This window comes from Pseudophryne corroboree, chromosome 7, assembly GCF_028390025.1.
Source record: "Pseudophryne corroboree isolate aPseCor3 chromosome 7, aPseCor3.hap2, whole genome shotgun sequence".
Lineage (NCBI taxonomy): Eukaryota > Metazoa > Chordata > Amphibia > Anura > Myobatrachidae > Pseudophryne > Pseudophryne corroboree.
The window spans coordinates 492,467,736-492,611,914 of NC_086450.1; the positions used below are offsets into that span (position 1 = coordinate 492,467,736).

General features: G+C 50.6%; 2 protein-coding genes, 1 long non-coding RNA gene and 1 pseudogene across 4 annotated transcripts in view; 2 read left to right on the forward strand and 2 right to left on the reverse strand.

Annotated features, from left to right (window-relative positions):
• The first annotated feature begins 11,922 nt into the window (after positions 1-11,922).
• On the forward strand, positions 11,923-68,196 carry LOC134943915 (microfibril-associated glycoprotein 4-like). Of its 2 annotated transcripts, XM_063932481.1 has the most exons (6): positions 11,923-12,008; positions 12,088-12,175; positions 15,693-15,853; positions 37,939-38,035; positions 40,427-40,609; positions 67,848-68,196. In XM_063932481.1, the coding sequence occupies exons 1-6, from the start codon at positions 11,925-11,927 to the stop codon at positions 68,105-68,107; spliced, it is 873 nt and encodes a 290-aa protein (XP_063788551.1). In that variant the 5' UTR covers positions 11,923-11,924; the 3' UTR covers positions 68,108-68,196. The 2 variants fall into 2 exon arrangements, with proteins under 2 accessions (XP_063788551.1, XP_063788552.1); XM_063932482.1 differs by lacking the exons at positions 11,923-12,008; positions 12,088-12,175; positions 15,693-15,853 and adding an exon at positions 27,565-27,919.
• Positions 68,197-70,601: 2,405 nt separating this feature from the next.
• Positions 70,602-71,770, reverse strand: LOC134944429 (zinc-binding protein A33-like; annotated as a pseudogene).
• Positions 71,771-102,460: 30,690 nt separating this feature from the next.
• Positions 102,461-144,179, forward strand: part of LOC134945726 (uncharacterized) — an 889,695-nt gene continuing 847,976 nt past the window's right edge. Inside the window, exons 1-2 of the long non-coding RNA XR_010182148.1 lie at positions 102,461-102,672; positions 118,737-118,931. This is a non-coding gene — a long non-coding RNA (uncharacterized LOC134945726). The remainder of the gene's footprint in view (positions 102,673-118,736; positions 118,932-144,179) is intronic.
• Positions 113,496-122,098, reverse strand: LOC134945725 (E3 ubiquitin/ISG15 ligase TRIM25-like). The gene is made up of 2 exons (XM_063935177.1): positions 122,012-122,098; positions 113,496-116,668 (listed from the first exon to the last, which is right to left on the reverse strand). Exons 1-2 carry the CDS (start codon positions 122,064-122,066, stop codon positions 115,083-115,085), a joined length of 1,641 nt encoding a protein of 546 aa, XP_063791247.1. The 5' UTR covers positions 122,067-122,098; the 3' UTR covers positions 113,496-115,082.

The following is a 144,179-nucleotide window of genomic DNA, read 5'->3' on the forward strand; positions in this document are numbered from 1 at the left end:
GCCAGGACAGACACGCTTATCTGTCAGTCTTTCAGTAAAGTGACAGTGGTGACAGGCAGAGTGGACAATACCACAAGACAGGTGACGTGAGAATTATACCTGCAGATACACATAATTACAGGTATCATACTCACTATGTCAGTATTATACCTGCAGAGCACACACATAATTACAGGGATTTTACTCACTATGTCAGTATTATACCTGCAGAGCACACACATAATTATTAGAGATGAGCGGCTTCGGTTCCCTGAGAACCAAACCTCCCCGAACTTCACACTCCGAGTCCGGATCCGATTCATGCTCAGGTTTTCCCACCAGACTTGGAAACCAGAACGAGGCAAAACGTCATTATCCCGCTGTCAGATTCTTGCGGGTTTTGGATTCCATATATGGAGAAGCGCGTCGCCTCCATTTTCTCTCCAGTCCTGGAGAGTGTAGCGAGACGACATGTCTACTCAGTGTCTGTGCGGGAAAGTGGCATGGCAACCTGCTCTTTTCTATCATTCCAGTGGTGCTGTCTCGTGCTAGATCAGTCCAGTGGTGGTGTCTTGTGCTACATCAGTCCAGTGGTGGTGTTCTGTACTGCCATAAGTCCAGTGCTGATGTATATGTAAAGTCCAGTGGTGCTGTCTTGTGCTGCATCAGTCTAGTCACTCCAGTGGTGGTGTCCTGTGCTGCCATAACTTCAGTGGTGGTGTCCTGTGCTGCCACAATTCCAGTGCTGCCGTATAAGTCCAGTCCAGTGGTGGTGTCTTGTGCTGCATCAGTCCAATGGTGGTGTCCTGTGCTGCCATAAGTCCAGTGGTGTTGTCCTGTGCTGTCATGAGTCCAGCGGTACTGCCGTATAAGTCCAGCGGTACTGCTGTATAAGTCCAACGGTACTGCCATATAAGTCATGGGGTACTGCCGTATAAGTCCAGAGGTACTGCCGTATAAGTCAAGGGATACTGCTGTATAAGTCAAGGGGTACTGCCGCATAAGCCCAGTCCAGTGGTGCTGTCTTTTGCTGCATCAGTCCAGTCACTCCAGTGGTGGTGTCCTGTGCTGTCATAAGTCCAGTGATGCTGCTGTATAAGTCCAGTCCAGTGGTGCTGCCGTATAAGTCTAGTCCAGTGGTGCTGCCATATAAGTCCAGCGGTACTGCCATATAAATCCAGGGGTACTGCCGTATAAGTCCAGTCCAGTGGTGCTGCCGTATAAATCCAGGGGTACCGCCGTATAAGTCCAGCGGTACTACCATATAACTCCAGGGGTACTGCCGCATAAGTCCAGTCCAATGGTGCTGTCTTGTGCTGCATCAGTCCAGTCACTCCAGTGGTGGTGTCCTGTGCTGCCATAAGTCCAGTGATGCTGCTGTATAAGTCCAGTCCAGTGGTGCTGCCGTATAAGTCCAGTCCAGTGGTGCTGCTGTGTAAGTCTAGCCCAGTGTTGCTGCTGTATAAGTCCTGGGGTACCGCTGTATAAGTCCAGGGGTACTGCCATATAAGTCCAGTCCAGTGGTGCTGCCGTATAAGTCCAGGGGTACCGCCGTATAAGTCCAGGGGTACTGCCGTATAAGTCAAGGGGTACTACCATATAAGTCCAGCGGTACTGCCTTATAAGTCCTGGGGTACTGCCGTATAAGTCCAGGGGTACTGCCGAATGTAAGTCCAGTGTTGCTGTCCTGTGCTGTATATTATTTACTCCAAATAAAGGGGTTATTAATATTTAATCCAAATAATTTTTACAGGGTTTACCCTGTGTGATGTAGGGATACGCTCTCCTGTGCCGCATATTGTTATATAACTCCAGAAAAATAATGGAGAACAAAAACTTGGAGGATAAAATAGGGAAAGATCAAGATCCACTTCCTCCTAATGCTGCTGCTGCCACTAGTCATGACATAGATGATGAAATGCCATCAATGTTGTCTGCCAAGGCCGATGCCCAATGTCATAGTAGAGGGCATGTAAAATCCAAAAAGCCAAAGTTCAGTAAAAATAGAGATGTGCGGCGGGCACTTTTCGTGTTTTGTGTTTTGGTTTTGGCTCTAATTTCCCTAATTTGGTTTTGGATTGGTTTTGCCAAAACCACCCTTTAGTGTTTTGGTTTTGGTTTTGGATCTGGATGATTTTTGAAAAAAACATAAAAATGACTAAAATCACAGAATTTGGGGGGTAATTTTGATCCTACGGTATTATTAACCTCAATAACATTAATTTCCACTAATTTCCAGTCTATTCTGAGCACCTCACACCTCACAATATTGTTTTTAGGCCAAAAGGTTGCACCGAGGTGGCTGTATGACTAAGCTAAGTGACACAAGTGTGCGGCACAAACACCTGGCCCATCTAGGAGTGGCACTGCAGTGGCAGGCAGGATGGCAGATATAAAAAAAAAAGGCCCCAAAGAGCACATCATGCAAAGATGAAAAAGAGGTGCAATGAGGTCGCTGTATGACTAAGCTAAGCAACATAAGTGTGTGGCACAAACACCTGGCCCATCTAGGGTTATCACTGCAGCCCCACTGCACAAATGGCAGATACCGGACTCACGTCTAACACCAGCATAGTTGTTATGGCCTCAGTAATCCGCTTTGCAACAGGGTGTATATATATATATATATATATATATATATATATATACGGCAGTATCACTGGAATTATATGGCAGTACCACTGGACACATACGGCAGGATCACTGGAAATATACGGCAGGATCACTGGATTTATACGGCAATACCATTGGACATATACAGCAGTATCACTGGACATATACGGCAGTATCACTGGACTGGACTTATACGCCAGTACCACTGAAATTATACGGCAGGATCACTGGACTAATACGCCAGTACCACTGGAATTATATGGCAGGATCACTGGACTAATACGCCAATGCGGGAGTGAAAATGGAGGGGACGCGCAGCTCCTTATATGGAATCCAAACCCTGCGAGAATCTGACAGCGGGATGATGACATTTTGCCCCGTTCTGGTTTCCGAGTCAGACGGGAAAACCTGAGCCTGAATCGGATCTGGGCTCATGCCGTGAAGTCCGGGGGTGGGGGGTTCTGAGAACCGAACCCGCTCATCTCTAAGTAAAATGTCCCAAAAAATTAATTTAAATCGTGTGATTAGAAACGTAAATTTGCCAATATGCCATTTACGACACGGAGTGGCAAGGAACGGCTGAGGCCCTGGCCTATGTTCATGATTAGTGGTTCAGCTTCACATGACGATGGAAGCCCTCATCCTCCCGCTAGAAAAATGAAAAGAGTTAAGCTGGCAAAAGCAATGTGCGTTCTAAGATGGTATCACAAATCCTCAAGGAGAATCCAAGTGTGTCGGCAGGTGCGATGCCTGACCTTCCCAACACTGGACGGGAAGAGGTGGCTCCTTCCACCATTTGCACGCCCCCTGCAAGTGCTGGAAGGAGCCACCTCTTCCCGTCCAGTGTTTACAAGGAGGATGCTGATGGTGATGGGGTTTGTTTAAATCAGGCATTGGGGGAGACAGTTGTTGTCCGTGGGATGATTAAGCCCATTGACATGCCTGGGCAAAATACCAAAAAAGCCACCTCTCCAGTGTGGAATTATTTTCCCACAAATCCGGACAACAGGTGTCAGGCCGTGTGTTGCCTCTGTCAATCTGTAATAAGTACGGGTAAGGATGTTAACCACCCAGGAACATCCTCCCTTATACGTCACCTGCAGCGCATTCATCAGAAGTCAGTGTCAAGTTGTGAAACTTTGGGAAAGAGCATAAGCTGTCTACTGACACCTAAATCTCTTCTTCCTCTTGTACCGAAGCTCCTGCAAGCCACACCACCAACTCCCTCAACATCAACTTTCTACTCAGCTAGGAACGTCAGTAGTACTGCAGGCCATGCCGCTGGCAAGACTGAGGAGTCCTCTCTTAACCGGGATTCCTCCGGAGGATCCTTGAGTGCTATGCCTACTGCTGCTGCTGCTGTTGTTGCTGCTGGGAGTCGATCATTATCCCAGAGGGGAAGTCGGAGGACCACTTGTGCTACTTCAACTAAGCAATTGACTGTCCAACAGTCCTTTGTGAGGAAGATGAAATATGACAGCAGTCATCCTGTTGCAAAGTGGATAACTGAGGCCTTGACAGCTATGTTGGTGTTAGACTTGCATCCAGTATCCACCATTAGTGCAGTGGGGTTTTGACAATTGATGGAGGTAGTGTGTTCCCGGTACCAAATCCCATCTAGATTTCACTTCAGTAGGAAAGCGATTCCCGGACTGTACAGGGACATTAAGAAAAGTGTCCTCAGTGTCCTGAAAAATGCGGTTGTACCCAGTGTCAACTTTACCACGGACACGTGGACAAGTGGAGCAGGGCAGACTAAGGACTGTGACAGCCCACTGGGTAACAACAGCAGCGGCGGCACCAGTAGCAGCATTTCACAAACGCCAGCTCGTTCCTAGGCAGTCTACGCTGTGTATCACTGGTTTCCGTAAGGGGCACACCGCTGACAACATCTTACGGAAACTGAGGGACATCATTACACAATGGCTTACCCCACTTAGACTTTCCTGGGGATTTGTGATATCGGACAATGCCACCAATATTGTGCGTGCATTATATCTGGGCAAATTTCAGCACGTCCCATGTTTTGCACATACAATTAATTTGGTGGTGCAGAATTTTTTGAAAAATGACAGGGGTGTACAGGAGATGCTGTCGGTGGCCCGTAAAATTGCAGGCCACTTTCGACATTCAGCCACTGCATGCTGAAGACTGGAGCACCAGCAAACACTCCTGAACCTGCCCTGCCATCACCTGAAGCAAGAGGTGATAACGAGGTGGAATTCAACACCCTATATGCTTCAGAGGATGGAGGAGCAGCAAAAGGCCATTCAAGCCTATGCATCCACCTACGATATAGGCAAAGGAGGGGGAATGCACCTGACTCAAGCACAGTGGAGAATGATTTCAGTCTTGTGCAAGGTTCTCTAACCCTTTGAACTTGCCACACGTGAAGTCAGTTCAGCCACTGCTAGCTTGAGTCAGGTCATTCCCCTCATCAGGCTTTTGCAGAAGCAGCTGGAGAAATTGAAGGAGGAGTTAAGACGGAGCGATTCTGCTTGGTATGTGGGACTTGTGGATGGAGCCCTTCATTCGCTTTGCCAGAATTCAAGGGCGGTCAATCTGTTGAAATCAGAGCACTACATTTTCGCCACCATGCTCAACCCTAGGTTTAAAGCCTACGTTGTATCTTTCTTTCAGGCAGACACAAGTCTGCAGAGGTGCAAAGACCTGCTGGTGAGAAAATTATCAACTCAAGTGGAACGTGACCCGTCAACAGCTCCTCCTTCATTTTCTCCCACCACTGTGGCTGCGAGGAAAAGGATAACATTTCATAGCCCACCCGCTGGCGGTGATGCAGGGCAGTCAGCAGCAAGTGTTGACATCTGGTCCGGACTGAAGGACCTGCCAACGATTACTGACATGTCTACTGTCACTGCATATGATGCTGTCACCATTGAAAGAATGGTGGAGAACAATTTGTCATTTTGATCGGTCAGAATCGTGAAAATCATTCAGAATAATACTATAGAATCAAAATTACCCCCAAATTCTTTGATTTAAGCTGTTTTTGAGGGGTTTTTGAAAAAAAAAAACACCCGCAACCAAAACACACCCGAACCCGACAAAATTTTTTAAGGGAGGTTTTGCCAAAACACATCCGAATCCAAGACACGGCCGCTGAACCAAAACCAAAACAGAAAACCCGGAAAATTTGGTGGGAGGGCACAAGGATAATTCCATCTTGCACCTCTTATTTTTTTCTTTGCATTATGTGCTGTTTGGGGACTAGTTTCTAAAATGGCCATCCTGTCTGACACTGCAGTGCCACTCCTAGATGGGCCAGGTGTTTGTGCTGCTAACTTGTGTCGTTTAGCTTAGTCACACAGCGACCTCATTGCACCTCTTTTTCTTCTTTGCATCATGTGCTGTTTGGGGCCTAGTTTTTATATCTGCCCTCCTGTCTGACACTGCAGTGCCACTCCTAGATGGGCCAGGTGTTTGTGCCGCACACTTGTGTCGCTTAGCTTGGTCATACAGCCACCTTGGTGCAACCTTTTGACCTAAAAACAATATTGTGAGGTGTGAGCTGTTCAGAATAGACTGGAAATGAGTGGAAATGAATGTTTTTGAGGTTAATAATACCGTATAATCAAAATTACCCCCAAAGTCTGTGATTTTAGCTGTTTTTATGGTTTTTTCAAAAATCATCCAGATCCAAAACCAAAACCCGAAAAGTGTCCGTCGCACATCTCTAATAATTACAGGGACCTTACTCACTATGTCAGTATTATACCTGCAGAATCCATGCAGAATTACAGAGATCTTACTCACTAAGGCCCTCATTCCGAGTTGTTCGCTCGCAAGCTGCTTTTAGCAGCTTTGCACCCGCTAAGTCGCCGCCTACTAATCTTAGCTTAGTAGAATTGCAAATGAAAGATTAGCAGAATTGCGAATAGAAACTTCTTAGCAGTTTCTCTGAGTAGCTGAAGACTTACTCAGCCACTGCGATCAGTTCAGTCAGTTTCGTTCCTGGTTTGACGTCACAAACACACCCAGCGTTCGCCCAGACACTCCCCCGTTTCTTCAGACACTCCCGCATTTTTCCCAGAAACTGTAGCGTTTTTTCGCACACACCCATAAAACGGGCAGTTTCCGCCCAGAAACACCCACTTCCTGTCAATCACATTACGATCACCATAATGAAGAAAAAAACCTCGTAATGCCGTGAGTAAAATACCTAACTGCATAGCAAATTTACTTGGCGCTGTAACACTGCGGACATTGCGCATGCGCATTAGCGACTAATCGCTCTGTTTCGAAAAAAATATAACGAGCGATCAACTCGGAATGACCCCCTAAGGGCGTAATTCAAGGTCGTACGCAAATTTATTAGCAAAAGAAAAGTTGCAATCAATTGCAAAGTGAACGCAAATCTGCACACAAAACAACACACACCCACAGTGCAAACTAACAAAAAAAAATTTAAATACACAAAATAGGAGTCACCCTGACAGCTATGCAGGCTAGCGTTAGAAGCAATTATACTGCAGTTTCTTTGCAGATTAGCATACCTTCGACCTGTCCCGATTTTTGCAGGACAGTCCTGTTTTTGGGGGGAATGTCCCGCTGTCACACCCGCGGGCCGCAGTGTCACATGGGGGAGAAAGGGGGGCAGTTGGGAGGCTTCTGTAGTCATGCGCACATCGTCTATTCACAGGAGGGAGAGGGAGCATGCCAGCAGCTCAGAGAGCGCTTAGCATGCCCCCTTAGTGCCGATAATGGGGGGCATGGCAAGCGGTTGTGGCATTGCTGCTAAACCACACCCCTTCCCCGAGGCCATACCCTCTTTTTGGCGAGCGTGGCTTTGCCGCGCATATAAGTCCCTTTTTCTGTAAGCTAAATGTTGGGGGATATGCCTTAGTGTTTCCAGTAACTCAAACTACAAGCACATTGTAACGTGCATATGTTAATAATGGTGGTCATTCCGAGCTGTTTGCTTGTTGTTTTTTTCTCGCAACGGAGTGATTAGTCGCTAATGCACATGCGCAATATCCACAGTGCGACTGCGCCAAGTAAATTTGCTATGCAGTTAGGTATTTTACTCACGGCATTACGAGGTTTTTTCTTTGTTCTGGTGATCGTAATGTGATTGACAGGAAGTGGGTGTTTCTGGGCGGAAACTGGCCGTTTTATGGGTGTGTGTGAAAAAACGCTGCCGTTTCTGGGAAAAACGCGAGAGTGGCTGGAGAAACGGAGGAGTGTCTGGGCGAACGCTGGGTGTGTCTGTGACGTCAAACCAGGAACGACAAGCACTGAACTGATCGCAGATGCCGAGTAAGTCTGGAGCTACTCAGAAACTGATAAGAAGTCTCTACTCGCAATTTTGAGAATCTTTCGTTCGCAATTTTGATAAGCTAAGATTCACTCCCAGTAGGCGGCCGCTTAGAGTGTGTAAAGCTGCTGAAAGCAGCTTGCGAGCGAACAACTCGGAATGAGGGCCTATGTCCTGACTTGTGATGCATGAACAGTTTATACGATGCACTTACCAACAACAGCTAAACAACGGAATAAACCTGAAATTCAGAATGCGTAAGGGTCAAAAACCTGCAGCTATAATGGTGAGGCAGCGCACAAGCTGTGAGTGATTTTACACACAACATCAGTTGTGTGCGATTATTCGCTAACTGTGCAGCCATCGCATCAAACATCGATGTTACTGCTGCCATTACTGTGACTTGCAGAGTGTGCGTAGCTCTGTAGCTGCCCAGAATCTACATTGTCTGCCTGCAGATATGTGTATGCACAGCCCTGGACCCAGGTTCATACTCCCACTACACGCCCCTGTTACACGCCCGGATTTATAACCTCGCGGAGACCACCCTCAGACACTCCTTCACCACGCCTTTTTGCCATTGTTTAGTGGAGGGGTGGTTTTTCTGTGCAAGACTGCTGAGCAATTTAGCGCAGGCGATTTTACTCTATTCCGTATGCAAATATAGAGGCAGACATGCGCCGTGTGAATTTTGCACATGCGCAGTGTATTGATAATCGGCAAATGCGTTTGCATTCAACCTTGAATTAGGCCCAATGCCAATATTATACCTGCTGAGCCCACACATTATAATTACAATGATCTTACTCACTATGTCAGTATTACACCTGCAGAGCCACACATTATAATTACAATGATCTTACTCACTATGTCAGTATTACATCTGCAGAGCCACACATTATAATTACAGAGATCTTACTCACTATGTCAGCATTACATCTGCAGAGCCACATATTATAATTACAGTGATCTTACTCACTATGTCAGTATTACACCTGCAGAGCCACACATTATAATTACAATGATCTTACTCACTATGTCAGTATTACACCTGCAGAGCCACACATTATAAAGTGATCTTACTCACTATGTCAGCATTACATCTGCTGAGCCCACACATTATAATTACAGTGATCTTACTCACTATGTCAGTATTACACCTGCAGATCCACACATTATAATTACAGTGATCTTACTCACTATGTCAGTATTACACCTGCAGAGCCACACATTATAATTACAGTGATCTTACTCACTATGTCAGCATTACATCTGCTGAGCCCACACATTATAATTACAGTGATCTTACTCACTATGTCAGTATTACACCTGCAGAGCCACACATTATAAATAAAGTGATCTTACTCACTATGTCAGTATTACATCTGCAGAGCCACACATTATAATTACAATGATCTTACTCACTATGTCAGTATTACATCTGCAGAGCCACACATTATAATTACAGAGATCTTACTCACTATGTCAGCATTACATCTGCAGAGCCACATATTATAATTACAGAGATCTTATTCACTATGTCAGCATTACATCTGTATAGCCACACATTATAATTACAGCGATCTTACTCACTATGTCAGCATTACATCTGCAGAGCCACACATAATTACAGTGATCTTACTCACTATGTCAGCATTACATCTGCAGAGCCACACATAATTACAATGATCTTACTCACTATGTCAGTATTACATCTGCAGAGCCACACATTATAATTACAGAGATCTTACTCACTATGTCAGCATTACATCTGCAGAGCCACACATAATTACAGTGATCTTACTCACTATGTCAGCATTACATCTGCAGAGCCACACATAATTACAGTGATCTTACTCACTATGTCAGCATTACATCTGCAGAGCCACACATAATTACAATGATCTTACTCACTATGTCAGTATTACATCTGCAGAGCCACACATTATAATTACAGAGATCTTACTCACTATGTCAGCATTACATCTACAGAGCCACACATTATAATTACAGAGATCTTACTCACTATGTCAGTATTACATCTGCAGAGCCACACATTATAATTACAGAGATCTTACTCACTATGTCAGCATTACATCTGCAGAGCCACACTTAATTACAGTGATCTTACTCACTATGTCAGCATTACATCTGCAGAGCCACATATAATTACAGAGATCTTACTCACTATGTCAGCATTACATCTGCAGAGCCACATATTATAATTACAGTGCTCTTACTCACTATGTCAGCATTACATCTGCAGAGCCACACCTTATATGGGGCTTATTCTGAGACGGGAGCAGTGCCACCCATCTCTGAGACTTTATGCAAATACCGCTACAAGCCGTCCCTGGTGTACAGCCGCATGTCTGCACTGTCAGGAGATGCGACTGAATATGGCATGCACGATGCATTTGCGCGACTCAGAATAAGTAGTAACTGTGGCCGCACTCCCCCGATATGCTCACCGAACATTCTCCTACATCCTACGCTTCATTGCCACCCAGTAACACCCAGTAATACCCAGTAATACCCATTCACCCAACGCAGGGAAAAGGCCGACATGCAGAATTGCCGGTAATGATGTCTGTAGCCCCCACTGTACATGCTGTGTACTGCAAACCACTAAATGTGCAAGGCTATTTAACCACCACTAGGGGGAGTATTTCCCCTGTAATAGTGCACTGGATATCCTATAATAGTGCAGTGGATATGCAATTGAACATTTTCTAGCTAATTCTTGATGACCAATAACGTCATCTATTAACATGTGGCAGTAATTAGTATGAGAGACAAAACTGCATATAGGTGGTCATTCCGAGTTGTTGGCTCGTTGCCGATTTTCGCAATGGCGCGATTAAGGCAAAAATGCGCATGTGCATGGTACGCAGCGCGCATGCGCTAAGTATTTTAGCACAAAACTTAGTAGATTTACTCACGTCCGAACAAAGAATTTTCATTGTTGAAGTGATCGTAGTGTGATTGACAGGAAGTGGGTGTTTCTGGTCGGAAACTGGCCGTTTTCTGGGAGTTTGCGGAAAAACGCAGGCGTGCCAGGATAAAACGCAGGAGTGGCTGGGGAAACGGGGGAGCGGCTGGCCAAACGCAGGGCGTGTTTGTGACGTCAAACCAGGAACGAAACGGCCTGAGCTGATCGCAGTGTAGCAGTAAGTCTCGAGCTACTCAGAAACGGGTGGTCTTCAGTTTGCCGGCTGTCGGGATCCCGGCGCACAGTATACCGGCGCCGGGATCCCGACAACCGGCATACCGACACTTATTCTCCCTCGTGGGGGTCCACGACCCCCCTGGATGGAGAATAAAATAGTGTGGCGCGCTTAGCGTGCGACCGTGCCCGTAGCGTGGCGAGTGCACGGTCGGGCTCCCGGCGCTGGTATGCTGGTCGCCGGGAGCCTGACCGCCGGCCAGCCGTAGTGAACCCCTCAGAAACTGCTCTGAATTATGTAGTAGCAATTCTGCTAACCTTTCGGTCGCACTTCTGCTAAGCTAAGATTCACTCCCAGAGGGTGGCGGCCTAGCGTGTGCAATGCTGCTAGAAGTAGCTAGCGAGCGAGCAACTCGGAATGAGGGCCATAGGAGTATGATAATAGCCGAGTACTACATATAGGAAGGTGCAGGAAACTGGATATAGTGCAACAAACAGTTTATAATCATTCTCATTCTTTATACACTTCTATTATTTATTTATTTATTTTTACAATATCTCGCATTATAATAAGGATAATACACTTGCAGATTTTAAGAACTAATTGATAAAACTACAAAAGTTTTAACAGTGATTTGTTGAGTCCTAAATGCTCCACTCACCCCTTGAACTCATATGGGGGGGAGGCGGGTCTATTTACTAAGCCGTGGATGGAGATAAAGTACTATCATTGTTATCATTATTCCTATTCTGGTCACCAAGTATCAGCGGTAACATTTGCTGGGTCTTCCTGACACTTGCAGTTTTTGGTTACAATGAACAAACACTTCGGGTAAAAAGCCCCAACCCTGGATTTCCCCAAATTTCTCATCCATCACGTTTCCTTCCCTAATGCTCTGGGGTTGGGGATATATATATATATTTCTCTGCCCGTCAGTGTCACACACAGGAGACAGCAGCTATACAGTCATGAAGGTACGTTATCCGCCATCTTTATTCTCTGTAATCATCTTCTTCTGACATGTAACTCAGCCGGCTCTGGCCTTATCTCTAGATCCTCATCGTCTTTGCGCTGTGCCATATTCACCATATCACCGGGAGCCCAGCCAATGGCCTATCCGGGGAACCACTGAAACAACTGGGTAAGATCAGTAATGTGATGCTTGTTTATCAGATCCTTTAGCATGGAGTATACTGGTTACATTGTGACATCTTTGCAGCTGAACTAAACCATATAAATCAGCGCGTCTATTTTAAAACACTTGTAGACGTGACTCAGAACCGCACTCAGCTCCAATGTTCATGGAGATTAGTGATTCTTCACTACTGTGTGTGCACCAAAATGCCAAAGTACTCCCACAGCTCATGCATTACACTGAGTGTCCACACAAGGGCGCTGTTGTGATTGAGACACAGGGAAACGTCTGGGAAAAGTGCTGAGTGGGATCCACTGTTCCTTACAGAATATTGTGTGATAAATGATAATGAGGACGCTGTTTACTGATGAACTGTTTTACACGGGGGCAATGAGGTAAAATTATATGTTGGAGCAAACACTTGCCCATATTTATCAATGAGTGATACATTTCACTGTAAGTGATAAATTGCACCAGCCAATCAGCTCCTTACTGCCATGTTACAGACTGTGTATGAAAAATGATAGGAGCGAATTGGCTGGTGAAATGTATCACTCACAGTGAAAATTAGCACTCATTGATAAATAAGGGCAATTGTGACTTATTGATTAAAGTGGTGCTAGTTGGAGTTTTACAGAAATACTCCAGCACTCGGCAGCATGCAGTGAGCAATGCCTGATTAACTCAACCAGAGCTGGACTGACATTGAAGAATATACAGTTTATTATCTGCTACAATAAATAAAAATATATATTTTTGGTTTAATCCCACTGTATTCTTTAAGGGCCTTACATATTGATCGATCTGCCGCCAAGTTGCCCGATGGCAGATACGTCAGACGGGTGACACGGCTCCATAGAAGTGCAGGCAAATATGGATGAGATAGTCCATATTGGCCTGCATGCACAGGCGACGGGGCACCAGCGATGAACGAGCGCGGGGCCGCACATCGTTCATCGCTGGTGCCTCCACACTCAAAGATATGAACGGTATCTCATTCATTAATGAACAAGATCGTTCATATCTTTGAATATTATCACCCAGTTTGTAGGGCCTATTACTCTGCAATGTTCTACCAGTCAGCGCTCTCAGATACAGTATCTTCCTATAAATACGGGTGATAATCCGTGTATAAGGGCTCAGTCATTCTCTTCAGCTTAGCAGGGCTCATTTACTAAAATGTACTTAATACTGCGAATCTTTCGTTTGCATTTCTGCTATGCTAAGATTCACTCCCAGTAGGCGGCGACTTAGCGTGTGCAATGCTGCTAAAAGCAGCTTGCGAGCGAACAACTCGGAATGAGGGCCCATGTGCACTGCAGGGGGGGGGCAGATATAACATGTGCAGAGAGAGTTAGATTTGGGTGTTTTTTTTTGTTTCTGTGCAGGGTAAATACTGGCTGCTTTATTTTTACACTGCAATTTAGATTTCAGTTTGAATACACCCCACCCAAATCTAACTCTCTCTGCACATGTTATATGTGCCCCACCTGCAGTGCACATGGTTTTGCCCAACTGCTAACAAAGTTGCTGCTGCATTAATTGCGGAGTATGTGTAAAGGACATTATGTGTATAAGGGCATTAATAATGTGCGGAGTGTGGGTAAGAGACATTATGTGTATATGGGTATTAATAAAGGTTGGCTGTGTAAGGGGCATTATTGTGTGGTATTGTGTGTATAAAGGCATTACTAATGTGTGGCATATGTGTCTAAGGTGCACTACTGGGTGGTGTAATGTATAGAGAGGGCACTACTGTGTGGTCTAATGTGGTTAAAGAGCAACATGGTGTGGTGTAATGTGAATAAGGGGCAATTCAGTGTGATGTAATGTGAATAAGGGGCTCTAGTGTGAGGAGTACTGTATATAAGGTAAAGTGGTACTACTGTGTGATGTAATGTGAATAAGGCACATTATCACATGATATAATGTGAATAAAGTTGCAGTACTGTGTGGCGTAATTTGAATTGGGGGTACTATTGTGTGGCCATGCCCCTTCCCAGCAAGAACATGCCCCTTTTTGGTCTGCCCACCGAATGTGCGCACTGTTCCTGTTTAGAATATAAGAGGTAGGAACACCAAAATGAGGACTGCTATGGGTGAGGGGTGATGGTGCTGGGAAAGGGGTGCAGGGTCAGAGGCGGAACTAGCGGCGGTGCTAGGGGGCACCAGCCAAAATCTTACATGGGTCATCATATTGGTTAGGGCCGGCTCTGTCTATACTTGTTCATATCACCTCACTCACAATCCCTCATTAAGCTCTATAAGGGGGGAGCTGCAGATCCAATAAGCGCGCTGTTACAACAAAGCGATTATCCGCCCGGTTTGCATCCACTTAGTGAGATCTCTCTATTGTCGGACTGAATGTGCAGCTCATGAGATGTGACATCCGGATCTGACCGCGTGCAGGATAGATTGCAGACGTTTATCGCCTGACGATCCAGCGTCACTCCTGTGTACACACTATGCAATTATTCAGCCCGATGACAGTATAATCACTGGAATTTACACACATGCCCCTAATTACCCCCCTGCCGCATCACTAGGTACACGCCCACATTCTGAGATTTGGACTTGCCCCCAGGACATCAGCTTGCCCCTAGTTCTGTGAGGCTTCGGGTACTGGAAATGCGCATAGTGAAAGTTATACAGTCTGACCTCTGACCTCTGACCAGTTTAGCTCCACCCACTGTATTCATGGTAACAGTTTTCTCTTACAATAGTAACTCTGTTATCCTCGTTTCAATGACGGGTGTGAGTGACAAGACATCGGGTGTTTCAGTATTATTACCTCGCTTACTAGGGAGAGATGTATCAAGCAGTGCAAAGAGCGGATCAGCGGAGAGGTTGCCCATAGCAACCATAAAGCTTTGAGGTAGTATTTATCCAGTACATTGTATAAAATTATAGGTAGGAGTCGGTTGCTACGGGCAACATTCATTCCCATTGCTCTTCTAAGTCCGGTGGTCAACGCCACTATGTCCTAATATACCCCTCACTGCCTTCTGCTCACTGCTGTGATCACATGGCGCACATTTGCTGTAACCCATGGCAACTAATCAGATATGACCTTTCATTTTCAAGACTGGAATGTGATTGGTTGCTGTGGTTTATGGCAAAGTTATGTATCATTAAATCATTATCACATGAGGCCTGGAGCTCAGAAATGATCTACTGCATACGTATAATAACCATTCATTATAATAAGGAGTAATTATGATCACTGATTATATGAATTATAACAACTATTAATGATAAAACACTTCATTATAATAATCACTCACTGTAATAAGCCTTTATTCTGCTCCAGCGGCCGCCTGCCACTTCTCTCATACAGTAACATGCACATAAGGGCTCATCCCCACCTATTACCTATAATGTCCGCAACGTGCGATCATCAGCTCCACCCGACGCATTTCACTCCTCACCTCATGCATTTCACTCAGTGATTTCCATTCACAGACATTGTATTTATTCCTTCTCTCATTCCGGATGTCGTCAGTGATTCATTGATTTGTTCCAGCTCCCCAGCACAAGACTGAGGTGGACGGGATCCCCAAGGACTGTCAGGAGATCTGGGATAGGAACCATCACACCAGCGATGTCTATATCATATACCCACAAGGAGCACAGCGCCCTCTGCCTGTGTACTGTGACATGACAACTAACGGGACACCCTGGACGGTGAGAAGGGAAATTGGGGTTTATTCACAAATAAAGTAATGGGATAACCTTTGTGGGTGACCATCTGGCTACTCAGTTTCTGAAATTCACTCTAATATCTACTAAATATCAAAAACAATAATTTGCAATATAGAGGTATACTGGCTGTGTGAGGGTATATAGAGGTAAACTGGCTGTGTGAGGGTATATAGAGGTATACTGGCTGTGTGAGGGTATATAGAGGTATACTGGCTGTATGGGGTTTTATAGAGGTATACCGGCTGTATGGGGGTATATAGAGGTATACTGGCTGTATAGAGGTATACTGGTTGTGTGGCTGTATAGAGGTATACTGGTTGTGTGGGAGTAAATAGAGGTCTGCTGGCTGTGTGAGGGTATATAGAGGTATACTGGCTGTGTGAGGGTATATAGAGGTATACTGGCTGTGTGAGGGTATATAGAGGTATACTGGTTGTGTGGGAGTAAATAGAGGTCTGCTGGCTGTGTGAGGGTATATAGAGGTATACTGGCTGTGTGAGGGTATATAGAGGTATACTGGCTGTGTGAGGGTATATAGAGGTATACTGGTTGTGTGGGAGTAAATAGAGGGTTGCTGGCTGTGTGAGGGTATATAGAGGTATACTGGCTTTGTGAGGGTATATAGAGGTATACTGGTTGTGTGGGAGTAAATAGAGGTTTGCTGGCTGTGTGAGGGTATATAGAGGTATACTGGCTTTGTGAGGGTATATAGAGGTATACTGGTTGTGTGGGAGTAAATAGAGGTTTGCTGGCTGTGTGAGGGTATATAGAGGTATACTGGCTGTGTGAGGGTATGTAGAGGTATACTGGCTGTGTGAGGGTATATAGAGGAATACTGGCTGTGTGAGGGTATATAGAGGTATACTGGCTGTGTGAGGGCATATAGAGGTATACTGGCTGTGTGGGGGTATATAGCGGTATACTGGCTGTGTGGGGGTATATAGAGGTATACTGGCTGTGTGAGGGTATATAGAGGTATACTGGCTGTGTGAGGGTATATAGAGGTATACTGGCTGTGTGAGGGTATATAGAGGTATACTGGCTGTGTGAGGGTATATAGAGGTATACTGGATGTGTGGGGTATATAGAGGTATACTGGCTGTGTGAGGGTATATAGAGCTATACTGGCTGTGTGAGGGTATATAGAGGTATACTGGCTGTGTGAGGATATATAGAGGTATACTGGCTGTGTGAGGGTATATAGAGGTATACTGGCTGTGTGAGGGTATATAGAGGTATACTGGCTGTGTGAGGGTATATAGAGGTATACTGGCTGTGTGAGGGTATATAGAGGTATACTGGCTGTGTGAGGGTATATAGAGGTATACTGGCTGTGTGGGGGTATATAGAGGTATACTGGCTGTGTGGGGGTATATAGAGGTATACTGGCTGTGTGGTGGTATATAGAGGTATACTGGCTGTGTGGGGGCATATAGAGGTATACTGGCTGTGTGAGGGTATATGGAGGTATACTGGCTGTGTGGGGGTATATAGAGGTATACTGGCTGTGTGAGGGTATATAGAGGTATACTGGCTGTGTGAGGGTATATAGAGGTATACTGGCTGTGTGAGGGGTATAATAAGAATTTACTTACCGATAATTCTATTTCTCGGAGTCCGTAGTGGATGCTGGGGTTCCTGAAAGGACCATGGGGAATAGCGGCTCCGCAGGAGACAGGGCACAAAAAAGTAAAGCTTTACTAGGTCAGGTGGTGTGCACTGGCTCCTCCCCCTATGACCCTCCTCCAGACTCCAGTTAGGTACTGTGCCCGGACGAGCATACACAATAAGGGAGGCATTTTGAATCCCGGGTAAGACTCATACCAGCCACACCAATCACACCGTACAACTTGTGATCTAAACCCAGTTAACAGTATGACAACAGAAAGGGCCTCTTAAAGATGGCTCCTTAACAATAACCCGAATTAGTTAACAATAACTATGTACAAGTATTGCAGATAATCCGCACTTGGGATGGGCGCCCAGCATCCACTACGGACTCCGAGAAATAGAATTATCGGTAAGTAAATTCTTATTTTCTCTATCGTCCTAAGTGGATGCTGGGGTTCCTGAAAGGACCATGGGGATTATACCAAAGCTCCCAAACGGGCGGGAGAGTGCGGATGACTCTGCAGCACCGAATGAGAGAACTCCAGGTCCTCCTTTGCCAGGGTATCAAATTTGTAAAATTTTACAAACGTGTTCTCCCCCGACCACGTAGCTGCTCGGCAGAGTTGTAATGCCGAGACCCCTCGGGCAGCCGCCCAAGATGAGCCCACCTTCCTTGTGGAGTGGGCTTTTACAGTTTTAGGCTGTGGCAGGCCTGCCACAGAATGTGCAAGTTGAATTGTGTTACAAATCCAACGAGCAATCGACTGCTTAGAAGCAGGTGCGCCCAACTTGTTGGGTGCATACAATATAAACAGCGAGTCAGATTTTCTGACTCCAGCCGTCCTTGCAATGTATATTTTTAAGGCTCTGACAACGTCCAACAACTTGGAGTCCTCCAAGTCGCTAGTGGCCGCAGGCACCACAATAGGTTGGTTCAGATGAAATGCTGATACCACTTTAGGGAGAAAATGCGGACGAGTCCGCAGTTCTGCCCTATCCGAATGGAAGATTAGATAAGGACTTTTATAAGATAAAGCCGCCAATTCAGATACTCTCCTGGCAGAGGCCAGGGCTAGTAACATAGTCACTTTCAATGTGAGATATTTCAAATCCACCTTTTTCAATGGTTCAAACCAATGGGATTTGAGGAAATCTAAAACTACATTTAGATCCCACGGTGCCACCGGAGGCACCACAGGAGGCTGTATATGCAGTACTCCCTTGACAAAAGTCTGGACCTCAGGGACAGAGGCCAATTCTTTTTGGAAGAATATTGACAGGGCCGAAATTTGAACCTTAATGGATCCCAATTTGAGACCCATAGATAATCCTGATTGCAGGAAATGTAGGAAACGACCCAGTTGGAATTCCTCCGTCGGAACCCTCCGATCCTCGCACCACGCTACATATTTTCGCCAAATGCGGTGATAATGTTTCACGGTGACTTCCTTCCGTGCCTTAACCAAGGTAGGAATGACTTCTTCTGGAATGCCTTTCCCTTTTAGGATCTGGCGTTCAACCGCCATGCCGTCAAACGCAGCCGCGGTAAGTCTTGAAAAAGACAGGGACCCTGCTGTAGCAGGTCCCTTCTCAGAGGTAGAGGCCACGGTTCGTCCGTGAGCATCTCTTGAAGTTCCGGATACCAAGTCCTTCTCGGCCAATCCGGAACCACTAGTATTGTTCTTACTCTTCTTTGCCGTATGATCTTCAATACCTTTGGTATGAGCGGCAGAGGAGGAAACACATACACTGACTGGTACACCCAAGGAGTTACCAGTGCGTCCACAGCTATTGCCTGTGGATCTCTTGACCTGGCGCAATATTTGTCCAGTTTCTTGTTGAGGCGAGACGCCATCATGTCTACAATTGGTCTTTCCCAACGGTCTATTAACATGTTGAAGACTTCTGGATGTAGACCCCACTCTCCCGGATGAAGATCGTGTCTGCTGAGGAAGTCTGCTTCCCAGTTGTCCACGCCCGGGATGAACACTGCTGACAGTGCTATCACGTGATTCTCCGCCCAGCGAAGAATCTTGGCAGCTTCTGCCATTGCACTCCTGCTTCTTGTGCCGCCCTGCCTGTTTACATGGGCGACCGCCGTGATGTTGTCCGACTGAATCAACACCGGCTTTCCTTGCAGGAGAAGTTCCGCCTGGCTTAGAGCATTGTAGATTGCTCTTAGTTCCAGAATGTTTATGTGAAGAGACTTTTCCAGACTCGTCCATACTCCCTGGAAGTTTCTTCCTTGTGTGACTGCTCCCCAGCCTCTCAGGCTGGCGTCCGTGGTCACCAGGATCCAATCCTGAATGCCGAATCTGCGGCCTTCTAATAGGTGAGCCTTCTGCAACCACCACAGAAGTGACACCCTTGTCTTTGGTGACAGGGTTATTCGCAGGTGCATCTGCAGATGCGACCCTGACCATTTGTCCAACAGATCCCTTTGGAATATTCTTGCATGGAATCTGCCGAATGGAATTGCTTCGTAAGAAGCCACCATTTTTCCCAGGACTCTTGTGCATTGATGTACTGACACTTTTCCTGGTTTTAGGAGGTTCCTGACCAGATCGGATAACTCCTTGGCTTTTTCCTCTGGAAGGAAAACCTTTTTCTGAACCGTGTCCAGAATCATTCCTAGGAACAGCAGACGAGTTGTCGGGATTAAATGGGATTTTGGAATATTCAGAATCCACCCGTGTTGTCTTAGCACCTCTTGAGATAGTGCTAAAGCTGTCTCCAGCTGTTCTCTGGACCTTGCCCTTATTAGGAGATCGTCCAAGTATGGGATAACTAATACGCCTTTTCTTCGAAGAAGAATCATCATCTCGGCCATTACCTTGGTAAAGACCCGAGGCGCCGTGGACAATCCGAACGGCAGCGTCTGAAACTGATAGTGACAGTTTTGAACAATGAACCTGAGGTACCCCTGGTGTGCGGGGTAAATCGGAACGTGTAGATACGCATCCTTGATGTCCAAGGATACCATAAAGTCCCCTTCTTCCAGGTTCGCTATCACTGCTCTGAGTGACTCCATCTTGAACTTGAACTTTTTTATGTAGAGGTTCAAGGACTTCAGATTTAGAATAGGCCTTACCGAGCCATCCGGCTTCGGTACCACAATAGAGTGGAATAATACCCCTTTCCTTGTTGTAATAGGGGTACTTTGACTATCACCTGCTGAGCGTACAGCTTGTGAATGGCTTCCAACACCCTCTCCCTTTCGGAAGAGACGGTTGGTAAGGCAGACTTCAGGAAACGATGAGGAGGATCCGTCTCTAATTCCAACCTGTACCCCTGAGATATTATCTGCAGGATCCAGGGGTCTACCTGCGAGTGAGCCCACTGCGCGCTGTAATTTTTGAGACGGCCCCCCACTGTCCCCGAGTCCGCTTGAGAGGCCCCAGCGTCATGCTGAGGTTTTTGCAGGAGCCGGGGAGGGCTTCTGTTCCTGGGAAGGAGCTGCCTGTTGGTGTCTCTTCCCTCTTCCTCTGCCTCGTGGCAGGTACGACAAGCCCTTTGCTCTCTTATTTTTGTAGGAGCGAAAAGGCTGCGGTTGAAAGGTCGGTGCCTTTCTCTGTTGGGGAGTGACTTGAGGTAAAAAAGTGGATTTCCCGGCAGTAGCCGTGGCCACCAAGTCTGATAGACCAACTCCAAATAACTCCTCCCCTTTATACGGCAAAACCTCCATGTGACGTTTTGAATCCGCATCGCCTGTCCACTGTCGTGTCCATAAGGCTCTTCTGGCTGAAATGGACATAGCACTCACCCGAGATGCCAGTGTGCAAATATCCCTCTGTGCATCACGCATATAGATAAATGCATCCTTTATTTGTTCTAACGACAGTAAAACATTGTCCCTATCTAGGGTATCAATATTTTCAATCAGGGATTCTGACCAAACTACTCCAGCACTGCACATCCAGGCAGTTGCTATAGCTGGTCGTAGTATAACACCTGCATGTGTGTATATATTCTTTTGAATAACTTCCATCTTTCTATCTGATGGATCCTTAAGTGCGGCCGTCTCAGGAGAGGGTAACGCCACTTGTTTGGATAAGCGTGTGAGCGCCTTGTCCACCTTAGGGGGTGTTTCCCAGCGCGCCCTAACCTCTGGCGGGAAAGGGTATAATGCCAATAACTTTTTTGAAATTATCAACTTTTTATCAGGAGCAACCCACGCTTCATCACACACGTCATTTAATTCTTCTGATTCAGGAAAAACTGTTTGTAGTTTTTTCACACCATACATAATACCCTGTTTTACGGTATCTGTAGTATCAGCTAAATGTAACGTCTCCTTCATTGCCAAAATCATATAACGTGTGGCCCTACTGGAAAATACGTTTGAATTTCTACCGTCGTCACTGGAATCAGTGCCCGTGTCTGGGTCTGTGTCGACCGACTGAGGCAAAGGGCGTTTTACAGCCCCTGACGGTGTTTGAGGCGCCTGGACAGGCATTAATTGATTGTCCGGCCGCCTCATGTCCTCAACTGTTTAAGGGAAGATAAACCATCACGTAATTCCACAAATAAAGGCATCCATTCTGGTGTCGACCCCCTGGGGGGTGACATCTGCATATTTGGCAATTGCTCCGCCTCCACACCAATATCGTCCTCATACATGTCGACACCACGTACCGACACACACCGCAAACTCACAGGGAATGCTCTAATGAAGACAGGACCCACTAGCCCTTTTGGGGAGACAGAGGGAGAGTCTGCCAGCACACACCACAAAGCGCTATATATACAAGGGATATCCTTATATTAAGTGCTCCCTTATAGCTGCTTTAATATATATATATATAGCCATTAATGTGCCCCCCCTCTCTGTTTTACCCTGTTTCTGTAGTGCAGTGCAGGGGAGAGACCTGGGAGCCGTTCTGACCAGCGGAGCTGTGACAGAAAATGGCGCCGTGTGCTGAGGAGATAGGCCCCGCCCCTTTTTCGGCGGGTTCTTCTCCCGCTATTTTTCCAGTCAGGCAGGGGTTAAATATCTCCATATAGCCCCTATGGGCTATATGTGAGGTATTTTTAGCCTTGTATAAGGTTTATATTTGCCTCTCAGAGCGCCCCCCCCCAGCGCTCTGCACCCTCAGTGACTGCCCAGTGAAGTGTGCTGAGAGGAAAATGGCGCACAGCTGCAGTGCTGTGCGCTACCTTATGAAGACTGAGGAGTCTTCAGCCGCCGGTTTCCGGACCTCTTCACGCTTCAGCATCTGCAAGGGGGTCGGCGGCGCGGCTCCGGGACCGGACTCCACGGCTGGGCCTGTGTTCGATCCCTCTGGAGCTAATGGTGTCCAGTAGCCAAGCAGCAAATCCACTCTGCATGCAGGTGAGTTTACTACTTTCCCCCTAAGTCCCACGTTGCAGTGATCCTGTTGCCAGCAGGACTCACTGTAAAGAAAAAAACCTAAACTAAACTTTCTCTAAGCAGCTCTTTAGGAGAGCCACCTAGATTGCACCCTTCTCGTTCGGGCACAAAATCTAACTGGAGTCTGGAGGAGGGTCATAGGGGGAGGAGCCAGTGCACACCACCTGACCTAGTAAAGCTTTACTTTTTTGTGCCCTGTCTCCTGCGGAGCCGCTATTCCCCATGGTCCTTTCAGGAACCCCAGCATCCACTTAGGACGATAGAGAAATAGAGGTATACTGGCTGTGTGGGGGTATATAGAGGTATACTGGCTGTGTGAGGGTATATAGAGGTATACTGTCTGTGTGAGGGTATATAGAGATATACTGGCTGTGTGAGGGTATATAGAGATATACTGGCTGTGTGGGGGCATATAGACTCTGAGGTATACTGGCTGTGTGAGGGTATATGGAGGTAAACCATACTTTCCGACTTTTTGGCTGCTCTCTCCGGGAGAGAGCAGCCAGGTCGGTGTGGCAGGGGGTCCGGCTGCGCTGTAAGTGCAGAGGGGGGCGGGCCGGAGGCGTGACGTAGGTGGACCGGGGGCGTGACTACGGGATCGTCCCGTGTAAGCCCCGCCCCCCGCTGTGTAATGCTGCTATTGCAGGCATTATACAGCAGGGGGCGTGGCTATGATGACGCGTTTCAACAAGAATCGCGTCATCGCCTGCCCAGACCGCCCACTTTACTCGCTAAGTGGGCGCCCGGGCAGAGGGGGACCCCTGTGACCGGGAGACTTGCCTGCTCTTCCGGGGGGCCGGGAGGGTCACCCGATTTTCGGGAGCCTCCCGGCCATTCCGGGAGAGTAGGCAAGTCTGAGGTAAACTTGCTGTGTGGGGGTATATAGAGGTATACTGGCTGTGTGGGGGTATATAGAGGTATACTGGCTGTGTGGGGGTATATAGAGTTATACTGGCTGTGTGAGGGTATATAGAGGTATACTGGCTGTGTGAGGGTATATAGAGGTATACTGGCTGTGTGAGGGTATATAGAGGTATACTGGCTGTGTGGGGGTATATAGAGGTATACTGGCTGTGTGAGGGTATATAGAGGTATACTGGCAGTGTGGGGGTATATAGAGGTATACTGGCTGTGTGAGGGTATACAGAGGTATACTGGCTGTGTGAGGGTATACAGAGGTATACTGGCTGTGTGAGGGTATATAGAGGTATACTGGCTGTGTGAGGGTATATAGAGGTATACTGGCTGTGTGGGGGTATATAGAGGTATACTGGCTGTGTGAGGGTATATAGAGGTATACTGGCTGTATGAGGGTATATAGAGGTATACTGGCTGTGTGAGGGTATATAGAGGTATACTGGCTGTGTGAGGGTATATAGAGGTATACTGGCTGTGTGGGGGTACATAGAGTTATACTGGCTGTGTGGGGGTATATAGAGGTATACTGGCTGTGTGGGGGTATATAGAGGTATACTGGCTGTGTGGGGGTATATAGAGGTATACTGGCTGTGTGAGAGTATATAGAGGTATACTGGCTGTGTGAGGGTATATAGAGGTATACTGGCTGTGTGAGGGTATATAGAGGTATACTGGCAGTGTGAAGGTATATAGAGGTATACTGGCTGTGTGGGGGTATATAGAGGTATACTGGCAGTGTGGGGGTATATAGAGGTATACTGGCTGTGTGAGGGTATATAGAGGTATACTGGCTGTGTGAGGGTATATAGAGGTATACTGGCTGTGTGGAGGTATATAGAGGTATTCTGGCTGTGTGGGGGTATATAGAGGTATACTGGCTGTGTGGGGGTATATAGAGGTATACTGGCTGTGTGAGGGTATATAGAGGTATACTGGCTGTGTGGGGGTATATAGAGGTATACTGGCTGTGTGGGGGTATATAGAGGTATACTGGCAGTGTGAGGGTATATAGAGATATACTGGCTGTGTGGGGGTATATAGAGGTATACTGGCAGTGTGGGGGTATATAGAGGTATACTGGCTGTGTGAGGGTATATAGAGATATACTGGCTGTGTGGGGGTATATAGAGGTATACTGGCAGTGTGGGGGTATATAGAGGTATACTGGCTGTGTGAGGGTATATAGAGGTATACTGGCTGTGTGAGGGTATATAGAGGTATACTGGCTGTGTGAGGGTATATAGAGGTATACTGGCAGTGTGGTGGTATATAGAGGTATACTGGCTGTGTGAGGGTATATAGAGGTATACTGGCTGTGTGGGGGTATAATAAGAATTTACTTACCGATAATTCTATTTCTCGTAGTCCGTAGTGGATGCTGGGGACTCCGTCAGGACCATGGGGATTAGCGGCTCCGCAGGAGACAGGGCACAAAAGTAAAAGCTTTAGGATCAGGTGGTGTGCACTGGCTCCTCCCCCTATGACCCTCCTCCAAGCCTCAGTTAGGATACTGTGCTGGGACGAGCGTACACAATAAGGAAGGATTTTGAATCCCGGGTAAGACTCATACCAGCCACACCAATCACACTGTACAACCTGTGATCTGAACCCAGTTAACAGCATGATAACAGCGGAGCCTCTGAAAAGATGGCTCACAACAATAATAACCCGATTTTTGTAACAATAACTATGTACAAGTATTGCAGACAATCCGCACTTGGGATGGGCGCCCAGCATCCACTACGGACTACGAGAAATAGAATTATCGGTAAGTAAATTCTTATTTTGTCTGACGTCCTAAGTGGATGCTGGGGACTCCGTCAGGACCATGGGGATTATACCAAAGCTCCCAAACGGGCGGGAGAGTGCGGATGACTCTGCAGCACCGAATGAGAGAACTCCAGGTCCTCCTCAGCCAGGGTATCAAATTTGTAGAATTTTTCAAACGTGTTTGCCCCTGACCAAGTAGCAGCTCGGCAAAGTTGTAAAGCCGAGACCCCTCGGGCAGCCGCCCAAGATGAGCCCACCTTCCTTGTGGAATGGGCATTAACATATTTTGGCTGTGGCAGGCCTGCCACAGAATGTGCAAGCTGAATTGTACTACACATCCAACTAGCAATCGTCTGCTTAGAAGCAAGAACACCCAGTTTGTTGGGTGCATACAGGATAACAGCAAGTCAGTTTTCCTGACTCCAGCCATCCTGGAAACCTATATTTTCAGGGCCCTGACAACATCCAGCAACTTGGAGTCCTCCAAGTCCCTAGTAGCCGCAGGTACCATAATAAGCTGGTTCAGGTGAAACGCTGACACCACCTTAGGGAGAAACTGGGGACGAGTCCGCAGCTCTGCCCTGTCCGAATGGTCAATCAGATATGGGCTTTGTGAGACAAAGCCGCCAATTCTGACACTCGCCTGGCCGAGGCCAGGACCAACAGCATGGTCACTTTCCATGTGAGATATTTCAAATCCACAGATTTAAGCGGTTTAAACCAATGTGATTTGAGGAATCCCAGAACTACGTTGAGATCCCACAGTGCCACTGGAGGCACAAAAGGGGGTTGTATATGCAGTACTCCCTTGACAAAACTTCTGGACTTCAGTAACTGAAGCCAATTCTTTCTGGAAGAAAATCGACAGGGCCGAAATTTGAACCTTAATGGACCCCAATTTGAGGCCCATAGACACTCCTGTTTGTAGGAAATGCAGGAATCGACCGAGTTGAAATTCCTCCGTGGGGGCCTTCCTGGCCTCACACCATGCAACATACTTTCACCAAATGCGGTGATAATGTTGTGCGGTCACCTCCTTCCTGGCTCTGACCAGGGTAGGGATGACCTCTTCCGGAAAGCCTTTTTCCCTTAGGATCCGGCGTTCAACCGCCATGCCGTCAAGCGCAGCCGCGGTAAGTCTTGGAACAGACATGATCCTTGCTGAAGCAAGACCCTTCTTAGTATCTCTTTAAGTTCCGGGTACCAAGTCCTTCTTGGCCAATCCGGAGCCACGAGTATACTAGTTCTTACTCCTCTCCGTCTTATAATTCTCAGTACCTTGGGTATGAGAGGAAGAGGAGGGAACACATACACTGACTGGTACACCCACGGTGTTACCAGAGCGTCCACAGCTATTGCCTGAGGGTCCCTTGACCTGGCGCAATACCTGTCCAGTTTTTTGTTGAGGCGGGACGCCATCATGTCCACCTTTGGTTTTTCCCAATGGTTCACAATCATGTGGAAGACTTCCGTGTGAAGTCCCCACTCTCCCGGGTGGAGGTCGTGCCTGCTGAGGAAGTCTGCTTCCCAGTTGTCCACTCCCGGAATGAACACCGCTGACAGTGTTATCACATGATTTCTCTGACGTCCTAGTGGATGCTGGGGTTCCTGAAAGGACCATGGGGATATAGCGGCTCCGCAGGAGACAGGGCACAATAATAAAAGCTTTAGGATCAGGTGGTGTGCACTGGCTCCTCCCCCTATGACCCTCCTCCAAGCCTCAGTTAGATTTTTGTGCCCGACGAGAAGGGTGCAATCTAGGTGGCTCTCCTGAGCTGCTTAGAATAAAAGTTTAAGTTAGGTTTTTTATTTTCAGTGAGTCCTGCTGGCAACAGGCTCACTGCTACGAGGGACTTAGGGGAGAGAAGTGAACTCACCTGCGTGCAGGATGGATTTGCTTCTTAGGCTACTGGACACCATTAGCTCCAGAGGGATCGAACACAGGCCCAGCCATGGAGTCCGGTCCCGGAGCCGTGCCGCCGACCCCCCTTGCAGATGCCGAAGTTGAAGAGGTCCAGAAACAGGCGGCAGAAGACTTTCAGTCTTCATAAGGTAGCGCACAGCACTGCAGCTGTGCGCCATTGTTGTCAGCACACTTCACCAACAGTCACCAACTGTCACTGAGGGTGCAGGGCGCTGGGGGGGGCGCCCTGGGCAGCAATGTATAATACCTTTTTTATGGCTAAAATACATCACATATAGCCCTTGAGGCTATATGGATGTATTTAACCCCTGCCAGATCTCACAAACTCCGGGAGAAGAGCCCGCCGAAAAGGGGGCGGGGCCTATTCTCCTCAGCACACGGCGCCATTTTCCTGCTCAACTCTGCTGTGAAGAAGGCTCCCAGACTCTCCCCTGCACTGCACTACAGAAACAGGGTTAAAACAGAGAGGGGGGGCACTTATTTGGCGATATGATTACATATATAAAAATGCTATAAGGGAAAACACTTGTATAAGGGGTTGTCCCTGTATAATTATAGCGTTTTTGGTGTGTGCTGGCAAACTCTCCCTCTGTCTCCCCAAAGGGCTAGTGGGGTCCTGTCCTCTATCAGAGCATTCCCTGTGTGTGTGCTGTGTGTCGGTACGTGTGTGTCGACATGTAGGAGGACGATGTTGGTGAGGAGGCGGAGCAAATTGCCTGTATTGGTGATGTCACTCTCTAGGGAGTCGACACTGGAATGGATGGCTTATTTAGGAATTACGTGATAATGTCAACACGCTGCAAGGTCGGTTGACGACATGAGACGGCCGGCAAACAAATTAGTACCTGTCCAGGCGTCTCAGACACCGTCAGGGGCTTGTAAAAACGCCCATTTACCTCAGTCGGTCGACACAGACACAGACACGGACACTGACTCCAGTGTCGACGGTGAAGAAACAAACGTATTTTCCTTTAGGGCCACACGTTTCATGTTAAGGGCAATGAAGGAGGTGTTACATATTTCTGATACTACAAGTACCACAAATAAGGGTATTATGTAGGGTGTGAATAAACTACTTGTAGTTTTTCCTGAATCAGATAAATTAAATGAAGTGTGTGATGATACGTGGGTTTCCTCCGATAGAAAATTATTGGCGGTATACCCTTTCCCGCCAGAAGTTAGGGCGAGTTGGGAAACACACCTTAGGGTGGATAAGGCGCTCACACGCTTATAAAAACAAGGGGCGTTACCGTCTCCAGATACGGCAGCCCTCAAGGAGCCAGCTGATAGGAAGCTGAAAAATATCCTAAAAGTATATACACACATACTGGTGTTATACTACGACCAGCAATCGCCTCAGCCTGGATGTGCAGCGCTGAGGGGGCTTGGTCGGATTTCCTGACTGAAAATATTGATACCCTTGACAGGGACAAGATTTTATTGACTATAGATGCATTTCTATATATGCGAGATGCGCAGAGGGATATTTGCATTCTGGCATCAAGAGTAAATGTGATGTCCATATCTGCCAGACGAAGACACGACAGTGGTCAGGTGATGCAGATTCCAGACGGCACATGGAAGTATTGCCGTATAAAGGGGCGGTCCATCGGACCTGGTGGCCATGGCAACAGCTGAAAAATCCACCTTTTGTTACCCCAAGTCACATCTCAGCAGAAAAGGACAGTCTTTTCAGTCTCAGTCCTTTCGTCCCCATAAGGGCAGGCGGGCAAAAGGGCCAGTCATATCTGCCCAGGGGTAGAGGAAAGGGAAGAAGACTGCAGCAGGCAGCCCATTCCCAGGAACAGAAGCCCTCCACAGCTTCTGCCAAGTCCGCAGCATGACGCTGGGGCCGTACAAGCGGACTCAGGTGCGGTAGGGGGTCATCTCAAGAGTTTCAGCACGCAGGGGGCTCACTCACAAGTGGACTCCTGGATCCTACACGTAGTATCCCAGGTGTACATTGGAAATTCGAGACGTCTCCCCCTCACAAGTTCCTGAAGTCTGCTTTACCAACGTCTCCCTCCGACAGGGAGGCAGTATTGGGAACAATTCACAGGCTGTATTCCCAGCAGGTGATAATCAAAGTACCCCTTCTACAACAAGGGAAGGGGTATTATTCCACACTATATTGTGGTACTGAAGCCAGACGGCTCGGTGAAATCTGAAATATTTGAACACTTACATACAAGCGTTCAAATCAAGATGGAGTCACTCAGAGTAGTGATAGCGAACCAGGAAGAAGGGGACGATATGGTGTCACTGGATATCAGGGACGCTTACCTACATGTCCAAATTTGCCTTCTCACCAAGGGTACCTCAGGTTCGTGGTACAGAACTGTCACTATCAGTTCAGACGCTGCCGTTTGGATTGTCCACGGCACCCCGGGTCTTTACCAAGGTAATGGCCGAAATGATGATTCTTCTTAAAAGAAATATGGACGCTTTCCTGATAAGGGCAAGGTCCAGAGAACAGTTGGAGGTCGGAGTAGCACTATCTTAAGTAGTTCTACGACAGCACGAGTGGATTCTAAATATTCCAAAATCGCAGTTTTTTCCGACGACACGTCTACTGTTCCTAAAGATGATTCTGGACACAGTCCAGAAAAGGATGTTTTCTCCCGGAGAAGAAAGCCAGGGAGTTATCCGAGCTAGTCAGGAACCTCCTAAAACCAGGAAAAGTATCAGTGCATCATTGCACAAGGATCCTGTGAAAAATGGTGGTTTCTTACAAAGCGATCTCATTCGGTAGATTTCACGCAAGAACCTTTCCGTGGGATCTGCTGGAAAAATGGTCCGGATCGCATCTTCAGATGCATCAGCGGATAACCCTGTCTCCAAGGACAAGGTTGTTTCTTCTGCGGTGGCTGCAGAGTGCTCATCTATGAAAGGGCAGCAGATTCGGCATTCAGGACTGGGTCCTGGTGACCACGGATGCCAGCCTGAGTGGCTGGGGAGCAGTCACACAAGGAAAAAATTTCCAGAGAGTGTGATCAAGTCTGGAGACTTCTCTCCACATAAATATACTGGAGCTAAGGGCAATTTACAATGCTCTAAGCTTAGCAAGACCTCTGCTTCAAGGTCAGCCGGTATTGATCCAGTGGGACAACATCACGGCAGTCGCCCACGTAAACAGACAGGGCGGCACAAGAAGCAGGAGGGAAATGGCAGAAACTACAAGGATTCTTCGCTGGGCGAAAAATCATGTGATAACACTCTCAGCAGTGTTCATTCCGGGAGTGGAAAACTGGGAAGCAGACTTCCTCAGCAGGCATGACCTCCACCCGGGAGAGTGGGGACTTCATCGGGAAGTCTTCCACATGATTGTAAACCGTTGGGAAAAACCAAAGGTGGACATGATGGCGTCCCGCCTGAACAAAAAACTAGACAGATATTGCGCCAGGTCAAGGGACCCTCAGGCAATAGAGGTGGACGCTCTGGTAACACTGTGGGTGTACCAGTCAGAGTATGTGTTCCCTCCTATGCCTCTCATACCAAAAGTACTGAGAATCATAAGAGGGAGATGAGTAAGAACGATACTCGTGGTTCCGGATTGGCCAAGAAGGACTTGGTACCCGAAACTTCAAGAGATGTTCACGGAAGACCCGTGGCCTCTACCTTTAAGAAAGGACCTGCTCCAGCAGGGGCCTTGTCTGTTCCAAGACTTACCGCGGCCGCGTTTGACGGCATGGCGGTTGAACGCCGGATCCTGAAAGGGCATTCCAGATGAAGTCATCCCTACCCTGGTCGAAGACAGGAAGGATGTAACCGCAAAACATTTTCACCGCATTTGGTGAAGATATGTTGCGTGGTGTGAGGCCAAGAAGGCCCCTACAGAGGAATTCCAACTGGGTCGTTTCCTACATTTCCTGAAAACAGGACTGTCTATGGGCCTAAAATTAGGGTCCATTAAGGTTCAAATTTCGGCCCTGTCGAATTTCTTCCAGAAAGAACTGGCTTTAGTGCCTGACGTTCAGATGTTTGTAAAAGGGGTACTGCATATACAGCCTCCTTTTGTGCCCCAGTGGCACCTTGGGATCTCAATGTTGTTTTGAGTTTCCTAAAGTCACATTGGTTTGAACCACTCACCACTGTGGACTTAAAATATCTCACATGGAAGGTGACGATGCTATTAGCCCTGGCTTCAGCCAGGAGTGTGTCAGAATTGGCGGCTTTATCATATATAAAGCCCTTACTTAATTTTTCATTCTGACAGGGCAGAATTGAGGACTCGTCCTCAATTTCTCCTTAAGGTGTTTTCTGTTTTTCACATGAACCAACCTATTGTGGTACCTGCGGGTACTAGGGACTTGGAGGACTCCATGTTACTTGACGTTGTCAGGGCCCTGAAAAATATGTTTCCAGGACGGCTGGAGTCAGAAAATCTGACTCGCTGTTTAGCCTGTATGCACCCAACAAGATGGGTGCTCCTGCTTCTAAGCAGACGATTGCTCGCTGGATTTGTAATACAATTCAGTTTACACATTCTGTGGCAGGCCTGCCACAGCCAAAATCTGTAAAAGCCCATTCCAAAAGGAAGGGGGCTCATCTTGGGCGACTGCCCGAGGGGTCTCGGCTTTACAACTTTGCCGAGCAGTTACTTGGTCAGGGGCAAACACGTTTGCTAAATTCTACAAATTTGATACCCTGGCTGAGGAGGACCTGGAGTTCTCTCATTCGGTGCTGCAGAGTCATCCGCACTCTCCCGCCCGTTTGGGAGCTTTGGTATAATCCCCATGGTCCTTTCAGGAACCCCAGCATCCACTAGGACGTCAGAGAAAATAAGATTTTACTTACCGATAAATCTATTTCTCGTAGTCCGTAGTGGATGCTGGGCGCCCATCCCTAGTGCGGATTGTCTGCAATACTTGTACATAGTTATTGTTACAAAAATCGGGTTATTCTTGTTGTGAGCCATCTTTTCAGAGGCTCCTTCGTTGTTATCATACTGTTAACTGGGTTCAGATCACAAGTTGTATGGTGTGATTGGTGTGGCTGGTATGAGTCTTACCCGGGATTCAATATCCTTCCTTATTGTGCACGCTCGTCCGGGCACAGTATCCTAACTGAGGCTTGGAGGAGGGTCATAGGGGGAGGAGCCAGTGCACACCACCTGATCCTAAAGCTTTTATTATTGTGCCCTGTCTCCTGCGGAGCCGCTATATCCCCATGGTCCTTTCAGGAACCCCAGCATCCACTACGGACTACGAGAAATAGATTTATCGGTAAGTAAAATCTTATTTTTTTCGCCCAGCGAAGAATCCTTGCTGCCATTGCCCTCCTGCTTCTTGTGCCGCCCTGTCTGTTTACGTGGGTGACTGCCGTGATGTTGTCCGACTGGATCAGCACCGGTTGACTTTGAAGCAGAGGTCTTCCTAGGCTCAGAGCATTGTAACTTGCCCTTAGCTCCAGTATATTTATGTGGAGAGAAGTCTCCAGACTTGACCACACTCCTTGGAAATTTCTTCCCTGTGTGACTGCTCCCCAGCCTCTCAGGCTGGCATCCGTGGTCACCAGAACACAGTCCTGAATGCCGAATGTGCTGCCCTCTAGTAGATGAGCACTCTGCAGCCCCCACAGAAGAGACACCCTTGTCTTTGGAGACAGGATTATCCGCTGATGCATCTGAAGATGCGATCCGGACCATTCGTCCAGCAGATCCCCCTGAAAAATTCTTGCGTGAAATCTGCCGAATGGAATCGCTTCGTAAGAAGACACCATTTTTCCCAGGACTCTTGTGCATTGATGCACTGATACTTGGCCTGGTTTTAGGAGGTTTCTGACTAGCTCAGATAGCTCCCTGGCTTTCTCCTCCGGGAGAAACACCTTTTTCTGGACTGTGTCCAGAATCATCCCTAGGAACAGCAGACGTATCGTCGGAAACAGCTGCGATTTTGGAATATTTAGAATCCACCCGTGCTGTCGTAGAACTACTTTAGATAGTGCTATTCCGACCTCCAACTGTTCTCTGGACCTTGCCCTTATCAGGAGATCGTCCAAGTAAGGGATAATTAAGACGCCTTTTCTTTGAAGAAGAATCATCATTTCGGCCATTACCTTGGTAAAGACATGGGGTGCCGTGGACAATCCAAACGGCAGCGTCTGAAACTGATAGTGACAGTTCTGTACCACGAACCTGAGGTACCCTTGGTGAGAAGGGCAAATTGGGACATGGAGGTAAGCAACCTTGATGTCCAGGGACACCATATAGTCCCCTTCTTCCTGGTTCGCTATCACTGCTCTGAGTGACTCCATCTTGATTTGAACCTTTGTATGTAAGTGTTCAAAGATTTCAGATTTAGAATAGGTCTCACCGAGCCGTCTGGCTTCAGTACCACAATATAGTGTGGAATAATAATACCCTTTTCCTTGTTGTAGGAGGGGTACTTTGATTATCACCTGCTGGGAATACAGCTTGTGAATTGTTTCCAATATTGCCTCCCTGTCGGAGGGAGACGTTGGTAAAGCAGACTTCAGGAACCTGCGAGGGGGAGACGTCTCGAATCTCCAATCTGTACCCCTGGGATAATACATTGTACGATCCAGGGGTCCACTTGCGAGTGAGCCCACTGCGCGCTGAGACTCTTGAGACGACCCCCCACCGCACCTGAGTCCGCTTGTACGGCCCCAGCGTCATGCTGAGGACTTGGCAGAAGCGGTGGAGGGCTTCTGTTCCTGGGAAGGGGCTGCCTGCTGCAGTCTTCTTCCCTTTCCTCTATCCCTGGGCAGATATGACTGGCCTTTTGCCCGCTTGCCCTTATGGGGACGAAAGGACTGAGGCTGAAAAGACGGTGTCTTTTTCTGCTGAGATGTGACTTGGGGTAAAAAGGTTGGATTTTCCAGCTGTTGCCGTGGCCACCATGTCCGATGGACCGACCCCAAATAACTCCTCCCCTTTATACGGCAATACTTCCATGTGCCGTTTGGAATTTGCATCACGTGACCACTGTCGTGTCCATAAACATCTTCTGGCAGATATGGACATCGCACTTACTCTTGATGCCAGAGTGCAAATATCCCTCTGTGCATCTCGCATATATAGAAATGCATCCTATTAAATGCTCTATATCAATAAAATACTGTCCCTGTCAAGGGTATCAATATTTTCAGTCAGGGAATCCGACCAAGCCACCCCAGCGCTGCCCATCCAGGCTGAGGCGATCGCTGGTCGCAGTATAACACCAGTATGTGTGTATATACTTTTTAGGATATTTTCCAGCCTCCTATCAGCTGGCTCCTTGATGGCGGCCGTATCTGGAGACGGTAACGCCACTTGTTTTGATAAGCGTGTGAGCGCCTTATCCACCCTAAGGGGTGTTTCCCAACGCGCCCTAATTCTGGCGGGAAAGGGTATAACGCCAATAATTTTCTATCGGGGGAAACCCACGCATCATCACACACTTCATTTAATTTATCTGATTCAGGAAAAACTACCGGTAGTTTTTTCACTCCCACATAATACCCATTTTTGTGGTACTTGTAGTATCAGAAATATGTAACACCTCTTTCATTGCCCTTAACATGTAACGTGTGGCCCTAATGGAGAATACGTTTGTTTCTTCACCGTCGACACTGGAGTCAGTGTCCGTGTCTGTGTCTGTGTCGACCGACTGAGGTAAATGGGCGTTTTAAAGCCCCTGACGGTGTTTGAGACGCCTGGACAGGTACTAATTGGTTTGCCGGCCGTCTCATGTCGTCAACCGACCTTGCAGCGTGTTGACATTATCACGTAATTCCCTAAATAAGCCATCCATTCCGGTGTCGACTCCCTAGAGAGTGACATCACCATTACAGGCAATTGCTCCGCCTCCTCACCAACATCGTCCTCATACATGTCGACACACACGTACCGACACACAGCACACACACCGGGAATGCTCTGATAGAGGACAGGACCCCACTAGCCCTTTGGGGAGACAGAGGGAGAGTTTGCCAGCACACACCAAAAACGCTATAATTATACAGGGACAACCTTTATATAAGTGTTTTCCCTTATAGCATCTTAATATATATAATCATATCGCCAAATAAGTGCCCCCCCTCTCTGTTTTAACCCTGTTTCTGTAGTGCAGTGCAGGGGAGAGCCTGGGAGCCTTCCCACCAGCATTTCTGTGAGGGAAAATGGCGCTGTGTGCTGAGGAGAATAGGCCCCGCCCCCTTTTCGGTGGGCTTCTTCTCCCGTTTTTCTGACAACCTGGCAGGGGTTAAATACATCCATATAGCCCCAGGGGCTATATGTGATGTATTTTTAGCCAGTAAAGGTAATTACATTGCTGCCCAGGGCGCCCCCCCCAGCGCCCTGCACCCTCAGTGACCGTTGGTGTGAAGTGTGCTGAGAGCAATGGCGCACAGCTGCAGTGCTGTGCGCTACCTCATGAAGACTGAGAAGTCTTCAGCCGCCGATTTCTGGACCTCTTCTCTCTTCAGCATCTGCAAGGGGGTCGGCGGCGCGGCTCCGGTGACCCATCCAGGCTGTACCTGTGATTGTCCCTCTGGAGCTAGTGTCCAGTAGCCTAAGAAGCCAATCCATCCTGCACGCAGGTGAGTTCACTTCTCTCCCCTAAGTCCCTCGTTGCAGTGAGCCTGTTGCCAGCAGGACTCACTGAAAATAAAAAACCTAACAAAACTTTTACTCTAAGCAGCTCTTTAGGAGAGCCACCTAGATTGCACCCTTCTCGGCCGGGCACAAAAACCTAACTGAGGCTTGGAGGAGGGTCATAGGGGGAGGAGCCAGTGCACACCACCTGATCCTAAAGCTTTTACTTTTGTGCCCTGTCTCCTGCGGAGCCGCTAATCCCCATGGTCCTGACGGAGTCCCCAGCATCCACTTAGGACGTCAGAGAAATAGAGGTATAATGGCTGTGTCGGGGAATATAGAGGTATACTGGCTGTGTGGGGGTATATAGAGGTATACTGGCTGTGTGAGGGTATATAGAGGTATACTGGCTGTGTGGGGGTATATAGAGGTATACTGGCTGTGTGAGGGTATATAGAGGTATACTGGCTGTATGAAGGTATATAGAGGTATACTGGCTGTGTGGGGGTATATAGAGGTATACTGGCTGTGTGAGGATATATAGAGGTATACTGGCTGTGTGAGGATATATAGAGGTATATTGGCTGAGTGGGGGTATATAGAGGTATACTGGCAGTGTGAGGGTATATAGAGGTATACTGGATGTGTGAGGGTATATAGAGGTATACTGGCTGTGTGGGGGTATATAGTGGTATACTGGCTGTGTGGGGGTATATGGAGGTATACTGGCTGTGTGGGGGTATATAGAGGTATACTGGCTGTGTGGGGGTATATAGAGGTATACTGGCTGTGTGAAGGTATATAGAGGTATACTGGCTGTGTGGGAGTATATAGAGGTATACTGGCTGTGTGAGAGTATATAGAGGTATACTTACTTTCTGAGGGTATATGGAAGTATACTGGCTGTGTGGGGGTATATAGAGGTATACTGGCTGTGTGAGGGTATATAGAGGTATACTTACTTTATGAGGGTATATGGAGGTATACTGGCTGTGTGGGGGTATATAGAGGTATACTGGCTGTGTGAGAGTATATAGAGGTATACTGGCTGTGTGGGGGTATATAGAGGTATACTGGCTGTGTGAGGGTATATGGAGGTATACTGGCTGTGTGGGGGTATATAGAGGTATACTGGCTGTGTGAGGGTATATAGAGGTATACTGGCTGTGTGGGGGTATATAGAGGTATACTGGCTGTGTGAGGGTATATAGAGGTATACTGGCTGTGTGGGGGTATATAGAGGTATACTGGCTGTGTGGGGGTATATAGAGGTATACTGGCTGTGTGGTGGTATATAGAGGTATACTGGCTGTGTGAGGGTATATAGAGGTATACTGGCAGTGTGAGGGTATATAGAGGTATACTGGCTGTGTGAGGGTATATAGAGGTATACTGGCTGTGTGATGGTATATAGAGGTATACTGGCTGTGTGGGGGTATATAGAGGTATACTGGATCTGTGTGGGGGTATATAGAGGTATACTGGCTGTGTGGGGGTATATAGAGGTATACTGGCTGTGTGATGGTGTGTGACACACTAGGTGATTAGCTCCAGGAGTGATATCACCTAGTGTGTCCCCCTCCTGGCCCGACTGCCCAACGTAAACATACACACTGTGTGATATAACTAGTGATATCGCACAGTGACGCCAAGCTGCGGTCGGCCCAAACATGCAGCGTCTGACGATATTGTCAGATTGAGCTGCGTGTACAGATGACAGAGGGGGGAGTTACTAACCCCAGGAGCGCGCATCGGCCGTCGTGAGCAGCATACACACTGGGCGATATTGTAACGATATCTCTTACAAAATCACCTAGTGAGTACGGGTCTTTACATACAGCAGTTCCATTTCCCCTCTTGCGCTGCAGACATGCGTTACACTGCGAGGGCTGCGCTGCCGTGTTCCCGACCATCTCTCTGATACTTCTCTCTGGCAGGTGTTTCAGCGACGGCTGGATGGCTCAGTGGATTTCCAGAAACCATGGCTGGATTACGTGAACGGGTTTGGGAATGCGGATGGAGAGTACTGGCTGGGTAAGCACGCCACCCCTCACATCTTCTCCCTTTTCCCTATAATACCACGTTACGTCATGTGACCAGCATGTGACAACCACATTATCAAAAGGTGAATGTCATAATGTCGACACAGTCAATGTCAACAATAGAAATTTTAGGGGTGGGATTAGGGTGTCAGCGTTATGTACCTGCTGATAAATAGGCTATAAAACATTATGAACATGTCAGCATTTTGACTGTGTATATAATGACTGTCGACACTGCCATCATCGATGGAAACATAACAAACCCCATAGTGACTATATCAGTAAGGAATCAAGAACACGTAGGAGAGATTTTGGCTCCAGGCGCTTCCAGTATTACTCCAAAAATACCCCGCACCGTAACGCTGTGTCCTATTTCCTTCCCCGCACCGTTACACAGTGTCCTTTTCCCCGCACCGTAACGCTGTGTCCTATTCCCCGCACCGTAACGCTGTGTCCTATTCCCCGCACCGTAACGCAGTGTCCTATTCCCCGCACCGTAACGCAGTGTCCTATTCCCCGCACCGTAACGCTGTGTCCTATTCCCCGCACCGTAGCGCAGTGTCCTATTCCCCGCACCGTAACGCTGTGTCCTATTCCCCGCACCGTAACGCTGTGTCCTATTCCCCGCACCGTAGCGCAGTGTCCTATTACCCGCACGTAACGTTGTGTCCTATTCCCCGCACCGTAACGCTGTGTCCTATTCCCCGCACCGTAGCGCTGTGTCCTATTCCCCGCACCGTAACGCTGTGTCCTATTCCCCGCACCGTAACGCTGTGTCCTATTCCCCGCACCGTAACGCTGTGTCCTATCCCCCGTACCGTAACGCAGTTTCCTATTCCCCGCACCGTAACGCTGTGTCCTATTCCCCGCACCGTACCGCTGTGTCCTATCCCCCGCACCGTACCGCAGTGTCCTATTCCCCGCACCGTAACGCTGTGTCCTATTCCCCGCAACGTAACGCTGTGTCCTATTCCCCACACCGTAACGCTGTGCCCAATTCCCCGCACCATAACGCTGTGTCCTATTCCCTGCACCGTAACGCTGTGTCCTATTCCCCGCACCGTAACGCTGTGTCCTATTCCCGCACCGTAACGCTGTGTCCTATTCCCCGCACCGTAAAGCTGTGTCCTATTCCCCTCACCGTAACGCTGTGTCCTATTCCCCGCACCGTAACGCTGTGTCCTATTCCCCGCACCGTAATGCTGTGTCCTATTCCCCTCACCGTAATGCTGTGTCCTATTCCCCTCACCGTAACGCTGTGTCCTATTCCCCGCACCGTAACGCTGTGTCCTATTCCCGAACCATAACGCTGTGTCCTATTCCCCGCACCGTAACGCTGTGTCCTATTCCCCGCACCGTAACGCAGTGTCCTATTCCCCGCACCGTAGCGCAGTGTCCTATTCCCCGCACCGTAACGCTGTGTCCTATTCCCCGCACCGTAACGCTGTGTCCTATTCCCCGCACTGTAGCGCAGTGTCCTATTCCCCGCACCATAACGCTGTGTCCTATTCCCCGCACCGTAACGCAGTGTCCTATTCCCCGCACCGTAACGCAGTTTCCTATTCCCCGCACCGTAACGCGGTGTCCTATCCCCCGCACCGTACCGCAATGTCCTATTCCCCGCACCGTAACGCTGTGTCCTATTCCCCGCACCGTAACGCTGTGTCCTATTCCACACACCGTAACGCTGTGTCCAATTCCGCGCACAGTAACGCTGTGTCCTATTCCCTGCACCGTAACGCTGTGTCCTATTCCCCGCACCGTAACGTTGTGTCCTATTCCCGCACCGTAACGCTGTGTCCTATTCCCCGCACCGTAACGCTGTGTCCTATTCCCCTCACCGTAACGCTGTGTCCTATTCCCCGCACCATAATGCTGTGTCCTATTCCCCTCACCGTAATGCTGTGTCCTATTCCCCTCACCGTAACGCAGTGTCCTATTCCCCGCACCGTAACGCTGTGTCCTATTCCCGCACCATAACGCTGTGTCCTATTCCCCGCACCGTAACGCTGTGTCCTATTCCCCGCACCGTAACGCTGTGTCCTATTCCCCGCACCGTAACGCTGTGTCCTATTCCCCGCACCGTAACGCTGTGTCCTATTCCACGCACCGTAACGCTGTGTCCTATTCCCCGCACCGTAACGCAGTGTCCTGTTCCCCGCACCGTAACGCAGTGTCCTATTCCCCGCACCATAACGCTGTGTCTTATTCCCCGCACCGTAACACTGTGTCCTATTCCCCGCACCGTAACGCTGTGTCCTATTCCCCGCACCGTAACGCTGTGTCCTATTCCACGCACCGTAACGCTGTGTCCTATTCCCCGCACCGTAACGCTGTGTCCTATTCCCCGCACCGTAACGCTGTGTCCTATTCCCCGCACCAGGCCTGCAGAACATTTATCTCCTGACCGTGGACAGTGACTGCGAGCTGAGAGTGGACCTGGAAGATTGTGCCGGGCGCAGGGTATCTGCCCTGTACAGCAACTTCAGCCTCTCCCGCAACGCCCTGAACCCGGAGAGTGATGGATACAGACTGTACGTGGGCGCAGTCACTGATGGGGGTGCAGGTAAATAGGGCGACATGTCTGGATGATATACACCTGTGTGGCGGGTGTCTACACTATAACAATAGCTGCCTCCTGAGGACCCGTCTCTCCAGCTGGCAGACCGGGGGTACGGAGGACATGGGTTATGGGTTTGGGTCATTCAGACGCTGGGTGCAGTATAAAGCGCCACATTTTATAAAGAGAAACGGGGCGATGTAACAGGGGCCGGGTGTGCGGAGGTCGGGGGTCAAAGCCGAGACTGCCAGAAATTCTAAAGCAGGAATTGTTTACATCGCAAAACCAACTTGTTATTACCTTGTAACTGATTGCAGCTTTATACTGTATGGATACATTGCTGTTACTATACCCGCAGCCCAATACCAGTCATACAACACTACACACTGCACCCCCAGCCCACTACCAGTCACACAACACTACACACTGCACCCCCAGCCCAATACCAGTCACACAACGCTACACACTGCACCCCCAGCCCATTACCAGTCACACAACGCTACACACTGCACCCCCAGCCCAATACCAGTCACACAACACTACACACTGCACCCCCAGCCCACTACCAGTCACACAACACTACACACTGCACCCCCAGCCCAATACCAGTCACACAACACTACACACTGCACCCCCAGCCCACTACCAGTCACACAACACTACACACTGCTCCCCCAGCCCAATACCAGTCACACAACACTACACACTGCACCCCCAGCCCACTACCAGTCACACAACACTACACACTGCACCCCCAGCCCAATACCAGTCACACAACGCTACACACTGCACCCCCAGCCCATTACCAGTCACACAACGCTACACACTGCACCCCCAGCCCAATACCAGTCACACAACACTACACACTGCACCCCCAGCCCACTACCAGTCACACAACACTACACACTGCACCCCAAGCCCAATACCAGTCACACAACACTACACACTGCACCCCCAGCCCACTACCAGTCACACAACACTACACACTGCTCCCCCAGCCCAATACCAGTCACACAACACTACACACTGCACCCCCAGCCCACTACCAGTCACACAACACTACACACTGCACCCCCAGCCCACTACCAGTCACACAACACTACACACTGCTCCCCCAGCCCAATACCAGTCACACAACACTACACACTGCACCCCCAGCCCACTACCAGTCACACAACACTACACACTGCACCCCCAGCCCAATACCAGTCACACAACGCTACACACTGCACCCCCAGCCCATTACCAGTCACACAACGCTACACACTGCACCCCCAGCCCAATACCAGTCACACAACACTACACACTGCACCCCCAGCCCACTACCAGTCACACAACACTACACACTGCACCCCAAGCCCAATACCAGTCACACAACACTACACACTGCACCCCCAGCGCACTACCAGTCACACAACACTACACACTGCTCCCCCAGCCCAATACCAGTCACACAACACTACACACTGCACCCCCAGCCCACTACCAGTCACACAACGCTACACACTGCACCCCCAGCCCACTACCAGTCACACAACACTACACACTGCACCCCCAGCCCAATACCAGTCACACAACGCTACACACTGCACCCCAAACCCACTACCAGTCACACAACGCTACACACTGCACCCCAGCCCACTACCAGTTACACACTACACACTGCACGCCTAACCCACTACCAGTCACACAACACTACACACTACACCCCCAACCCACTACCAGTTACACAACACTACACACTGCACCCCCAACCCACTACCAGTCACACAACGCTACACACTGCACCCCCAGCCCATTACCAGTCACACAACACAACACACTGCACCCCCAACCCAATACCAGTCACACAACACTACACACTGCACCCCCAACCCAATACCAGTCACATACCGCTACACACTGCACCCCCAGCCCACTGCCAGTCACACAACACTACACACTGCACCCCCAGCCCAATACCAGTCACACAACGCTACACACTGCACCCCAAACCCACTACGTCACACAACGCTACACACTGCACCCCAGCCCACTACCAGTTACAAACTACACACTGCACGCCTAACCCACTACCAGTCACACAACACTACACACTGCACCCCCAGCCCAATACCAGTCACACAACGCTACACACTGCACCCCAAACCCACTACCAGTCACACAACGCTACACACTGCACCTCCAGCCGACTACCAGTCACACAACGCCACACACTGCACCCCCAACCCACTACCAGTCACACAACACTACACACTGCACCCCCAGCCCACTACCAGTCACACAACACTACACACTGCACCCCCAGCCCAATACCAGTCACACAACGCTACACACTGCACCCCAAGCCCAATACCAGTCACACAACACTACACACTGCACCCCCAGCCCACTACCAGTCACACAACACTACACACTGCTCCCCCAGCCCAATACCAGTCACACAACACTACACACTGCACCCCCAGCCCACTACCAGTCACACAACACTACACACTGCACCCCCAGCCCACTACCAGTCACACAACACTACACACTGCTCCCCCAGCCCAATACCAGTCACACAACACCACACACTGCACCCCCAGCCCACTACCAGTCACACAACACTACACACTGCACCCCCAGCCCAATACCAGTCACACAACGCTACACACTGCACCCCCAGCCCATTACCAGTCACACAACGCTACACACTGCACCCCCAGCCCAATACCAGTCACACAACACTACACACTGCACCCCCAGCCCACTACCAGTCACACAACACTACACACTGCACCCCAAGCCCAATACCAGTCACACAACACTACACACTGCACCCCCAGCGCACTACCAGTCACACAACACTACACACTGCTCCCCCAGCCCAATACCAGTCACACAACACTACACACTGCACCCCCAGCCCACTACCAGTCACACAACGCTACACACTGCACCCCCAGCCCACTACCAGTCACACAACACTACACACTGCACCCCCAGCCCAATACCAGTCACACAACGCTACACACTGCACCCCAAACCCACTACCAGTCACACAACGCTACACACTGCACCCCAGCCCACTACCAGTTACACACTACACACTGCACGCCTAACCCACTACCAGTCACACAACACTACACACTACACCCCCAACCCACTACCAGTTACACAACACTACACACTGCACCCCCAACCCACTACCAGTCACACAACGCTACACACTGCACCCCCAGCCCATTACCAGTCACACAACACAACACACTGCACCCCCAACCCAATACCAGTCACACAACACTACACACTGCACCCCCAACCCAATACCAGTCACATACCGCTACACACTGCACCCCCAGCCCACTGCCAGTCACACAACACTACACACTGCACCCCCAGCCCAATACCAGTCACACAACGCTACACACTGCACCCCAAACCCACTACGTCACACAACGCTACACACTGCACCCCAGCCCACTACCAGTTACAAACTACACACTGCACGCCTAACCCACTACCAGTCACACAACACTACACACTGCACCCCCAGCCCAATACCAGTCACACAACGCTACACACTGCACCCCAAACCCACTACCAGTCACACAACGCTACACACTGCACCTCCAGCCGACTACCAGTCACACAACGCCACACACTGCACCCCCAACCCACTACCAGTCACACAACACTACACACTGCTCCCCCAGCCTATTACCAGTCACACAACACTACACACTGCACCCCCAGCCCATCACCAGTCACACAAAACTACACACTGCACCCCCAGCCCATTACCAGTCACACAACACTACACACTGCACCTCAAGCCGACTACCAGTCACACAACACTACACACTGCACCTCCAGCCCACTACCAGTCACACAACACTACACACTGCACCCTCACCCCATTACTAGTCACACAACACTACACACTGCACCCCCAGCCCATTACCAGTCACACAACACTACACACTGCACCCCCAGCCCACTACCAGTCACACAACGCTACACACTGTACACCCAACTCACTACCAGCCACACAACACTACACACTGCACCCCAAGCCCATTACCAGTCACACAACGCTACACACTGCACCCCAAGCCCATTACCAGTCACACAACGCTACACACTGCACCTCCAGCCAATTACCAGTCACACAACGCTACACACTGCTCCCCCAGCCCATTACCAGTCACACAACACTACACACTGCATGCCCAACCCATTACCAGTCACACAACACTACACACTGCACCCCCAGCCTATTACCAGTCACACAACGCTACACACTGCACCCCCAACCCATTACCAGTCACACAACACTACACACTGCACCCAAAGCCCACTACCAGTCACACAACGCTACACACTGCACCCCAGCCCATTACCAGTCACACAACGCTACACACTGCACCCCAGCCCACTACCAGTTACACACTACACACTGCACGCCTAACCCACTACCAGTCACACAACACTACACACTGCACCCTCAACCCACTACCAGTCACACAACACTACACACTGCACCCCCAGCCCAGTACCAGTCACACAACACTACACACTGCACCCGCAGCTCATAACCAGTCACACAACACTACACACTGCACCCCAGCCCATTACCAGTCACACAACGCTACACACTGCACCACCAACCCACTACCAGTCACACAACACTGCACCCCCAGCCCACTACCAGTCACACAACACCACACACTTCACCCCCAGCACATTACCAGTCACACAACACTACACACTTCACCCCCAGCCCACTACCACACAACGCTACACACTGCACCTCCATCCCATTACCAGTCACACAACACTACACACTGCACCCTCAGCCCATTACCAGTCACACAACGCTACACACTGCACCCCCAGCACATTACCAGTCACACAACACTACACACTGCCCCCTCAGCCCATTACCAGTCACACAACACTACACACTGCACCCCCATCCCATTACCAGTCACACAACACTACACACTGCACCCTCAGCCCATTACCAGTCACACAACACTACACACTGTATCCCCAGCCTATTACCAGTCACACAACACTACCCACTGCACCCCCAGCCCAGTACCAGTCACACAACGCTACACACTATACACCCAACCCACTACCAGTCACACAACACTAAACACTGCATCCCCAGCCCACTACAAATCACACAACGCTACACACTGCACCCCCAGCTCACTACCAGTCACACAACACTACACACTGCACCCCAAGCCCATTACCAGTCACACAACGCTACACACTGCACCCCCAGCCCAATACCAGTCACACAACACTACACACTGCACCCCCAGCCCACTACCAGTCACACAACACTACACACTGCACCCCCAGCCCAATACCAGTCACACAACACTACACACTGCACCCCCAGCCCAATACCAGTCACACAACACTACACACTGCTCCCCCAGCCCAATACCAGTCACACAACACTACACACTGCACCCCAGCCCACTACCAGTCACACAACACTACACACTGCACCCCCAGCCCATTACCAGTCACACAACGCTACACACTGCACCCCCAGCCCATTACCAGTCACACAACGCTACACACTGCACCCCCAGCCCAATACCAGTCACACAACACTACACACTGCACCCCCCGCCCACTACCAGTCACACAACACTACACACTGCACCCCAAGCCCAATACCAGTCACACAACACTACACACTGCACCCCTAACCCACTACCAGTCACACAACACTACACACTGCTCCCCCAGCCCAATACCAGTCACACAACACTACACACTGCACCCCCAGCCCACTACCAGTCACACAACGCTACACACTGCACCCCCAGCCCACTACCAGTCACACAACACTACACACTGCACCCCCAGCCCAATACCAGTCACACAACGCTACACGCTGCACCCCAAACCCACTACCAGTCACACAACGCTACACACTGCACCCCAGCCCACTACCAGTTACACACTACACACTGCACGCCTAACCCACTACCAGTCACACAACACTACACACTGCACCCCCAACCCACTACCAGTCACACAACACTACACACTGCACCCCCAACCCACTACCAGTCACACAACGCTACACACTGCACCCCCAGCCCATTACCAGTCACACAACACAACACACTGCACCCCCAACCCAATACCAGTCACACAACACTACACACTGCACCCCCAACCCAATACCAGTCACATACCGCTACACACTGCACCCCCAGCCCACTACCAGTCACACAACACTACACACTGCACCCCCAGCCCAATACCAGTCACACAACGCTACACACTGCACCCCAAACCCACTACCAGTCACACAACGCTACACACTGCACCCCAGCCCACTACCAGTTACAAACTACACACTGCACGCCTAACCCACTACCAGTCACACAACACTACACACTGCACCCCCAGCCCAATACCAGTCACACAACGCTACACACTGCACCCCAAACCCACTACCAGTCACACAACGCTACACACTGCACCTCCAGCCGACTACCAGTCACACAACGCCACACACTGCACCCCCAACCCACTACCAGTCACACAACACTACACACTGCTCCCCCAGCCTATTACCAGTCACACAACACTACACACTGCACCCCCAGCCCATCACCAGTCACACAACACTACACACTGCACCCCCAGCCCATTACCAGTCACACAACACTACACACTGCACCTCAAGCCGACTACCAGTCACACAACACTACACACTGCACCTCCAGCCCACTACCAGTCACACAACACTACACACTGCACCCTCACCCCATTACTAGTCACACAACACTACACACTGCACCCCCAGCCCATTACCAGTCACACAACACTACACACTGCACCCCCAGCCCACTACCAGTCACACAACGCTACACACTGTACACCCAACTCACTACCAGCCACACAACACTACACACTGCACCCCAAGCCCATTACCAGTCACACAACGCTACACACTGCACCCCAAGCCCATTACCAGTCACACAACGCTACACACTGCACCTCCAGCCAATTACCAGTCACACAACGCTACACACTGCTCCCCCAGCCCATTACCAGTCACACAACACTACACACTGCACGCCCAACCCATTACCAGTCACACAACACTACACACTGCACCCCCAGCCTATTACCAGTCACACAACGCTACACACTGCACCCCCAACCCATTACCAGTCACACAACACTACACACTGCACCCCCAGCCCACTACCAGTCACACAACGCTACACACTGCACCCCAGCCCATTACCAGTCACACAACGCTACACACTGCACCCCAGCCCACTACCAGTTACACACTACACACTGCACGCCTAACCCACTACCAGTCACACAACACTACACACTGCACCCTCAACCCACTACCAGTCACACAACACTACACACTGCACCCCCAGCCCAGTACCAGTCACACAACACTACACACTGCACCCGCAGCTCATAACCAGTCACACAACACTACACACTGCACCCCAGCCCATTACCAGTCACACAACGCTACACACTGCACCACCAACCCACTACCAGTCACACAACACTGCACCCCCAGCCCACTACCAGTCACACAACACCACACACTTCACCCCCAGCACATTACCAGTCACACAACACTACACACTTCACCCCCAGCCCACTACCACACAACGCTACACACTGTACCCGCAGCCCATTACCAGTCACACAACACTACGCACTGCACCCCCAGCACACTACCACACAACGCTACACACTGCACCTCCAGCCCACTACCAGTCACACAAAACTACACACTGCACCCCCAGCCCATTACCGGTCACACAACACTACACACTGCACCTCCATCCCATTACCAGTCACACAACACTACACACTGCACCCTCAGCCCATTACCAGTCACACAACGCTACACACTGCACCCCCAGCACATTACCAGTCACACAACACTACACACTGCCCCCTCAGCCCATTACCAGTCACACAACACTACACACTGCACCCCCATCCCATTACCAGTCACACAACACTACACACTGCACCCTCAGCCCATTACCAGTCACACAACACTACACACTGTATCCCCAGCCTATTACCAGTCACACAACACTACCCACTGCACCCCCAGCCCACTACCAGTCACACAACGCTACACACTATACACCCAACCCACTACCAGTCACACAACACTAAACACTGCATCCCCAGCCCACTACAAATCACACAACGCTACACACTGCACCCCCAGCTCACTACCAGTCACACAACACTACACACTGCACTCCAAGCCCATTACCAGTCACACAACGCTACACACTGCACCCCAAGCCCATTACCAGTCACACAACGCTACACACTGCACCTCCAGTCAATTACCAGTCACACAACGCAACACACTGCTCCCCCAGCCCATTACCAGTTACACAACACTACACACTGAAGCCCCAGCCCATTACCAGTCACACAACGCTACACACTGCACCCCAGCCCACTACCAGTCACACAACACTACACACTGCACGCCTTACCCACTACCAGTCACACAACACTACACACTGCACCCTCAACCCACTACCAGTCACACAACACTACACACTGCACCCCCAGCCCACTACCAGTCACACAACACTACACACTGCACCCGGAGCTCATAACCAGTCACACAACGCTACACACTGCACCCCCAGCCCACTACCAGTCACAAAACAGTACACACTGCACCCCCAGCCCATTACTAGTCACACAACACTACACACTGCACCCCAGCCCATTACCAGTCACACAACGCTACACACTGCACCCCCAGCCCATTAACAGTCACACAATGCTACACACTGCACCCCCAGCCCATTACCAGTCACATAACGCTACACACTGCACCCCCAGCCCATTACCAGTCACACAACGCTACACACTGCACCCCCAGCCCATTACCAGTCACACAACGCTACACACTGCACCCCCAGCCCATTACCAGTCACACAACGCTACACACTGCACCACCAGCCCATTACCAGTCACGCAATGCTACACACTGCACCCCCAGCCCACTGCCAGTCACACAACGCTACACACTGCACCCCCAGCCCATTACCAGTCACACAACGCTACACACTGCACCCCCAGCCCATTACCAGTCACACAATGCTACACACTGCACCCCCAGCCCATTACCAGTCACACAACGCTACACACTGCACCCCCAGCCCATTACCAGTCACACAATGCTACACACTGCACCCCCAGCCCATTACCAGTCACACAACGCTACACACTGCACCCCCAGCCCATTACCAGTCACACAATGCTACACACTGCACCCCCAGCCCACTGTCAGTCACACAACGCTACACACTGCACCCCCAACCCATTACCAGTCACACAACGCTACACACTGCACCCCTAACCCACTACCAGTCACACAACATAACACACTACACCCCAGCCCATTACCAGTCACACAACGCTACACACTGCACCCCCAGCCCATTACCAGTCACACAACGCTACACACTGCACCTCCAGTCAATTACCAGTCACACAACGCAACACACTGCTCCCCCAGCCCATTACCAGTTACACAACACTACACACTGAAGCCCCAGCCCATTACCAGTCACACAACGCTACACACTGCACCCCAGCCCACTACCAGTCACACAACACTACACACTGCACGCCTTACCCACTACCAGTCACACAACACTACACACTGCACCCTCAACCCACTACCAGTCACACAACACTACACACTGCACCCCCAGCCCACTACCAGTCACACAACACTACACACTGCACCCGGAGCTCATAACCAGTCACACAACGCTACACACTGCACCCCCAGCCCACTACCAGTCACAAAACAGTACACACTGCACCCCCAGCCCATTACTAGTCACACAACACTACACACTGCACCCCAGCCCATTACCAGTCACACAACGCTACACACTGCACCCCCAACCCATAACCAGTCACACAACACTACACCCCCAGTACACTACCAGTCACACAACACCACACACTTCACCCCCAGCACATTACCAGCCACACAACACTACACACTTCACCCTCAGCCCACTACCACACTACGCTACACACTGCACCCCCATCCCATTACCAGTCACACAACGCTACACACTGCACCCGCAGCCCATTACCAGTCACACAACACTACGCACTGCACCCCCAGCCCATTACCAGTCACACAAAACTACACACTGCACCCCAGGCTCACTACCACACAACGCTACACACTGCACACCCAGCCCATTACCAGTCACACAACACTACACACTACACCCCCAGCCCATTACCAGTCACACAACGCTACACACTGCACCCCCAACCCAGTAACAATCACACAACACCACACACTGCACCCCCAGCCCATTACTAGTCACACAACGCTACACCCTGCACCCACAGCCAACTACCAGTCACACAACGCTACACACTGCACCCCCAGCCCACTACCAGTCACACAACACTACACACTGCACCCCCAGCCTATTACCAGTCACACAACTCTACACACTGCACCCCCAGCCCACTACCAGTCACACAACACTACACACTGCACCCCAGCCCATTACCAGTCACACAACGCTACACACTGCACCCCCAGCCCATTAACAGTCACACAATGCTACACACTGCACCCCCAGCCCATTACCAGTCACATAACGCTACACACTGCACCCCCAGCCCATTACCAGTCACACAACGCTACACACTGCACCCCCAGCCCATTACCAGTCACACAACGCTACACACTGCACCCCCAGCCCATTACCAGTCACACAACGCTACACACTGCACCACCAGCCCATTACCAGTCACGCAATGCTACACACTGCACCCCCAGCCCACTGCCAGTCACACAACGCTACACACTGCACCCCCAGCCCATTACCAGTCACACAACGCTACACACTGCACCCCCAGCCCATTACCAGTCACACAATGCTACACACTGCACCCCCAGCCCATTACCAGTCACACAACGCTACACACTGCACCCCCAGCCCATTACCAGTCACACAATGCTACACACTGCACCCCCAGCCCATTACCAGTCACACAACGCTACACACTGCACCCCCAGCCCATTACCAGTCACACAATGCTACACACTGCACCCCCAGCCCACTGTCAGTCACACAACGCTACACACTGCACCCCCAACCCATTACCAGTCACACAACGCTACACACTGCACCCCTAACCCACTACCAGTCACACAACATAACACACTACACCCCAGCCCATTACCAGTCACACAACGCTACACACTGCACCCCCAGCCCATTACCAGTCACACAACGCTACCCGCTGCACCCCCAGCCCATTACCAGTCACACAACGCTACACACTACACACCCAACCCATTACCAGTCACACAACATAACACACTACAACCCCAGCCCATTACCAGTCGCACAACGCTACACACTGCACCCCCAACCCACTACCAATCACACAACACCACACACTGCACCCCCAGCCCATTACCAGTCACACAACGCTACACACTGCACCCCCAACCCATTACCAGTCACACAACGCTACACACTGCACCCCTAACCCACTACCAGTCACACAACATAACACACTACACCCCCAGCCCATTACCAGTCACACAACGCTACACACTGCACCCCCAACCCACTACCAATCACATAACACCACACACTACACCCCCAGCCCACTACCAGTGACACAACACTACACACTGCACCCCAAACCCACTACCAGTCATACAACACTACACACTGCACCCCCAGCCCATTACCAGTCACACAACACTACACACTGCACCTGCAGCCCATTACCAGTCACACAGCGATACACACTGCACCCCCAGCCCATTACCAGTCACACAACGCTACACACTGCACTCCCAACCCATTACCAGTCACACAACGCTACACACTGCACCCCTAACCCACTACCAGTCACACAACATAACACACTACACTCCCAGCCCATTACCAGTCACACAACGCCACACACTGCACCCCCAACCCACTACCAGTCACACAACACTACACACTGCACCCTCAGCCCATTACCAGTCACACAACGATACACACTGCACCCCCAGCCCATTACCAGTCACACAACGCTACACACTGCACCCCCAACCCATTACCAGTCACACAACACTACACACTGCACCCCTAACCCACTACCAGTCACACAACATAACATACTACACCCCCAGCCCACTACCACTCCGACAACATCACACACTGCACCCCCATCCCATTAACAATCACACAACACCCCACACTGCACCCCCAGCCCATTACCAGTCTCACAACGCTACACACTGCACCCCCAGCCCACTACCAGTCACACAACACTACACACTGCACCCCTAACCCACTACCAGTCACACAACATAACACACTACACCCCCAGCCCATTACCAGTCACACAACGCTACACACTGCACCCCCAGCCCATTACCAGTCACACAACGCTACCCGCTGCACCCCCAGCCCATTACCAGTCACACAATGCTACACACTACACACCCAACCCATTACCAGTCACACAACATAACAAACTACAACCCCAGACCATTACCAGTCGCACAACGCTACACACTGCACCCCCAACCCACTACCAATCACACAACGCTACACACTGCACCCCCAACCCACTACCAATCACACAACACCACACACTGCACCCCCAGCCCATTACCAGTCACACAACGCTACACACTGCACCCCCAACCCATTACCAGTCACACAACGCTACACACTGCACCCCCAACCCATTACCAGTCACACAACACTACACACTGCACCTGCAGCCCATTACCAGTCACACAGCGATACACACTGCACCCCCAGCCCATTACCAGTCACACAACGCTACACACTGCACCCTCAGCCCAATACCAGTCACACAACGATACACACTGCACCTCCAGCCCATTACCAGTCACACAACGCTACACACTGCACCCCCAACCCATTACCAGTCACACAACGCTACACACTGCACCCCTAACCCAATACCAGTCACACAACATAACACACTACACCCCAGCCCATTACCAGTCACACAACGCTACACACTGCACCCCCAACCCACTACCAATCACATAACACTACACACTACACCCCCAGCCCACTACCAGTGACACAACACTACACACTGCACCCCAAACCCACTACCAGTCATACAACACTACACACTGCACCCCTAGCCCATTACAAGTCACACAACACTACACACTGCACCTGCAGCCCATTACCAGTCACACAGCGATACACACTGCACTCCCAACCCATTACCAGTCACACAACGCTACACACTGCACCCCTAACCCACTACCAGTCACACAACATAACACACTACACTCACAGCCCATTACCAGTCACACAACGCCACACACTGCACCCCCAACCCACTACCAGTCACACAACACTACACACTGCACCCTCAGCCCATTACCAGTCACACAACGATACACACTGCACCCCCAGCCCATTACCAGTCACACAACGCTACACACTGCACCCCCAACCCATTACCAGTCACACAACACTACACACTGCACCCCTAACCCACTACCAGTCACACAACATAACATACTACACCCCCAGCCCACTACCAGTCCCACAACATCACACACTGCACCCCCATCCCATTAACAATCACACAACACCCCACACTGCACCCCCAGCCCACTACCAGTCACACAACACTACACACTGCACCCCCAACCCACTACCAGTCACACAACACTACACACTGCACCCCCAGCCCATTACCAGTCACACAACGCTACACACTGCACCCCCAGCCCATTACCAGTCACACAACGCTACACACCCAACCCATTACCAGTCACACAACATAACACACTACAACCCCAGCCCATTACCAGTCACACAACACTACACACTGCACCCCCATCCCATTACCAGTCACACAACTCTACACACTGCACCCCCAGCCCACTACCAGTCACACAACACTACACACTGCACCCCCAACCCACTAACAGTCACACAACACTACACACTGCACCCCCAGCCCATTACCAGTCACACAACGCTACACACTGCACCCCCAGCCCATTACCAGTCACACAACGCTACACACCCAACCCATTACCAGTCACACAACATAACACACTACAACCCCAGCCCATTACCAGTCACACAACACTACACACTGCACCCCCATCCCATTACCAGTCACACAACTCTACACACTGCACCCCCAGCCCACTACCAGTCACACAACACTACACACTGCACCCCCAACCCACTAACAGTCACACAACACTACACACTGCACCCCCAGCCCATTACCAGTCACACAACGCTACACACTGCACCCCCAGCCCATTACCAGTCACACAACGCTACACACTACACACCCAACCCATTACCAGTCACACAACATAACACACTACAACCCCAGCCCATTACCAGTCACACAACACTACACACTGCACTCCCATCCCATTACCAGTCACACAACTCTACACACTGCACCCCCAGCCCTGTCACAGTGTACCCCCATTATCACACTCAGTATCACAACTTTGTATAACTGTCCTCTGCACATTGTCAGTGTCCCTCTCACAGCTACAGCGGTTCGTGCCCTGGGATACCGAGACCTTGTGGAGGGGTCACCGGGGTGTGTGTTGTGTGTGTGACACATCCTCTCTCTCCTGTCACCGCGGTGTGTGTTGTGTGTGTGACACATCCTCTCTCCTGTCACTGTGGTGTGTGCTGTGTGTGTAACACATCCTCTCTCTCCTGTCACCAGGGTGTGTGTTGTGTGTGTGACACATCCTCTCTCTCCTGTCACCGCGGTGTGTGTTGTGTGTGTGACACATCCTCTCTCTCCTGTCACCGTGGTGTGTGCTGTGTGTGTGACACATCCTCTCTCTCCTGTCACCGCGGTGTGTGTTGTGTGTGTGACACATCCTCTCTCTCCTGTCACCGTGGTGTGTGCTGTGTGTGTGACACATCCTCTCTCTCCTGTCACCGCGGTGTGTGCTGTGTGTGTGACACATCCTCTCTCTCCTGTCACCGGGGTGTGTGCTGTGTGTGTGACACATCCTCTCTCTCCTGTCACCGCGGTGTGTGCTGTGTGTGTGACACATCCTCTCTCCTGTCACCGCGGTGTGTGCTGTGTGTGTGACACATCCTCTCTCTCCTGTCACCGCGGTGTGTGCTGTGTGTGTGACACATCCTCTCTCTCCTGTCACCGCGGTGTGTGCTGTGTGTGTGACACATCCTCTCTCCTGTCACCGCGGTGTGTGCTGTGTGTGTGACACATCCTCTCTCTCCTGTCACCGCGGTGTGTGCTGTGTGTGTGTGACACATCCTCTCTCTCCTGTCACCGCGGTGTGTGCTGTGTGTGTGACACATCCTCTCTCCTGTCACCGCGGTGTGTGCTGTGTGTGTGACACATCCTCTCTCTCCTGTCACCGCGGTGTGTGCTGTGTGTGTGTGACACATCCTCTCTCTCCTGTCACCGCGGTGTGTGCTGTGTGTGTGACACATCCTCTCTCTCCTGTCACCGCGGTGTGTGCTGTGTGTGTGACACATCCTCTCTCTCCTGTCACCGCGGTGTGTGCTGTGTGTGTGACACATCCTCTCTCTCCTGTCACCGCGGTGTGTGCTGTGTGTGTGACACATCCTCTCTCTCCTGTCACCGCGGTGTGTGCTGTGTGTGTGACACATCCTCTCTCTCCTGTCACCGCGGTGTGTGCTGTGTGTGTGACACATCCTCTCTCTCCTGTCACCGGGGTGTGTGGTGTGTGTGTGACACATCCTCTCTCTCCTGTCACCGGGGTGTGTGGTGTGTGTGACACATCCTCTCTCTCCTGTCACCGCGGTGTGTGTGTGTGTGTGACACATCCTCTCTCCTGTCACCGCGGTGTGTGCTGTGTGTGTGACACATCCTCTCTCTCCTGTCACCGGGGTGTGTGGTGTGTGTGTGACACATCCTCTCTCTCCTGTCACCGGGGTGTGTGGTGTGTGTGACACATCCTCTCTCTCCTGTCACCGCGGTGTGTGTGTGTGTGTGACACATCCTCTCTCCTGTCACCGCGGTGTGTGCTGTGTGTGTGACACATCCTCTCTCTCCTGTCACCGCGGTGTGTGCTGTGTGTGTGTGACACATCCTCTCTCTCCTGTCACCGCGGTGTGTGTTGTGTGTGTGACACATACTCTCTCTCCTGTCACCGGGGTGTGTGGTGTGTGTGTGACACATCCTCTCTCTCCTGTCACCGCGGTGTGTGCTGTGTGTGACACATCCTCTCTCTCCTGTCACCGCGGTGTGTGCTGTGTGTGTGTGACACATCCTCTCTCTCCTGTCACCGCGATGTGTGCTGTGTGTGTGTGACACATCCTCTCTCTCCTGTCACCGCGGTGTGTGCTGTGTGTGTGACACATCCTCTCTCTCCTGTCACCGCGGTGTGTGCTGTGTGTGTGTGACACATCCTCTCTCTCCTGTCACCGTGGTGTGTGCTGTGTGTGTGTGACACATCCTCTCTCTCCTGTCACCGCGGTGTGTGCTGTGTGTGTGACACATCCTCTCTCTCCTGTCACCGCGGTGTGTGTTGTGTGTGTGACACTTCCTCTCTCTCCTGTCACCGCGGTGTGTGCTGTGTGTGTGACACATCCTCTCTCTCCTGTCACAGCGGTGTGTGCTGTGTGTGTGACACATCCTCTCTCTCCTGTCACCGCGGTGTGTGCTGTGTGTGTGTGACACATCCTCTCTCTCCTGTCACCGCGGTGTGTGCTGTGTGTGTGACACATCCTCTCTCTCCTGTCACCGCGGTGTGTGCTGTGTGTGTGTGACACATCCTCTCTCTCCTGTCACCGCGGTGTGTGCTGTGTGTGTGACACATCCTCTCTCTCCTGTCACTGCGGTGTGTGTTGTGTGTGACACATCCTCTCTCCTGTCACCGCGGTGTGTGTTGTGTGTGTGACACATCCTCTCTCTCCTGTCACTGTGGTGTGTGCTGTGTGTGTGACACATCCTCTCTCTCCTGTCACCGCGGTGTGTGTGCTGTGTGTGTGTGACACATCCTCTCTCTCCTGTCACCGTGGTGTGTGCTGTGTGTGTGTGACACATCCTCTCTCTCCTGTCACGCGGTGTGTGCTGTGTGTGTGACACATCCTCTCTCCTGTCACCGCGGTGTGTGCTGTGCATGTGACACATCCTCTCTCTCCTGTCACCGTGGTGTGTGCTGTGTGTGTAACACATCCTCTCTCTCCTGTCACTGTGGTGTGTGCTGTGTGTGTGACACATCCTCTCTCTCCTGTCACCGCGGTGTGTGCTGTGTGTGTGACACATCCTCTCTCTCCTGTCACCGCGGTGTGTGCTGTGTGTGTGACACATCCTCTCTCCTGTCACCGCGGTGTGTGCTGTGTGTGTGACACATCCTCTCTCTCCTGTCACCGCGGTGTGTGCTGTGTGTGTGACACATCCTCTCTCCTGTCACCGCGGTGTGTGCTGTGTGTGTGACACATCCTCTCTCCTGTCACCGCGGTGTGTGCTGTGTGTGTGACACATCCTCTCTCTCCTGTCACCGCGGTGTGTGCTGTGTGTGTGACACATCCTCTCTCTCCTGTCACCGCGGTGTGTGCTGTGTGTGTGACACATCCTCTCTCTCTCCTGTCACTGTGGTGTGTGCTGTGTGTGTGACACATCCTCTCTCTCCTGTCACCGCGGTGTGTGCTGTGTGTGTGACACATCCTCTCTCCTGTCACCGCGGTGTGTGCTGTGTGTGTGACACATCCTCTCTCCTGTCACCGCGGTGTGTGCTGTGTGTGTGACACATCCTCTCTCTCCTGTCACCGCGGCGTGTGCTGTGTGTGTGTGTGTGACACATCCTCTCTCTCCTGTCACTTCGGTGTGTGCTGTGTGTGACACATCCTCTCTCTCCTGTCACCGCGGTGTGTGCTGTGTGTGTGTGACACATCCTCTCTCTCCTGTCACCGCGGTGTGTGCTGTGTGTGTGTGACACATCCTCTCTCTCCTGTCACCGTGGTGTGTGCTGTGTGTGTGACACATCCTCTCTCCTGTCACCGCGGTGTGTGTTGTGTGTGTGACACATCCTCTCTCTCCTGTCACCGTGGTGTGTGCTGTGTGTGACACATCCTCTCTCTCTCCTGTCACCGCGGTGTGTGCTGTGTGTGTGACACATCCTCTCTCTCCTGTCACCGCGGTGTGTGCTGTGTGTGTGACACATCCTCTCTCTCCTGTCACTGCGGTGTGTGTTGTATGTGTGACACATCCTCTCTCTCCTGTCACCGCGGTGTGTGCTGTGTGTGTGACACATCCTCTCTCTCCTGTCACCGCGGTGTGTGCTGTGTGACACATCCTTTCTCTCCTGTCACCGCGGTGTGTGCTGTGTGTGTGACACATCCTCTCTCTCCTGTCACCGCGGTGTGTGCTGTGTGACACATCCTCTCTCTCCTGTCACCGGGGTGTGTGGTGTGTGTGACACATCCTCTCTCTCCTGTCACCGGGGTGTGTGCTGTGTGTGTGACACATCCTCTCTCTCCTGTCACCGCGGTGTGTGCTGTGTGTGTGTGACACATCCTCTCTCTCCTGTCACCGCGGTGTGTGTTGTGTGTGTGACACATCCTCTCTCTCCTGTCACCGCGGTGTGTGTTGTGTGTGTGACACATCCTCTCTCTCCTGTCACCGCGGTGTGTGTTGTGTGTGTGACACATCCTCTCTCTCCTGTCACCGTGCTGTGTGTGTGTGACAACTCCTCTCTCTCGTGTCACCGCGGTGTGTGTTGTGTGTGTGTGACACATCCTCTCTCTCCTGTCACCGCGGTGTGTGCTGTGTGTGTGACACATCCTCTCTCTCCTGTCACCGCGGTGTGTGCTGTGTGTGTGTGACACATCCTCTCTCTCCTGTCACCGCGGTGTGTGCTGTGTGTGTGACACATCCTCTCTCTCCTGTCACCGCGGTGTGTGCTGTGTGTGTGACACATCCTCTCTCTCCTGTCACCGCGGTGTGTGCTGTGTGTGTGACACATCCTCTCTCTCCTGTCACCGGGGTGTGTGCTGTGTGTGTGACACATCCTCTCTCTCCTGTCACCGCGGTGTGTGCTGTGTGTGTGACACATCCTCTCTCTCCTGTCACCGCGGTGTGTGCTGTGTGTGTGACACATCCTCTCTCTCCTGTCACTGCGGTGTGTGTTGTATGTGTGACACATCCTCTCTCTCCTGTCACCGCGGTGTGTGCTGTGTGTGTGACACATCCTCTCTCTCCTGTCACCGCGGTGTGTGCTGTGTGTGTGACACATCCTCTCTCTCCTGTCACGCGGTGTGTGCTGTGTGTGTGACACATCCTCTCTCTCCTGTCACCGCGGTGTGTGCTGTGTGTGTGACACATCCTCTCTCTCCTGTCACCGCGGTGTGTGCTGTGTGTGTGACACATACTCTCTCTCCTGTCACTGCGGTGTGTGTTGTGTGTGTGACACATCCTCTCTCTCCTGTCACGCGGTGTGTGCTGTGTGTGTGACACATCCTCTCTCTCCTGTCACCGCGGTGTGTGCTGTGTGTGTGACACATCCTCTCTCTCCTGTCACCGCGGTGTGTGTGTGTGTGACACATCCTCTCTCTCCTGTCACCGCGGTGTGTGCTGTGTGTGTGACACATCCTCTCTCTCCTGTCACCGCGGTGTGTGCTGTGTGTGTGTGACACATCCTCTCTCTCCTGTCACCGCGGTGTGTGCTGTGTGTGTGACACATCCTCTCTCTCCTGTCACGCGGTGTGTGCTGTGTGTGTGACACATCCTCTCTCTCCTGTCACCGCGGTGTGTGCTGTGTGTGTGACACATCCTCTCTCTCCTGTCACCGCGGTGTGTGCTGTGTGTGTGACACATCCTCTCTCCTGTCACCGCGGTGTGTGCTGTGTGTGTGACACATCCTCTCTCTCCTGTCACCGCGGTGTGTGCTGTGTGTGTGTGACACATCCTCTCTCTCCTGTCACTGCGGTGTGTGCTGTGTGTGTGACACATCCTCTCTCTCCTGTCACTGCGGTGTGTGTTGTGTGTGTGACACATCCTCTCTCTCCTGTCACGCGGTGTGTGCTGTGTGTGTGACACATCCTCTCTCTCCTGTCACCGTGGTGTGTGCTGTGTGTGTGACACATCCTCTCTCTCCTGTCACCGCGGTGTGTGCTGTGTGTGACACATCCTCTCTCTCCTGTCACCGTGGTGTGTGCTGTGTGTGTGTGACACATCCTCTCTCTCCTATCACCGAAGTGTGCTGTGTGTGTGACACATCCTCTCTCTCCTATCACCGCGGTGTGTGCTGTGTGTGTGACACATCCTCTCTCTCCTATCACCGCGGTGTGTGCTGTGTGTGTGACACATCCTCTCTCTCCTGTCACCGTGGTGTGTGCTGTGTGTGTGTGACACATCCTCTCTCTCCTGTCACCGCGGTGTGTGCTGTGTGTGTGACACACCTCTCTCTCCTGTCACCGCGGTGTGTGCTGTGTGTGTGTGACACATCCTCTCTCTCCTGTCACCGCGGTGTGTGTGCTGTGTGTATGTGACACATCCTCTCTCTCCTGTCACCGCGGTGTGTGCTGTGTGTGTGACACATCCTCTCTCTCCTGTCACCGCGGTGTGTGCTGTGTGTATGACACATCCTCTCTCTCCTGTCACCGCGGTGTGTGCTGTGTGTGTGACACACCTCTCTCTCCTGTCACCGCGGTGTGTGCTGTGTGTATGACACATCCTCTCTCTCCTGTCACCGCGGTGTGTGCTGTGTGTGTGACACATCCTCTCTCTCCTGTCACCGTGGTGTGTGCTGTGTGTGTGACACATCCTCTCTCTCCTGTCACCGCGGTGTGTGCTGTGTGTGTGACACATCCTCTCTCTCCTGTCACTGCGGTGTGTGCTGTGTGTGTGACACATCCTCTCTCTCCTGTCACTGCGGTGTGTGCTGTGTGTATGACACATCCTCTCTCTCCTGTCACCGCGGTGTGTGCTGTGTGTGTGTGACACATCCTCTCTCCTGTCACTGCGGTGTGTGCTGTGTGTGTGACACATCCTCTCTCTCCTGTCACTGCGGTGTGTGCTGTGTGTGTGACACATCCTCTCTCTCCTGTCACCGCGGTGTGTGCTGTGTGTGACACATCCTCTCTCTCCTGTCACAGCGGTGTGTGCTGTGTGTGTGACACATCCTCTCTCTCCTGTCACCGCGGTGTGTGCTGTGTGTGACACATCCTCTCTCTCCTGTCACAGCGGTGTGTGCTGTGTGTGTGACACATCCTCTCTCTCCTGTCACCGCGGTGTGTGCTGTGTGTGTGACACATCCTCTCTCTCCTGTCACCGGGGTGTGTGCTGTGCATGTGACACATCCTCTCTCTGCTGTCACCACGGTGTGTGCTGTGCATGTGACACATCCTCTCTCTCCTGTCACCGCGGTGTGTGCTGTGTGTATGACACATCCTCTCTCTCCTGTCACCGCGGTGTGTGCTGTGTGTGTGTGATTCATCCTCTCTCTCCTGTCACCGCGGTGTGTGCTGTGTGTGTGACACATCCTCTCTCTCCTGTCACCGCGGTGTGTGCTGTGTGTGTGACACATCCTCTCTCTCCTGTCACCGCGGTGTGTGCTGTGTGTGTGACACATCCTCTCTCCCCTGTCACCGCGGTGTGTGCTGTGTGTGTGACACAGCCTCTCTCTCTCCCGTCACCGCGGTGTGTGCTGTGTGTGTGACACATCCTCTCTCTCCTGTCACCGCGGTGTGTGCTGTGTGTGTGTGACACATCCTCTCTCTCCTGTCACCGCGGTGTGTGCTGTGTGTGTGACACATCCTCTCTCTCCTGTCACCGCTGTGTGTGCTGTGTGTGTGACACATCCTCTCTCTCCTGTCACCGCTGTGTGTGCTGTGTGTGTGACACATCCTCTCTCTCCTGTCACCGCGGTGTGTGCTGTGTGTGTGACACATCCTCTCTCTCCTGTCACCGCGGTGTGTGCTGTGTGTGTGTGACACATCCTCTCTCTCCTGTCACCGCGGTGTGTGCTGTGTGTGTGACACATCCTCTCTCTCCTGTCACCGTGGTGTGTGCTGTGTGTGTGTGACACATCCTCTCTCTCCTGTCACCGCGGTGTGTGCTGTGTATGTGACACATCCTCTCTCTCCTGTCACCGCGGTGTGTGCTGTGTGTGTGACACATCCTCTCTCTCCTGTCACCGTGGTGTGTGCTGTGTGTGTGACACATCCTCTCTCTCCTGTCACCGTGGTGTGTGCTGTGTGTGTGTGACACATCCTCTCTCTCCTGTCACCGCAGTGTGTGCTGTGTATGTGACACATCCTCTCTCTCCTGTCACCGCGGTGTGTGCTGTGTGTGTGACACATCCTCTCTCTCCTGTCAGTCACCGCGGTGTGTGCTGTGTGTGTGACACATCCTCTCTCTCCTGTCACCGCGGTGTGTGCTGTGTGTGTGTGACACATCCTCTCTCTCCTGTCACCGCGGTGTGTGTTGTGTGTGTGACACATCCTCTCTCTCCTGTCACCGCGGTGTGTGCTGTGTGTGTGACACATCCTCTCTCTCCTGTCACCGCGGTGTGTGCTGTGTGTGTGACACATCCTCTCTCTCCTGTCACCGCGGTGTGTGCTGTGTGTGTGACACATCCTCTCTCTCCTGTCACCGCGGTGTGTGCTGTGTGTGTGACACATCCTCTCTCTCCTGTCACCGCGGTGTGTGCTGTGTATGTGACACATCCTCTCTCCTGTCACTGCGGTGTGTGCTGTGTGTGTGACACATCCTCTCTCTCCTGTCACCGCGGTGTGTGTTGTGTGTGTGACACATCCTCTCTCCTGTCACCGCGGTGTGTGCTGTGTGTGTGACACATCCTCTCTCTCCTGTCACCGCGGTGTGTGCTGTGTGTGTGTGACACATCCTCTCTCTCCTGTCACCGCGGTGTGTGTTGTGTGTGTGACACATCCTCTCTCTCCTGTCACCGCGGTGTGTGCTGTGTGTGTGACACATCCTCTCTCTCCTGTCACCGCGGTGTGTGCTGTGTGTGTGACACATCCTCTCTCTCCTGTCACCGCGGTGTGTGCTGTGTGTGTGACACATCCTCTCTCTCCTGTCACCGCGGTGTGTGCTGTGTATGTGACACATCCTCTCTCCTGTCACTGCGGTGTGTGCTGTGTGTGTGACACATCCTCTCTCTCCTGTCACCGCGGTGTGTGCTGTGTGTGTGACACATCCTCTCTCTCCTGTCACCGCGGTGTGTGCTGTGTGTGTGTGACACATCCTCTCTCTCCTGTCACCGTGGTGTGTGCTGTGTGTGTGTGACACATCCTCTCTCTCCTGTCACCGCGGTGTGTGCTGTGTGTGTGTGACACATCCTCTCTCTCCTGTCACCGTGGTGTGTGCTGTGTGTGTGTGACACATCCTCTCTCTCCTGTCACCGTGGTGTGTGCTGTGTGTGTGACACATCCTCTCTCTCCTGTCACCGCGGTGTGTGCTGTGTGTGTGTGACACATCCTCTCTCTCCTGTCACCGCGGTGTGTGCTGTGTGTGTGTGACACATCCTCTCTCTCCTGTCACCGTGGTGTGTGCTGTGTGTGTGTGACACATCCTCTCTCTCCTGTCACCGTGGTGTGTGCTGTGTGTGTGACACATCCTCTCTCTCCTGTCACCGCGGTGTGTGCTGTGTGTGTGACACATCCTCTCTCTCCTGTCACCGCGGTGTGTGCTGTGTGTGTGTGACACATCCTCTCTCTCCTGTCACCGCGGTGTGTGCTGTGTGTGTGACACATCCTCTCTCTCCTGTCACCGCGGTGTGTGCTGTGTGTGTGTGACACATCCTCTCTCTCCTGTCACCGCGGTGTGTGCTGTGTGTGTGACACATCCTCTCTCTCCTGTCACCGCGGTGTGTGCTGTGTGTGTGTGACACATCCTCTCTCTCCTGTCACCGTGGTGTGTGCTGTGTGTGTGTGACACATCCTCTCTCTCCTGTCACCGTGGTGTGTGCTGTGTGTGTGACACATCCTCTCTCTCCTGTCACTGCGGTGTGTGCTGTGTGTGTGACACATCCTCTCTCTCCTGTCACCGCGGTGTGTGCTGTGTGTGTGTGACACATCTTCTCTCTCCTGTCACCGCGGTGTGTGCTGTGTGTGTGTGACACATCCTCTCTCTCCTGTCACCGCGGTGTGTGCTGTGTGTGTGACACATCCTCTCTCTCCTGTCACCGCGGTGTGTGCTGTGTGTGTGTGACACATCCTCTCTCTCCTGTCACCGCGGTGTGTGCTGTGTGTGTGACACATCCTCTCTCTCCTGTCACCGCGGTGTGTGCTGTGTGTGTGACACATCCTCTCTCTCCTGTCACTGCGGTGTGTGCTGTGTGTGTGACACATCCTCTCTCTCCTGTCACCGCGGTGTGTGCTGTGTGTGTGACACATCCTCTCTCTCCTGTCACCGCGGTGTGTGCTGTGTGTGTGACACATCCTCTCTCTCCTGTCACTGCGGTGTGTGCTGTGTGTGTGACACATCCTCTCTCTCCTGTCACTGCGGTGTGTGCTGTGTGTGTGACACATCCTCTCTCTCCTGTCACTGCGGTGTGTGCTGTGTGTGTGACACATCCTCTCTCCTGTCACCGCGGTGTGTGCTGTGTGTGTGACACATCCTCTCTCTCCTGTCACCGCGGTGTGTGCTGTGTGTGTGACACATCCTCTCTCCTGTCACCGCGGTGTGTGCTGTGTGTGTGACACATCCTCTCTCTCCTGTCACTGCGGTGTGTGTTGTGTGTGTGACACATCCTCTCTCTCCTGTCACCGCGGTGTGTGCTGTGTGTGTGACACATCCTCTCTCTCCTGTCACCGCGGTGTGTGCTGTGTGTGTGACACATCCTCTCTCTCCTGTCACTGCGGTGTGTACTGTGTGTGTGACACATCCTCTCTCTCCTGTCACTGCGGTGTGTGCTGTGTGTGTGACACATCCTCTCTCTCCTGTCACCGCGGTGTGTGCTGTGTGTGTGTGACACATCCTCTCTCTCCTGTCACTGCGGTGTGTGCTGTGTGTGGGTGACACATCCTCTCTCTCCTGTCACCGCGGTGTGTGCTGTGTGTGTGACACATCCTCTCTCCTGTCACCGTGGTGTGTGCTGTGTGTGTGTGACACATCCTCTCTCTCCTGTCACCGTGGTGTGTGCTGTATGTGTGTGACACATCCTCTCTCTCCTGTCACCGCGGTGTGTGCTGTGTGTGTGTGACACATCCTCTCTCTCCTGTCACCGCGGTGTGTGCTGTGTGTGTGTGACACATCCTCTCTCTCCTGTCACCGCGGTGTGTGCTGTGTGTGTGTGTGACACATCCTCTCTCTCCTGTCACCGCGGTGTGTGCTGTGTATGTGACACATCCTCTCTCCTGTCACTGCGGTGTGTGCTGTGTGTGTGACACATCCTCTCTCCTGTCACCGCGGTGTGTGCTCTGTGTGTGACACATCCTCTCTCCTGTCACCGCGGTGTGTGCTGTGTGTATGTGACACATCCTCTCTCTCCTGTCACCGCGGTGTGTGCTGTGTGTATGTGACACATCCTCTCTCTCCTGTCACCGCGGTGTGTGCTGTGTGTGTGTGACACATCCTCTCTCTCCTGTCACCGCGGTGTGTGCTGTGTGTGTGACACATCCTCTCTCCTGTCACCGCGGTGTGTGTTGTGTGTGTGACACATCCTCTCTCTCCTGTCACCGCGGTGTGTGCTGTGTGTGTGTGACACATCCTCTCTCTCCTGTCACCGCGGTGTGTGCTGTGTGTATGTGACACATCCTCTCTCTCCTGTCACCGCGGTGTGTGCTGTGTGTATGACACATCCTCTCTCTCCTGTCACCGCGGTGTGTGCTGTGTGTGTGACACATCCTCTCTCCTGTCACCGCGGTGTGTGTTGTGTGTGTGACACATCCTCTCTCCTGTCACCGCGGTGTGTGCTGTGTGTGTGACACATCCTCTCTCTCCTGTCACCGTGGTGTGTGCTGTGTGTATGACACATCCTCTCTCTCCTGTCACCGCGGTGTGTGCTGTGTGTGTGACACATCCTCTCTCTCCTGTCACCGCGGTGTGTGTTGTGTGTGTGACACATCCTCTCTCTCCTGTCACCGTGGTGTGTGCTGTGTGTATGACACATCCTCTCTCTCCTGTCACCGCGGTGTGTGTTGTGTGTGTGACACATCCTCTCTCTCCTGTCACCGTGGTGTGTGCTGTGTGTGTGACACATCCTCTCTCTCCTGTCACCGCGGTGTGTGCTGTGTGTGTGACACATCCTCTCTCTCCTGTCACCGCGGTGTGTGCTGTGTGTGTGACACATCCTCTCTCTCCTGTCACCGCGGTGTGTGCTGTGTGACACACCCTCTCTCTCCTGTCACCGCGGTGTGTGCTGTGTGTGTGTGACACATCCTCTCTCTCCTGTCACTGCGGTGTGTGCTGTGTGTGTGACACATCCTCTCTCTCCTGTCACAGTGGTGTGTGCTGTGTGTGTGACACATCCTCTCTCCTGTCACCGCGGTGTGTGCTGTGTGTGTGACACATCCTCTCTCTCCTGTCACCGCGGTGTGTGCTGTGTGTGTGTGACACATCCTCTCTCTCCTGTCACCGCGGTGTGTGCTGTGTGTGTGACACATCCTCTCTCCTGTCACCGTGGTGTGTGCTGTGTGTGTGACACATCCTCTCTCTCCTGTCACCGTGGTGTGTGCTGTGTGTGTGACACATCCTCTCTCTCCTGTCACCGCGGTGTGTGCTGTGTGTGTGTGACACATCCTCTCTCCTGTCACCGCGGTGTGTGCTGTATGTGTGTGACACATCCTCTCTCTCCTGTCACCGCGGTGTGTGCTGTATGTGTGTGACACATCCTCTCTCTCCTGTCACCGCGGTGTGTGCTGTGTGTGTGTGACACATCCTCTCTCTCCTGTCACCGCGGTGTGTGCTGTGTGTGTGACACATCCTCTCTCCTGTCACCGCGGTGTGTGCTGTATGTGTGTGACACATCCTCTCTCTCCTGTCACCGCGGTGTGTGCTGTATGTGTGTGACACATCCTCTCTCTCCTGTCACCGCGGTGTGTGCTGTGTGTGTGTGACACATCCTCTCTCCTGTCACCGCGGTGTGTGCTGTGTGTGTGTGACACATCCTCTCTCTCCTGTCACCGCGGTGTGTGCTGTGTGTGTGACACATCCTCTCTCTCCTGTCACATAATGGTGACGTTTCCCTATTTTGTAGGTGACGCCCTGGCCCCACACGTGGAACACATGTTCTCCACATTTGATAAAGACCAGGATGAGGAGGTACAGAACTGCGCGGAGTACTGGGGCGGTGGGTTCTGGTACCACGCCGGGGGCTGTGCTGGGGCCGGGCTCAACGCTCGCTACAAAGCCACAGGACCCCTGCAGAATGCATTTTCCTGGACACCTTGGGTGGAGTACCCTGAGACACTTCGGGCAAGTCAGATGAAGATGAGGAGGGTCCCGGACAGCAATTAGAGCGAGACCAGCCGTGTGTGATTACGTGTGGTCACTGTAGTGGTGGAGATGTAGTGACAGACACAGCTGTATACACAATAAATAACTTACATGTGTAATAAAGTGTATGTGGAGATTCTGTCACAGGGGAACCTCTTACCATGGTGTCTACAAAATGGCCGCAGATCCTCCATGTTTCTGTAGCCAACAGGACAAGACGGGTCCTATTATATCATAAATAACTGACAGCGACATTACAATATCATGCACGAGTGATGTTCATAGACATGTGAGGTCCTGTAAGTGATATAACACACATGAATATAAATTCCGGTTATTCATATGTATATAAAGGATGAGTCTGGATATCACGGTGTCATTAGGAACATGAATTATACAGAATATATCCGTACTGTGGGGTATAAGAGTATTAGAGGCGGGGGGGGGGCTGCCTGGGGAGGACAGGGAGCCCATGTGAGAGTGGAAGGGACAGACGCTGCCTTACAGATCCCTGGCCCTTATTACTCCTCAGTTACTCGCTGGGAGGAGAGAGAACATTGCACAGGAATAGTCCCTCTCCCACCACCAGTCCTGGCGTAACGCTGGAGACACGGCGTATCCTCTGCATGGGTATGGTATATATGTGGACACTGCTGAAATGTCAGCATACATTCCCTGGTGGTCTAGCGGTGACTTACCTGCTCCCGGAGGCAGTGGCGTCTCCTTGGTCTCAGCGGTCACATGTGGATCAGTTCTGGTGCCGACATCTGATGGAGCAGTGGTTCCGATGAGTATTTTAACCTTATCCCTAACCATCCCTCTAGTGCTGAACGCTAACCCCTCATAACCAAACCCCTTAGATCAGTGGTTTCTAAACTTTTTTGAATCACGGCGCTCTAGAATATCAGAATTTTTTTCACGCCACCCCTAGGCCAAAAATTTCTTATTGAGAAATTTAGAAAGAAATATTACATTAAGTAGATGCGTTTATAGGTCATCCTTAGGGTCAGTTGTCTGGTGAGGGACAAGATTTGCTTCTGTTTGGTCAAATATTTTATGACTGGCTGCCACCAGCACTGGTTTTGCCTATTATATTGACCATGAATAATTTGAATTGGTCCTGGACCACCAACCCAGTGCACCCCTGCAAGTGTCCCGCGGCCCCCCAGGGAGCCACGCCACACAGTTTGGGAACTTCTGCCTTAGAGTCTAACCCTAATGTCCACATTCAGACAATGTCAGCATTTCAGATGTCAACAATGCAAACATGTCAGCATTCTGAGGATGTCGACATCAGAACTTATGACATTGTGACTGTGATCCATCTCCTCTGCATGTCCCGTCACTATGCATCGCAGGCGTTTTGCAGTGAGAGAGGTTGCAGGAGGCACAGGTTCCACCAGCCAGAGTATGGAACATGGAGTAATGGGAGAGGAGGAGAATATTCTTTATTTGGCCCTAACAACCGTGTCCACAGGTGACAAATACTCACTCAGACCACATAGGAGGAGAAAGGGGATCTCCAAGTTCTGCTTCACCGTTCCGTGCTGTAGATTTACATTTGGCAGAAGGTATAATACACGTAACAGCTGGGAGATTCCGCTGTGTGTGGACAGGACTGGGAACACGTACCAGCAATCTGTGCCAGCAAAATGTAGCAGCCAGCTAGCCGCATAGCGATGGTGCCCACACACATGGAAGCAGCTGGTTATAAGACGCGATACGGTAGTTACTGGTTTAATACAGGTGGACCTGTTATCCGGATGTAGAAACATTCACATTTTAAGGACAAATGCAGGTGAATGGGGCAGGGACACCGGATGAATGGGGCAGGGACACCGGATGAATGGGGCAGGGACACCGGATGAATCGGGGCCGGAACACCGGATGAATGGGGCGGGGACACCGGATGAATGGAGCGGGGACACCGGATGAATGGAGCGGGGACACCGGATCAATGGGGCAGGGACACCGGATCAATGGGGTAGGGACACCGGATGAATGGGGCAGGGACACCGGATGAATGGGGCAGGGACAGCGGATGAATCGGGGCAGGGACACCGGATGAATGGGGCGGGGACACCGGATGAATGGGGCGGGGACACCGGATGAATGGGGCGGGGACACCGGATGAATGGGGCAGGGACACCGGATGAATGGGGCAGGGACACCGGATGAATGGGGCAGGGACAACAGATGAATCGGGGCCGGAACACCGGATGAATGGGGCGGGGACACCGGATGAATGGGGCGGGGACACCGGATGAATGGGGCGGGGACACCGGATGAATGGGGCAGGGACACCGGATGAATCGGGGCGGGGACACCGGATGAATGGAGCGGGGACACCGGATAAATGGGGCAGGGACACCGGATGAATGGGGCAGGGACACCGGGTGAATGGGGGAGGTACATCGGATGCAGACGGACTGATGGTACAAGAGTCCTCCCTAGGTGTCGCTTGGCCTGAACAACCCAGAAATAAGGATTCTTACTTAATCCAGTTACAAATTTATAGAGATATTACGGTGTAAGATAATGACACGAGACGAGCTCCGTTCATCTGTTACTTTCTCAATGCATTAATTGAACATAACCAATAAGTCCATAGAATGAAATGTGCCCTTAGGAGGAAAAGCAGAATACAGAAGTATACTTGGATGTCAGCATGTTCCCCATGACGTCTAAGACATTGAACAACAGTGGTCTAGAATCTGGAGAGGAATGAACTCTCCTGTCAGTCCCTCATTGCCCTTACCTCCGCCTCGTCATGGCGTGTGATGGAGGACTTTCAGCGGGCCGCCGTTCTTTCCAGAGTCGTTGAGGCACGGGCAGAAATAGGGGTAGATGGTCTCGGAGAAGGAGGTGACGAAGGTGTAGATATGAGACATATCGTCGGCATTGTAGAAGGTGAGCTTGCCGCCCTCATAGTCTCGGTAGATCCCCACCCTGTGCGGTTTGCTCCTCAAGGTGAGGGCTCGATAAGGGACATCCAAGGCTTTGAACTCATGCCTGTTCTGCAGCCAGAGTATCCAGAAGTCGTTCTCCAGGGAGAGGGTGATGCCGCCTCGCCTATTCACCGACTCTTTGGCCACATCCAGGTTCCACTTGGTCTTGTTGCCAACGTCAATCGCCCAGTAATGCTGCCCGGAGGTGAATCCCTCAGTGCCGAGGACACAGCAGCAGTAGTTAAAGCGACGCAGGTTTCCCGGCAGCGACTGCTTGGTGTCGCTGTATCAGACAGAGGTCAGGTCTTTAGACAGGACTAGGTTAAGATGAGCAGTGCTGGGGTCCTGTCACGATCCGGGTATCTGGACGCCATTACTTGCCTTTTAGATGTCTCCTGAGGCTGGCTCAGCGTTCCAAGGCCGGATCTCATCTGTATCTACATTCTGCATATCCCTCCTGTCACTATGAGACGCTGTCACAGCGGCGCCATGTTTGAATCCTGCATGGCGTCTCCCGTCCTCCGCGGCCTCCGCCGCCGCTCCTGTGTTATAGGTGCAGGTTGTCAGAGTGGTGCTTCATGCCTGCCGTGGCCTCCGCTGTCATCCACGTGTCTCAATGTACAGTTGTCAAATCTGGCGTCTCCTGTCCTCTCCGGCCGGCGCCGACATTGCTGCTGTGTTTCCACATGGTTTCCAAACCAGCTTTCCCTCCAAGTACTAACATGGGTGCAGCCATGTTGGTTCCAGTCACGTGTTCTTTCTCCACCAATCTGCTGCACTGTGGAATCTGCATGATTGGCCAGCCAATGCCTGCCCTGCAGCAGGTATAAGTATCCTGTGCCTGAACCAGGAAATCGTCAGTGCTTTGTTTGTCAAACCTTGTTCCAGTCTCTCTCTCCTGTGGTTGTTTCTCCAGGTTCCAGCTCCTGTCTCCAGCATCCACTAAGAGATCCGCACCTGCCTACCATACTGCGGTGCAGCCTGACTCTGCAGTCCTCTGTGGCTATTCCAGCTTCCAGCTATTAACCCATCTGCTTCCAGCAGTCAGCTTCCAGCAGATTCCAGCTTCCTTAAAGTGCCGGTGTTGTTCCAGCGGATCCCTACTTACCAGCAGTATCCACTAACCACCGGTAACCATTCTTCAACTCTTCTGTTTCCACGCTCCCTAGCATCTTACAGTATCCACTCCGTGTCTTCATCACCTGGCTGGTTCCATCCAGCATCCACTCCGTGTCTCTACCACCTGGCTGGTTCCATCCAGTAACTATAACAGTTTATTCCAGTTTCCAGCTTCATCTAAAACACCTACTGGCGTGTTCCTTGGCTATCTCCACTACTACAAACAGGCCTGGTAAGGTTATTCCATCCAAGGACTTTAACAACTGTTCTTCAACCTACCAGTGCTCTGTGATACCTTTCACGGTTAAAGTGATCCAGGAACTGTATTATCTGCCACTGCTTATTATCAACTGTGAATGCTGTTATTATTACACGGTGTTAGGCGCCGGGGTCCGCCTGTCTGCGCGGCCCGGCGCCTAGCAACTAGGGACGCCGTGCGCGTACAGCCACCGGCTCCCAAGCAACGCTAGACGCCGGGCGCGCTGAGCCACACGGACCCTAGCAACGGGGACGCCACTGGCAGACCGCGTTCCCCGTTGCTGGGCTTTATGAACTAATACATTCACCTGTTCTCTGGCCGTGCAGCAAGGCAGCTGCACGGCATTTATTCCAATCAGCCTCTAAGCAGCTGATTGGAGGACTCCCTGTTAAGTACACTCCCAGGCTTCTCACAGACGCCGGTAATAGCTTCCTGCATGCTGCCTTTGTTTGCTGAGAGTCTGTTTCCAGTCCTGCTGTATCCGGTTATTCCAGTCCTCAGAAGTCCTGTACACGGGAGTTGTCATCTCATCCCAGGAGGTCGTTTTGTTCCCTGGAGTCCTGACTGATCACCGTTTAATATCCAGTGGTGTTCGTGAGTTGCGGCTCTGCCGTGTGTTGCGGCTCAGCCGCTTTACCTTTTATATTTTGTTTTTGGAGCATTTGTGGAGGGTTCCGCTTCCACAAGTCCTCTCTGGTACTCGGCGGTGCCGGGTAGGAGTATCGGACAAGTGGATATTTTGGTTGTCCTTTTCCCTGGCGGTTTCTCCGCACATATTCTAGTTTTGAGTTAGCTTGTAGCCCCTGGCCTGGTTGTTTAGTTTAGAGGGCCTCTTGTTATCATCCTGTCTCGGATTTCCCTTTGTCTCTCATTAAGACCGGGGGGCATCGGAGTTGGGCAGACATAATCCGCCCTTCAAACGCGGCTGCCATGGGCTCAAGCAACCATAGTCTTGCAGGGGATTTCTGACAGCACGGGTGAGACAACAGAGTTAGGGCGCCAGGGGCTATTTACCTTTCCTGCTCCCTTCCCCAGCATTCCGTTCCAGTGCTCCGGTCCTTGCCATAAGATCTCCTCAGACCAGAGTGCTGGAATCATAACATTATTATCGGCCATACCAAAACTTAAAATTAAACGGGGTTTAATTTTTTCTCATTCAGTTTTGTGAGAGTTTATCGGCCTCATGAATCCGACAGGTTTAGGGCCAAATCCCGGTCAGCTCTTAGTCAGCCAGATGCAAGAACTTACTCAGATGGTTCAGGATCTTTCTCTTCGGGTGAGATCACAGGAAGATCTTTTGCGAGCCTCCCCGAGGGTAGTCCCTGAACCAAAGATGCATTTGCCTGACCGTTTTTCTGGCGACAGAAAATAATTTTTTAATTTCAAAGAATCCTGTAAACTATATTTCCGTTTAAGACCTACTTCCTCTGGTACTGAATCTCAGCGGGTTGGGATAATTATTTCTTTACTCCAGGGGGATCCTCAGACCTGGGCATTCGGTTTAAGGGCAGAGGATCCTGCGTTGTTGTCAGTAGATGCTTTTTTTAAGTCTTTAGGGCTTTTGTATGATGACCCTGATAGAGAGGCGTCCACTGAAAGTCAGCTGCGCGCTCTCAAACAAGGTAGAAATCCTGCGGAGGTTTATTGTACGGAGTTTCGCCGTTGGTCGAACGACTGTGGCTGGAATGACCCAGCCCTGCGCAGTCAGTTTCGCCTCGGCTTATCAAAGTCTATAAAAGACAGTCTCCTCCAGTACCCCGCTCCTGAGACTCTCGATAAACTCATGGAGCTTTCTATTAAGATTGATCGTCGTCTCAGATAGCGGAGGGCTGAAAGAGGAGCACCTGTAAGGTCAAGTCCGTGTGTATATTCTATTCCTGAAGACGTAGAGGAGCCCATGCAGATGGGTCTCTCCCGGCTGTCTCCTGAGGAAAGAGCCAGAAGGCAAAATTCCGGTCTTTGTCTGTACTGTGGGGGTAAGGGACATTTTGCTCGTAACTGTCCGAACAAGTCGGGAAACGCTTTGACCAGGTGAATTGTGAGGGGGTTCACCTAGGTCTGCAGCTTATCTCCTCAAATAACTCCCTTTTAGTCCCAGTTAAAGTTTCCTTTGGCAGCCTCAGTTCTTTGGTGTCGGCTTTTGTCGACAGTGGAGCTGCAGGAAACTTTATGGATTTAACTTGGGCTAAGGCCTTAGGCATTCCTCAGTTACCTTTGGGTAGGTGTGTCACCATGCATGGCTTAGATGGGAGTCCGCTGTCCAATGGGGTTATTTCTCTCCGTACACCCCCCGTACTACTTACAGTAGGAGCTCTACATTCCGAAAAAATCGAGTTCTATCTTACACATTGCCCAGCAGTTCCAGTTGTTCTGGGTAACCCTTGGCTGGCCTTTCATAATCCCACCATTGATTGGCGGTCCGGGGAGATTTCACAATGGGGTACTTTTTGTGCTAAGGAATGTATTACGTTTCCAGTCAGAGTAGCAGCTATCATTCCAGAACTCATTCCTGTGGAATACCAGGAGTTTGCTGATGTTTTCTCCAAAGGCAATGCGGACATTCTGCCTCCCCATCGGCCTTATGATTGTGCTAATTCCTGGTGCCACATTGCCAAAGGGAAGATTATATGCATTATCCGGGCCAGAAACTGCGGCTATGAATGATTATGTTAAGGAGAGCCTAGAGAAAGGATTTATTAGACCATCAAAATCTCCTTTAAGTGCAGGCTTCTTCTTTGTGGAGAAAAAGGATGGCTCGCTTAGACCTTGCATTGATTTTAGAGCCCTGAATAAGATCTCAGTTAAAAACACCTATCCTTTGCCGTTGATTTCTGTACTCTTTGATCAGTTACGTTCTGCTGTGATTTTTTTCTAAAATTGACCTTAGAGGAGCGTACAACCTCATCCGAATAAAATCTGGAGATGAGTGGAAGACGGCCTTCAGTACTCAGTCGGGTCACTACGAGTACCTGGTGATGCCGTTCGGCTTGTCTAATGCTCCAGCAGTTTTTCAAGACCTCATAAACGATGTGCTCCGTGACTTCCTAGGGAAATTCGTGGTCGTTTACTTAGACGACATCCTGATTTATTCTGAAATCAATGGAACAACATGTTACCCAGGTGCGTCTGGTTCTTCAAAAGTTACGTGAGAATCATTTATATGCCAAGCTGGAGAAGTGTGAGTTTCACGTCAAGGAAGTATCTTTTTTAGGGTACATAATTTCCCCCCGGGGATTTTCCATGGAACCAAAGAAGCTCCAGGTCATCCTTTGTTGGGCGCAACCCACCAATTTAAAAGCAATTCAGCGCTTTTTAGGGTTTGCGAATTATTATAGGAGGTTCATTCATTCTTTTTCTGACCTGGTTGCTCCCATTGTAGCTCTGACAAAGAAAGGAGCGGATCCTACCAACTGGTCGTGTGAAGCTGAGTTGTCCATCCGGGCCTTGAAACAAGCATTTGTCTCGGCTCCAGTCCTCAGACATCCTAATCCGGAATTGCCCTTTGTTGTGGAGGTTGATGCCTCGGAGGTTGGAGTGGGGGCTATCCTTTCTCATAAGGATCCGGAGTCTCTGGAGTTACATCCTTGTGCCTTTATGTCCAGGAAATTCTCCTCCGCTGAATCCAACTATGACGTTGGTAATCGGGAGTTACTGGCGGTAAAGTGGGCTTTCGAGGAGTGAAGGCATTGGCTGGAGGGAGCAAAACATACTATTTCGGTATTGACTGACCATAAGAACCTGCAATACATCGAATCGGCTAAGCGGCTTAATGCCCGGCAGGCACGTTGGGCATTATTTTTTACTCGTTTCAAATTTATAATCACTTTCAGGCCTGGTTCCAAGAATACTAAGGCTGATGCCCTGTCACGTAGCTTTCTTCCGGTTCACAATAACAATCCTGTTACCCCCATACTTCCATCTTCGGTCATCTGGGCGGGCCTCGTACAGGATTTATTTACCCAGTTAAACCAGCTTCAACACCAAGCTCCTAGAATTACTCCTGCTGGTCGTCTTTACGTCCCTGAGTTTTTGAGAGCTACTGTTTTAACGGAATTCCATGATAACAAAGTTTCAGGGCATCCGGGAGTCTCTAAGACATTGGAGTTAGTCTCTCGCTCAGTATGGTGGCCTGGTCTTTCTAAAGACGTTAAGGAATTTGTTTATTCATGTCAGGTTTGTGCACAGCATAAGGTTCCCCGTTCCTTGCCTATCGGGCAACTTGTGCCCTTAAATGTTCCTCTCAGGCCATGGTCTCATATTTCCATGGATTTTGTGGTTGACCTTTCCCTTTCAGCCGGATTCCGAGTCATATGGGTGGTAGTGGACCGTTTTAGTAAAATGGCTAATTTTATTGCTCTTCCCCGATTGCTTTCTGCCCAAGGGTTGGCAGTTTTGTTTTTCCGCCATGTATTCAGGCTTCATGGGTTGCCTACTGATATTGTTTCTGATCGGGGTTCACAATTCATCGCACTATTCTGGAAATGTTTTTGTGCCTCATTAAAGATGAAATTGTCGTTAACATCCGGTTACCACCCACAATCCAACGGGCAAACCGAACGAGTTAACCAATCATTGAAACAATATTTGCGCTTGTATTCAGCCAAACTCCAGAATGATTGGTCCGAGTTTCGTCCGTTGGCTGAATTTGCTTACAATAATTCTTGTCATTCCTCCACTAAAGAATCTCCATTCTTTTCAGTTTTTGGTTTTCACCCCAGAGCTAATTCCTTTTTTCATCATTCCTCAGTCTCCTCGCTAACCTTAACCTCCCATCTCAGAGCCATTTGGAAAAAAGTGCACCTTGCTCTCAGAAAAGCGGCCTTTCGAGAGAAGAAATTTTCTGACAGGCTCCGACGTCCTTGCACTTTTAAGGTGGGAGATAGGGTGCGGTTGTCGACTCGCAACATCAGGCTTCGACAATCCTTGGCTAGACTGGGACCCAAATTTATTGGGCCATTTCTTATTATTAAAAGAGTCAACCCAGTTGCCTTTCGGTTACGTTTACCAAGATCTCTCAGGATTGGAAATACGTTTCATTGTTCCCTGTTGAAACAATACGTTTCTTCCAGTAGATTTCCTCTGAGGATCTCTCAGGGTAGATCTCCAGTGGATGTACAGGGACAACAGGAGTTCTTGGTAGAGAAGGTTCTCGATTCCAAATTGTCCCGGGGTCGGCTTTATTTTCTAGTTCACTGGAAAGGCTATGGTCCGTAGGAAAGGTCTTGGGTCCTGGATAAGGATCTTCATGCCCCGAGACTCAAGAGGGCATTTTTTCGGGAATTTCCTCAGAAACCTGGCTTTAGGGGTTCCTTGACCCCTCCTCAAGGGGGGGGTACTGTTAGGCGCCGGGGTCCGCCTGTCTGCGCGGCCCGGCGCCTAGCAACTAGGGATGCCATGCGCGTACAGCCGCCGGCTCCCTAGCAACGCTAGACGCCGGGCGCGCTGAGCCGCACGGACCCTAGCAACGGGGACGCCACTGGCGGACCGCGTTCCCCGTTGCTGGGCTTTAGGAACTAATACATTCACCTGTTCTCTGGCCGTGCAGCAAGGCAGCTGCACGGCATTTATTCCAATTAGCCTCGAAGCAGCTGATTGGAGGACTCCCTGTTAAGTACACTCCCAAGGCTTCTCACAGACACCGGTAATAGCTTCCTACATGCTGCCTTTGTTTGCTGAGAGTCTGTTTCCAGTCCTGCTGTATCCGGTTATTCCAGTCCTCAGAAGTCCTGTACACGGGAGTTGTCATCTCATCCCAGGAGGTCGTTTTGTTCCCTGGAGTCCTGACTGATCACCGTTTAATATCCAGTGGTGTTCGTGAGTTGCGGCTCTGCCGTGTGTTGCGGCTCAGCCGCTTTACCTTTTATATTTTGTTTTTGGAGCATTTGTGGAGGGTTCCGCTTCCACAAGTCCTCTCTGGTACTCGGCGGTGCCGGGTAGGAGTATTGGACAAGTGGATATTTTGGTTGTCCTTTTCCCTGGCGGTTTCTCCGCACATATTCTAGTTTTGAGTTAGCTTGTAGCCCCTGGCCTGGTTGTTTAGTTAGAGGGCCTCTTGTTATCATCCTGTCTCGGATTTCCCTTTGTCTCTCATTAAGACCGGGGGGCATCGGAGTTGGGCAGACATAATCCGCCCTTCAAACGCGGCTGCCATGGGCTCAAGCAACCATAGTCTCGCAGGGGATTTCTGACTGCACGGGTGAGACAACAGAGTTAGGGCGCCAGGGGCTATTTACCTTTCCTGCTCCCTTCCCCAGCATTCCGTTCCAGTGCTCCGGTCCTTGCCATAAGATCTCCTTAGACCAGAGTGCTGGAATCATAACACACGGAGTCTGTTAATAAACCTTTTATTGACTTTTAACCTGGTTGTCATGGTCACACCTTCGGGTAATCCTTTTTACATGTCCAGGGGTCTGATTAAACCTTCCAAGTTTAAGTTCATTTCAGCCCCTACAACTGAGGCTTCCTCCTGTCAGCCAAAACCCTCAGTTGTGACAGGTCCATGATTATATTGGATAAGGCTGGAAAAGAGATAAACAATTAGTGGCCGCGAATTACATCATATGCGCGCAACAGTGAACGTGACATATAATTAACAAGGCTTCCTGGCGCTATTCTGCACATGGTTTTCGCTGCATGCTATACAGATAAGCCCATATATCCTATATAATAGCCCAGATCTGTGACTTTGTGCTTCATTTGCTAACGCTGGGTCGGAGTCACAACACTGGGCGGAGTTAGTCAAATGAGTCACAGATCTGGGCAAATCTATAGGAGACTACTAGGAGCAGAAGCAGATGGTATGGGCATGGCACAGGCAGGGGTGCTTACCTCCCAGCTTTCTTCAGGCAGACAGGGGTGCATACCTCCCAGCTTTCTTCAGGCAGGCAGGGGTGCATACCTCCCAGTTTTCTTCAGGCAGACAGGGGTGCATACCTCCAGGCTTTCTTCAGGCAGACAGGGGTGCATACCTCCAGGCTTTCTTCAGGCAGACAGGTGTGCATACCTCCAGGCTTTCTTCAGGCAGACAGGGGTGCATACCTCCAGGCTTTCTTCAGGCAGACAGGGGTGCATACCTCCAGGCTTTCTTCAGGCAGACAGGGGTGCATACCTCCAGGCTTTCTTCAGGCAGAAGAAGAGCACACACACACACACACACACACTCTCGTCGAAAAGGGGGCGTGGTCAATTAAAATTGGGCGTGGCTTCATGGGAGGGCCCCCGTTTTTGTCAGTGAGTGGGCATGCCCAGCGCTCTGTGAGCTGCTGGCATTCCCCCAGGGGCTCATTATGTGTCCGGGGGGCCCATGGCACTTGAGACAGGGGAGCCATATCTCATGGCTGTGTCTGCTGTGGGGCTGGGGGCGTGACCTAATCGTGGGACACGTAGCCACGCCCGTTATGCCAATTCCAGGTAGTTTTTGTTTGTTTTTTAATGGAATTTTGGTCCCTCAGCTAAGGCTAAATCCAGAGGAGGTGGTTGCTCCCCCCTACACACCCGCACAGGCAGAAGAAAGTAGGGAGACTGCTGCCTCCCTGCACCACCACAGACCTGCCAACACGCAGCAGCGTATGCTGACTGTAGCACAATGCTGCTGCTGTTGCTGGCAGGACGGGGGGGGGGGAAGCTTCTGAGCTGGGACAGAGCTACTCCCCTAAAACTGTGGGGCCCATGGTACGTACACCCTGGCCCCCCCCCCCCCCCCCCCCTTAATCCGGCTCTGCTGCCGGAACCCCGGGACATTTGGGAGGTATGGGGGTGTGTGAGGGGGTATGCCGTACAGACAGACGGGCACCGGCTCACTGTGTGCTTGACCCCCCACATCAGCATACTCAGCAGGGTCTCTCTGGCGCGGAGGAGAATCACTTTCTAGCACACTCCACGCTTCTTAGCTGCAGTTTTGTGGGGCACCTGCTGCTGTGCAGGTTCCGTACTTTAGCCGGCGGGTAGCGCTGCAGAAGTCCGAGCTGCTTGCAGGCTCCGACCCCCTCCTCCCTCCAGCCGCAGCGTCTCCTGGGGGCTAACCAGTCACTCCCAGTCTCCCCTTACCACAGTGCCCGGCAGCTGCGCGAGGTCTACGGTGTGTGACTGAGGAGGGGGGGGGGATGCTGACGGGCAGAGGAAGCAGGACTCCAGCCTGAGAGAGTCAGCCATGCCAAGTCTCCACCAGCAGCAGATGCCAACAGGTTGGAGTGGAACAGCAGCAGCCAGCAGCAGTGACTCCGGTAAGACACATCTGTCTGTCACCAATGTCCTGTCCCTAATACCAATCTCTCCTGTGCCCTGTGTTCTGTCATGTCCCTGTCACCCCTGGCCTTGCCCCGTCACCCTTATCCTGGCCCTTTCACCCTTATGCTGGCCCTGTTACCCCTGTTCTGACCCTGTCACTCCTGTCCTGGCCCTGTTACTGCATGCCCTCCAACTACCTTTTTGGCAGGTACAGTATCCGCAGCGCCTCCAAACCCATCCTCAATGCACCACACCTCCACACCTTCCCCTCCACCACATGCGGCACTCCACCCCTCCCCCACATGCTGTGCCTCCAGTACCCCTACACCACCCATGGCTCCCACTCCTCCGCCCCTCCACCACCCACAGCACCTCCAGACCCCCTCCACCATCCACCCCCCATATATGTCTCCCCCCACACCTGCCCCCCTCCACCCGCAGCATCTGCAGACACCCTCCTCCATCTGCGGTCCCCCCCGTAACCCACCCCTCCCCCACCCATGGCAACCCCGCACCTACCCCTCCACCACCTGCAGCGCCTCCAGACCCCCTTCCCCATCCGCCGCACCACCCGTACCTGCCCCTCCCCTACCCATGGCGCCTCCAGACCCCCTACTGTTCACGCAGTCGCAAGGGACTGTGCCTCCTTCACCATCGCACGCCCTTTCATTGTGCAATATTTAACCACTAACAAAGGAATGCAGGTAATACTCCATATAATACAAATATTGAACCCCAGAAAGGCATGCAAGGGTTAAGGGGGCGTAGCCCCTTGCGACGGTGTGAAGAGCGCCCGTAGGGCGCGATGAAGCACCTAGTATATTATAAGCATTGTACGAGTCCAATTTATTGTTTTGTTTTTGTTGTGTGTAATAAATGTTTCTCATACGTCCTAGAGGATGCTGGGAATGACATCAAGACCATGGGGTATATACGGGATCCACAGGAGACATGGGCACTCTAAAGACTTTTCATTGGGTGTGAACTGGCTCCTCTCTCTATGCCCCTCCAATAGACCTCAGTTTTAGAAATGTGCCCAGGTCGACTGGATGCTCTCTGAGGAGCTCTACTGAGTTTCTCTGAAAAGACTTATGTTAGGTTTTTTATTTTCAGGGAGATCTGCTGGCATCAGACTCCCTGCTTCGTGGGACTGAAGGGGCAGAAGCAGAACCTACTTCCTCAGAGTTTCATGGCTCTGCTTCTGGCTGACAGGACACCATTAGCTTCTGAAGGGAACTGAACGCTAGCCGTGTCTAGATGCTCACTCCCACAGCACGCCGTCACCTCCCTCACAGAGCCAGAAGTCAGAAGACAGGTGAGTATGAGAAGAATGATCTTCAATCAAGTAAGTGACGGCTGAGGTGCGGCGCGGCTGTCGGGAGCGCAGCGCGCCATTGCTGCCCACACACACAGGCACTGCAGGGTGCAGGGCGCGGGGGGACGCCTTGGGTATCAAGAAAAATACCTCAAACTGGCTAAAAGGGGGCATAAGATGCAGCTGGCACAGCCCTACCCCCGCCAGTATAAATAATTAGTCAATATACTGAGTGTAAGGACGCGCCATTGTGGGGGCGGAGCTTCTTCCTCAAGCAGCCAGCACACTACTCAGCGCCATTTTCTCTCTCTCCTCAGGCTGCAGAGAACACGCTGGTCCTCTCCTCCACTTCTGACAAGTACAAGGTGCTATAAAGGGGGGGCACAAAGCGATTGTGGTGCATTTGATAGTGTATATTACTATTTAAAAGCGCTTTTGGCTGTGGACATACGGTGTTCACAGGCAATACTGGTGCTTGGTTTGTGAACTGGCTGCTCCTATCCTGTGTCCCTCTGACAGATTTTACTGTGGGTCTGTCCCCAAAATAAATAAGTCCCAACGTGTCTCTTGGTGTGCAGTACACGTGTGAGGCATGTCTGAGGCAGGCAGTTCCTCCCCGGAGGAAGCCATTTTAGGGACACAGAGTTGTAATGTGGTGGCGCTACCGGCACACCAAGAGCCTGCATGGGTGAAAGAGCTATGTGACAGTATGCATCCGATTAACCGTAAATTGGATAAGTCTGAATCTAAGGCTGCATGCTGGAGAAAATCTGTGGAAGATGTGATTTTTCAGGATGCTGTTATTCCCTATGCGGGCGGCCCTTCTGGGTCACATAAGAGATCATTTGCAAATGTTGTAAACACTGATACCGACACGGATTCTGATTCTTGTGTCGACAATAGTGAATCCAGAGAGATAGATCATAAATTGGCAAAAAGTACACAATATATGATTGTGGCTATAAGGTACGTGTTGGAGGTTACAGAAACCACTTCTGTACCTCAGGAGAAGGCTTATTTATGTAAGGAAAAGAAATCCAAAGTCACGTTCCCTCCTTCACACGAACTAAATGCTCTATTTGAAGGGATGTGGGTGAATCCTGATAAAAAATTTCATATTGCCAAATGGATTCACATAGCTTATCCTTTCCCGGTTGAAGACAGGAAAAAATGGGAGTCACCCCCTGTGTTAGACACTGCACTTTCCAGGTTGACAAAGAAGGTAATTCTCCCTGTGTCACGATCCGGGTATCTGGACGCCATTACTTACCCTTCAGATGCCTCCTAAGGCGGGCTCAGCGTTCCAGGACCGGATTCCGCTGTTCCTGAGTTTCCACATGCAGAGTGGTGTTTTCATCAGCCGCGGCCTCCGCTGTGCCCGCGTGGTTAAATGTGCATCTATCAGCCTGGCGTCTCCTGTCTCCGGTGGCCGGCGCCGCCATTACTGTTTCCCAGACCACATGGATTACAAACCAAACTTCCCTCCAAGTGTCTGCATGGGCGCAGCCATCTTGGATTCTGTCATCTGATCATTTCCACCAATCTGCTGTCTGTGTTGTTGATTTGCATAATTGCCTAGCCAACCCCTTCCTTGCTGCAGGTATAAGTAAGCTGTACCTGAGCAAGGAAGACGTCAGTGCTTTGGTTGTCAAACCTAGTTCCTGTTTGTCTCTCTTCTATGATTGTCTTCCAGGTTCCAGCTCCTGTCTCAAGACTTCCACCATAGAGACCCGCACCAGCATTCCACCTGCGGTGTAGCCTGACTCTCCAATCCATTGTGGATTCATCTGTTTCCAGCTACAACACTACCTGCTTCCAGCCTCAGCTTCCAGCAGAGTACAGCTTCCCTTAAAGGGCCGGTGTCCTTTCTACACTTTACCACTCTCCACCGGAATTATTATTTCTCCGCTCTCAAGTTCTACATTTCAGTTCACATTTCATCGCTCCCAAAGTTCATTTATTATTTAACTGGTTCCAGCCAGTATCCACTCCGTGCTAACAACAGTCTGGTTCCAGCCAGTATCCACAGCAGCTGTTTTACCTTCAGCAACCCAGCTCTTCCTGGAACACCAGCTGGTACAATCCTGGGTTATCTCCATTGCTACAGCCGGGCCTGGTAAGGACTTTCCATCTAGAAGATCATAAGAACTATCTCACACTACCAGTGCCCTGTGGCTCCTGCCATGCTGTAGTACTCAGGAACTGTATTTATTCTTTGCTGACTTTTACGTTTTCTTTTATTGCTGCTGTGATGCGGAGTTGTCATAATAAACATCATTGACTTTTATCTAAGTTGTCGTGGTCACGCCTTCGGGCAGTTATTATTCATGCTACTTACATGTCCAGGGGTCTGATACAACCTCCCAGGTTCCGGTACATCTCAGCCCCTACAACTGAGGCTGCCTCCCGTCAGCTCAGGCCCTCAGTTGTGACAGTAAGCACTGACCTAATGAATCCAGCCGGAGACCAGGATCAAGCGGCCAGGCCGATGCAAGAACTTGCAGCCCGACTAGAACATCAGGAGGCTGCACAGGGCCACATCATCCGCTGTCTCCAGGATCTCTCTACTCGGCTGGATGGGATTCAGACAACTCTCCGTGGATCAGGCGCGTCTGGTGCGTCAACCACAGTGACTCCAGCTATAACCCCACCCACCTTACCCATTTCTGCTCCACGTCTTCATCTTCCAACGCCAGCAAAATTTGACGGATCTCCAAGATTCTGCAGGGGATTTCTCAACCAGTGTGAGATTCAGTTTGAGCTACAACCTGGCAATTTTCCCAGTGACCGTACAAAAATTGCCTACATTATTTCTCTTCTCAGTGGCTCAGCCCTTGATTGGGCATCACCGTTATGGGAGAGGTCCGACACCCTGCTATCTTCTTACACTGCATTTGTGTCAACATTCAGGCGCATCTTCGACGAGCCAGGCCGGGTAACTTCAGCTTCGTCTGAGATTCTCCGTTTACGCCAGGAATCACGTACTGTAGGACAATATCTTATACAGTTCCAGATCCTGGCATCCGAACTGGCATGGAACGACGAGGCCCTGTATGCTGCATTCTGGCATGGTTTATCCGAGCGTATTAAAGATGAGTTAGCTACCAGAGACTTACCCTCCAAGTTAGATGAGCTAATCTCACTTTGTACGAAAGTTGACTTACGTTTCAGAGAGAGAGCAACTGAGCGTGGAAGATCATCTGCTCCAAAATCTTCTACTCCTCCTCCTCGCCAACTGTCACCAACTACAGATGAACCCATGCAAATTGGCCGTTCCCGTTTAACTCCTGCTGAGCGCCGAAGACGTCTCTCCGAGTTTCTCTGTCTGTATTGTGCAGCTCCGTCTCACACCATTAATGCCTGTCCCAAACGTCCGGGAAACTCCAAATCCTAGCTCGCCAAGGAGAGGGCCGGCTAGGAGTAATGATCTCCTCTCCATCTCCTCAAGATTGTAACCTCCCAGTCTCGCTTCAAGTTGCTCAACGTTATCAGAACGTCATTGCCCTCCTGGATTCCGGAGCAGCTGGGAACTTTATTACTGAAGCCTATGTTAAACGGTGGTCCCTACCCACCGAGAGACTTCCTTCGTCCTTTTCCTTAACTGCTGTGGATGGCAGTAAAATTTTTGATACAGTTATTTCTCTAAGGACTCTACCAGTTCGTCTGAGAGTGGGAGTTCTTCATTCCGAACTTATTTCATTTTTAGTGATTCCAAGAGCCACACATCCTGTGGTCCTGGGCCTTCCATGGCTCCGTCTTCACAATCCTTCAATTGATTGGACGACTACGCAAATCCTGGCATGGGGTTCCTCCTGTACTAAGACATGTTTGTTTAAAGTGTTGCCTGTCTGTTCTTCCTCCCCCAGGTCGTCTGATGTTCCACCTCCTCCATATCAAGATTTCACGGATGTGTTCAGTAAAGCTTCTGCTGATATCCTTCCTCCTCATAGAGAATGGGACTGCCCGATTGATCTCGTTCCAGGGAAGGTTCCACCTCGAGGCCGAACTTATCCGTTGTCTCTCCCCGAGACACATTCTATGGAGGAATACATTAAAGAGAACCTAGCAAAGGGGTTCATTCGACCTTCTTCTTCTCCAGCCGGCGCAGGCTTCTTTTTTGTAAAGAAGAAAGATGGTGGTCTGCGGCCGTGCATCGACTACAGAGGTTTGAACGACATTACCATCAAGAACCGCTATCCTTTACCCCTGATTACTGAGCTCTTTGACAGAGTTAGCGGAGCTACCATCTTTACAAAGCTGGACCTGAGAGGTGCATACAATCTCATCCGGATCCGTGAGGGTGACGAGTGGAAGACCGCATTTAACACCCGTGACGGACATTATGAGTACCTCGTCATGCCCTTCGGATTGAGCAATGCTCCAGCTGTCTTCCAGCATTTCGTCAATGAGATCTTCAGAGACATTCTATACCGTCATGTCGTGGTCTATTTAGATGATATCCTCATTTTTGCCAACGATTTAGAGGAACATCGTTTCTGGGTAAAGGAGGTTCTGTCCCGTCTCCGTGTCAATCATCTCTACTGCAAATTAGAGAAATGCGTCTTTGAAGTCAAGTCCATTCCGTTTCTAGGGTACATTGTGTCCGGTTCCGGACTAGAGATGGATCCTGAGAAATTACAAGCAATCCAGAATTGGCCGGTACCCTTAACCCTCAAAGGGGTCCAGAGGTTCTTAGGGTTCGCCAATTATTACCGAAAGTTTATACGAGACTTTTCCACCATTGTGGCGCCTATTACTGCTTTCACCAAGAAGGGTGCTAACCCGTCCAAGTGGTCTGAAGAAGCCATGCAAGCTTTTCATCTTTTAAAACAGAGGTTCATCTCTGCACCTGTCCTGAAACAGCCTGACATCGACTCTCCTTTCATCTTAGAGGTGGATGCCTCCTCCGTTGGAGTAGGAGCGGTGTTATCTCAGAGGGCTAAAGATGGTCATTTACATCCTTGCAGTTTCTTCTCACGGAAGTTCTCCCCAGCGGAGCGCAACTATGCCATTGGCGACCAGGAGTTGCTAGCCATCAAGCTCGCTCTAGAGGAGTGGAGATATCTGTTGGAGGGAGCTTCTCATTCAATCACCATCCTTACAGACCACAAGAACCTTCTATATCTAAAAGGCGCACAATGTCTCAACCCTCGTCAGGCCAGGTGGGCACTTTTCTTTTCCAGGTTCGACTTTAAACTCCAGTTCTGTCCGGGCTCTCAGAATCGCAAGGCCGATGCCCTTTCCCGCTCATGGGAGCAAGAAAATGAGTCAGAGTCTTCAGACAAGCATCCTATTATAAATCCGTTGGCATTCTCCACGGTAGGGATGGACTCTACGCCCCCATCAGGGAAAAGTTTTGTGAAGCCGACACTAAGGAAGAAGCTCATGCATTGGGCCCATGCTTCCCGTTTTGCCGGACATACAGGTATCCAAAAAACCCTGGAGTTTATCTCTAGGTCCTATTGGTGGCCAACTCTGAAAAAGGACGTTTTGGAGTTTATTGCATCTTGCCCAAAGTGTGCTCAACATAAAGTATCCTGCCAGTCGCCTGCGGGGCAACTGGTTCCACTATCTGTTCCCCGTCGACCATGGACCCATTTGTCGATGGATTTTATTACAGATTTGCCCATGTGCAACAAGTTCAATACCATCTGGGTGGTAGTTGACCGGTTCACCAAGATGGCACACTTCATTCCTCTCACCGGTCTTCCGTCAGCTTCCAAGTTGGCTCAAGTATTCATACAAGAGATCTTCCGACTCCACGGTCTTCCAGAAGAAATTATCTCAGATCGAGGAGTTCAATTCACAGCCAAATTCTGGCGAAGTTTATGTCAAGTCCTCCAAGTCAAGTTAAAGTTTTCCACGGCTTACCATCCTCAGACCAATGGTCAAACTGAGAGGGTGAATCAGGACTTGGAGGCCTTCCTCCGCATCTATGTGTCCTCCTCTCAAGATGACTGGGTTCAATTACTTCCCTGGGCCGAGTTCTGTCATAACAACCAGTATCATTCTTCATCTTCCTCAACACCATTCTTCACCAACTTTGGATTCCACCCTAAAGTCCCTGAGTTCCAACCGCTTCCAGCAACTTCTGTTCCCGCAGTGGATATCACCTTGCATCAGTTTGCCAATATCTGGAAGAGCGTACGATCAGCTCTGCTCAAGGCATCGTTCAGGTACAAGAAGTTTGCGGATAAGAAGCGTCGAGCAGTTCCTGCTCTCAAGGTGGGTGATCGGGTATGGTTATCCACGAAGAATTTGAGGTTAAGAGTTCCCAGTATGAAGTTTGCACCTCGCTACATCGGTCCTTTTAAAATTGATCAAGTCATCAATCCTGTTGCTTACAGACTCCAGTTACCTCCCTTCTTAAAAATACCCAGGACATTCCATGTTTCCCTGTTGAAACCGCTAATCTTGAATCGGTTTCATTCCTCACTTCCACCAACTCCGAAAGTCCAAACTCAACGAGGCGTTGAGTATGAAGTGGCCAAGATCCTGGACTCACGTCACCGTTACGGTCAACTTCAGTATCTCATTGACTGGAAGGGCTATGGTCCTGAAGAACGCTCTTGGACCAATGCCTCTGACGTCCATGCTCCTGCCTTGGTCCGAAATTTCCACGCAAAGTTTCCTTTAAAGCCTAAGAAGTGTCCTGGGGCCACTCCTAAAGGGGGGGGTGCTGTCACGATCCGGGTATCTGGACGCCATTACTTACCCTTCAGATGCCTCCTAAGGCGGGCTCAGCGTTCCAGGACCGGATTCCGCTGTTCCTGAGTTTCCACATGCAGAGTGGTGTTTTCATCAGCCGCGGCCTCCGCTGTGCCTGCGTGGTTAAATGTGCATCTATCAGCCTGGCGTCTCCTGTCTCCGGTGGCCGGCGCCGCCATTACTGTTTCCCAGACCACATGGATTACAAACCAAACTTCCCTCCAAGTGTCTGCATGGGCGCAGCCATCTTGGATTCTGTCATCTGATCATTTCCACCAATCTGCTGTCTGTGTTGTTGATTTGCATAATTGCCTAGCCAACCCCTTCCTTGCTGCAGGTATAAGTAAGCTGTACCTGAGCAAGGAAGACGTCAGTGCTTTGGTTGTCAAACCTAGTTCCTGTTTGTCTCTCTTCTATGATTGTCTTCCAGGTTCCAGCTCCTGTCTCAAGACTTCCACCATAGAGACCCGCACCAGCATTCCACCTGCGGTGTAGCCTGACTCTCCAATCCATTGTGGATTCATCTGTTTCCAGCTACAACACTACCTGCTTCCAGCCTCAGCTTCCAGCAGAGTACAGCTTCCCTTAAAGGGCCGGTGTCCTTTCTACACTTTACCACTCTCCACCGGAATTATTATTTCTCCGCTCTCAAGTTCTACATTTCAGTTCACATTTCATCGCTCCCAAAGTTCATTTATTATTTAACTGGTTCCAGCCAGTATCCACTCCGTGCTAACAACAGTCTGGTTCCAGCCAGTATCCACAGCAGCTGTTTTACCTTCAGCAACCCAGCTCTTCCTGGAACACCAGCTGGTACAATCCTGGGTTATCTCCATTGCTACAGCCGGGCCTGGTAAGGACTTTCCATCTAGAAGATCATAAGAACTATCTCACACTACCAGTGCCCTGTGGCTCCTGCCATGCTGTAGTACTCAGGAACTGTATTTATTCTTTGCTGACTTTTACGTTTTCTTTTATTGCTGCTGTGATGCGGAGTTGTCATAATAAACATCATTGACTTTTATCTAAGTTGTCGTGGTCACGCCTTCGGGCAGTTATTATTCATGCTACTTACATGTCCAGGGGTCTGATACAACCTCCCAGGTTCCGGTACATCTCAGCCCCTACAACTGAGGCTGCCTCCCGTCAGCTCAGGCCCTCAGTTGTGACACCCTGCTACTGGCATGGCCTCTCTTAAAGAGCCAGCACACCGCAAAATGGAAACGACATTGAAATCCATTTATGTTACCAATGGTACACTGCTCAGGCCACTATTGCCTGCGCTTGGGTGAGTCGCGCTATTGAAAAATGGTCAGAAAGCATGTCATCAGAAATTGACACAATTGATAAAGACGAGATACTCCTTAAGTTAGGGAATATCAAGGACGCTGCCGCCTACATGCTGGAAGCAATGAAGGATATTGGACTCTTGAGTTCAGAGGCCACTACCATGGCAATATTGGCTAGGCGGCGTTATGGATTCGCCAGTGGAACGCGGATGCAGATTCCAAAAGAAACATGGAGGCTCTCCCATATAAAGGTGAGGCCTTATTTGGCGATGGCCAGGATGCGTTAGTCTCGGCGGCTACCGCAGGTAAGTCGACATTTTTGACCTATCACCCGAAAATGGTAAAACAGATATTGAAACCATCAAGTGTGTCGATCCGTCAGTGCATTCAGTTGTTGGGAAAGATGGTGGCGGCCTACGAGGCCATACAGTTTGGCAGGTTCCATGCCGAAGTATTCCAGTGGGACCTGTTGGACAAGTGGTCGGGGTCACACCTACACATGCACAGAAAGATAATCCTGTAGTCAAAAAACAGGATTTCGCTCCTGTCGTGGTTGCACAGCTCTCACCTGCTAGAGGGGCGCAGTTTCAGGATTCAGGACTGGGTCCTAGTAACCACGGATGCAAGTCTCCGAGGCTGGGGAGCAGTCTCCCAGGGAGAAAACTTCCAGGGACGTTGGTCACAACAGGAAGTCTGCCTTCACATAAATGTTCTGGAGCTAAGAGCCTTTTACAACGGCCTTCAACAAGCGGTACATCTTCTTCAAGACCGTCCCGTGCAGATCCAGGCGGACAATGTAACAGTACTACAAGCTCTGCTGGCAATATTCATTCCAGGAGTAGGCAACTGGGAAGCAGACTTCCTCAGCAGACACGATCTCCATCCAGGAGAGTGGGGCCTTGACCAAGAAGTCTTCGCAGAGGTGACAAGTCTTTAGGGAGTTCCTCAAATAGACATGATGGCGTCTTGTCTCAACAAGAAGCTTCAGAGATACTGTTCCAGGGCAAGAGACCCTCAAGCAGTAGCAGTGGATGCACTGGTGACCCAGTGGGTGTTTCAGTGTATGTTTTCCGTCCACTTCCGCTGATTCCAAAAGTACTCAGGATCATAAGAAAGACTGGGGTTCGAGCAATCTTCATTGCCCCAGACTGGCCAAGAAGGGCATGTTACCCAGATCTTCAGCGGTTACTCATAGGAGATCCTCGTCCTCTTCCTCCTTGGGAGGACCTGCTGCAGCAAGGGCCGTGTGTGTACCAAGACTTACCGCGGCTACGTTTGACGGCATGGATGTTGAGCGACGTATCCTAGCCAGGAAGGGTATTCCTAAGGAGGTCATCCCTACCCTTATTCAGGCCAGAAAGGGAGTAACATCAAAAAACATTACCACCGTATTTGAAGAAAATGTCTGTCTTGGTGTGAATCCAAGAAATCTCCTAAGGAAGAGTTTCACTTAGGACGTTTTCTCCATTTTTTGCAGGATGGTGTGGAGACGGGCCTTAGATTGGGATCAACCAAGGTCCAGATTTCGGCCTTGTCAGTGTTCTTCCAAAAACAATTGGCCTCTCTTCCAGAGGTTCAGACCTTCTGCACATCCAGCCTCCATTGTGCCTCCAGTGGCACCATGGGACCTTAACGTGGTATTGCAGTTCCCTCAATCGGATTGGTTTGAGCCTCTACGAAAGATAGAGTTGAAGTTTCTCATTTGAAAAGTGGTGATGCTTTTGGCATTGGCATCCACAAGGTGGGTGTTAGGCGCCGGGGTCCGCTCGGCCGTGCGGCCCGGCGCCTAGCAACCAGGGACGCCGGGCGCGTTCAGCCGCCGGCTCCCTGGCAACGCCTAGACGCCGGGCGCACGGAGCCGCTCAGACCCTAGCAACAGGGACGCCACGGTCAGATCGCGTTCCCTGTTGCTGGGTCTTAATTTAATCAGTGCTTGTGTGTTTTGGCCGTGCAGCATGCAGCTGCACGGCATCATTATGTAATCACCCTGTCTGGATCAGGATTGGAGGGCTCTCAAATATAAGCACTCCCAGGACTCCTCACAGACGCCGGTGATAGCTTCCTGTTTGCCTGTGTCTGCTGCAGAGAGAGTTCCCAGTCCCGGTCTATTCGATTGTTCCTGTTCTCAGTGATCCAGTACTCGGAAGTTACCATCTGTTCCTGAAGTCTGACCGAGCACCTTAACATCTGGTGGCGTTCGTGAGTCGCGGCGCAGCCGTGTGTTGCGGCTTGTCCGCTACTGTTTATTATTTTGCTTTATTGTGTTCTGGAGCTTTTGCGGAGGATTCCGCTTCCACAAGATCCACTCTGGTGTCCGGCGGTGCTGGATAGGAGTGTCGGATCAGTGGATCTTTGGTTGTCCTTTTCCCTGGCGGCTTGTCCGCACATACCTTTTGAATTTGTTAGTTAGCTTGTAACCCCTGGCCTGGTTGCTTAGTCAGAGGGCCCCTTGTTATCACCCTGTCTCGGACTTCCCCTTGTCTCCCATTAAGACCTGCGGGGGCATCGGGGTTGGGCAGACATAATCCGCCCTTCGAACGCGGCTGCCATGGGCTCAAGCAACCATAGTCTCGCAGGGGATTTCTGATAACACGGGCGAGACAACGGAGTTAGGGCGCCAGGGGTTACTAGGCTCTCCAGCTCCCACAACCAGTATATTGTTCCTGTACTCAGATCCCTGTCATAAGATCTTCTCCGGTCTGGAGTACAGGAATCATAACATTATCACCGGCCCGACAAAAGAAAAATTTTTAAACAGAGTTAATTTTTTCACTTATTCAGTTGGGAGCATTTTTTCGGCCTCATGAATCCCACCGGTGTTGGGCCAAATCCTGGCCAGTTTCTAGTTAGTCAGATTCAAGAACTTACTCAGATGGTTCAGGATCTGTCCCTCCGGGTGAGCTCACAGGAAGATCTGTTGCGGACTTCCCCGAGGGGCATCCCTGAACCAAAAATGCATCTGCCTGACCGTTTTTCTGGGGATAGAAAACAGTTTTTTTAATTTTAAAGAGTCTTGTAAACTTTATTTTCGGTTGAGACCAGTCTCCTCAGGTACGGAGGCTCAGCGGGTTGGAATTGTAATTTCTCTGCTTCAGGGGGATCCTCAGACCTGGGCTTTTGGTTTAAAGACAGACGATCCGGCCTTATCGTATGTAGACGCCTTTTTAAAATCTTTATGGCTATTGTATGACGACCCTGATAGAGAGGCGTCCGCAGAAAGTCAGTTGCGTGCTCTTAGACAGGGTAGGAATCCTGCAGAGAATTATTGTACAGAGTTTCGCCGTTGGTCGAACGACTGTGGCTGGAATGACCCTGCCCTGCGCAGTCAGTTTCGCCTCGGCTTATCTGAATCTATAAAAGACAGTCTCCTTCAGTATCCCGCTCCTGAGACCCTTGATAAACTCATGGAGCTCTCTATTAAAATAGATCGTCGGCTCAGAGAGCGGAGGGCTGAAAAAGGGGCATCTGTAGTTTCTTTTCCCTGTGTTCCTTCCGTTCCTGTAGACATGGAGGAGCCTATGCAGATTGGTCTCTCCAAATTGTCTCCGGAAGAAAGAACCAGGAGGCAAAATTCTGGTCTGTGTTTATACTGCGGAGGTAAGGGACATTTTGCCCGTAGTTGTCCAAACAAGTCGGGAAACTTCCTGACCAAGTGAATAGTGAGGGGGTTCACTTTGGTCTACAGCTCATCTCCTCAAATAATTCACTGTTGGTTCCTGCTAAAGTTTCTTATGACAGCCTCGGTTCCTCGGTCTCTGCTTTTGTGGACAGTGGAGCTGCAGGAAACTTTATGGACTTAACATGGGCCAAGGCCTTAGGTATTCCTCAGCTAACCTTAGGTAGGTGTATCACCATGCATGGTTTAGATGGGAGTCCCTTATCCAATGGGGTTATTTCTCTATGTACACCTCCTATTTTGCTCTCGGTGGGAGCTCTGCATTCTGAAAAGATTGAGTTTTTTCTTACCCATTGTCCAGCAGTTCCTGTGGTTCTGGGTCACCCTTGGCTGGCCTTTCATAATCCCATCATAGATTGGCAGTCTGGGGAGATCCTACAATGGGGTACCATCTGTGATAAAGAATGTATTACGCTTCCTATCCGAGTAGCTGCTGCCGGGTCCGCACATATTCCTGGAGAATACCAGGATTTTTTGGATGTGTTTTCCAAGGGCAATGCGGATATTTTGCCTCCCCATAGGCCTTATGATTGTACCATAGAGTTAATTCGTGGTGCCACGTTGCCTAAAGGAAGGTTATATGCATTGTCTGGTCCTGAAACTGTGGCCATGAATGAGTATGTGAAAGAAAGTCTTGAGAAAGGGTTTATCAGGCCATCTAAATCCCCTTTAAGTGCAGGTTTCTTCTTCGTAGAGAAGAAGGATGGTTCCCTCAGACCCTGCATTGACTTTAGAGCGCTGAATAAGATCTCAGTAAAGAATACTTACCCCCTGCCGCTGATCTCTGTCCTCTTTGATCAGCTACGTTCGGCTGTTATTTTTTCTAAGATTGACCTGAGAGGAGCATATAACCTCATTAGAATCAGGTCAGGGGATGAGTGGAAAACGGCATTCAGTACTCAGTCAGGCCACTATGAGTATCTGGTCATGCCATTCGGCCTATCTAACGCTCCGGCAGTTTTTCAGGATCTCATTAATGATGTGCTCCGTGAGTTTCTGGGAAGATTCGTCGTGGTCTATTTAGACGACATTTTGATATATTCTGACTCTGTAGAACAACATGTTACCCAGGTGCGTCAGGTGCTAAAGAAATTACGTGAAAATCACTTATATGCCAAGCTGGAGAAGTGTGAATTTCATGTCACGGAGGTATCCTTTTTAGGGTACATTATTTCCCCTCGGGGATTCCGAATGGAACCAAAGAAGCTCCAAGCCATCCTTAGTTGGGCGCAACCCACCAATTTAAAAGCAATTCAGCGCTTTTTAGGGTTTGCAAACTACTATAGAAGGTTTATTCACGCTTTCTCTGACCTAGTTGCTCCCATTGTGGCACTTACTAAGAAGGGAGCAGATCCTACCAATTGGTCATGTGAAGCTAAAGTATCTTTTCAGGCCTTGAAACAAGCCTTTGTCTCAGCACCTGTCCTTAGACATCCCAACCCAGAATTGCCTTTCATTGTTGAGGTTGATGCCTCGGAGGTTGGAGTAGGGGCTATCCTTTCTCAGAAGGATCCAGATTCCCTTGAGTTACATCCTTGTGCCTTTATGTCCAGGAAATTCTCATCTGCAGAATCCAACTACGATGTTGGTAACCGGGAGTTGCTGGCTATTAAATGGGCTTTGAGGAGTGGAGACATTGGCTTGAAGGAGCGACCCATACCATTTCAGTTTTGACTGATCACAAAAATCTTCAATACATTGAATCAGCTAAGCGACTGAATGCCCGACAGGCTCGTTGGGCTTTATTTTTTACTTGTTTCAAATTCATTATCACCTTCAGACCTGGTTCCAAGAATACCAAGGCAGATGCCCTCTCACGCAGTTTTCTTCCCGTTCAAGACAACAGTCCTGTTACTCCCATACTTCCGCCTTCATTCATTCAGGCAGGTCTCACACAGGATGTTTTTTCCCAATTGAAGCTGCTTCAACATCAAGCTCCGGAAAATACTCCTGCTGGTCGTCTTTTTGTTCCTGAGTTTTTGAGAGCAACTGTTTTGGAGGAATTTCATGATAGCAAAGTTGCAGGGCATCAGGGAGTCGCTAAAACTTTGGAATTGGTATCCCGCTCAGTGTGGTGGCCTGGTCTTTCTAAAGACATTAAAGAGTTTGTTTTTTCGTGTCAGGTCTGTGCACAGCATAAAGTTCCCCGTTCTTTGCCTATTGGTCAACTTATGCCCTTGAATGTTCCTCTTAGGCCATGGTCGCATATCTCCATGGATTTTGTGGTGGATCTCCCTCTGTCAGCTGGATGCCGAGTCATATGGGTGGTAGTGGACCGTTTTAGTAAGATGGCCCATTTTATTGCTCTTCCCCGATTGCCATCTGCCCAGGGATTGGCAGTCTTGTTCCTCCGTCATGTTTTCAGACTCCATGGGTTACCCACTGATATTGTTTCTGACAGGGGTCCACAATTCATTGCACAATTTTGGAAGTCTTTTTGTGCTTCGTTAAAGATGAAATTATCATTAACCTCCGGTTATCATCCACAATCCAATGGACAGACTGAGCGAGTGAACCAATCCCTAAAACAATATTTGCGTTTGTACTCGGCCAAACTCCAAAATGACTGGTCTGAGTTTCTTCCATTGGCGGAGTTTGCTTATAATAATGCCTGTCATTCCTCCACCAATGTGTCCCCATTTTTTGCAGTTTTTGGTTTCCACCCCAGAGCTAATTCATTTTTTCAACATTCCTCTGTCTCCTCTCTGGCCCTGACCTCTCATCTTAAACTTATTTGGAAAAGAGTGCACCTGGCTCTCAGAAAAGCAGCTTTCAGGGAAAAAAAATTTCTGACAGGCTCCGGCGGCCGTGCACTTTTAAAGTAGGAGACAGGGTGTGGTTGTCGACTCGCAATATCAAACTTCGACAAACCTCAGCCAGATTGGGTCCTAGATTTATTGGACCATTTCTCATTATCAAAAAAGTCAATCCAGTTGCTTTCCGGTTACAGTTACCAAAAACTTTACGGATCGGAAATACCTTCCATTGCTCTTTGCTCAAACCATATGTTTCTTCTAGCAGATTTCCTCGTAAACAATCTCAGGGGAGATCACCAGTTAATGTACAGGGTCAGCAGGAGTTCTTGGTTGAGAAGGTTCTCGATTCCAAGTTGTCCCGGGGTCGGCTTTATTTTTTGGTGCATTGGAGAGGTTATGGTCCTGAGGAAAGGTCGTGGGTCCTAGATGAGGACCTTCATGCCCCAAGGCTCAAAAGGGCATTTTTTCAAGAATTTCCTCAGAAACCCGGATTTAGGGGTTCCTTGACCCCTCCTCAAGGGGGGGGTACTGTTAGGCGCCGGGGTCCGCTCGGCCGTGCGGCCCGGCGCCTAGCAACCAGGGACGCCGGGCGCGTTCAGCCGCCGGCTCCCTGGCAACGCCTAGACGCCGGGCGCACGGAGCCGCTCAGACCCTAGCAACAGGGACGCCACGGTCAGATCGCGTTCCCTGTTGCTGGGTCTTAATTTAATCAGTGCTTGTGTGTTTTGGCCGTGCAGCATGCAGCTGCACGGCATCATTATGTAATCACCCTGTCTGGATCAGGATTGGAGGGCTCTCAAATATAAGCACTCCCAGGACTCCTCACAGACGCCGGTTATAGCTTCCTGTTTGCCTGTGTCTGCTGCAGAGAGAGTTCCCAGTCCCGGTCTATTCGATTGTTCCTGTTCTCAGTGATCCAGTACTCGGAAGTTACCATCTGTTCCTGAAGTCTGACCGAGCACCTTAACATCTGGTGGCGTTCGTGAGTCGCGGCGCAGCCGTGTGTTGCGGCTTGTCCGCTACTGTTTATTATTTTGCTTTATTGTGTTCTGGAGCTTTTGCGGAGGATTCCGCTTCCACAAGATCCACTCTGGTGTCCGGCGGTGCTGGATAGGAGTGTCGGATCAGTGGATCTTTGGTTGTCCTTTTCCCTGGCGGCTTGTCCGCACATACCTTTTGAATTTGTTAGTTAGCTTGTAACCCCTGGCCTGGTTGCTTAGTCAGAGGGCCCCTTGTTATCACCCTGTCTCGGACTTCCCCTTGTCTCCCATTAAGACCTGCGGGGGCATCGGGGTTGGGCAGACATAATCCGCCCTTCGAACGCGGCTGCCATGGGCTCAAGCAACCATAGTCTCGCAGGGGATTTCTGATAACACGGGCGAGACAACGGAGTTAGGGCGCCAGGGGTTACTAGGCTCTCCAGCTCCCACAACCAGTATATTGTTCCTGTACTCAGATCCCTGTCATAAGATCTTCTCCGGTCTGGAGTACAGGAATCATAACAGTGGGTGTCGGAATTGGGGGACTTGTCTTACAAGAGCCTTTACATGATTTTCCATGAAGATAGGGCAGAGTTGCGAACTCGCCAACATTTTCTTCCAATGGTGGTTTCTCCTTTTCACATAAACCAACCTATTGTGGTGCCAGTAGTTACTGACACATTCACTGATTCAAAGTTTCTAGATGTGGTTAGAGCTTTCAAAATCTATGTTGCTAGAACAGCTCGAATACGGAAAACAGAGGCTCTGTTTGTCCTGTACGATCACAACAAGATTGTCTGTCCTGCATCCAAGCAGATTATTGCACGTTGGATTAGAAATACGATTCAGCAAGTTCATACTACGGCTGGATTGCCGTTACCGACATCGGTAAAGGCCCACTCCACTAGGAAGGTGGGCTCATCCTGGGCGGCTGCCCGGTGGGTCTCGGCATTACATCTTTGCCGAGCAGCTACTTGGTCAGGGTCAAACACATTTGCTAAATTCTACAGGTTTGACACCTTGGCCAATGAGGACCTAAAGTTTGGTCAATCGGTGCTGCAGGGTCATCCGCACTCTCCCGCCCGTACTGGAGCTTTGGTATAGACCCCATGGTCTTGATGTCGTCCCTAGCATCCTCTAGGACGTATGAGAAAATAGGATTTTGATAACCTACCGGTAAATCCTTTTCTCCTAGCCCGTAGAGGATGCTGGGCGCCCATCCCAGTGCGTACTTTACCTGCAGTTTAGTTATTACAGTTACACAAGTTGTGTTATCTTAGTTTCAGCATGTTGCTGCAATTAGTTCATGCCTGTTGGCGTGTGTTATGTTGAATGCCATGTGTGCAGCATGGTTGAGGGTGTGAGTTGGTAGATATCTCACCACTAGTTAAGTAATTCCTTTCCTCGAAATGTCAGTCTCCCTGGGCACAGTTCCTACAACTGAGGTCTGGAGGAGGGGCATAGAGGGAGGAGCCAGTTCACACCCAATGAAAAGTCTTTAGAGTGCCCATGTCTCCTGCGGATCCCGTCTATACCCCATGGTCTTGATATCGTCCCCAGCATCCTCTACGGACTAGGAGAAAAGTATTTACCGGTAGGTTATTAAAATCCTACTTTAACTAAAACAATATTACAGGTCTTTTTCCCTTTGGGGAGACTTTTTGATTTTAAGGTTCCAATTGGAAGAACATATATGAGGAATCTACCCAGATATTATACTTACAAGGAAATGTGAGTGGTACCTCAATATTTAAGGGAATAATTTCACCTTTTTGTTTTTGGTGAATAGATTATCACCTTAAGACGGCACCTCAAAAAATCTCCTTTTTTTTGCACAATAAGCACAGTCACTTTATTGTGGAAGTGCACTGTATTTATATTTATATACTGTCTCCATCCTCCAATTATGTGATGATCTGCATGAATTCTGAGGATCTGAGAAAGGAAGAGGCTACTGAGAAGGAATATCTGTAGAGATACCTTTACAAGCTGATCATCTTCCTATGTTTTGGTTGTCACTGTTGGATAAGCGTTATTGCATACCTCCCAACTTTGGCCTTGCAGTAAAAGGCTACACACGCCGGCGGAGCAGTGGCGGATCTTGCCACGGGCAAGCGGTACTTTTGCCCGGGGCGCCGCCTTCCAGAGGGCGCCAGCGCCATCCGGAGGGCGCCGCACCAGGGCAAGATCTGCCACTGTGCACCCCGCAGTGCCCCCCCCCCCGCGCTTTGCTGTGCGATGCGCAATGACATCATCGCACAGCATAGTGGCACAGACACTAGGTAGTGTCTATGCTGTTCTATGGGAGAGACGTAATAACGTCTCTCCCATAGATCGAAGAGAGGAGAGGAGAGGAGAAGAGCGGCGCCGCCGGCGGACGGGGGCTGCAGCGGTCTGGATCAGGAACGGGGATGGTAAGTATACTTTTTTTTTTCTTTCAGCGTCGCTACAGGGGGCATAAATGGGGGCATAACTGACCACGCCCCCATTTGAAGCCACGCCCCTATATTTTGCCCGGAGCGCCAAAGGCCAAGAACCGGCCCTGCGGCGGAGCCGCGCGCGCTCCCGAAAAGGGGCATGGCCTACAAAAAGGGGGCATGGCTTCGCGGAGGACCCGCGATTGCGAGCCACGCCCCCGTTTTCATCACTGAGGGGACATGCCCAGCGCTCTATGAGCCGCTGGCATGCCCCCTCACCCTCTGTCTCCAGTGAATACACCGCTGCTCTGCTAAGCATGGCAGCGAATGCAGGAGCCTCCCAACTGCCCTCCCCACCGCGGGACACTGCGGCCCGCGGGTGGGAAAGCGGGACAGTCCCCAAAAAACAGGACTGTCCCGCGAAAATGGGGACAGTTGGGAGGTATGGTTATTGTCACGTTTCACTGTTGCTAATTTTGAACACTGAAGGCGCAGCTGATATATTACCATAGAACATTTTACTTGTCTTATCGGGGATTGGGCAAATGTGAAATCTGGCTGCCGCCGTTGTATATGATTTGGAGTGTTCTATCTATTTATTTATGTGATAGCCACAAAGAAGTGGCCACTATTTTGTTCACCATTGTTTATTGAATATTACTGTACAGCTTTGTATTTATATAGGCCCTCATTCCGAGTTGATCGGTCGCAAGGCGAATTTAGCAGAGTTACACACGCTAAGCCGCCGCCTACTGGGAGTGAATCTTAGCTTCTTAAAATTGCGACCGATGTATTCGCAATAATGCGATTACTAACTACTTAGCAGTTTCAGAGTAGCTCCAGACTTACTCTGCCTGTGCGATCATTTCAGTGCTTGTCGTTCCTGGTTGACGTCACAAACACACCCAGCGTTCGCCCAGGCACTCCCACCGTTTCTCTGGCCACTCCTGCGTTTTTTCCGGAAACGGTAGCGTTTTCAGCCACACGCCCCTGAAACGCCGTGTTTCCGCCCAGTAACACCCATTTCCTGTCAATCACATTACGATCGCCGGAGCGAAGAAAAAGCCGTGAGTAAAAATACTTTCTTCATAGTAAAGTTACTTGGCGCAGTCGCAGTGCGAACATTGCGCATGCGTACTAAGCGGATTTTCACTGCGATGCGATGAAAAATACCGAGCGAACAACTCGGAATGAGGGCCATAAGGTAGTAGCACAAATTGCACCCCACAAACTATATATATATATATATATATATATTAGTGCTGGGTAAGATAACGCGTTATTAACGCGTTAACGTCATAAGGCTATAACGGCGATATTATTGTTAACGCCGTTAATGCTGCTGCACCGGAAGCAGTAGCGGAAGAAGCCGCCGGAAGCAGTAATTCATCTGACCCCTTGATGGAGAAGCCGCTGGATGCCGCCGGAGAAGAGGAAGCCACCGGATGCCGCTGGAGAAGAGGAAGCCGCCAGCCGCCATAACCTCTTGAGACTGAGACATCTTCACAATATCTCTGTGAGTACTGGTTTTTATACAGGGCCCCAGCAAAGGCATAGGATTCCCTTATAGCTGCTCTTTAGCATTTAGTTTTTAGTTAGATAGGTAGCGATTAACTTAGAACACAAGCGGGAGCTGCGCTGCGGTGGGACTGGGTGAGTGGGATCCCGTAGCGCGCGCTGGCCGGAGCTGGGTAACTTAGTTACGCGTGGCTGAGGAGAAACCTCGGTCGCGTGGGATGCAGTGCGCAGGGCAGCCCTTCTCTTCTCTGGCGGATGCCGTTGTGGGACTGGATGAGAATGGTCCCGCAGCATGCGCACTGGCCGGAGCGCAGGTATCAGAGACAGCGCAGGAAGCACTACTCCTCGCTGGCGGCTATTCACTGGTTCTATTAACGCCGCTGTGGTATTGGATGTGATGGGTCCCACAGCGCGCGCGCTGGCGGGGGTCAGAAGCGACTCTGTGAGACGCGCAGATTACTGGGGAGATGGTGGTAGAGTAAACAACCCCCCCCCCATGACAAGATTGTTCAGTGGCCATTTTTAATTCCGATTCAGGTGTCAACCTGAACCACGCCCCCCTCTCCCTCCCATATGAAGACAGGGGGAGCGGTCTCTTTATCACAGTAATAGCTCCCCCTGCTGTCCAGATTTTATATTATTATAAGCCATATCACAGGAGAAGCTGGTAAAAGAGATAACAGCGCCCTCTGCTGGTATAGTCTATATTTTAGATAGGTGAGTTTATTTATTTATTTAAAAATGTTTTCACAGAAAATGGAGAAAGGAACCGAAATCTTACATGGACCAGAGCCGGCGCTAACCGCTCAGCAGCTCCTGCAAAGCAGGGAGTCTCTGGTGGGAAGAGGCGCTCTCCCCGCTCTGCTGTTACTGCTGGCTCCTAGTTGCTGCTGCGTCTGTCACACTGTATGATAGACGCAGGCAACGTGAAGTGCGGCTCCGGCTCCCTCCCTCCAGCTTCCACCACCTCCTCATGGCCGTGGCTAGGGGGGCACGTCACCTGGGCGCCTGATAGGAGAGGGCGCCGATCCCCCTTAACGCTCCCCTCCCTATGCAGCAGCCGTCGGCATCGAGATGAATCTGAACAAAAACTACATCTCCCAGCAGCCCTTGCTGCCGGGAGCTGTAGTTTACTTTCAGTTTCATCTTGCAGTGATCAGCTGAACAGGATTGAGGGAGCAGAGGTAGGGGACAAGTTAGTTACCCCAGCCTTCCCCCCCCCCCCCACTGCCATTAATCATGGCAGTGCACTGTAAGCTAAGAAGTTACCCGAAGTCCGAAAAGGGTGGCGGTGCTTGACGTCACTGTACTACACAGTTCCTTGCCAGCAGCATGGGAGAATGGAGGGAATGTAAGCAGCAGCATGGCCAAAACAGTGAGTATGACTCAGGGAAGGGCTGTGTGTGTGTGTGTGTGTGTGTGTGTGTGTGTGTGTGTGTGTGTGTGTGTGTGTGTGTGTGTGACTGCTATATGTGTGTATAAATGTTTGCTTGTGTGTGACTGTATGTGAATAGGTGTGTGACTACATAGCTGTATGTGCTGGTATGTCACTGTATGTATATGTGTCACTATATATGTCTTTATACAGGTGTGTGATTATATGTATGTATGTGAGAGAATGTATGTGTGCGTGTATGTTTTTAGGTGTGTGACAGCATGTATTTGTATAGGTGTGTGATTTCATGTATGTATCAATGTATGAGTTATTATTGTATACCCCTTTTCTCTGACGTCCTAAGTGGATGCTGGGGACTCCGTCAGGACCATGGGGAATAGCGGCTCCGCAGGAGACAGGGCACAAAATTTTAAACGTTTGACCACTAGGTGGTGTGCACTGGCTCCTCCCCCTATGACCCTCCTCCAAGCCTCAGTTAGGTTTTTGTGCCCGACCGAGCAGGGTGCAATCTAGGTGGCTCTCCTAAAGAGCTGCTTAGAAAAAAGTTTGTTAGGTTTTTTATTTTCAGTGGCCCTCATTCCGAGTTGTTCGCTCGCAAGGCGAATGTAGCAGAGTTACACAAGCTAAGCCGCCGCCTACTGGGAGTGAATCTTAGCTTCTTAAATGTGCGACCGATGTATTCGCAATATTGCGATCACAAACGAGTTAGCAGTTTCTGAGTAGCTTCAGACTTACTCTGCCTGTGCGATCAGTTCTGTGCTTTTCGGTCCTGGCTGACGTCACAAACACACCCAGCGTTCGTCCAGGCACTCCCACCGTTTCTCCGGCCACTCCTGCGTTTTTTCCGGAAACGGTAGCGTTTTCAGCCACACGCCCCTAAAACGCAGTGTTTCCGTCCAGTAACACCCATTTCCTGTCAATCACAATGCGATCGCCGGAGCGATGAAAAAGCCGTGAGTAAACTTACTTTCTCCATAGTAAATTTACTTGGCGCATGCGCAGTGCGAACATTGCGCATGCGCACTAAGTGAATTCTCACTGCGATGTGATGAAAATCTCCGAGCGAACAACTCGGAATGAGGGCCAGTGAGTCCTGCTGGCAACAGGCTCACTGCAACGAGGGACTTAGGGGAGAAGAAGTGAACTCACCTGCGTGCAGGATGGATTGGCTTCTTAGGCTACTGGACACTACCTCCAGAGGGACGATCACAGGTACAGCCTGGATGGGTCACCGGAGCCGCGCCGCCGACCCCCTTGCAGATGCCGAAAAGAGAAGAGGTCCAGAAATCGGCGGCTGACGACTTCCCAATCTTCTTAAGGTAGCGCACAGCACGGCAGCTGTGCGCCATTGCTCTCAGCACACTTCACACCAACGGTCACTGAGGGTGCAGGGCGCTGGGGGGGCGCCCTGGGCAGCAATGAAAGTACCTATGCTGGCTAAAAATACATCACATATAGCCCCTGGGGCTATATGGATGTATTTAACCCCTGCCAGGTTGTCAGAAAAACCGGGAGAAGAGCCCGCCGGAAAGGGGGCGGGGCCTATTCTCCTCAGCACACAGCGCCATTTTCCTACACAGCTCCGCTGCTAGGAAGGCTCCCAGGCTCTCCCCTGCACTGCACTACAGAAACAGGGTAAAAACAGAGAGGGGGGGCACTTATTGGCGATATTCATAATATTTAAGCTGCTATAAGGGGAACACACTTATTTAAGGTTGTCCCTGTATATTTATAGCGCTTGGGTGTGTGCTGGCAAACTCTCCCTCTGTCTCCCCAAAGGGCTAGTGGGGTCCTGTCTTCTATCAGAGCATTCCCTGTGTGTCTGCTGTGTGTCGGTACGTGTGTGTCGACATGTATGAGGACGATGTTGGCGTGGAGGCGGAGCAATTGCCTGTAATGGTGATGTCACCCCCTAGGGAGTCGACACCGGAATGGATGGCTTTGTTTATGGAATTATGTGATAGTGTCAGCACGCTGCAAAAGTCGGTTGACGACATGAGACGGCCGGCAAACCAGTTAGTACCTGTCCAGGCGTCTCAAACACCGTCAGGGGCTGTAAAACGCCCTTTACCTCAGTCGGTCGACACAGACACCGACACGGACACCGAATCCAGTGTCGACGGTGAAGAAACAAACGTATTTTCCAGTAGGGCCACACGTTATATGATCACGGCAATGAAGGAGGCTTTGCATATCTCTGATACTGCAAGTACCACAAAAAGGGGTATTATGTGGGGTGTGAAAAAACTACCGGTAGTTTTTCCTGAATCAGATGAATTGAATGAAGTGTGTGATGAAGCGTGGGTTACCCCCGATAGAAAACTGCTAATTTCAAAGAAGTTATTGGCATTATACCCTTTCCCGCCAGAGGTTAGGGCGCGCTGGGAAACACCCCCTAGGGTCGATAAGGCGCTCACACGCTTATCAAACTAAGTGGCGTTACCGTCTCCAGAAACGGCCGCCCTCAAGGACCCAGCTGATAGGAGGCTGGAAAATACCCTAAAAAGTATATACACACATACCGGTGTTATACTGAGACCGGCAATCGCCTCAGCCTGGATGTGCAGTGCTGGGGTGGCTTGGTCGGAGTCACTGACTGAAAATATTGATACCCTGGATAGGGACAATATTTTATTGACTATAGAGCATTTAAAGGATGCATTTCTTTATATGCGAGATGCACAGAGGGATATTTGCACTCTGGCATCAAGAGTAAGTGCGATGTCCATCTCTGCCAGAAGGAGTTTATGGACGCGACAGTGGTCAGGTGATGCGGATTCCAAACGGCATATGGAAGTATTGCCGTATAAAGGGGAGGAATTATTTGGGGTCGGTCTATCGGATTTGGTGGCCACGGCAACAGCCGGAAAATCCACCTTTTTACCTCAGGTCACCTCCCAGCAGAAAAAGACGCAGTCTTTTCAGCCGCAGTCCTTTCGTTCCTATAAGAACAAGCGGGCAAAAGGACATTCATATCTGCCCCGAGGCAAAGGAAAGGGTAAGAGACTGCAGCAAGCAGCTCCCTCCCAGGAGCAGAAGCCCTCCCCGGCTTCTGCAAAGCCCTCAGCATGACGCTGGGACCTTACAAGCGGACTCAGGGGTGGTGGGGGGTCGCCTCAAGAATTTCAGCGCACAGTGGGCTCACTCGCAGGTGGACCCCTGGATCCTGCAGGTAGTATCTCAGGGTTACAGGTTGGAATTCGAGACGTCTCCCCCTCGCCGGTTCCTGAAGTCTGCTTTACCAAAGTCTCCCTCCGACAGGGTGACGGTATTGGAAGCCATTCACAAGCTGTATTCTCAGCAGGTGATAGTCAAGGTACCCCTCTTACAACAAGGAAAGGGGTATTACTCAACGCTATTTGTGGTACCGAAGCCGGACGGCTCGGTGAGACCTATTCTAAATCTGAAGTCCTTGAACATGTACATACAAAAGTTCATGTTCAAGATGGAGTCACTCAGAGCAGTGATAGCGAATCTGGAAGAAGGGGACTTTATGGTGTCCTTGGACATCAAGGATGCTTACCTCCATGTCCCAATTTGCCCTTCACACCAAGGGTACCTCAGGTTCGTGGTACAAAACTGTCATTATCAGTTTCAGACGCTGCCGTTTGGATTGTCCACGGCACCCCGGGTCTTTACCAAGGTAATGGCCGAAATGATGATTCTTCTTCGAAGAAAAGGCGTATTAATTATCCCTTACTTGGACGATCTCCTGATAAGGGCAAGGTCCAGAGAACAGCTGGAGGTTGGTGTAACACTAACCCAAGTAGTGCTGCAACACCACGGGTGGATTCTGAATTTGCCAAAATCCCAGCTGATCCCGACGACACGGCTGCTGTTCCTAGGGATGATTCTGGACACTGTTCAGAAAAAGGTGTTTCTTCCGGAGGAGAAAGCCAGGGAGTTATCCGAACTTGTCAGGAACCTCCTAAAACCAGGAAAAGTGTCTGTGCATCAATGCACGAGAGTCCTGGGGAAAATGGTGGCTTCTTACGAAGCGATTCCATTCGGCAGATTCCATGCACAAATTTTTCAGTGGGATCTGCTGGACAAATGGTCCGGATCGCATCTTCAGATGCATCAGCGGATAACCCTGTCCCCGAGGACAAGGGTGTCTCTGCTATGGTGGTTGCAGAGTTCTCATCTATTAGAGGGCCGCAGATTCGGCATACAGAACTGGGTCCTAGTGACCACGGATGCCAGCCTGAGAGGCTGGGGAGCGGTCACACAGGGAAGAAACTTCCAGGGCGTGTGGTCAAGCCTGGAGACGTCTCTTCACATAAATATACTGGAGCTAAGAGCAATCTACAATGCTCTAAGCCTGGCAAGACCTCTGCTTCAGGGTCAACCAGTGTTGATCCAGTCGGACAACATCACGGCAGTCGCCCACGTAAACAGACAGGGCGGCACAAGAAGCAGGAGGGCAATGGCAGAAGCTGCAAGGATTCTTCACTGGGCGGAAAATCATGTGATAGCTCTGTCAGCAGTGTTCATTCCGGGTGTGGACAACTGGGAAGCAGACTTCCTCAGCAGACACGATCTTCACCCGGGAGAGTGGGGACTTCATCCAGAAGTCTTCCACATGCTTGTGATCCGTTGGGAAAGACCAATGGTGGACATGATGGCGTCCCGCCTCAACAAAAAACTGGACAGGTATTGCGCCAGGTCAAGAGACCCTCAGGCAATAGCTGTGGACGCTCTGGTAACACCATGGGTGTACCAGTCAGTGTATGTGTTCCCTCCTCTGCCTCTCATACCCAAGGTACTGAGAATCATACGGCAAAGGGGAGTAAGAACGATACTCGTGGCTCCGGATTGGCCAAGAAGGACTTGGTACCCGGAGCTTCAGGAGATGCTCACGGAAGATCCGTGGCCCCTACCTCTAAGAAGAGACCTGCTTTAGCAGGGACCTTGTCTATTCCAAGACTTACCGCGGCTGCGTTTGACGGCATGGCGGTTGAACGCCGGATCCTGAAGGAAAAAGGCATTCCAGAAGAAGTCATCCCTACCCTGATTAAAGCCAGGAAGGAAGTGACCGCACAACATTATCACCGCATTTGGAGAAAATATGTTGCGTGGTGTGAGGCCAGGAGGGCCCCGACGGAGGAATTTCAACTGGGTCGATTCCTACATTTCCTGCAAACAGGATTGTCTATGGGCCTCAAATTAGGGTCCATTAAGGTTCAAATTTCGGCTCTGTCGATTTTCTTCCAGAAAGAATTGGCTTCAGTTCCTGAAGTCCAAACTTTTGTTAAAGGAGTACTACATTTACAGCCCGCGGTTGTGCCTCCAGTGGCACCGTGGGATCTCAATGTAGTCTTGGGATTTCTCAAATCCCATTGGTTTGAGCCACTCAAATCGGTGGATTTGAAATATCTTACATGGAAAGTAACCATGCTACTGGCCCTGGCTTCGGCCAGGAGAGTGTCAGAATTGGCGGCTTTATCGTACAAAAGCCCATATCTGATTTTCCATTCGGACAGGGCAGAACTGCGGACGCGTCCTCATTTTCTGCCTAAGGTGGTATCAGCGTTTCACCTGAACCAGCCTATTGTGGTGCCTGCGGCTACTAGCGACTTGGAGGACTCCAAGTTGTTGGACGTTGTCAGAGCATTAAAAATCTGTAAATGCCCACTCCACAAGGAAGGTGGGCTCCTCTTGGGCGGCTGCCCGAGGGGTCTCGGCATTACAACTCTGCCGAGCAGCTACGTGGTCAGGGGAGAACACGTTTGTAAAATTCTACAAATTTGATACCCTGGCTAAGGAGGACCTGGAGTTCTCTCATTCGGTGCTGCAGAGTCATCCGCACTCTCCCGCCCGTTTGGGAGCTTTGGTATAATCCCCATGGTCCTGACGGAGTCCCCAGCATCCACTTAGGACGTCAGAGAAAATAAGAATTTACTCACCGGTAATTCTATTTCTCGTAGTCCGTAGTGGATGCTGGGCGCCCATCCCAAGTGCGGATTGTGTGCAATACTTGTACATAGTTATTGTTACAAAAATCGGGTTATTATTGTTGTGAGCCATCTTTTCAGAGGCTCCTCTGTTATCATTCTGTTAACTGGGTTCAGATCACAGGTTGTACAGTGTGATTGGTGTGGCTGGTATGAGTCTTACCCGGGATTCAAAATCCTTCCTTATTGTGTACGCTCGTCCGGGCACAGTATCCTAACTGAGGCTTGGAGGAGGGTCATAGGGGGAGGAGCCAGTGCACACCACCTAGTGGTCAAACTTTTAAAATTTTGTGCCCTGTCTCCTGCGGAGCCGCTATTCCCCATGGTCCTGACGGAGTCCCCAGCATCCACTACGGACTACGAGAAATAGAATTACCGGTGAGTAAATTCTTATTTTACACCAAGCTAGTAACACGGGTTATTGGACATGAGCGCGCATAACCCATGTTGCTGGTTGGTGTAAAAGCGCCCAGTTGGAATAATCCGGGTCGATTGACCTGGTATTCCAACTCGGGTAGCTTGCAGGGTTGAACACGGCAAGCTGTGCTGTGCAAACTGGGAGCCGGGTCGATGCAACCCGGCACCTGTTCACAGTGTATGTACAGGCAGCGCTTGGAGATCATGTGATCTCCAAGTGCCGCCCCCGCTGCGTCACCAGCAATGTCACCAACCCGGCAATATGCCAAGTTGGAATATGCGGTGGGAAAAGGGTCATCCGTGTCAGGCTCCCAGGTGCGATCCACCTCAGATGATATAACAGAGGTATTATTTTATCTTTATCTGTAGCCCAAATAAATAAAAAAAATACAAGTAAAAAGTGTGAAAATGCCTACAGTACCCATCCCCTTTGCCTTTGTGGAGTTATATATATATATATATATATATATATATATATATATATATATATATATATATATATATATGCACACACAACAAGTTAATGGCTTACCCCGGGTGACAATACTCCTGGTTTCGGGCCTGCCCTCCTCCCCACTGCACTTTAGGCAGCGGCGCCGGCAGCACTCTCCAGCTCAGCACCGTGAAGCTCGGCCCCGGCTTGGTCCCTCCGGCTCCCTCCCTCCTCCCCACTGCACTTTAGGCAGCGGCTCCGGCAGCACTCTCCACAGATCTGTGTGCGGTATGTACCGCACACCACCTCTATCTCTCCTCCGGTTTACTAAAGTGTAAGGTTCATTAATTGTTGCACTACTGCTGTGGGCGTTCTGTGTGGCACTACTGCTGTGGGCATTCTGTGTGGCACTACTGCTGTGGGCATTCTGTGTGGCACTACTGCTGTGGGCATTCTGTGTGGCACTACTGCTGTGGGCGTTCTGTGTGGCACTACTACTGTGGGCGTTCTGTGTGGCACTACTACTGTGGGCGTTCTGTGTGGCACTACTGCTGTGGGCATTCTGTGTGGCACTACTGCTGTGGGCATTCTGTGTGGCACTACTGCTGTGGGCGCTCTGTGTGGCACTACTGCTGCGAGCATTGTGTATTAGGCACGCTATCATTGTGGGCATTTTGTGTGGCACTACTACTGCAGGTGTTATGTGTATAAGGGACACTACTGTGGGTATTGTGTATAAGGAGCACTACTGTGTATCGTAATGTGAAATAGGTACACAACTATCGGGTGCAATATGAATCAGGCACTACGTGTGGTATAATGTGAATACGACTGTGATACTGTGTGGCGTAATTTGAATTGGGGATACTATTATGTGGCCACGCCCCTTCCATATGAGACCACGCCCCTTTGGCGGGCACTGTCCCTTTATTGCATATGGGAGGGAGGGCGCAAATTCATTGTTTGCAGAGGGCGCAGGACACCCTAGCACCGGCCCTGCCATGGACATTTTCATTTTAAATCTCTACCAGATGGCACAGTTGATAAAACCAAAGTTATTTGTAAACACTGCAAAGCTGAATTTTCTTATCACCGGAGTACTTCCAGTCTGAAGTATCACTTAAATGCAATACACACCGTTGCTGCCAGCAACTCACCCACTCACACAAACAGTGGAGGGAAGCTTCGGCAGACTACATTGGATACAGCGTATGGGAGAAGTATAGATAAACAAAAGCAAGAAAAGCTAACAAATAACATAGCGAAGTGGATAGCTACAAACTGCAGGACAATCAGTATTGTGGAAGATGTCGGTCTGAGGAACGTTCTTAGGATCGCAATGAATGACAGCACGTATGAGCCTCCCTCAAAACGCACCATCACAAGAAGAATACATGACTTGTATGAAAACGAGAGGACTAGAAAAGCGATGGCGTTACAATGTGCACCACATGTTGCTCTCAATGGAGATTACTGGACATCGCTGGGTAACCATAATTACCTCGAAGTTACAGTCATACTTGCCTACCCTCCCGGAATGGCCGGGAGGCTCCCGAAAATCGGGTGACCCTCCCGGCCCCCCGGAAGAGCAGGCAAGTCTCCCGATTACAGAGGTCCCCCCCTGCCCGGCTGCCCACTTAGCGAGTGAAGTGGGCGGTTCGGGCAGGCGATGACACGATTCTTGTTAAATCGCATCATGCAAGCCACGCCCACCACTGTATAATGCCGGTAATTGCGGCGTTATATTACAAATATTACAAATAATCCATCCTGCACACCTTCCTACAAGTACTTACCTCATGTCCACTAATGTCTTCCCAGGAGTTCATTATTAAGGCGCAAGTGTTCTTTTGAAGAAGGAGACACTGTCCTCAAATGCCAAATAAGGGCCCTCATTCTGAGTTGATCGCAGCAGCAAGAAAGTTAGCAATTGGGCAAATCCATGTGCACTGCAGGGGAAGCAGATATATAATGTGCAGAGAGAGTTAGATTTGGGTGGGTTATTTTGTTTCTGTGCAGGGTAAATACTGGCTGCTTTATTTTTACACTGCAAATTAGATTGCAGATTGAACACACCACACCCAAATCTAACTCCCTCTGCACATGTTATATCTACCCCTCCTGCAGTGCACATGGGCCCTCATTCCGAGTTGTTCGCTCTGAGTTTTTCATCGCATCGCAGTGAGAATCCGCTTAGTGCGCATGCGCAATGTTCGCACAGCGGCTGCGCCAAGTAACTTTACTATGATGAAAGTAATTTTACTCACGGCTTTTTCATCGCTCCGGCGATCGTAGTGTGATTGACAGGAAATGGGTGTTACTGGGCGGAAACACGGCGTTTTAGGGGCGTGTGGCTGGAAACGCTACCGTTTCCGGAAAAAACGCAGGAGTGGCCGGAGAAACGGTGGGAGTGCCTGGCCGAACGCTGGGTGTGTTTGTGACGTCAGCCAGGAACGAAAAGCACTGAACTGATCGCACAGGCAGAGTAAGTCTGAAGCTACTCAAAAACTGCTAACTCGTTTGTGATCGCAATATTGCGCATACTTCGGTCGCACTTTTAAGAAGCTAAGATACACCCCCAGTAGGCGTAGGCTTAGCGTGTGTAACTCTGCTACAATCGCCTTGCGAGCGACCAACTCGGAATGAGGGCCATGGTTTTGCCCAATTGCTAACTTTCTTGCTGCTGCGATCAACTCAGAATGAGGGCCAAGGTTCAGGAACTGAACGTTATTGTGTGAGGTGTAACGCCACCCTGTGGACAGTTTAGGTAGTGTAGCAAATTGACTTCCAGGACATTTCTTGCATTAAATTGTCTGACGCGGGTAACCATATCCTAATGATTGATGTTGCACACGGGTTATAAGATGTTTGACTAAACCATTGTTGTACCTTGCAAATGTGTAAACTGTAATTGCTGTTACAGATTCTACCGTAACGGAAATATTGCGAGATTGAATAGTAATATTTACACATAACTACAGCGGTGACCGATAACTGTCCGTTCAATAAAAAGGTTGTCACCGTTCCCCTGTGTGGTGTTCCTTGAGTATACTGTGTTTGGGTTGCCCTTCCGGGGTCCTCCTGGTCCTTCTGTCTCAGCCATACAGGTGACGGGAGAAATAGTTGCTGGTCTCGACATCGTTGAAGGGTGGATTCAGCTGACAACGAACACGACTGAACTTCAGGTCCGAACACCGTCTACCCACTTTATAGGAGTATTACACCTGCGTTTTTCCAACCACTCCCAGAAAACGCTCAGTTGCCACCCACAAACGCCCTCTTCCTGTCAATCTCCTTGCGACCGGCTGTGCGAATGGATTCTTCATAAAATCTATCGCCCAGCAATGATCCGCTTTGCACCCGTACGACGCGCCTGCGCATTACTGTGCATACGCATGTGCAGTAGTGCCCTGATCGCAACGCTGCGAAAAAACAGCAGCGAGCGATCAACTCGGAATGACCCCCATTGTTCCTCCCTTATGTGCTTCTATAATCTGCCTCCCTGCAAAGAGATTCATGTTTGCAAGTAAAGCGTGGACAAAACCATCTTGCACTGCAGGTGGGGCAGATGTAACATGTGCAGAGAGAGTTAGATTTGGGTGGGGTGTGTTCAAACTGAAATCTAAATTGCAGTGTAAAAATACAGCTGTCTAACTGTGGGCTACATGCAAAAGCAACCAGTATTTACCCTTCACAGATAAAAAATATAAGACAACCAAATCTCAATCTCTCTGCACATGTTGCATCTGCCCCACCTGCAGTGCAGCATGGTGTACCCAGTTGCTTGCTTTTTTACTTTACTTATGTCACCCACTCTGTACCGCCCTAGGGTTGTGGGCTACTATTTTATCATAAGTGCCTCCACCCAAGTATATAAATTATTATGGGGCTACTTGGGAAAACCCCTCCCCTATAGACAGTGACCCTATTTACCATACTGATGTATATAAAGACAACGCTTACACCAGGCAGACACCACTTACCCCACTGGACGCGGCTCAGCAACAAGTGACTTTATTTATCTTCCATAAGGATATTCCACACTAACATCAGTGGTTACATTGTAACAATAACATTCATGTAATAATACATTAGTTTGGTAGTAAAATATGTAAAGGTCACAGTACGCATTATAAAGAAAATACTAGAACTACTTCATAATAAACATTGCCCCTCTAGTCTAGGGCATCAGTGATAGCCAGCCTCTAATTGCCCCTCTAGTCTAGGGCATCAGTGATAGCCAGCCTCTAATTGCCCCTCTAGTCTAGGGCATCAGTGATAACCAGCCTCTAATTGCCCCTCTAGTCTAGGGCATCAGTGATAGCCAGCCTCTAATTGCCCCTCTAGTCTAGGGCATCAGTGATAGCCAGCCTCTAATTGCCCCTCTAGTCTAGAGCATCAGTGATAGCCAGCCTCTAATTGCCCCCCGGGGTCTGCACAGTCACATAGGTAATATTACTTTACGATAACTATGACACAGTTACTACCAATTCTCACTATGGACAAGTAATTATAGATCCTATACAATTACCTCAAATTATCATTACTACTCATATACTAGTCTGTGCACAGAACTAAGGGGGTCATTCAGAGTTGATCGCTCGCTAGGCTTTTTTTGCAGTCCTGCGGGCGCATAGTTGCCGCCCACAGGGGAGTGTATTTTAGCTGTGCAAGTGTGCAAATGTATGTGTAGCCGAGCGGATAAAAAAAAAAGCGTGCAGTTTCTGAGTAACCCAGGACTTACTCAGCCGCTGCGATCATTTCAGCCTGTCCGGGACCGGAATTGACGTCAGACACCCGCCCTGCAAACGCCTAGACACGTCTGCATTTTTCCAACCACTCCCAGAAAACGGTCAGTTGCCACCCATAAACGGCCTCTTCCTGTCTCCTTGCCATCGCCCGTGCGAAATGGTTCTTCGTACAAACCATCGTTGCGCACCGATCTGCTTTGTACCCGTGCGACATGCCTGCGCATTGCGGTGCATGCGCATTTCGCCCCTGATCGCAGCAATGCAAAAACCGCTAGCGAGCAAAAAACTCAGAATGACCCCCTAAGCCTTTACATATGCATATATATATATAAATGGGGCATGTAATATGTATTTATAATACAATTAGGCTTCACCTCAGAAATTGCACATATATTTATTTTAGGATTAACCCTTTCCTAGGGCTACATACACAAACATGGATCAGGCCCATAACTTTGGTGGAGAAATCCCACAGAGATGTATATGTATATATTTATAATGACAGTCTCTAAGGCTGGGTACACACCTCAGCGACATGTCTGCCGACACACCATCACACCGACAGAGCAGCCAATAAGGTAAGCTACAGTATACTGACTGACCAATTGGCCGTTAGATATGTCGGTGATGACATCACAGCTGGGTGGGCGATATGTCTGTCAGTGTGTACCCAGCATAATACACCAACATGGGAACACACCCACACACTGGTCACATGGTTACACAGGGGGAGAAGCTCAGCTGTAGTTCCACCCAATACATCATTCTATTGACTGAATGTTCCCCCAATCATACACCCCTCCCTGTGATGTCACCAGTATCTGGGCAGATTCTTTATGGTAATTTCTCCCAGCTCCTGACTCCCCCACATATAGTTATACACCCGTCCCCTACCCATAATGCAGCATGGAGGGGCTCAGTGAGGGCGGCAGTGTAGGTGCGTAAGTGTCTGATGGGGTCACACAGTGAATAAAAGGACAGCTGTCCTGCCTCATAATCCAGATATACCCTCACTCTGTCACAGGGGATATTGTCAGGTAACCGGATCCATTTAATGTCATGTATAACTAAGTACTGATTATTATACCTATACACACACCAGGACTTGTTATTATATCCAATGGCTGACTGCTGTCCTCTCCTGTCTAAACTGGGATAACACATCCCCACCCTCCACCTCACTGACTTACTGACATCCACCTCCCAGTAATGTCGCCCTGAGGAGAATCTGCTGCTGCTTATTACCTGATCACACTGAAATCTCTCTGGTGGTACTGGGTGATTCTGTTTTATATGTGACCTGGTTGCAGTTTTCCTGTCACCTGATATCTGTATATTATCACCAGCTGTGGTTACATCCAGTAATAGGGCTGTATCCTCCTGCACATAGATCCCTGTATTTATACCTGTTATTATATCAGATAATGTGTGTAATGTCCCTGAGATGAGACCCACATCCAGATCTCCTGCACCATGGACCTGGGTATCATGTCTCTCTGTTTCCTCAGTATCACACAAGTCCCCTGTGTCTGGTTCCTGTAAGACAGTCACTAGATCAGACATGTTACACAGCTCCTCAATGTGACGCATCTTCCCGGACAGCTCGTCCTTCTTTATTTCCAGCTGCTGGATCAGATCAGAGACTGAGAGTGAAATGCGCTGTTCCTGCCTGGAGATCTCACTCAGGACTCTCTTCTCCAGGTCTTCCAGCTGTCTCCTGATGTCTCTAAACAGGGCAGTGACTGTCTCTATTACACCCGCTGCTTTTCCCTGATCTTCTCTCCTGCGCTCCTGCAGTCTCTGCACTCTTTTATCAGTCTCCGCTCTCTTTGTGGTCAGTTTCTGCAGAACATTCCTCAGCTTCTCCTTCCTCTTCACAGAGGCCTCATCCAGTGATTCCATCTGATGTCCTCTGTGTTCCCCGATCATACAGCAGGATACACAGATACAGGCAGCGTCCTCTGGGCAGTAATACTTGTAGATCTCCTTATGGACGGAGCATTTCTTGTTCCCCAGGGCAGTGGTGGGATCACATAAGACGTGTTCTGGTGACTTGCTGTGTACTCTCAGGTGTTTATCACACAGAGAAGCCTCACACAGCAGACAGGATTTAGCAGCAGGTACAGGAGAGTCCACACAGTAAGTGCAGAAGATCCCAGTCTCCTCCTGATCTGGGCGAGTAGACAGGAAACTCCCCACTATGTTACACAGCGTTATGTTCCTCTGCAGTGCAGGACGCTCCTGACACTCTGCTCTGCAGTCAGGACAGGTATAAGCTCCAGCCCCCTCCTGTGTATCCAGCACACGATCAATACAGACCCGGCAGAAGTTGTGGCCACATCTCAGGGTTACAGGATCTGTATAAATGTTCAGGCAGATGGAACAGTCCAGCTCCTGTCTCAGATCAGCAGACGCCATCGCTGCAGCAGGAGAGAGAAATGAAAGTGAAAGTCTCTGACAATCAGATATCAGTGGGGCAAGTGTGCGTGTACGGGTGGGTACGGCGTACCCTTAAGAATTTAGCTGTGGGTACGCTGAACCCACACCGACGGGCCGCCGCACCTCGCCGCTCCCCGTCCCTCCCTCCCTCTGCTGCTCACCGCCACTTCCCGCCGCTGATGTGAGGGGAGGAGAGCGCAGCCTGCGCCTCTCCTGCCCCTCAGTGTCTTCGTTTAATTCAGCGCCGCCCGTGAGCCAATCAGATCTCGCGGACCGGCAGCCAAGGCTGCCGGACCGCGAGCTTTGATTGGCTCACGGATCGGCGCTGATTTGAACTGACACACCCACACCCGCCGGACACTGAGGGGAAGGAGAGGCGCAGGCTGCGCTCTCCTCCCCTCACACACAAGACAGCAGCGGTGAGCAGGGGAGCGCATACCTGGCACTGGGGGCATGTATATCTGGCAATGGGGGCATGTATACCTGGCACTGGGGGCATATCTGGCAAAGGGGGGACATGTGTATCTGGCACTGGGGGCATGTATATCTGGCAATGGGGGCATGTATACCTGGCACTGGGGGCATATCTGGCACTGGGAACATATCTGGCACTGGGGGGACATGTGTATCTGGCACTGGAGGCATGTATATCTGGCAATGGGGGCATGTATACCTGGCAATGGGGGCATGTATACCTGGCAATGGGGGACATGTGTATCTGGCAATGGGGGCATATCTGGCAATGGGGGCATGTATACCTGGCACTGGGGGCATATCTGGCAAAGGGGGGACATGTGTATCTGGCACTGGGGGCATATCTGGCAATGGGGGCATGTATACCTGGCACTGGGGGCATATCTGGCAAAGGGGGGACATGTGTATCTGGCACTGGGGGCATATCTGGCAATGGGGGCATGTATACCTGGCACTGGGGGCATATCTGGCAAAGGGGGGACATGTGTATCTGGCACTGGGGACATGTGGCACTGCGGGGACATGTGTATCTGGCACTGGGGCATATGTGGGCACTGCGGGAATATGTGTATCTGGCACTGGGGGGCATGTATATCTAGCACTGGGGGCATATCTGGCAATAGGGGGACATGTGTATCTGGCACTGGGGCATATCTGACACTGAGGGCATATCTGGCACTGGGGGGAGATGTGTATCTGGCACTGGGGCATATCTGGCACTGGGGGGACATGTGTATCTGGCACTGGGGGCATATATGGCACTGGGGGGACATGTGTATCTGGCACTGGGGGCATATCTGGCACTGGGGGCATATCTGGCACTGGGTGGCATGTGTATCTGGCACTGTGGGGGCATTTGTGTATCTGGCACTGTGGGGGCAATGTGTATCTGGCACTGTGGGGGCAATGTGTATCTGGCACTGTGGGGGCAATGTGTATCTGGCACTGTGGGGGCAATGTGTATCTGGCACTGTGGGGGCAATGTGTATCTGGCACTGTGGGGGCAATGTGTATCTGGCACTATTGGGGTCATGTGTATCTGCCCCTCCCCCCCATGTGTGTACCACGCCCCCATTTTCTTTGGCCACGCCCCATGCGGCATTTGTCCACACCCATTTTCGGCGCGCGCAGTAAGATATCTTTTCTACTTGCAACACTGCAGTGGGGTCACATTCTGCACACAGGGCGAGGCTGAGCTGTCACTCACATTATAGCTACAGTCTCAGTTACACTAAGGGACACAGATAATACATAAAGGGACATCATGCAGGAAATGTACTTATATAGAAAACAATAAAGATCATTTAATAAGATTAAAAATATTACTTCTGTACATTTACAGGGATTTACACTTGAAATTACAGTTATTTATCTTGTTATATCCTGTAATTAAAACATATTGCTAAAGGTACAAATAAATCTATCAGTGAGATGTATGAAAGCTTAGAGAGAGACAAAAGGCCTAATTCAGACCTGATCTGCCGATAATCGAATGACTGCGCATGCGTACAGATCGTAATGCGCAGGTGTGAGGCCAAACTGTGAAAAAATCCTGCTTTTTTTTTTAATCGCTAGGTGAACGCAGGCTGGGTGACAGGAAGAGGACGTTTGGTGATGGTAATTGTCCATTTTCTGGGAGTGTCAGGAAAAAACGCAGGTGTTCCCAAGCGTTATCAGGGAGGGTGTGTGACGTCAGCTCCCGCCCCGATCAGCCTGATTCTATCACACTGTAGGAGAAAGTCCTGGGCTACACACAGACTTCATTCCATGGTGAGTGAGTTGCGAACGGATTTGCAGATGTCCGCTGTCTGGTAAAGTTTTTGCACGGTGTGCACACGCATTCACACACTTGCATGGGGCGGGTTTTCACTCTCTATGGGGGGCAGCCATGTGATCACAGACCTCTGCAAAAATGCAGGGCGCGATCAGGTTTGCATTAGGCCGACAGCTATAACCAATCAGCTCCTAACTGTCATGTTACAGGCTGCGCCATGTTACCTGCTGAGCCCATATATTATAATTACAGTGATCTTACTCACTATGTCAGTATTACATCTGCGGAGCCACATATTATAATTACACTGATCTTACTCACTATGTCAGTATTACATCTGCGGAGCCACATATTATAATTACAGTGATCTTACTCACTATGTCAGCATTACACCTGCAGAGCCACATATTATAATTACAGAGATCTTACTCACTATGTCAGTATTACACCTGCAGAGCCACATATTATAATTACAGAGATCTTACTCACTATGTCAGTATTACATCTGCAGAGCCACATATTATAATTACAGTGATCTTACTCACTATGTCAGCATTATATCTGCAGAGCCACATATTATATGGGGCTTATTCTGAGACGGGAGCAGTGCCACCCATCTCTGAGACTTTATGCAAACACCGCTACAAGCCGTCCCTGGTGTACAGCCGCGTGTCTGCACTGTCAGGAGATGCGACTGAATATGGCATGCACGATGCATTTGCGCGACTCAGAATAAGTAGTAACTGTGGCCGCACTCCCCCGATATGCCCACCACACATTTCTCCTACATACAACGCCTCATTGCCACCCAGTAACACCCAGTAATACCCATTCACCCAACGCAGGGAAAAGACTGACATGCAGAATCCCCGGTAATGAAGCGTCTGCAGCCCCCACTGTACATGCAGTGTACTGCAAACCTCTAAATGAGTGCGAGGCTATTTACCCACCACTAGGGGGAGTATTTCCCCTATAATAGTGCACTGGATATCCTATAATAGTGCACTGGATATGCAATGGAACATTTTCTAGCTAATCAATAATACTAATCCCTGAGAACCAATAACGTCATCTATAAACATGTGGCAGTAATTAGTGCGAGAGACACAACCGCATATATGAGTATGATAATAGCTGAGTACTACATATAGGAAGGTGCAGGAAACTGGATATAGTGGTATTCTTACACCGTCATCCGGTGCCCAACCACTCTCCAAAGCTTAGTAAATAGACTCCTATGCCCTTATTTATCAATGAGTGATACATTTCACCAGCCAATCCGCTCCTGTCATTTTTCAAACACAGTATGTAACATGGCAGTTAGGAGCTGATTGGCTGGGGAAATTTATCACTCACAGTGAAATGTATCACTCATTGATAAATAAGGGCACTAGTTTCTTCCACGTGATTAGCATATTCCAACTGCCATGTAAGCTGCGGCCGACGCTGTAGTAACATACCCATAATAATCCTACAATAACACAGGTGTAATATTTATCATTATTCCTATTGTCCTGGTCACCAAGTATCAGAGGTAACATTTGCTGGTTCTTCCTGACACTTGCTGTTTTTGGTTACAATGGACAAACACTTCAGGTAAAAAGCCCCAACCCTGGATTTCCCCAAATTTCTCATCCATCACGTTTCCTTCCCTAATGCTCTGGGGTTGGGGATATATATATATATTTCTCTGCCCGTCAGGAGACAGCAGCTATACAACCATGAAGATACGTTATCCGCCATCTTTATTCTCTGTAATCATCTTCTTCTGACATATAACTCAGCCGGCTCTGGCCTTATCTCTAGATCCCCATCGTCTTTACACTGTGCCATATTCACCATATCACCGATAGCCCAGCCAATGGCCTATCTGGGGAACCACTGAAACAACTGGGTAAGATCAGTAATGTGATGCTTGTTTATCAGATCCTTTAGCAGGGAGTATACTGGTTACATTGTGACATCTTTGCAGCTGAACTAAACCATATAAATCAGCGCATCTATTTTAAAACACTTGTAGACGTGACTCAGAACCGCACTCAGCTCCAATGTTCATGGAGAGAAGTGATTCTTCACTACTGTGTGTGCACCAAAATGCCAAAGTACTCCCACAGCTCATGCATTACACTGAGTGTCCACACAAGGGCGCTGTTGTGATGGAGACACATGGGGGTAAATTTACTAAGATGGGAGTTCTATTTAAGATGGGATGTTGCCCATAGAAACCAATCAGATTTTACTTCTCATTTATCTAGCACCTTCTAGAAGATAATACTTGGAATCTGGTTGCTATGGGCAACATCCCATCTTAAATAGAACTCCCATTTTAGTAAATATACCCCCTGGAAACGTCTGGGAAAAGTGCTGAGTGGGATCCACTGTTCCTTACAGAATATTGTGTAATAATGAGGACGCTGTTTACTGATGAACTGTTTTACACGGGGGTAATGAGGTAAAAATATATGTTGGAGCAAACATTGTGACTTATTGATTGAAGTCAGTGACTATGGGCGCTGGCTGGAATCTTACAGAAATATGCCAGCACTCGGCAGCATGCAGGGAGCAATGCCTGATTAACTCTTTGATCAACCAGAGCGGGACGGACATAGAAGAACAGATGAGGCTATATAGTTTATTATCCGCTACAATAAATGAAAATATATATTTTTGGTTTAATCCCACTGTATTCTTTACTCTGCAATGTTCTACCAGTCAGCGCTCTCAGATACAATATCTTCCTATAAATACGGGTAATGATCCGTGTATAAGGGCTCAATCATTCTCTTCAGCTTAGCAGGGCTCATTTACTAAAATGTACTTAGGTGCAAAACAACAATAACCAATCAGCAACCAATCAGCTTTCAGTATCTGGAGCTGGGCGTACATACTGTATACTGGCAGACCATCTGTCCAATCTGTCTGGTCATGTATCTATCTGTTGTTCAGACAAATAGGATAAATCTGCCACTGGTTAGGAGCTGATTGATACTTTATCTCTCTCCACGTTATCTCTCTGAAGGTCTGATGTCTCCCCAGAAATGTGTGTGTGATCAGCCCTAATAAGGTGGGTACTTACCTGCTCTGTGCTGCCCCCGTACTGCTACACACAGGGGTAATAGTGCAATAACCATAGGCTGACCAGACTTTCCCTTTATACCGGGACACTCACATTACACAGGTGCTGTGGCTGCCTGACTTCAAGTCTGCATTTCACCTGGTGTTAATCAGTAAGAGAACCTGTGTAATTCAGGAGTGTCCCGGTGTAAAAGGATAGCATGGTAATCCTAAATAAACAGGCTCAGGGGGGCAGATTCAATTGTTACTCTCCCCGGCCGCCATTAGATGGCGCCCAACAGAGGAATTCAATTGTTGCTCTGTTCTGGAGTGTATGCAGCTGGGGAGGCACCTGTATGGCCCAGATTTATCAAGCCTTGGAGAGTGATAAATTGCACGATGAAAAATTACCAACCAGAAGACATCGCTGACGACCGTGTGGGCGCACAAATAGGGCGTATACACTGGCTGATTTGTACAATGTGTCATTATGATCGGTCAGAATCCTGAAAATCATTCAGAATATCATCTAGTATGTACCATACTGACCCCCTCTCCCGGAAGTTGCAGGAGGCTCCTGATTTTTGGGGTAACCCCCAGAGGAGCAGGCAGTTCTCCCGCATCCTGCCCGTACCCTAGTGAAGCGGCAGGATGGGAGAGATCCTTTCTCGAAATTCCGGTAATCACGGGTCTGTGTGTGGGTTAGCGGCTAAAATGACGTAGATCAGGAAATTTTAGTTCTAGAACTACAACAAATCAACAATTAGAGGTTATCTGTCTGTAGTCAGGGCCATCTTTTTCTCTGAACTTATTGGGCAGTTACCCACGGGCCCCAGGAGTATAAGGGCCCTAGTCTTATAGCTGAAGGTCCCCTTTTTCCAGGGGTAACAGATATTTGAAAATCAGCCCTGGGGACCCAGAGATATCCAACTTCAAAGCCTGTTAATTGCCCTTCCCAGCCAGATAACTTGGGCCTACACACTTTATCTGTCCAATCTTTCTGGTTGGAACAAAAATCTGGCAATGTATGGGAGCAAATGACAATTGACCATTTGCTCTCAAACACTGGAAAACAGACAAAAATGGACTTTCAGACAAATTGGTTAAGTTTGTTTCATTAAACCAATTTATCTGAGCAACCGATTTTGTCCATTTTCTGGATTTTGGAAGCAAATGGTTGATTGTCATTTGCTGCCAGACATCAGCCAGATTGGACAGATAATCTGGAGATCTGTAGAATTGTCAGTTAGGAATGAATGCAGCACATCTTAATTAGTAATGACTACACCTGTGCACCAGCTAGGTGGTCTGGAAAATGTGAACCGTTGGTAGGTCTCGAGGACTGCTATGGGTCAGGGGCCATACTTGCCTACTCTCCCGGAATGGCCGGGAGGCTCCCGAAAATTGGGTGACCCTCCTGGCCCCACGGAAGAGCAGACAAGTCTCCCGGTGTTTCAGTTTCCCCCTGCCCGGCCGCCCACTTTGAGAGTAAAGAGGGCGGTCCGGACAGTAGATGACGCGATTCTTGTTGAATCGCATCATCATAATCACGCCCCCTGCTGTAAAATGCCTGTTATAGCGGCATTACAGAGCGGGGGAGGCGTGATTTAGACAATGTGACGCTATAACCCCGCCCTCGCTCCGCCTCTGCCCCTCCTCCGCCACGCCCCGTTCCACCTCCTCCACACGTCATTGTCCAGCCCAGCCACTCCACTGAGCCATCCTGGCAGCTCTCTCCCGGAGAGAGCTGCCAGAAAGTAGGCAGGTATGTGAGGGGGTGATGGTGCTGGGAAAGGGGTGCAGGGTCAGAGGCGGAACTAGCGGCGGTGCTAGGGGGCACCAGCCAAAATCTTACATGGGTCATCATATTGGTTAGGGCCGGCTCTGCCTATACTTGTTCATATCACCTCACTCACAATCCCTCATTAAGCTCTATAAGGGGGGAGCTGCAGATCCAATAAGCGCGCTGTTACAACAAAGCGATTATCCGCCCGATTTTCATCCGCACAGTGAGATCTCTCTATTGTCAGACTGAATGTGCAGCTCATGAGATGCTACATCCAGATTTGACCGCGTGCAGGATAGATTGCAGACGTTTGCCGGCTGACGATCCAGCGTCACTCCTGTGCACACACTATGCAATTATTCAGCCCGATGACAAATAATCACTGGAATTTGCAGACATGCCCCTAATTACCCCCCTGCCGCATCACTAGGTACACGCCCACATTCCGAGATATGGAGTTGCCCCCAGGACATCAGCTTGCCCCTAGTTCTGTGAGGCTTCGGGTACTGGAAATGCGCATAGTGAAAGTTACACAGTCTGACCTCTGACCTCTGACCAGTTTAGCTCCACCCACTGTATTCATGGTAACAGTTTTCTCTTACAATAGTAACTCTGTTATCCTCGTTTCAATGACGGATGTGTGAGTGACAAGACATCAGGCGTGTCAGTGTTATTATTACCTCGCTCACTAAGGGGAGATGTATCAAGCAGTGCAAAGAGCGGATCAGCAGAAAGGTTGCCCATAGCAACCATAAAGCTTTGAGGTAGCATTTATCCAGTATATTGTATAAAATTCTAGGTAGGAGTTGGTTGCTACGGGCGACTTTCATTCCCATTGCTCTTCTCAACGCCACTATGTCCTAAATATACCCCTTACTGCCCTCTGCTCACTGCTGTGATCACATGGTGCACATTTGCTGTAACCCATGGCAACTAATCAGATATAACCTTTCATTTTTAAGACTGGAATGTGATTGGTTGCTGTGGTTTATGGCAAGTTATGCATCATTATCACATGAGGCCTGGAGCTCAGAAATGATCTACTGCATACATATAATAACTGTCACAACTGAGGGTTTTAGCTGACAGGAGGAAGCCTCAGTTGTAGGGGCTGAGAGGAACTTAAACCGGGGAGGTTTAATCAGACCCCTGGACATGTAAGTGTTAAAAGGAAACCCGAAGGTGTGACCATGACAACCAGGTAAAAGTAACTTAAAAGTTTATTGACAAACTCCGTGTAACAACAAACAGCAAATGATGACAGTGGCAATAAATAATATTCCTGGAACACTTTGACCATGGAAGGTGTAACACAGCACTGGTAGGTTAAGAACAGCTGTTAAAGTCCTTGATGGAAAAACCTTACCAGGCTGTAGTAGTGCAGATAACCAAAGAACATGCCACTAGCTGAAATAGATGAAGCTGGTAACTTGAATCAGCTGTTGTATTTGCTGGATAGAACCAGCCAGGTGGTAAGACACGGAGTGGATGCTGAATGGGATCAGCCAGGTGATAAAGTCACTGAGTGAATGCTGGATGGAACCAGCCAGGTGATGAAATACGGAGTGAATATTGTAAGATGCTAGGGAGCGTGGAAACAGAGGAGTTGAAGGATGATTACCGGTGGTAGTGGGTACTGCTGATAAGTAGGAATCCGCTGGAACAACAACGGCACTTTAAGGATACTGGAATCTGCTGGAAGCAGATGGGTTAATAGCTGGAAGCTGGAAGATGGATCAGCCACGGAGGACTGCAGAGTCAGGCTGCACCGCAGGATGGTAGGCAGGTGCGGGTCTCTTAGTGGATGCTGGAGACAGGAGCTGGAACTTGGAGAAACAAGCCACAGGAGAGAGAGACTGGAACAAGGTATGACAAACAAAGCACTGACGACTTCCTGGCCCAGGCACAGGATACTTATACCTGCAGCTATGCAGGCATTGGCTGGGCAATTATGCAGATTTCCAGGCAGTGGATTGGAGGAACTGAAGCATGTGATTGGATCCAACATGGCTGCGCCCATGTTAGAACTTGGAGGGAAAACTGGTTTGGGAACCATGTGGAAACATAACAGTAATGGCGGCGCCGACCGCAGAGGATTCAAACATGGCGCCGCTGTGACAGCGCCTCAGCGTGACAGGAGGGATATGCAGAATGTGGACACAGATGAGATCCGGCCTTGGAACGCGCCATTGCTCCCAGCACACTTACACACTCCGGTCACTGTAGGGTGCAGGGCGCTGGGGGGGTGGGGTGGGGGGCGCCCTGGGCAGCAATTGAAGTACCTTGGCAATAAAAATACATATATACAGTCTGGCACTGTATATTTGTAAAAAACCCCGCCATTATTTTTACACAGAAAGCGGGACAGAAGCCCGCCACTGAGGGGGCGGGGCCTTCTTCCTCAGCACACCAGCGCCATTTTCCCTTCACAGCTCCACTGGAAGGAAGCTCCCCAGGCTCTCCCCTGCAGTATCCTGGTACACAAAGGGTGAAAAGAGGGGGGGGGGCGCATAAATTTAGGCGCAAAATTTGTATATACAGCAGCTACAGGGTAAACACTGAGTTGTAGTGTAATCCCTGGGTTATATAGCGCTGGGGTGTGTGCTGGCATACTCTCTCTCTGTCTCTCCAAAGGGCCTTGTGGGGGAACTGTCTTCAAATAGAGCATCCCCTGTGTGGGTGGTGTGTCGTTACGCATGTGTCGACATGTCTGAGGTAAAAGGCTCCCCTAAGGAGGTGATAGAGCGTATATGTGTGTGAGAGGGTATCTTCGTCGACAACGCCGACACCTGTTTGGATATGTGTAAGTGCTAAGGTGAATTTATTGCACAAAAGGTTAGGGAACAGACAGGAAATCTACCCATGTCTGTCCCTATGGCACAGAGACCTTCAGAGTCTCACAATGCTCACTATCCAAAATAATAAACACTGGTATCGAAACGGAGTTTAACTTCAGTGTCGACTACGATAATGCAAAGTTACAGCCAAGATGGTTGAAAGCTATTCAATATATGATTATTGTAATAAAATATTTATTTTTATTTATTTATTAACAGCTTTTTTAATAAATAATTAATGATTTGCATATCACTGATGACTCATTTGTCCCTGACACAAGGGTACACATGTGTAAGGGGAAGAAAGCTGAGGTAAATTTCCCTCCTCTCATGAGGTAAAAGAGCGGGAATCTCCAGACAAGAGACGACAGCTTCCCACAAAGTATTCTCATGCAGTATCCTTTCCCCACTAGGGCCAGGATGTGTTGAGAATCTTCCCCTAGGGTATCCTGTTTGCACAGACGGTAGCACTAGCTATTCTCAGGGATCCTGCAGATAGGGTGCACATTCTAGTATACTACCCAGACCGGCGATTGTGTCGGCATGGGTTTATAGCGCTGTGGCAGCGTGGACAGGTACCTTATCAGCAGAGATTGAGACCCTACTATGCATATAGATATTTATATGTATATATATATGTATAGAGATATATATAGATATGTTAAAGATGCTGTCTTAAGTGATAGATATATAATTATAAAGCATGTCCAAAGAGACATGAGTATACTGGGTCCTAGAGTCAAAGCTATGTCGATTTCTGCTTGACGTGTCCTGTAGAATATGCAATGGACAGATGATGCCGATTTAAGAGGCATATGGAAGGCTGAGGATTGTGTGGAGAAGGGTTCTCGGGCCTGGTCTCCACAGCTATAGCTGGTAATTCTGATATTTTGCTTTATATTCCTACACAGCCTAGGAAAGCATGACATTATCAAATGCAGCCTTTCGAATAGAGAAACAAGAAAGTCTGAGGTGCGTACTTTCTTGTCAGAGGCGGGGGCAGAGGAAAGAAGCTGCACAACACAGCTAGTTCCCAGGAACAGAAGTCCTCTCCGGCCTCTACAAAAATCCGCCACTGGCGGAGCTAGGCCCGGTGGGGACACGCCTACGTAAATTCAGCCACAAGTGGGTTCACTCCCTGTTAGATCCCTGGGCAATAGATATTGTGTCTCAGGGATACAAGCTGGACTGTGAGTAGATGCCCCCTCACCGACGGCCCTGCCGGCTTCCCCCCAAGAGAGGGAACCAGTGTTAACTGCAATTCACAAATTGTATCTTCAACAGGTGGTGGTCAAGGGTCCCCTCCTTCAACAAGAGGGGGTTATTATTCGACCATGTTGTAGTCCCGAAACAAGACGGTTCGGTCAGACCCATATTGAATTAAAATCCCTGAACATATACCTGAAAAGGTTCAAGTTCAAGATGGAATCGCTAAAAGCGGTCATTGCAAGCCTGAAAAGGGGGAGACTTTATCGTGAATCGGGACATAAGGGACCTTCATGTCCCCATTTATCCACCTCATCAGGCGTACCTCAGAATTGAGGTACGGGATTGTCATTACCAAATTCAGAGTTGCCATGTGGTCTCTCCACGGCCTTGAGAATATCACCAAGGTAATGGCGGGAATGATGGTGCTCCTGCGGATGCAGGGTGTCACTATTATCACGGACTTGGACGATCTCCTCATAAAAGCGAGATCACGAGAGCAGCTGCTGGACAGCGTATCACTTTCTCTGGAAGTGAAACGTCAACGCGGCTGGATTCTATGTATTCCAAAGTTGCAGTCATGCCTCTCCTTGGCATGATCCTAGACACAGACCAGAAAAGGGTTTATCTCCCGATGGAGAGAGCTCAGGAGCTCGTGATGCTGGTCAGGAATCTATAAAAACCAAAACAGGTGTCAGTGCATCACTGCACTCTAGTCCTGGGAAGGATGGTGGCATCATACGAGGCCATTCCCTGCGGCAGGTTCCATGCGAGGACCTTCCAATGGAACTTACTAGACAAGTGGTCCGGATCACATCTTCAGTTGCATTGGTTAATCACCCTATCCCCCAGGGCCAGGGTGTCTCTCCTGTGAGTGCTCCCTCCTCGAGGGCCGCAGATTCGGCATTCAGGACTGGGTCCTGGTGACCACGGATGCAAGCCTCCGAGGGTGCGGGGCAGTCACACAGGGAAGAAATTTCCATGGTCTGTGGTCAAGTCAGGAGACTTGCCTTCACATCAATATCCTGGAACTAAGGGCCATATACAACGCCCTAAGTCAAGCGGAGATCCTGCTTCGCGACCACCCGGTTCTGATCCAGTCAGACCACAGTGGCTCATGTAAATTGCCAAGGCGGCACAAGGAGCAGGGTGGCGATGGAAGAAACCACCAGAATTCTTTGCTGGGCGGAGAATCAAATAAGCGCGCTGTCAGCAGTGTTCATTCCGGGAGTGGACAACTGGGAAGCAGACTTCCTCAGCAGGCACGACCTCCACCCGGGAGAGTGGGGATTTCATCAGGAAGTCTTCACGCAGATTGAAAATTGATGGGAACTGCCACAGGTGGACATGATGGGGTCCCACCTCAACAAAAAGCTAAAAAAGGTTTTACGCCAGGTCAAGGGACCCTCAGGCGATAGCTGTGGACGCACTAGTAACACCATGGGTTTTCCAGTCGGTCTATGTATTTCCTCCTCTTCCTCTCATACCCAAGGTACTGAGAATTGTAAGGAAAAGAGGAGTGAGAACAATATTCATGGCTCCGGACTGTCCAAGAAGGACTCGGTACCCGGAACTGCAAGAAATGCTCTCAGAGGACCCATGGCCTCTGCCTCTCGGACAGGACCTGTTGTAACAGGGGCCCTGTCTGTTCCAAGACTTACCGCGGCTGCATTTGACGGCATGGCGGTTGAACGCCGGATCCTAGCGGAAAAGGGCATTCCGGATGAAGTTATTCCTACGCTGATAAAGGCTAGGAAAGACATGACAGCAAAACATTTTCACTGTATATGGCGAAAATAGGTTGCTTGGTGTGAGGCCAGGAAAGCCCCTACAGAGGAATTCCAGCTGGTTCGATTCCTGCACTTCCTACAGTCAGGAGTGACTATGGGCCTAAAATTAGGATCCATAAAGGTCAAGATTTCGGCCCTATCCATTTTCTTTCAAAAGGACCTGGCTTCACTGCCTGAAGTTCAGACGTTAGTTAACGCAGTGCTGCATATTCAGCCTCTTTTTGTGCCACCAGTGGCACCTTGGGATCTTAACGTGGTGTTGGATTTCCTGAAATCCCACTGGTTTGAGCCACTTAAGACAGTGGAGCTTAAGTATCTCACGTGGAAGGTGGTCATGCTGTTGGCCTTAGCATCAGCTAGGCGTGTGTCAGAATTGGCGGCTTTGTCATGTAAAAGCCCATATCTGATCTTCCATATGGACAGGGCAGAATTGAGGACTCGTCTCCAATTTCTCCCAAAGGTGGTATCTGCATTTCATTTGAACCAACCTATTGTGGTGCCTGCGGCTACTCGGGACTTGGAGGACTCCAAGTTACTTGATGTAGACAGGGCTTTGAAATCTATGTAGCAAGGATGGCTGGAGTCAGGAAAACTGACTCGCTGTTTATCCTGTATGCACCCAACAAGCTGGGTGCTCCTGCTTCAAAGCAAACTATTGCTCGCTGGATCTGTAGCACGATTCAGCTGGCTCATTCTGCGGCTGGATTGCCGCATCCAAAATCAGTAAAAGCCCATTCCACAGGGGAGGTGGGCTCTTCTTGGGCAGCTGCCTGAGGGGTCTCGACTTTACAGCTTTGACGAGCGGCTACTTGGTCGGGTTCAAACACTTTTGCTAAGTTCTACAAGTTTGATACCCTGGCCGTGGAGAACCTTGTGTTTGCTCATTCGGTGCTGCAGAGTCATCCGCACTCTCCCGCCCGTTTGGGAGCTTTGGTATAATCCCAGCATCCACTAGGACGTCAGAGAAAATAAGAATTTACTCACCGGTAATTCTATTTCTCGTAGTCCGTAGTGGATGCTGGGCGCCCGTCCCAAGTGCGGACTCTCTGCAATACGTGTATATAGTTATTGCTCAATAAGGGTTATTGTTTTGAGCCATCAGTTGAGTGAGGCTCAGTTGTTGTTCATACTGTTAACTGGGTAACGTTATTACAAGTTGTACAGTGTGATTGGTGTGGCTGGTATGCAGTGGCGGATTCAGGGGGGGGGCACCAAGGCACGTGCTCCCCCTGTCATTAAGAATATATATTTTTGCTATGTTATCGTGCGCTGCACATTACACTCTAGGCACCAGCCTGTCTGCTCACCCCTGGACATAGACGAATGATCAGCCCAGCTCCGCCCTCCAGCTTCTGATTCGTGGGCCAGGCCTGACCCTGATTGGCTTTCATTGCTGGACTAGTCTCCTCCTTACCAAAACTCTTTTCTCCTGCCGATCTGCGAAGCACCGTGCTGTACCGCACCAAGGAAAAGTTCCCCAGCGCAGGGATCTGGAGCTGCCAGAGCTGTATCCTGCTTAAGACACATGGTGACAGGCAGAGCAGCAGTACAAAGGACCCTCTCTGTCTCCGTCCTTGCTGCAGCTCTAGGGCTAGTTCTACAACATATACCACCATTAGCAGAGTGCGGGCCCTCGTCCCTCGTACCATCTCCAGTACACAAGCATTATACAAGGTCAGTGAAATGCCGTATGTGCGTGTGTCCTGCAATACAGACCCCTCCTCACCAGCCCTGCCCCAAACAGATCTCCCCGGTCAATCCACCCTCTTCCTTCTTTCATACACCACCCCACCAACCTACCTCTCCCCTGCTTTCACATACCCTGCATCAAGGCACTAGCCATCGCTCCACTACCTGGCTCCAGACACCCCCTTCCCTCCCTCCCTGCCTCTAGAACAACCCCCCCCCCCCCTCCTGTCACCAGTACCACAAATGGTACCCCTCCTTGTTTCCAAATACCACCTTTCGCTGCTGCCAGACACCTCCCATCTTGCTGCTAACCATACTACTGCCATGCCACACTTCTCTCCCTTACTGTCATTCCCCCTCCCCTTACTGCCAGTCCTCCCATCCTGCCAAACTTCTCCCCCTTACTGCCAGTCCCCACTATGCTGCCATACTTCTCCCTCTTACTGTACCATACCTCCCCACCCCCTTACTGCCAGTACTCCCCATGCAGCCATACTTCTTTCCCTTACTGCCATACTCCCACCTTTTACTGCCAAACCTCTCTCCCTTTCTGCCATACTCTCTTCCATGATACCATACCTCCCTGTCACCCTTTCCCTGTCACCAGTGCCTTTCACTCTCTACCTGGTGTCACCCTCTGCCTCTCCCTGTCACTCACTGCCTCTGTCTTCCACTATCTATCCCCGTCACCCACTACTCACCATCTACTTCTCCCTTGCATCACTATCTCCCCATCATCCTCTTGTTCCTGTCACCCTCTGCCTCTCCAAAGCATCACCCTCTCCCTGTCACTTACTACCTCTCCCATAACCACTTGCCTGTCATCCTCTCCCTGGTATCTTCCAATGCCTCTACCTGTCACCCTCTTCCCATTGAGGCTACGCCCTTTGTCATGAGGCCACACCCACTTTTTGTGGTGCTTATTCCAAAGTAATGGTGCCCCCCCTGTCATTTTGTTCTGGATCCGCCCCTGCTGGTATGAGTCTTACCCTGGATTCCTAAATCCTTTCCTTGTAATGTCAGCTCTTCCGGGCACAGTTTCCCTAACTGAGGTCTGGAGGAGGGGCATAGAGGGAGGAGCCAGTGCACACCAGATAGTACCTAATCTTTCTTTTAGAGTGCCCAGTCTCCTGCGGAGCCCGTCTATTCCCCATGGTCCTTGTGGAGTTCCCAGCATCCACTACGAACTACAAGAAATAGAATTACCGGTGAGTAAATTCTTATTTTAGTAGTACAGTACAGTAGGCCATTGCTGTTTCTTGCTGCTCTGTGTCTCTTCTAGTATCCTGATCAGTGCTCAATATCGCTGCATTTTTGTGACCAGTATATAGTAGTACAGTGCAGCATTGTGGTGACCACCAGTATATAGTAGTATAGTACAGTAGGCCATTGCTGTATCTTGCAGCTCTGTGTAATTTCTAGTATCCATATCTGTGCTGCATTGTTGTGACAAGTATACAGTAGTACAGTGCTGCATTGTGGTGACCACCAGTATATAGTAGTACAGTACAGTAGGCCATTGCTGTTTCTTGCTGCTCTGTGTCACTTCTAGTATCCTGATCAGTGCTCAATATCTGCTGCATTGTTGTGACCAGTATATAGTAGTACAGTGCAGCATTGTGGTGACCACCAGTATATAGTAGTATAGTACAGTAGGCCATTGCTGTTTCTTGCTGCTAAGTGTCATTTCTAGTATCCTGATCAGTGCTCAATATCTGATGCATTGTTGTGACCAGTATATAGTAGTATAGTGCAGCATTGTAGTGACCACCAGGAAATAGTAGTACAGTACAGTAGGCCATTGCTATTGATATATTACTGGCATATAATTCCACACATTAAAAAATGGAGAACAAAAATGTGGAGGGTAAAATAGGGAAAGATCAAGATCCACTTCCACCTAGTGTTGAAGCTGCTGCCACTAGTCATGGCAGAGATGATGAAATGTCATCAACGTCGTCTGCCAAGGCCGATGCCAAATGTCATAGTAGAGAGCATGTAAAATCCAAAAAACAAACGTTCAGTAAAATGACCCAAAAATCTAAATTAAAAGCATCTGAGGAGAAGCATAAACTTGCCAATATGCCATTTATGACCCGGAGAGGCAAGGAATGGCTGAGGCCCTGGCCTATGTTCATGGCTAGTGGTTCAGCTTCACATGAGGATGGAAACACTCATCCTCCCACTAGAAAAATGAAAAGAGTTAAGCTGGCAAAAGCACAGCAAAGAACTGTGCGTTCTTCTAAATCACAAATCCCAGTGGAGAGTCCAATTGTGTCGGTTGCGATGCCTGACCTTCCCAACACTGGACGGGAAGAGCATGTTCCTTCCACCATTTGCACGCCCCTTGCAAGTGCTGGAATGAGCACCCACAGTCCAGTTCCTGATAGTCAAATTGAAGATGTCACTGTTGAAGTACACCAGGATGAGGATATGGGTGTTGCTGGCGCTGAGGAGGAAATTGACAAGGAGGAATCTGATGGAGAGGTAGTTTGTTTAAGTCAGGCACCCGGGGAGACACCTGTTGTCTGTGGGATGAATAAGGCCATTGACATGCCTGGTCAAAATACCCAAAAATCGGTGTGGAATTATTTCAACAGAAATGCGGTGCAAAGCCGTGTGTTGCCTTTGTCAAGCTGTAATAGGTAGGGGTAAGGACGTTAACCACCTCGGAACATCCTCCCTTATACGTCACCTGCAGCGAATTCATAATAAGTCAGTGACAAGTTCAAAAACTTTGGGCGACAGCGGAAGCAGTCCACTGACCAGTAAATCCCTTCCTCTTGTAACCAAGCTCGCGCAAACCACACCACCAACTTCCTCAGTGTCAATTTCCTCCTTACCCAGGAAAGCCAATAGTCCTGCAGGCCATGTCACTGGCAATTCTGACAAGTCCTCTCCTGCCTGGGATTCCTCCAATGCATCCTTGAGTGTAATGCCTACTGCTGCTGGCGCTGCTGTTGTTGCTGCTGGGAGTCGATCGTCATCCCAGAGGGGAAGTCGGAAGACCACTTGTACTACTTCCAGTAATACCCCTTTTACACCTACGAGCACGGGTCGCAGCCGGGAGCCTGACACGGGAGCTGCCCCCTGCTGCGACCCGTGCTCGGTCCCTTTCCCATCAGCAGTCACAACCCGGCATATGCCGGGTTGGTGACGCTTCTAGCTACACGGCAGGGGCGGCGCAGGGAGATCACATGATCTCCCAGCGCCGCCCATCCATACAGTGTAAACGGGAGCCGTGTCGCATCGACACGGCTCCCGTTTACACTACACCCTACCCGGATCATTCCCGTGTCCTACCCAGGTAAATAGCCGGGTAGGATTCACGGGTCACTTGATCCGGGTTGACCCTTTTCCACTTGCCAAAAACACGGGTAAATGCGCGCACCCGTGCATTTACCCGTGTTTTTTGAGCTAGTGGAAAAGGGGTATAAGCAATTGACTGTCCAACAGTCCTTTGTGAGGAAGAAGAAATATCACAGCAGTCATCCTGCTGCAAAGCGGATAACTCAGGCCTTGGCAGCTGTGTTGGTGGTTCTGCTATCCGCCGTTAGTTCACAGGGAATTTCTTGAGGTAGTGTGTCCCCGGTACCAAATGCCATCTAGGTTCCACTTCTCTAGGCAGGCGATACCGAGAATGTACACAGACATCAGAAAAAGACTCACCAGTGTCCTAAAAAATGCATTTGTACCCAATGTCCACTTAACCACGGACATGTGGACAAGTGGAGCAGGGCAGACTCAGGACTATATGACTGTGACAGCCCACTGGGTAGATGTATTGCCTCCCGCAGCAACAACAGCAGCGGCGGCACCAGTAGCAGCATCTCGCAAATGACAACTCGTTCCTAGGCAGGCTACGCTTTGTATTGCCGCATTCCATAAGAGGCACACAGCTGAAAACCTCTTACGGAAACTGAGGAAGATCATCGCATGTGTGATCATGTGTGACACATTCTCTCTCCTGTCACCGTGGTGTGTGCTGTGTGTATGTGACACATCCTCTCTCTCCTGTCACCGCGGTGTGTGCTGTGTGTGGGTGACACATCCTCTCTCTCCTGTCACCGCGGTGTGTGCTGTGTGTGTGTGACACATCCTCTCTCTCCTGTCACCGCGGTGTGTGCTGTGTGTGTGTGACACATCCTCTCTCTCCTGTCACCGCGGTGTGTGTTGTGTGTGTGACACATCCTCTCTCTCCTGTCACCGCGGTGTGTGCTGTGTGTGTGACACATCCTCTCTCCTGTCACCGTGGTGTGTGCTGTGTGTGTGACACATCCTCTCTCTCCTGTCACCGCGGTGTGTGCTGTGTGTGTGTGACACATCCTCTCTCTCCTGTCACCGCGGTGTGTGCTGTGTGTGTGTGACACATCCTCTCTCTCCTGTCACCGCGGTGTGTGCTGTGTGTGTGTGACACATCCTCTCTCTCCTGTCACCGCGGTGTGTGCTGTGTGTGTGTGACACATCCTCTCTCTCCTGTCACCGTGGTGTGTGCTGTGTGTGGGTGACACATCCTCTCTCTCCTGTCACCGCGGTGTGTGCTGTGTGTGTGTGACACATCCTCTCTCTCCTGTCACCGCGGTGTGTGCTGTGTGTGTGTGACACATCCTCTCTCTCCTGTCACCGCGGTGTGTGTTGTGTGTGTGACACATCCTCTCTCTCCTGTCACCGCGGTGTGTGCTGTGTGTGTGACACATCCTCTCTCCTGTCACCGTGGTGTGTGCTGTGTGTGTGACACATCCTCTCTCTCCTGTCACCGCGGTGTGTGCTGTGTGTGTGTGACACATCCTCTCTCTCCTGTCACCGCGGTGTGTGCTGTGTGTGTGTGACACATCCTCTCTCTCCTGTCACCGCGGTGTGTGCTGTGTGTGTGTGACACATCCTCTCTCTCCTGTCACCGCGGTGTGTGTTGTGTGTGTGACACATCCTCTCTCTCCTGTCACCGCGGTGTGTGCTGTATGTGTGACACATCCTCTCTCCTGTCACCGTGGTGTGTGCTGTGTGTGTGACACATCCTCTCTCTCCTGTCACCGCGGTGTGTGCTGTGTGTGTGTGACACATCCTCTCTCTCCTGTCACCGCGGTGTGTGCTGTGTGTGTGTGACACATCCTCTCTCTCCTGTCACCGTGGTGTGTGCTGTGTGTGTGTGACACATCCTCTCTCTCCTGTCACCGCGGTGTGTGCTGTGTGTGTGTGACACATCCTCTCTCTCCTGTCACCGTGGTGTGTGCTGTGTGTGGGTGACACATCCTCTCTCTCCTGTCACCGCGGTGTGTGCTGTGTGTGTGTGACACATCCTCTCTCTCCTGTCACCGCGGTGTGTGCTGTGTGTGTGTGACACATCCTCTCTCTCCTGTCACCGTGGTGTGTGCTGTGTGTGTGTGACACATCCTCTCTCTCCTGTCACCGCGGTGTGTGCTGTGTGTGTGTGACACATCCTCTCTCTCCTGTCACCGTGGTGTGTGCTGTGTGTGGGTGACACATCCTCTCTCTCCTGTCACCGCGGTGTGTGCTGTGTGTGTGTGTGTGACACATCCTCTCTCTCCTGTCACCGCGGTGTGTGCTGTGTGTGTGTGACACATCCTCTCTCTCCTGTCACCGTGGTGTGTGCTGTGTGTGTGTGACACATCCTCTCTCTCCTGTCACCGCGGTGTGTGCTGTGTGTGGGTGACACATCCTCTCTCTCCTGTCACCGCGGTGTGTGTGTGTGACACACCCTCTCTCTCCTGTCACCGCGGTGTGTGCTGTGTGTGTGACACATCCTCTCTCTCCTGTCACCGCGGTGTGTGCTGTGTGTGTGACACATCCTCTCTCTCCTGTCACTGCGGTGTGTGCTGTGTGTGTGACACATCCTCTCTCTCCTGTCACCGCGGTGTGTGTGTGTGACACACCCTCTCTCTCCTGTCACCGCGGTGTGTGCTGTGTGTGTGTGACACATCCTCTCTCCTGTCACCGCGGTGTGTGCTGTGTGTGTGACACATCCTCTCTCTCCTGTCACCGCGGTGTGTGCTGTGTGTGTGACACATCCTCTCTCTCCTGTCACCGCGGTGTGTGCTGTGTGTGTGACACACCCTCTCTCTCCTGTCACCGAGGTGTGTGTTGTGTGTGTGACACATCCTCTCTCTCCTGTCACCGCAGTGTGTGTTGTGTGTGTGACACACCCTCTCTCTCCTGTCACTGCGGTGTGTGCTGTGTGTGTGACACATCCTCTCTCTCCTGTCACCGCGGTGTGTGCTGTGTGTGTGACACATCCTCTCTCTCCTGTCACCGCGGTGTGTGCTGTGTGTGTGACACATCCTCTCTCTCCTGTCACCGCGGTGTGTGCTGTGTGTGTGACACATCCTCTCTCTCCTGTCACCGCGGTGTGTGCTGTGTGTGTGACACATCCTCTCTCTCCTGTCACCGCGGTGTGTGCTGTGTGTGTGGGTGACACATCCTCTCTCTCCTGTCACCGCGGTGTGTGCTGTGTGTGTGTGACACATCCTCTCTCTCCTGTCACCGCGGTGTGTGCTGTGTGTGTGGGTGACACATCCTCTCTCTCCTGTCACCGCGGTGTGTGCTGTGTGTGTGTGACACATCCTCTCTCTCCTGTCACTGCGGTGTGTGCTGTGTGTGTGACACATCCTCTCTCTCCTGTCACCGCGGTGTGTGTTGTGTGTGTGATACATCCTCTCTCTCCTGTCACCGCGGTGTGTGCTGTGTGTGTGACACATCCTCTCTCTCCTGTCACCGTGGTGTGTGTTGTGTGTGTGACACATCCTCTCTCTCCTGTCACCGCGGTGTGTGCTGTGTGTGTGACACATCCTCTCTCTCCGGTCACCGTGGTGTGTGTTGTGTGTGTGACACATCCTCTCTCTCCTGTCACTGCGGTGTGTGCTGTGTGTGTGTGACACATCCTTTCTCTCCTGTCACCGCGGTGTGTGCTGTGTGTGTGACACATCCTCTCTCTCCTGTCACCGCGGTGTGTGCTGTGTGTGTGACACATCCTCTCTCTCCTGTCACCGTGGTGTGTGTTGTGTGTGTGACACATCCTCTCTCTCCTGTCCCCGCGGTGTGTGCTGTGTGTGTGTGACACATCCTCTCTCTCCTGTCACCGGGGTGTGTGCTGTGTGTGTGACACATACTCTCTCTCCTGTCACCGCGGTGTGTGCTGTGTGTGTGTGACACATCCTCTCTCTCCTGTCACCGGGGTGTGTGCTGTGTGTGTGTGACACATCCTCTCTCTCCTGTCACCGCGGTGTGTGCTGTGTGTGTGTGACACATCCTCTCTCTCCTGTCACCGCGGTGTGTGCTGTGTGTGTGACACATCCTCTCTCTCCTGTCACCGCGGTGTGTGCTGTGTGTGTGATACATCCTCTCTCTCCTGTCACCGCGGTGTGTGCTGTGTGTGTGATACATCCTCTCTCTCCTGTCACCGCGGTGTGTGCTGTGTGTGTGTGACACATCCTCTCTCTCCTGTCACCGCGGTGTGTGTTGTGTGTGTGACACATCCTCTCTCTCTCTGTCACCGCGGTGTGTGCTGCGTGTGTGACACATCCTCTCTCTCCTGTCACCGCGGTGTGTGCTGTGTGTGTGACACATCCTCTCTCTCCTGTCACCGCGGTGTGTGCTGTGTGTGTGTGACACATCCCCTCTCTCCTGTCACCGCGGTGTGTGCTGTGTGTGACACATCCTCTCTCTCCTGTCACCGCGGTGTGTGTTGTGTGTGTGACACATACTCTCTCTCCTGTCCCCGCGGTGTGTGCTGTGTGTGTGTGACACATACTCTCTCTCCTGTCACCGCGGTGTGTGCTGTGTGTGTGACACATACTCTCTCTCCTGTCCCCGCGGTGTGTGCTGTGTGTGTGACACATCCTCTCTCTCCTGTCACCGCAGTGTGTGTTGTGTGTGTGACACATCCTCTCTCTCCTGTCACTGTGGTGTGTGCTGTGTGTGTGTGACACATCCTCTCTCTCCTGTCACTGTGGTGTGTGCTGTGTGTGTGTGACACATCCTCTCTCTCCTGTCACTGTGGTGTGTGCTGTGTGTGTGTGACACATCCTCTCTCTCCTGTCACTGTGGTGTGTGCTGTGTGTGTGTGACACATCCTCTCTCTCCTGTCACCGCGGTGTGTGCTGTGTGTGTGACATATCCTCTCTCTCCTGTCACCGCGGTGTGTGCTGTTTGTGACACATCCTCTCTCTCCTGTCACCGCGGTGTGTGCTGTGTGTGTGACACATCCTCTCTCTCCTGTCACCGCGGTGTGTGCTGTGTGTGTGACACATCCTCTCTCTCCTGTCACTGTGGTGTGTGCTGTGTGTGTGACACATCCTCTCTCTCCTGTCACCGTGGTGTGTGCTGTGTGTGACACATCCTCTCTCTCCTGTCACCGCGGTGTGTGCTGTGTGTGTGTGACACATACTCTCTCTCCTGTCACCGCGGTGTGTGCTGTGTGTGATACACATCCTCTCTCTCCTGTCACCGCGGTGTGTGCTGTGTGTGTGACACATCCTCTCTCTCCTGTCACCGCGGTGTGTGCTGTGTGTGATACACATCCTCTCTCTCCTGTCACCGCGGTGTGTGCTGTGTGTGTGACACATCCTCTCTCTCCTGTCACCGCGGTGTGTGCTGTGTGTGTGACACATCCTCTCTCTCCTGTCACCGCGGTGTGTGCTGTGTGTGTGACACATCCTCTCTCCTGTCACCGCGGTGTGTGCTGTGTGTGTGACACATCCTCTCTCTCCTGTCACCGCGGTGTGTGCTGTGTGTGTGACACATCCTCTCTCCTGTCACCGTGGTGTGTGCTGTGTGTGGGTGACACATCCTCTCTCTCCTGTCACCGCGTGGTGTGTGCTGTGTGTGTGACACATCCTCTCTCTCCTGTCACCGCGGTGTGTGCTGTGTGTGTGTGATACATCCTCTCTCTCCTGTCACCGCGGTGTGTGCTGTGTGTGTGATACATCCTCTCTCTCCTGTCACCGCGGTGTGTGCTGTGTGTGTGTGACACATCCTCTCTCTCCTGTCACCGCGGTGTGTGCTGTGTGTGTGACACATCCTCTCTCTCCTGTCACCGTTGATTGTGTTGTGTGTGGGTGACACATCCTCTCTCTCCTGTCACCGCGGTGTGTGCTGTGTGTGTGACACATCCTCTCTCTCCTGTCACCGCGGTGTGTGCTGCGTGTGTGACACATCCTCTCTCTCCTGTCACCGCGGTGTGTGCTGTGTGTGTGACACATCCTCTCTCTCCTGTCACCGTGGTGTGTGCTGTGTGTGTGACACATCCTCTCTCTCCTGTCACTGCGGTGTGTGCTGTGTGTGTGTGTGACACATCCTCTCTCTCCTGTCACCGTGGTGTGTGCTGTGTGTGTGACACATCCTCTCTCTCCTGTCACCGCGGTGTGTGCTGTGTGTGTGACACATCCTCTCTCTCCTGTCACCGCGGTGTGTGCTGTGTGTGTGACACATCCTCTCTCTCCTGTCACCGTGGTGTGTGTTGTGTGTGTGACACATCCTCTCTCTCCTGTCCCCGCGGTGTGTGCTGTGTGTGTGTGACACATCCTCTCTCTCCTGTCACCGGGGTGTGTGCTGTGTGTGTGACACATACTCTCTCTCCTGTCACCGCGGTGTGTGCTGTGTGTGTGACACATACTCTCTCTCCTGTCCCCGCGGTGTGTGCTGTGTGTGCGACACATCCTCTCTCTCCTGTCACCGTGGTGTGTGCTGTGTGTATGACACATCCTCTCTCTCCTGTCACCGCGGTGTGTGCTGTGTGTATGACACATCCTCTCTCTCCTGTCACCGCGGTGTGTGTTGTGTGTGTGTGACACATCCTCTCTCTCCTGTCACCACGGTGTGTGCTGTGTGTGTGACACATCCTCTCTCTCCTGTCACCGCGGTGTGTGTTGTGTGTGTGACACATCCTCTCTCTCCTGTCACCGCGGTGTGTGCTGTGTGTGTGACACATCCTCTCTCCTGTCACCGCGGTGTGTGCTGTGTGTGTGTGTGACACATCCTCTCTCTCCTGTCACCGCGGTGTGTGCTGTGTGTGTGACACATCCTCTCTCTCCTGTCACCGCGGTGTGTGCTGTGTGTGTGACACATCCTCTCTCTCCTGTCACCGCGGTGTGTGCTGTGTGTGTGACACATCCTCTCTCTCCTGTCACCGCGGTGTGTGTTGTGTGTGTGACACATCCTCTCTCTCCTGTCACCGGGGTGTGTGCTGTGTGTGTGACACATCCTCTCTCTCCTGTCACCGCGGTGTGTGCTGTGTGTGTGACACATCCTCTCTCTCCTGTCACCGCGGTGTGTGCTGTGTGTGTGACACATCCTCTCTCTCCTGTCACCGCGGTGTGTGTGTGTGTGACACATCCTCTCTCTCCTGTCACCGCGGTGTGTGCTGTGTGTGTGACACATCCTCTCTCTCCTGTCACCGCGGTGTGTGTGTGTGTGACACATCCTCTCTCTCCTGTCACCGCGGTGTGTGCTGTGTGTGTGACATATCCTCTCTCTCCTGTCACCGCGGTGTGTGCTGTGTGTGTGACACATACTCTCTCTCCTGTCACCGCGGTGTGTGCTGTGTGTGTGACACATCCTCTCTCTCCTGTCACCGCGGTGTGTGCTGTGTGTGTGTGACACATCCTCTCTCTCCTGTCACCGCGGTGTGTGCTGTGTGTGTGACACATCCTCTCTCTCCTGTCACTGCGGTGTGTGCTGTGTGTGTGACACATCCTCTCTCTCCTGTCACCGTGGTGTGTGCTGTGTGTTGTGTGACACATCCTCTCTCTCCTGTCACCGCGGTGTGTAGCTGTGTGTGTGACACATCCTCTCTCTCCTGTCACCGCGGTGTGTGCTGTGTGTGTGTGACACATCCTCTCTCTCCTGTCACCGCGGTGTGTGCTGTGTGTGTGACACATCCTCTCTCTCCTGTCACCGCGGTGTGTGCTGTGTGTGTGTGACACATCCTCTCTCTCCTGTCACCGCGGTGTGTGCTGTGTGTGTGACACATCCTCTCTCTCCTGTCACCGCGGTGTGTGCTGTGTGTGTGAGACACATCCTCTCTCTCCTGTCACCGCGGTGTGTGCTGTGTGTGTGTGTGACACATCCTCTCTCTCCTGTCACCGCGGTGTGTGCTGTGTGTGTGAGACACATCCTCTCTCTCCTGTCACCGCGGTGTGTGCTGTGTGTGTGTGTGACACATCCTCTCTCTCCTGTCACCGCGGTGTGTACTGTGTGTGTGACACATCCTCTCTCTCCTGTCACCGCGGTGTGTGCTGTGTGTGTGTGTGATACATCCTCTCTCTCCTGTCACCGAGGTGTGTGCTGTGTGTGTGAGACACTCTCTCCTGTCACCGAGGTGTGTGCTGTGTGTGTGAGACACATCCTCTCTCTCTCCTGTCACCGCGGTGTGTGCTGTGTGTGTGTGTGACACATCCTCTCTCTCCTGTCACCGCGGTGTGTACTGTGTGTGTGACACATCCTCTCTCTCCTGTCCACCGCGGTGTGTGCTGTGTGTGTGTGACACATCCTCTCTCTCCTGTCACCGCGGTGTGTACTGTGTGTGTGACACATCCTCTCTCTCCTGTCACTGCGGTGTGTGCTGTGTGTGTGACACATCCTCTCTCTCCTGGTCACCGCGGTGTGTGCTGTGTGTGTGACACATCCTCTCTCTCCTGTCACCGCGGTGTGTGCTGTGTGTATGACACATCCTCTCTCTCCTGTCACCGCGGTGTGTGCTGTGTGTGACACATCCTCTCTCTCCTGTCACCGCGGTGTGTGCTGTGTGTGTGACACATCCTCTCTCTCCTGTCACCGCGGTGTGTGCTGTGTGTGTGACACATCCTCTCTCTCCTGTCACTGCGGTGTGTGCTGTGTGTGTGACACATCCTCTCTCTCCTGTCACCGCGGTGTGTGCTGGTTGTGTGACACATCCTCTCTCTCCTGTCACCGCGGTGTGTGCTGTGTGTGTGACACATCCTCTCTCTCCTGTCACCCGCGGTGTGTGCTGTGTGTGTGACACATCCTCTCTCTCCTGTCACCGCGGTGTGTGCTGTGTGTGACACATCCTCTCTCTCCTGTCACCGCGGTGTGTGCTGTGTGTGACACATCCTCTCTCTCCTGTCACCGCATTGTGTGCTGTGTGTGTGACACATCCTCTCTCCTGTCACCCGCGGTCTGTGTGCTGTGTGTGTGACACATCCTCTCTCTCTCCTGTTACCCGCGGTGTGTGCTGTGTGTGTGACACATCCTCTCTCTCCTGTCACCGCGGTGTGTGCTGTGTGTGTGTGTGACACATCCTCTCTCTCCTGTCACCGCGGTGTGTGCTGTGTGTGTGACACATACTCTCTCTCCTGTCCCCGCGGTGTGTGCTGTGTGTGTGACACATCCTCTCTCTCCTGTCACCGCGGTGTGTGCTGTGTGTGTGTGACACATCCTCTCCTGTCACCGCGGTGTGTGCTGTGTGTGTGTGACACATCCTCTCTCTCCTGTCACCGCGGTGTGTGCTGTGTGTGTGACACATCCTCTCTCTCCTGTCACTGCGGTGTGTGCTGTGTGTGTGACACATCCTCTCTCTCCTGTCACCGCGGTGTGTGTTGTGTGTGTGACACATCCTCTCTCTCCTGTCACCGCGGTGTGTGCTGTGTGTGTGACACATCCTCTCTCCTGTCACCGCGGTGTGTGCTGTGTGTGTGTGAGACACATCATCTCTCTCCTGTCACCGCGGTGTGTGTTGTGTGTGTGACACATCCTCTCTCTCCTGTCACCGCGGTGTGTGCTGTGTGTGTGACACATCCTCTCTCCTGTCACCGCGGTGTGTGCTGTGTGTGTGTGTGACATATCCTCTCTCTCCTGTCACCGGGGTGTGTGCTGTGTGTGTGACACATCCTCTCTCCTGTCACCGCGGTG

Coding starts and splice junctions, on each gene's coding strand:
- LOC134945725 (XM_063935177.1), bottom strand. CDS start 122,066: ATGGTTATTGCACTATTACCCCTGTGTGTAGCAGTACGGGGGCAGCAC. Junction 116,669..122,011: donor ACGGGGGCAGCACAGAGCAG/GTAAGTACCCAC, acceptor CTCCTGCTGCAG/CGATGGCGTCTGCTGATCTG.
- LOC134943915 (XM_063932481.1), top strand. CDS start 11,925: ATGCTCTGGGGTTGGGGATATATATATATATTTCTCTGCCCGTCAGTG. Junction 15,854..37,938: donor CTAACGGGACACCCTGGACG/GTGAGAAGGGAA, acceptor TCTCTCTGGCAG/GTGTTTCAGCGACGGCTGGA. Junction 38,036..40,426: donor GGATGGAGAGTACTGGCTGG/GTAAGCACGCCA, acceptor TCCCCGCACCAG/GCCTGCAGAACATTTATCTC.